This window comes from Capra hircus, chromosome 23 (assembly GCF_001704415.2).
Source record: "Capra hircus breed San Clemente chromosome 23, ASM170441v1, whole genome shotgun sequence".
NCBI classification, from domain to species: domain Eukaryota; kingdom Metazoa; phylum Chordata; class Mammalia; order Artiodactyla; family Bovidae; genus Capra; species Capra hircus.
The window spans coordinates 47,265,559-47,409,737 of NC_030830.1; the positions used below are offsets into that span (position 1 = coordinate 47,265,559).

At 38.9% G+C, this 144,179-nt stretch overlaps 1 pseudogene; it reads left to right on the forward strand.

The window, feature by feature from the left end:
- The window catches only part of LOC102180809, a 7,221-nt pseudogene extending 2,587 nt beyond the window's left edge, over positions 1 to 4,634 (forward strand).

Sequence of the window (144,179 nt, forward strand, 5' to 3'; positions counted from 1 at the left end):
CGCTGCCTTTAGGGATGAATCCATTGGTGATGTGCCTATTAAGACACAAATAACAGATCAAGGTCTACTGTTGGTTAATGTTATGTAAGGGAAAGTATTTTTAAAAATGTGACTTACAGAGAATTTTGTATGGTTTTAGAAAACATAATTCTCAAATTAAAGAAGATTTACCTGTAAGTATCAGCAATAATGGATATAAATTGTAGATTTTTAAAATTTCGACTTTTACGAGGTCTGTGCTTTATCTGTTTATTTGTATGTCAGCATGCCTATTTTTTTTTATCTCTTTGCTGTTAATGATCTATTACCACCCTACTTATTTCAAAAATAGTTTTGAGACTTGCAACAAGTCTTTCAGTCAAGAACTAGGAAGTGCAGCACAAGGTTACAAGCTCTGATGGAAACAGCTTTAAGTTCTCATGAAAAGAACCCCTCAATCAGTTCAGTCGTGTCTGACTCTTTGTGACCCCATGGACTGCAGCATGCCAGGCTTTGTTTTTGCCTTTTCATACTGTTCATGGGGTTCTCAAGGAAAGAATACTGAAGTGGTTTGTCATTCTCTTCTCCAGTGTCATGAAAAGAACCCCTAATTTTGCTTTATTAATTTTATGAAAAGCTAGTGCAAGTCTGATATATACTAGATTAAAATATTAATCATGAATATTTGATGAGTGTTACTGGAGGTAGATGAAGAATGAAAGATTTATTTGATATTTAACCTTAAATTTGTCTACCCCTTTTGTCAAAGATTGAAGATGAAAGACAAGTAGTTTGGACTCTTTAATATTTGAGGGTATTTTGGATATCTGGCATTGCATGAATTAATCACATTAGAATCAAATAATAAATCAAACATTCAGAAAGAACTAGAGAATTATCCGTTTCTCCAAACAGTTCCTCCTTTTGGATGGTGAGCTAATACACATTATCACCAATGTCAGGCTGATAACCATCTCCATAAAACTGTTGGCTTAGTTCTTGGCGTTTGCCCTGTTTGATTTTTCATCTTCCTGCCCAGAAGCCACTTCATTGATCTCCACAGTCCCTTTCAACCTATGTGCTGCTGGCTAATACTGGGCCAAGTGAAATATCACAGGACCATCATCATAGTTATTTATGCTGCAGGATGGCATTACAAGACTTCCCTCAGTGCTTGTAGGTGTACATTTTTCTGGAAAGACTTCCCTGAGGGTCCAGTAGTTAAGAATCTGTCTGCCAATGTCAGGGGACACAGGTTCAATCCTTGGTCAGGGAGCACTCCACATGCCATGGAGCAACTAAGCCCATTTGCATCAACTACTGAAGCCAGTGCACCTAGAGTCTCAGGGAAACAAGGGAGCCCACTGCAATGAGAAGCCTCTGCATGGCAACTAGAGAGTAGCACCCACAAATTGAAACTAGAGAAAGCCTGCGTGTATCAATGAAGACCTAGCACAGCCTCAAATAAACAAATAAATAAAAATTAAGAAAGAAAGAAAAAAAAAAAAAAAAAACAGACCCTCAGCCACTGCCAAAGAGGAAGGAAGCTTGGGCTGGAGCAGCTAATGCAGGTCTAGAGCCCACAGCTACTGCTGTCCCAGCTACCAACAGGTTGGGAGCATCTGAGGCCATAGCCCAAGTGGAGGCCAGAGTTGAGGACTTGCATGTGAATTGCTCAAAGTCACCTGAGCTGGAGCTACTCAAACTCTGGGAAGCGGTGCGTCAGGTGGGCTCAGCTGCCATTGCCCCTTCTCACCGCACCCCCAGGCCCAGACCACAAGACTTGGATCTCTCCAAGCTTGGAACTCGCTCCTCTTAGGCCCAATCCTCCAAGCCAGGTTCTGGGTTTTCCCTGGCTCCCTTCACACTCAGGATCGAGGTGGGAGGATGTGATCATCTCAGACTTGGGTGCTTTCTCTGCCTGGATTGTAGTGGTTGGGAGCCCCCTCCTGCTGACTGCTAGGGAAGGACCAGCACATTCCCAAGGTCTCACTTGGCATCCTCCCTCCTCCCATTCAAGAACAAGTTTCTTTTTTTTTTCTCTCCATTGGAAATCCTGCCTGAAGTCCAAAACATCTACCTCTGTGTCCTTCCCCAGATCCTAGAGTACTCTTAGAAATGCTATCTACTGACCAAGGTTCAGAAACTCTCCTTCTTGACTTGACTTTTCATCTTTGAGACAAATGTTGCCCCCTCCCCAATATCTTAAGTAACTGACACTCCATGCCTAGGGCTTTATCAGTTTGGATCACCAGCTCCCTGGCTATCTTTATGTGATTATCCCCATCCATGTGAATTTCAGTTCCCTCTGGACTCCAACTTCCAGCTCCCACCAGATCTGGGCAGTCCCAGTAGGACTGACCAGAAGGGCTCTGACCCAGGTTTTCTCACCCTGAAAGACAGCTCCAAGGAAGCAAGGGAAGTGGATGTCTGGTAGAACCTGGCAGCTCAGGAGTGGGTGTTTTACTTACACCACACAAGAAGATGAAAAAGCGCAAAGCTCAATGCATTGACAGACTTGGCTGGGGACAAGTGAAAAAAGAAGCCCAAGAAAGGCTCAGGGCATTGCCTGCTTTGCACTGAGCCTCCTGATTCTCAGTCTAGCTAAGAGGAGGAAGAGGAATTTCGTGCAGCTGGAATCACTCTTGCCTTGTCAAGGGAGACTGTTTATGATACTGCAAGATCTGGTATCCCCTCTGTGCTTTTGTCATCCTTGCCACCTGTGTCCTGGCCTGTGTTGGCTTGGTGTCGATGCAAATTGCTCTGCATACAGAATTCTCAAGAAGCTGGTAAAGTGGACTGGTATTCCCATCCTTTAAGAGTTTTCCACAGTTTGTTGTGATCTGCACAGTCAAACGCGTTAACATAGTCAGTGAAGCAGAAGTAGATGTTTTTTTCTGGAATTATCTTGCTTTTTCTATGATCCAGTGGATGTTGGCAATTTGATCTCTGGTTCCTTGGCTTGTTCTAAATCCAACCCGAACATCTGGAAGTTCTAGGTTCAAGTACTGTTGTAGCCTAGCTTGAAGAATTTTGAGCATTACTTTGCTAGCATGTGAAATGAGTGGAATTGTGCGATAGTTTGAACACTCTTTTTCATTGCCTTTCTTTGAGATTGGAATGAAAACTGACTTTTCCAGTCCTGTGGTCACTGTTGAGTTTTCCAAATTTGCTGACATCTTGAGTGCAGCACTTTCACAGCATCATCTTATAGGATTTGAAATAGCTCAGCTGAAATTCCATCACCTCCTCTAGCTTTGTTCACAGGGATGCTTCCTAAGGCCCACTTGACTTCCCACTCCAGGATCACTTCATAGCAAATAGATGGGGAAACAAAGGAAACAGTGATGGACTTTATCTTCTTAGGCTTCAAAATCATTATAGATGGTGACTGAAAACATGAAATGAAAAGACGTTTGGTCCATGGAAGAAAAGCTATGACCAACCTAAACAGCACATTAAAAAACAGAGACATTACTTTGTCAACAAAGGTTCATAGAATCAGAGTTATGATTTTTCCAGTAGTCATGTATGGATGTGAGAGTTGGACCATAAAGAAGGCTGAACGCCAAAGAACTGATGCTTTTGAACTGCGACAGTGGAGAAGACTCTTGCAGTCCCTTGGACTCCAAGGAGATTAAACCAGTCAATCCTAAAGGAAATCAATCCTGGATATTCATTGAAAGGATTGCTGCTGAAGCTGAAGCGCCAATATTTTGGTCACCTGATGCAAAGAACCAACTCATTAGAAAAGACCCTAACACTGGGAAAGATTGAAGACATGAGGAAAAGGGGATGACAGAGGAAGAGATGTCTGGATGGCATCACTGACTTGATGGACATGAGTCTGAGGAAGCTCCAGGAAATGATGGAGGACAGGGAAGCCTAGCGTGCTGCAGTCCATGGGGTCACAAAGAGTCAGACATTACTCAACAACTAAATGACAACAACAGCAAGGAAAAGTTTAGAACAGTGAAGTCTAATCAGAAAAGCTGTTCCAAGAAGTTCCAAAAGTTAAGGAAGAGCTACTTAGCAAACAAAAACAACTTAAGAAGATTGAATCTGAAGAGCTGGGGTTGAACAAAGTCTGGATAAACATCACAGAAATGAATAAGCAGATTTCTCTGTTGACTTCTGCAATAAACCACCTCAAAGCCAATGTCAAGTTAGCTGCAGACTTAATTAGCCTGCCTGGCACTGTAGAGGGACTTCAGAAGAGTGTAAGTTCTATTAGCAACACTTTAAACAACATCTGTTTTGCTGTGAAGGCAATACAGAAGACTGTGGATGAATACAAGAAAACCATGAAGTTACTGCAGAGTGGCATGAATCAGCATGCCTTAAAGGAGACCAGTGGAAGCAACCGGATCATTCCATCACTTACAGCTATATCTGAACTTGACAATAAAACACACAGTGCAAATTTGAAACAGGATATCCTGTACCTCCATAGTTTTTTAGAAGAGGTAAACAGTGCCCCAGGGGAGTACCAGAGATGGAAGTATCTTAAACTTGAGGGAATGAATGAGGCAGTTAATAATCTTACCCAGAGAGTCAACTTGATAGAAAGAATTTTGGTTGGTATAAGCAAGGTAGTAAAGCAAGTGAACCTGTCTTCCAGCTGTCTCTCCAAAAAGAGTCTTTGCACCAAGTGACCAGCAGAATACAGTTTGTAAAATCCCAGGACTTAAAGGAAGAAGAGGGCATCAGAGGATGGGATGGTCAGATAGAATCACCAATGCAATGGACATGAACCTGGGCAAACTCTGGGAGATGGTGAGGGACATGGAGGCCTGATGTGCTGCTGCAGTCCAGGGAGTTACAAAAAGACACCACTGGGTGATTGAACAGCAACAATAAAGAAAGAAGATAGTTCAGATTCTCAGGTATTCAAGCTCAGAGAGAAACTAGCTGATCAGTGCTCTCACAGACAAACCTGAAAGCAGCAGGCCTCCAGAAACTACCAAATGAAGAGCAAGTACAGGGTTTCAAGTCAAAGCCCTCAGCATTGCCCAAATTCCCAGTCTCTTGGAGATCAGATTGAAAAATCTGCCCAGGTAAGACTTGTCTCCCTATCAGCAATTTCTAGTATCAAAATCTTTAGGACTTGCTCATAACACTGACTATGATGTGGATGGGAAGATGACTTACCAGGAAATCAGGAACTCCTTAGATTCTGTTATGCCAGAACCAGAGCATTTGAGAGAGTTTGATTCTGATGGAGATGGAAGATACTCATTCTTAGAGGAAGATAGCTTTAGATGTCTAACTTTATCAGGCTTATTTTAGAAATGAATGTGTGCCCTAGATTACCTAATATCTACTCAGTTTCTTTTTGATTAAACGAGTGGTATATTAAAATATCAAATTAATAAAAAAGATATTAAATTTTTTTTCACCTGCAATAGTGTGCCAAGTAAAATGCAATATTTACACTCTGAATTGGAAAAAGTATCACATAATTTAATTATCCACCAAAACAAAGTAACATTTTGTTTTGGACTTCTATTACAGCATCACTCAAAAATGATAAAGAGCTTTCAACTGAATTTGAGGACTGTGGTTGGGATAGTTTGAGTTAATAAAGAAGACTATACAATACATGTGAGACTCACTTTGGAATGCTTTTTTAAGTCACTTCAGTCATGTCTGACTCTGTGTGACCCCACAGATGGCAGCCCACCAGTCTCCCCGTTCCTGGGATTCTCCAGGCAAGAACATTGGAGTGGGTTGCCATTTCCTTCTCCAATGCATGAAAGTGAAAAGTGAAAGTGAAGTTGCTCAGTAGTGTCCAACTCTTAGCGACCCCATGGACTGCAGCCCAGCAGGCCTCTCTGTCCATGAGATTTTCCAGGCAAGAGTATTGGAGTGGGGTGCCATTGCCTTCTCCTTGGCATCCTTAGGAAACATTAAAAAACACAATAATTCTGCAGGAAAAGGGAAATTAAGCATGGAATTCCTAGCTTCAGAGGATATGATTAGGTAGTCTGACATAAAATGCATTCACTTATACACTCAATAACAGAATGTATGTAACATATATATGCTTGAATTGCTTGCAATAAAATAGGATATATATAATATAAAATATATATAAATAATATATACATGATTATACTATTCACATGCATACATACATGTATCCATACACACATGTATAAATAGTATTATATTTAAAATAGTAGCAAAATAATAATTTAAATGATCATGAATAACATATATAATAGTTTAGTATTATTATTACTACTACATATATTATTCTATTGTGTGTTTGTGTATATATATATACACACACTACTTATGGCTATTTAAATTATTATTTGAAGTATGTTTTCTAACAAGAGACTATAGTACATCTGGTATATGTGTGTTATATAATGTGTATCTCACTGAATGCATTTTTATATAATGTTCAGTGAAAATAGCCAAAATACAAAGTTGATATGTAGAATGATTACACCTTTGTGAAATGGAATTTACCAAGATAAGATTGCCCATTTTGCAGTCCAAGACAGAGTTTGAATCTTCGATTACTCATACATATAGAGGCTGCTGCAGGTCAGGGAGCCCTCCTTCCTCTTGGAACCCTTGGTGGTGACACGTATGGTCTCTGAAGTCATTGTGGCTTGAAGGAGAGGTGAGGGAGCTGCACCAACTCTTAGCTGGCTTGACCAGAAGGTGAGGTGTGTTCTTCACCACCATATGTATCATCCAGAACTAGTCCCACAGCTCACATATACATTTAAGAGATCCTAGGAAGTTACTATGCCACAAATGTACTTTTTAGACAATGAAATATCCTCTATAAAGTTTGCTATTAACATCAAAATATTAATAACAGCTTTCTGAGTGACTGATTATGATTAATTTCAACTTTCTTCTTTGTGCTTTTCCCCTTTCCCAAATACTCTGTTTAGTTCAGTTCAGTCGCTCAGTCATGTCCGACTCTGTGATCCCATTAATTGCAGCACGTCAGGCCTCCCTGTCCATCACCAACTCCCGGAGTTCACTCAAACTCACGTCCTGCGAGTCAGTGATGCCATCCAGCCATCTCATCCTCTATCGTCCCCTTCTCCTCCTGTCCCCAATCCCTCCCAGCATCAGAGTCTTTTCCAATGAGTCAGCTCTTCACATGAGGTGGCCAAAGTATTGGAGTTTCAGCTTTAGCATCATTCCTTCCAAAGAACACCCAGGGGTGATCTCCTTTAGAATGGACTGGTTGGATCTCCTTGCAGTCCAAGGGACTCTCAAGAATCTTCTCCAACACCACCGTTCAAAAGCATCAATTCTTTGGCGCTCAGCTTTATTCATAGTCCAACTCTCACATCCATACATGACCACTGGAAAAACCATAGCCTTGACTAGACAGACCTTTGTTGGCAAAATAATGTCTCTGCTTTTGAATGTGCTATCTAGGCTGGTCATAACTTTCCTTCCAAGGAGTAAGTGTCTTTTAATTTCATGGCTACAGTCACCATCTGCAGTGATTCTGGAGCCCCCAAAAATAAAGTCTGACACTGTTTCCATTGTTTCCCCATCTATTTGTAATATGTATTATTTTCATAAAATAATTTTTAAAGTATTAAAACTACAAAGTAGCCATGTACTCCACGTCACATTACTTTAGCTTTTTATTAGTTTTAGGAACTATTAATATAACTTAAAAAATTACTTTTGCCCTCAGTCAAACATAACTATAATCTGTTAACCTCTACTTTGTGCCTTGGTAAAATATAAAATGTAAGATCACTATAGACTTAATTTTTTTGCAATTTAAATCTTTTATTGGAGTAGAGTTGCTTTACAATTTTGCATTAGTTTCTGCTGTACAACATCATGAATCAGCCGTTTGCACACATGCATCCTCTTCCTCTTGAACCTCCCTCTCACTCCCGCTGCCCATCCCATCTCTCTAGACCATGGCAGAGCACCAAGCTGAACTCCCTGTGCTACACAGCAGGCTCTCATGAGCTACCTACTTCATACGTGATAGTGTACATATGTCAAACCTAATCTCCCAGTTCATCCCACCTTCTCTTATCGACCCCCTCATCATGTCCACATATCTTTCTCTATGTCTGTGTCTCTATTTTGCCCTAGTACTAGGTGCATCTATATCCTTTTTCCTAGATTCCACATATATGCGTTAAGAGAGGATGGTGTGTGCATGCTCACTTGCTCAGTCGTGTCCAACTCTTTGTGACCTCATGGACTATAGCCCACCAGGCTCCTCTGTCCATGGGATTCTCCAGGCAAGAATACTGGAGTGGGTTGCCGTGTCCTCCTCCAGAGAATCTTTCCAACCCAGGGATCGAACCTAAGTCTCTGGCATCTCCTGTACTGTAGGCAGATTCTTTACCCACTGAGCCACCTGGTAAGCCCTGTTAGTAGAGAATACAAAGGACTTAATCCAATTTTAAGATTGAACAACTTAACTATAGTTAAATATGTTCTGTCAAGTTTCTAGCATATTATTTATGAGTTAATGCTAAAACCATACAAATAGGAATGAAGGGATAATAAACATTTTGTGACAGAAAAGATGATGTGATAGGAGAATGTGGGGCTTAGTTTTAATCTCAAGGGAGACTCACTGACAAATGCCCAAATCTCTAACACTTTTGTTGCTAACATAAGCAGCTGTGCCAACTGTGGGGTGTGAATATTGTGAAAACATTTTGTCTCTCAGATTAATAGCTTAAGCATCTCTCTCACATGATATCAGGACATCCAGATCTCAGGAAGTCCTCTTTGAACTTGAATTAACCAAGGAACTCAAAACTGTTCAATCAAAAAATGGTCAATCATATTGCCCCTTGTAATTCACCATGTAGCAGGTGAAGAGAAAATTGGAGGGTCGTTTCACTGTTTTTGCCTAGCCAAATCTTCATTGAGGCATTGTTGAAAATTTTCCCTGCAAAGTCATTTTCACAGATTTCTCTGTGCTTCGCATATTTTATTTCCTGAGGTTACAGCTTTTTATTCCAAAGGAACTCGCACAGACATTGTTCCTAAGTCACATCCTCTATAATAAGTTGCTTAAAAAAAAAAAAAAACACACACAATTTCCTACTCTTCTCAAATACTTTATCATTGATGTGAGGATTTACAGTTTCTCTCTGCTTAAAATGTCTTTATTCCTCTACCTCTTGATCTGCAATGATTTCATCTCTTGCTTTGAGCAACAAAAGATGATGTTAGTTTTGCTACAGCAACTCCAAACCTAAGTCTCTGAGGGCCTTGCAGTCTTCTTTTCTTTCTCTTAGAATCCTGCTGCTGCCATCTGAACTCATGCAGGCCAGCAGCTAAATGAAGAAAGACATGTCACTCCACCATCAGACTCTCTAGTGAGTTGAGGTCTCCAGGATGAGCTAGTCCCTAGCCAACCCATCAGAGAGACATGGGAAGCCCACTGTAAGATCATTTATGTCTGGCCCAGATCAGCAGAACCAAATGACTAACCATAGCCTCATGAACGATACCAAGTGGTTGTTGTCATTTGTTTTTTTGTTATTCTTACTTATGTTTTGAAATCAATGTCCATCTCCTGACTGCACCTCTCCCTATTAGACTGCAAACTCCATGAGAGTGGAGTCTCTTTTGGACTATTCAACTCTGCCTCCCCAGCATCCAGCACTATGCCTGGCACTTAGCACACCCCCAATAAATGCAGGATGGATGAGAATGTTTGAATAGCCAGGATGATGCTGGTTTAACCAATAGCAGAAAAACTGAGAAAAGGAGACTAACATCACATGAAGTGGACAGAACAGTTTGAGACAAGAATCAGAACTGGTTCTGATTGTACTGTGCTCTGACTACACTATTAACTACATGGTCTGAGCAGATCAAAATTCTTTATCCACCACACCCTCAGTTTTCTCCTCTGTAAAATGAGAATAACAAACCTGTAACTGGGCAGATGAATATCCTCCAAGGCAGAAACAGTAAGTCTAGTGGAGTGTCAGAGAAGGTGATGGCACCCCACTCCAGTACTCTTGCCTGGAAAATCCCATGGTCGGAGGAGCCTGGTGGGCTGAAGTCCATGGGGTCGCGAAAAGTCGGATATGACTGAGCGACTTCACTTTCACTTTTCAGTTTCATGCCTTGGAGAAGGAAATGGCAACTCACTCCAGTGTTCTTGCCTGGAGAATCCCAGGGACGGGAGAGTCTGTCTATGGGGTTGCACAGAGTCGGACAAGACTGAAGCAACTTAGCAGTGGAGGGTCATGGTGACCCAAATGGGTCAACCATCTGCTGAGACATGCTGGAGAACCAAGTGACTGATGTCTTAAGCCTCTAGGCTTCCACAGATTTGTTTACAGGAAGCTGTGTACAGCTGCTCTGGAGCTCAGGACTCCAGGCCAGATTAACACACCTTTCTTCACACTGAGTTTTCCTGATTCTATTTCTTAACAGTGGGCATAATTTTTCAAAGGAATTTTTCTAACATTGAATTACAAAGGGAAAAAGTGAAGGTCTGGTGCTGGGAGCCAGCGTGAGGAAACCCGCCCATGGCAAAGTCATGAAGAAGTAAGCCCAACCAAATGCAAAGGCGTGATCTGGCTTCAGGGGTTCCCCCTGGGTTTTCCTGAACATCTACCCCCTAAAAACAGTCTTCCTGCCTTATTGTACTGTGCTTTCCACTCTTCTGACATTCTCTGGAAAAAGTTAACTCAGGGCTTCAGTAACAGTCCCCTGCATATGAAAAGAATGTTTCAGCTCAAACCCCTTTGATGGCTCTCTAACTTGCCTAACAGTTGGGGACTTTTACAACTTGTGAATTGTTTACAGCCCCCCAACCGTGAGAGGCACAAAGCTTAAAGCATCTTAAAGCTACAGAGCCTTTTCTAAAAAGCTAAAAATTATACTGGTGATGGGTTTCACTGTTAAGTCAATGACTGCTGCCAGGCCTCCATATTCTTTATCTTTTAGACATCTGAAGGATATTGATCAATGTAATTGGGATATAGAAATAGGAATATAGTAGTTTTGATGTTAGCAACACTAGACTTTTGAGTTAATTAACTTTCTCTTTGTTATAAATCACTGTACTTCTTTCATTGTTATAAACTGTTGTGTCTTTGATATGTAAGAATGTAACTTTATTTAGTGCTTTTTGAGAGTGGCACCAGACTTTGGGAAGAACAACACAAATAAGTCTCCCAGTTGACAAACCCTTATCAAAAAAGGGCCATAAAATGTTAATTGGCCTTCTGGCCAGAAGATGATGTAAATCACTTAAGACTTGTGTATACAACTAGGTATGAAGAGAAAAAGCCTGGTCTCGATAAGAGTCAGGGCTGCTGATGCTGCATAATTTTATATTATCCATTGACTTCTATGTACAAAAAAAGGTATAAAAGGCCTTTCTGGACAATAGAGGATGGGCCAGTCACTGGAAAGTCTGGTTTCCCCTGTGTCCTCTTTACTCTAATTTCTGGCTGAATTCCCATCTAGAGTAGGGAGGCTCACCACGTCTACTTATTTGCCCTGGCTTTTAAGTCCCATGAGAGAGGGAGCCCAAGGTGGGGCACCGTCCACTATTCAAACGAGCACCAGTGGCTTAATGTAGATGATGCAAACATCTTGTCCTGAAGTTTTATTGGCTTTCCCCATAAAGCAAGTTATTCAGCATCTTTTCTCCACTAATTTTTCCTACTACACTATTTCTTCCTAATCTCTCTTTATATTTCTAATTAAATAAATAAGTTGTCCTCACCTACGCTGTCTCCCCTTCGAATTCCCTGGATCCAACAGGGCAGGACCCTGGCAGTCTGGGACTCAAAGAATCCCACAGGCTTTCTTCTTTTACAAAGTTACTGACTTCCTCAACAGCCACTGTGGCTGCAGGCCAACAAATATTACACTGAAGTGCTCAAGGAAATTTCTGGGAATGATCCATATATTCTATACCTTTATTGTAGTGAGGGTGTATATATATATATATCTAAACTTATGAAAATGTTTACATTAAATGTGTAAAATATTTGATAATAACCTTCCCTGAGGGAAACAAAATCCACAAAACTTACACTTAGCTGAATGTGTTTCAGAGTAACTTTCTGTATATACCTGAACATATGAGATACAAAAGAAACCAAAAACCCAACTGCCACTTCTGAAGACCCCAGAACAAAAGTAAGGTACTGTGTATGCCCCCCACACATAACACCACCTGATGGGTAGGCAAACCACCTAAGCCACCCTTTTGGCCCCACCCCTGGACACATCCCAACCCTGAGCCCATATAAGGAACCAACTCACCTTCCCCTTTGGAGCCAGCAATGGAATCTGTTTGTGCTCCCTCCCTTCTGCCACAGCAGGAGCCCTAGTAAGGCCTTGCATAAATTGCTTCTCTGTTCTCCCGTCAATTTCCATTGACTGGGGAAGGTCAAGAATCCTGATGGCTATCAGGGTTATCCTGGAAAGTTGCAGCGAGTACAGGGACTTCTGTTCCTGAGCTTACCCTGACTTAGCCTGACTCAGTCACATCACTGACTCTTACTGAACCCAGGATCGCTTACCTGTGCATGGTGCAGACTTCACCAGGGGACCTGGTTGGTAAGTAACTCCAAACACCAGTGTCTGTGTCTGCCATCTCTCTGCCTACAGTCCGCTGCTCCCAGGTTAGAATCTATGAGGACTGTGATCTTTGTTCTGCAACTAGAGAGAAACAGTGGGGTTCCAGCATGCTCTCTGCCTCTTCTGCTCACACCTGTCCTTCACTGTTTGGGGGCAGAACTGGATGGAATAATATGAGCACACCATGCCTACAGAGAGCTTCCCAAGTAACACAATTCCAGAAATGCTCGAGACGACTATGATGAGGAAAAGAGTAAAGACAGGTATTTATAGGAATTTGAGAATCACTGAAAGTAAAACTCAAATAGCAAAGGACCAAAGTACTTGAACTTACACAAAATGCATGGTGCAAAATTCTTACAACATAGAGGAAGAATAAATGTTCTCAGCAAGTAAGTCTCCCACCTGCTATGATGCTCTAGAGAACAGGAACTTCCCATGTGGCTCAGTGGTAAAGAATCTTCTGCCAATGCAGGGGACCATAGATTCAACCCCTGGGCTTGGAATATCCTCTGGAGGAGGAAATGACAACTCACCCCAGTTTTCTTGCCCATGAACAGAGGAACCTGGTGGGCTACAATCTATGGGCTCACAAAGTCAGACACGATTGAGCATGCACATATCCCACCTCCAGAGAACAGAAGCTCATCTCTGTCAGGAGGCCTTCATAGATACACATGGTCTGGTGGTAAATAATCTGAAGCACAGAGCAACCTGCCCAGCTTCTACCCTGATGTCATCACTCTAGCAGTAAGACAGATGAGGAACTGTGTTCAAGTGAGTGCTCTGGGGCCAGATGATCATTTACAAAGTATGTGAATTCAGAAAACTGTATACTCTTCTGGACCACAGCTATAAAATGGAAATACAAATAGTGCCTACTTTATAGTATTGTGGTGAGAACTGAATATTTTATAGTGCTCAAAATAGTCTATGATATAAATTCTCAGTAAGTGTTGATTATTAATACTATTTACTTCCACATGCTTTTCTTGTTGCTCAGCTGGTAAAGAATCCACCTGCAATGTGGGAGACCTGGGTTGGATCCCTGGGTTGGGAAGATCCCCTAGAGAAGGGGAAGGCTACCCACTCTAGTATTCTGGCCTAGAGAATTCCATGGGGTCTCAAAGAGTTGGATATGACTGAGTGACTTTCACACACACTTACATCCACATATAAATTACCTAATATCATTCTTCATCTATAAAATGAGGACTATAATAATTCATATTTACAGATAGAGTTGGTCTAGGATAGAAAGAAATATATGTGTTAAAATGATTATAACATTGATTGAAAAAGTAAGAATTGAATAAATATTAGTAATTATTATAAATTTATAAGTAAAATATCAATGATTCTTAGAAGGGTTTAAAGGAAACACCATAATTTATTTTATGCATTTTATACTTTAATCTCTTAAAAATCCATCCTACTAAAAGTTCTTTTTATTTCATACTGACTCTTTTGCTAATTTTTCTTTTTGTTTCAGAAGTTGCCAGTTATCCTATTGGCTTCAAATTACTTACATATGGACACATGAACCTAAATCATATTGGATATAAAATGATTACAGAAAGTCATTTCTGAGTTTATTTCAATAACATCTAAACTAAACATCAGCTCAATTATTTCTAGGTAACAAATAATCACAAGGAATTTTTTTTTTCATTTTGGAATACTTTATAGCTTCTGAAGTACTTTCATTATCTCATTTTAGAAATATTGTTTCTCACAATTTCAATAAAGAAAAAACTAAGTCATAGAAATGAAATTATTTAGCAAATAATTGAGTAAATGTCAGATTCAGAATTTGATCCATGGTCTTCAGACTCCAAGTCCCATGTTCTTTACACAGTGTAATATTTCCGTTCATAATCGGTAAAATTAACATTTAGAAAGAATGTTGTTATTTCAAATTCTACATTTACTGGCAATTTAACAACCTAAAAATGTCATTAGAAGTAATATGAGAAATTATATTTGTAAGAAGTAGGGCAAACTAATTAATCCAACTTAAATCTAGTGTAGTGTGCTAATCATTAAGGAATAAGTTTTGACTATCACATCAATTTAAATTATATTTATGCATAAAAGAGATGACAGCTTTCTCTTTGCTATTTTTCTTTCCCGTTTTCTCATCAGACAAGTTGAAAATGGTTTGCATAATATTATACTTGTATAGCCAGGATGGTAAGGCATAATTTCTTAATTTTTACTAAGCACCAAAGGCTGGAAATAAAAATCTATCCATCCAACCATCCATCTATTTATGTGTTGTGTTATGCTGTGCTCAGTCGCTTCAGTCATGGCCTACCCTTTGCAACCCAATGGACTGTAGTCTACCAGGCTTTGTCCATGTGATTTCCACAATACTGGAATGGGTTGCCATGTCCTCCTCCAGGGATCTTCCTGACCCAGGGGTGGAACCAGGATATCCTGCATTGTAGGCAGATTTTTTACCACTGAACTACCAGGGAAGAGCCCATCTATCCATATGAGTGATTAAATATGAAATTTCCAATGGGCTATTATATGAATATGACACAGATTTGGATCTAGAGAATAGTACATCCTTTTGTGAATTTGCATAGTTAAAGTTAATTCTTTAAGTTCAAAATATTTGGGCTCCAAAATATAGATAGGCATAGTTAGCACAATATAGTAGAAAAGAGTTTAGCATCAGGTAAACTTTCATTTTTTTTCTTTTTTACTGTGGGCATTTATCCTATGTCAGAAATATCTCCCATAAACTCTGATGGTGTTTCTTTACTGGTGAAAATATACACAGTTCTGGATAGCACCAAACCTAAATATAAAATATAAATCTTACATCTGAAACCAACCAGATCGTCTTGGACAGGTCACTTAAATTTCTGAGCCCCATTTTACCTAGGTGTTAAATAAGAAAATGAGTTCATACACCCAAGACTTGCAGATAAGTGTAGGCAGGGTATGTGTGTAGAACCTGCTATCTGATTCAGGTACTTTATGCATGTTGTCAACATGATCAATCAACACAATCATGATTATAACCTGTTAAGACTAGCTCTGTCTTTTCCATTGACATGGAGGAACGAATTGAACTGCATTTTCATTTATGTTGCTACCTTCTTTATTGAACTTAAAGAATGTTTCAAGTTTCATAAGAAAGACTTTCTTACAAGTGAGTATACAAACAGATGTTTTCACTTATGAGTAAGTATACAAACAGATGTTCTTTAGTACCAAAGAATGTGATAACCATCAGACAAGTGAATTCATCTCCCATGCTAGTAAGGTCATGCTTGAAATCTTGCCTGCTAGGCTTCAGCCTTGTGTTAACCAAGAACTTCCAGATGTTAAAGTTAGGTTTAGAAAAGGAAGAGGAACTAGAGATCACATTGTCAACATTTGTTGAATTATAGAGAAAGCAAGGGAGTTTCAGAGAAAAACATCTATCTCTGTTTCATTGATTACACTAAAGCCTTTGACTCTGTGGATCATGACAAACTGCAGAAGGCTCTCAGAGAGATGGTAATACCAGAGCATCTTACCTGTCTCTTGAGAAACCTGTATTCAGGTCAAGAAGCAACAGTTAGAACCCTGTTTGGAACAACTGATTGGTTCAAGATTGAGAAAGGAGTACAACAGCTGTCTGAACTCACTCTGTTGGTTTAACCTTTACACTGAGCACATCATGAGAAATGCCAAGCTGGATGTGCTATAAGCAGTAATCAAGATAGGCTGGAGAAGCATTAACAACCGCAGATATGTGGATGACACTACTCTAATGGCAGAAAGTGAAGAGGAACTAAAAAGCCTCTTGATGAATGTAAGGGAAGAGAGTGGAATAGCTGGCTTAAAACTAAATATTTTAAAACTTAGATCATGGCCCCATTACTTCATGTCAAATAGAAGGGGAAATGATGGAAGCAGTGACAGATTTCCTCTTCTTGGGCTTCAAAATCACTGCAGAAAGTTTCTGCAGCCATGAAATCAGAAGATAGTTGCTTCTTGGCAGGAAAGGGGTGACAAACCTAGACAGTGTGTTGAAAAGCAGAGACATTGCTCGGATGACAAAAGTCCATATAGTCAAGGCTATGGTCTTCCAAGTGGTCATGTACAGTTGTGAGAGCTGTACTGTAAAGAAGGAAAAATGACAAAAAACTTATGCCTTCAATCTGTGGTGCTGGAGAAGACTCCTGAAAGTCCCTTGGATAGTAAGGAAATCAAACCAGTCAATTTTAAGGGAGATCAGCCCTGAATATTCACTGAAAAGACTGATGCTGAGTCTGAAGCTCCAGTATTTTGATCATCTGATGTGAACAGAAGACTCATTGGAAAAGTCCCGGATGCTGGGAAAGATTGAGGGCAGAAGAAGAGGGCATCATAGGATAAGATGGCTGGAGGGCCTCACCGATACAATGAACATGAAATTGGCCAAACTCCAGGAGTTGGTGAGGGACAGGGAGGCGTGGTGTGCTTCAGTCCAAGAGGTTGCAAAGAATCAGGCATGGCCGAGCAGCTGAGCAACAGTTTAAAACATGAGGATCAAATGGTACACCTGGGATTGCAGTGTTGGCCCATGTCTATGGTGTGAACCCTCCCATAGTAGCTGATCTCAGCTGTCCCAGTTGCTGAATAAGAGTTGGGAGAAACTGCCCTCTAGCATTCTGCTATGGAGTGTCTCCATGACAGAGATACCATTAACCTCAGGAGAACAGAAGATAGTAAAATGCCTAAAAATAATCAGAAACAATGAGCTTTGAGCTTATGTTTTAGTTTTAGAAAAAAAAAGAAAGAAACCAAGGATTACGTAAGCAAGAAATTAGAAAAATACCTTTATTCTTCTCTTCAGGAGTTATGACAAACTTTCTATCTTCTAGCTCACTTACCCATTCTTCTGTCACAGTTATACTGCTGATTATTTCTATAGTGCTTTTAATTACAGTAATTGTGTTCATTGCTGTTTATTCTTTATTTCTTCTAGTATTTATCAAATATTTTAATTGATTTTTGCATTTTCTCCATTCTATTTTTGAGGTTTTGGATCATCTTTATTATCATTACTCTGAATTCTTTTTCAGATAGCTTGCCTAATTCCTCTTTGTTTATTTTGCCTTGTGAATTTTCACCTTTTTCATTCATTTGCACAATATTTCTCTTTCCTTACTTTATTTTTTTTTTTTCCAACTTACTATGTTTGAGGTCTCTTTTTAGTCTGAGGCTAGACTTTAAGGCCATAATATTTCTTCCTTTTGGTTTCAGCCCTCAATGGATGAGGTTGGCCCAGTTGTTTGTGTAGACTTCATGTTGGGAGGGACTTGTGCCTACATTTTGGTTGGAGGAGATGAGATTTTTGCCTCTTATGGGCAGGACAGTGTGAGGTGGTATGTTTTTGACTATCTGTGGAAAGCATGTTTGATGACGGTTAGGTTTGTATTTTTGTCTTGCTTGTTGTTTGGGTGAGACATCCTGCTTCTCAATGGTGGAAAACTGAAAGTATTTCCTTTAAGCTTAGGAAGAAGACAAAAGTGTTCACTTGCACCACTATTATTCAACATAAATTTTGGAAGTCCTACTCACTGTAATCTGAGAAGAAATGAAAGAAATCCAGATTGGAAAAATAAGAAGGAAGACTCTCACTGTTTGCAGGTGAAATGATACCATACATAGAAAAACCTAAAGATACTATCAGAAAATTATTAGAGCTAATCAAGGAACTTAGCAAAATAGTAGGATACAAAATCAATACACAGAAATCACTTGCATTCCTATACACTAACAATGAAAAACCAGAAAGGGAAATTAAGGAATCAATCCCATTTACCATTGCAACAAAAATAATTAAATACTGAGGAATAAACCTACCTAAAGAGACAAAGTTCTGTAAACAGAAAACTGTAAGACACTGATGAAGGGAATCAAAAATCAAATAAACAGTTGGAGAAATATTCCATGTTCCATGGCGGAAATAATCAATATTTTTAAAATCGTTATTCTACCAAAAGTAATCTACAGATTCAATGCAATCCCTATCAAATTACCAATGCCATTTTCCACAGGGCTAGAACAAAAATTTCACAGTTTGCATGGAAACACAAAAGACCTGAATAGCCAAAGTAATCTTGAGAAAGAAGAATCAGTTCAGTTCAGTTCAGTTCAGTTGCTCAGTCTTGTCCGACTCTTTGTGACCCCATGACTCGCAGCACACCAGGCTTCCCTATCCATCACCAACTCCCGGAGTTCACTCAGACTCGCGTCCATCGAGGCCGTGATGCCATCCAGCCATCTCAACTCTGTCGTCCCCTTCTCCTCCTGTCCCCAATCCCTCCCAGCATCAGAGTCTTTTCCAATGAGTCAACTCTTCGCATGAAGTAGCCAAAGTACTGGAGTTTCAGCTTTAGCATCATTCCTTCCAAAGAAATCCCAGGGTTAATTGCTTTCAGAATGGACTGGTTGGATCTCCTTGCAGTTCAAGGGACTCTCAAGAGTCATCTCCAACACCACAGTTCAAAATTATCAATTCTTTGGCGCTTAACCTTCTTCACAGTCCAATTCTCACATCCATACATGACTACTGGAAAAACCATAGGCTTGACTAGACAGACCTTAGTTGGCAAAGAAATGTCTCTGCTTTAGAATATGCTATCTAGGTTGCTCATAACTTTTCTTCCAAGGAGTAAGCGTCTTTTAATTTCATGGCTGCAGTCACCATCTGCAGTGATTTTGGAGACCCAAAAAATAAAGTTTCACACTGTTTCTACTGTTTCCCCATCTATTTCCCATTGAGTGATGGGACCAGATGCCATGATCTTCGTTTTCTGAATGTTGAGCTTTAAGCCAACTTTTTCACTCTCCTCTTTCACTTTCATCAAGAGGCTTTTTATTTCCTCTTCACTTTCTGCCATAAGGGTGGTGTCATCTGCATATCTGAGGTTATTGATATTTCTCCCGGCAATCTTGATTCCAGCTTGTGTTTCTTCCAGTCCAGCATTTCTCATGATGTACTCTGCATAGAAGTTAAATAAGCAGGGTGACAATATACTGCCTTGACATACTCCTTTTCCTATTTGGAATCAGTCTGTTGTTCCATGTCCAGTTCTAACTGTTGCTTCCTGGCCTGCATACAGATTTCTCAAGAGGCAGGTCAGGTGGTCTGATATTCCCATCTCTCTCAGAATTTTCCACAGTTTATTGTGATCCACACAGTCAAAGGCTTTGGCATAGTCAATAAAGCAGAAATAGATGTTTTTCTGGAACTCTTGTTTTTTTCCATGATCCAGTGGATGTTGACAATTTGATCTCTGGTTCCTCTGCCTTTTCTAAAACTAGCTTGAACATCAGGAAGTTCACGGTTCACGTATTGCTGAAGCCTGGCTTGGAGAATTTTGAGCATTACTTTACTAGCATGTGAGATGAGTACAATTGTTCGGTAGTTTGAGCATTCTTTGACATTGCCTTTCTTTGGAATTGGAATGAAAAGTGACCTTTTCCAGTCCTGTGGCCACTGCTGAGTTTTCCAGATTTGCTGGCATATGGAGTGCAGCATTTTCACAGCATCATATTTAAGGATTTGAAATAGCTCTACTGGAATTCCATCACCTCCACTAGCTTTGTTCATAGTGATGCTTTCTAAGGCCCACTTGACTTCACATTCCAAGATGTCTGATTCTAGATGAGTGATCACACCATTGTGATTATCTGGGTCATGAAGATCATTTTTGCACAGTTCTTCTGTGTATTCTTGCCATCTCTTTTTAATATCTTCTTCCCCAGACAGCCATTTGGCTTGTTTGCATTTCTTTTTCACAGGGATGGTCCTGATCCCTGTCTCCTGTGCCCTTAAATCTATTTCTCACTTCCACTGTATAATAATGAGGGATTTGATTTCGATCATACCTGAATGGCCCAGCGGTTTTCCCTGCTTTCTTCAATTTAAGTCTGTATTTGGCAATAAGGAGTTCATGATCTGAGCCACCGTCAGCTCCTGGTCTTGTTTTTGTTGACTGTATAGAGCATCTCCATTTTTGGCTGCAGAGAATATAATCAATCTGATTTTGTTGTTGACCATCTGGTGATGTCCATGTGTAGAGTCTTCTCTTGTGTTGTTGGAAGAGGGTGTTTGCTATGACCAGTGCATTCTCTAGGGAAAACTCTATTAGCCTTTGCCCTGCTTCATTCGGCATTCCAAGGGCAAATTTGCCTGGTACTCCAGGTGTTTCTTGACTTCCTACTTTTGCATTCCAGTCCCCTATAATGAAAAGGGCATCTTTTTTGGGTGTTAGTTCTGAAAGATCTTGTAAGTCTTCATAGAAATGTTCAACTTCAGCTTCTTCAGCGTTACTGGTTGAGGCATAGACTTGATTACTGTTATATTGAATGGTTTGCCTTGGAAACGAACAGAGATCATTCTGTCACTTTTGAGATTGCATCCAAGTACTGCATTTCGGACTCTTTTGTTGACCATGATGGCTACTCCATTTCTTCTGAGAGATTCCTGCCTGCAGTAGTAGACATAATGGTCATCTGAGTTAATTTCACCCATTCCAGTCCATTTTAGTTCGCTGATTCCTAGAATGTCAACGTTCACTCTTGCCATCTCCTGTTTGTCCACTTCCAACTTGCCTTGATTCATAGACCTGACATTTCAGGTTCCTGTTCAATATTGCTCCTTACAGCATCGGACCTTATTTCTATCACCAGTCACATCCACAGCTAGACATTGTTTTGCTTTGGCTCCATCCCTTCTTTCTGGATTTATTTCTCCACTGACCTCCAGTAGCATATTGGACATCTACTAACCTGGGGAATACTTCTTTCACTATCCTATCATTTTGCCTTTTCATACTGTTCATGGGGTTCTCAAGGCAAGAATACTGAAGTGGTTTACCATTCCCTTCTCCAGTGGACCACATTCTGTCAGACCTCTCCACCATGACCTGTCTTGGGTTGCCCCGAGGGCATGGCTTAGTTTCATTGAATTAGACAAGGCTGTGGTCCTAGTGTGATAAGATTGACTAGATTTCTGTGAGTTTGGCTTCAGTGTGTCTGCCCTCTGATGCCCTCTTGCAACACCTACCATTTTACTTGGGTTTCTCTTACCTTGGGCGTGGGGTATCTCTTCACGGCTGCTCCAGCAAAGCACAGCCTCTGCTCCTTACCCTGGATGAGGGGAAAGAAGAATAGATCTGGATAAATCAACCCTCCAGACTTAAGACTATAATACAAAGCTACAGTCATCTAGAGAGTATGGTGCAGGCACAGAAACAGAAATATAGACAATGGAACAAGATTGAAAGCCCAGAGATAAATGCACACTCATGTGGGAACCTGATCTTTGACAAAGGAGATGAGAATATGCAATGGAGAAAAGATAGTCTCTTCAAAAGTGGTATTGAGAAAACTCGACAACTACACGTAAAAGAATGAAGTTCGAATACTTCCTAACACCATACACCAAGATAAATTTGAGATGGATTAAAGATCTAAATATAAGACCAGGAATTACAAAAATATGCAGATCTTTCTTAACTTACAATGTGATTATGTCCTAATAAACCCATCAAAAGTTGAAAATATTGTAAATTGAAAATACATTGAATACATCCATCTTCTGAATGAACAGTATAGCTTAGCCCAGTCCACCTCAAATGTGCTCAGAACACTTACATTAGCCTACATTTGGACAAAATCATCTAACAAGGCCTATTTTAAACAGCATCCTGAATATCTCTACTGAAGGTGAAAGACAGCAGGGTTGTAAGTTACCTGTTATTCACCCTTGTGATCATGTGCTGATGAGGACCCTGACTCTGATGCCACCAGCACCCTGAGAGTATCATGACTGTATCGCCAGCCCAGAGGAAGACCACGTTCAGAATCTGAAGTAGGGTTTTTACTGACTGCAAACTGCTTTCAAAAACCATGCAGCTGGAAAATTATAAGTGATTCTTTGCAATGTGCAAAGCTAACCCAGAAGCTTAGGTTCTAGAACTACAGAATTAACCACTGACAGTGTCTGCTCATCTGACAACTGTCTTCTTCCACAGAGTAGAATCAATGAATAAAATTTACCTGTTTATGTAAGGCTTCTTGGGTTTAGAAGCAATATTTAAGGATATATCTACAATAGTTATTATGCTACTGCTGCTGCTAAGTCACTTCAGTCGTGTCTGACTCTGTGGACCCCATAGATGGCAGCCCACCAGGCTCCCCCATCCCTGGGATTCTCCAGTCAAGAACACTGGAGTGGGTTGCCATTTCCATCTCCAATGAGTGAAAGTGAAAAGTGAAAGTGAAGTCGTTCAGTCTTCTCTGACTCCTAGCGACCCCATGGACTGCAGCTTACCAGGCTTCTCCGTCCATGGGATTTTCCAGGGAAGAGTCCTGGAGTAGGTTGCCATTGCCTTCTCTGAGTGTATTATATATCTGTATATATAAATTTTGCTTTCCAATGCCTTGCAATTTTAATAATGAAAAACTCTTACCCTTACTACTATTAAAAACAAAAAGTAAAGACATATAATATCCAATTCAAAGTAGTTCATATGAAAATGTTTAATTTGCTAACATTACAAGGATCCTCAGGCATTATATCCTTCTTATCAGTCAGTCAGTCAGTACAGTTGTTCAGCCGTGTCTGAGTCTTCACAACCCCGTGGACTGCAGCACGCCAGGCTTCCCTGTCCATCACCATCTCCTGGACCTTGCTCAGACTCATGTTCATTGAGTCAGTGATGCCATCCTAACATTTATCCTCTGTTGTCCCCTTCTCCTTCTGCCTTCAATCTTTCCCAGCACTGGGGACTTTTCTAAAGGATCAGTTCCTCGAATCAGGTGGCCAAAATATTGGAGTTTCAGCTTCAGTATCTGTCCTTCCAATGAATATTCAGGACTTATTTCCTTTAGGATGGACTGGTTGGATCTCCTTGCAGTCCAAGGGACTCTCAAGAGTCTTCTCCAACACCACAGTTCAAAAGCATCAATTCTGTGGCACTCAGTTTTCTTTATGGTCCAACTCTCACATTCATATTTGACTACTAGAAAAACCATAGCTTTGACTAGACAGACCTTGTTGGCAAAGTAATGTCTCTGCTTTGTAATATGTTGTCTAGGTTTGTCATAGCTTTACTTTCAAGGAGCAAACATCTTTTAATTTCATGGCTGCAGTCACCATGAATTTAATTTCATCTGCAGTGCTTTTGGAGCCCAAGAAAATAAGGTTTCTCATGATTCCTATTGTTTTCCCATCTATTTTCCATGAAGTAATGGGACCAGATGCCATAATCTTAGTTTTTTGAATGTTGAGTTTTAAGCCAGCTTTTTCACTCTCCTCTTTTGCTTTCATCAAGAGGCTCTTTAGTTCCTCTTCACTTTCTGAAATAAGCGTGGTGGCATCTGCATATTTGAGGTTATTGATACATCTCCTTACAATCTTGATTCCAGCTTGTGCTTTATCCAGCTGGGCATTTCTATTGGTATACTCTGCATATAAGTTAAATAAGGAAGGTGACAATTTATAGCCTTGATGTATTCCTTCCCCAAATTTTGAACCAGTCTGTTGTTCCATGTCTGGTTCTAACTGTTTCTTCTTGACCTGCATACAGATTTCTCAGGAGGCAGGTGTTGCAGTCCTTTAATGGACCAGAACCTGGCAGTCCGGAGTCGATGATAAGAAAGTGAAAGAGAGAAAGAAGCTAATGTTACCTGGTTTATGCAGAGACCCAATAAAACCCTTGAACAGGGCTTACACCACTCATGAAGGCACAAGGCGCACTCTCGAAGGGAGTCTTGGAAGCCCGGGTGGGAGAATGAGCTCGGTGGGTTTCTATGCTCCAGAGAATTAGCCGGCAAGGGACAGAGAGAGAGAGAGAGAGAGAGAGAGAGGGAGAAGGGGACTCAAGCCTCTGGTGGAGGAAGGGTGCTTTAATGATCTTTCTGTGAATATATATAAGCTGTTGTATAAGAAATTTCTTTCGACACTGATAAAGATCAGGAAACCAAATGTACAGCAACCATTACCAAAAGAACAAGGGATTAATAATGGTCACAAAGTCAGGAGACAGTCCATATCTCAAGAAAGAGGATCGAGACTAAGCAATTTTGTCATAAGGAGAATGTTTACTGAAGGAGATTCAAGCCTGTCTCATCCTATGACCTCAGTCCTCAGAGTGGTGTGCCCTTCCACTCGTTTCTGTTGCCAGAAACTGGTAAGAAACAGAACATTTATGAGAAACAGCACATAGGAATCCTCCTGTTAAACATCCCTGACAGGCAGGTAAGGTGGTCTGGCATTCCCATCTCTTGAAAGATTTTCCTCAGTTTGTTATGATCCACACCATCAAAGGCTTTAGCATTGCTGATGAAGGAGAAGTAGATGCTTTTCTGGAATTCTCTTGCTTTTTCTATGATCCAACAGAAGTTGGCAATTTGTTCTCTGGTTCCTCTGCCTCTTCTAAATCCACCTTGAACATCTGGAAGTTCTCAGTTCATGGACTGTTGAAGCCTAGATTGGAGAATTTTGAGCATAACTTTACTAGCCTGTGAGATGAGTATAATTGTGCAGTAGTTTGAACATTCTTTGGCATTACCTTTCTTTGGGATTGAAATGAAAACTGATCTTTTCCAGTCCTGTGGTCACTGCTGAGTTTTCCTAATTTGCTGGCATATTGGATGCAGCACTTTCACAACATCGCCTTTTAGGATTTGAAGTATCTCAGCTGGAATTCCATCACCTCTACTAGCTTTGTTCATAGCGATGCTTCCTAAGGCCCTCTTGACTTCTCATTTCAGGATGTCTGACTCCAGTTGAGTGATTACACCATCATGGTTGTCTGGGATATTAAGATCTTTTTTTGTATAGTTTCTGTGTATTATTGCCATCTATTCTTAATATCTTCTTCTTCTGTTAGGCCCATACCATTTCTGTCCTTTATTGTGTTCATCTCTGCATGAAATGTTCCCTTGTTATCCCTAATTTTCTTGAAAAGATCTCTAGTGTTTCCAATTCTATTGTTTTCCTCTTTTTCTTTATATTGATCACATAGGAAGGTTTTCTTATCTTCCCTTGCTATTCTTTGGAGTTCTGCATTTAGATGGCTATATCTTTCCTTTACTTCTTTGCCTTTCACTTCTCTTCTTTTCTCAGCTATTTGTAAGGCCTCCTCAGACAACCATTTGCCTTTTTCATTTCTTCTTCTTGGAGATGGTTTTGATCACTGCCTTCTGTACAGTGTTATGGACCTCCATCCATAGCTCTTTAGGCACTCTGTCTGTTAGATCTAATCCCTTGAATCTATTTGTCACTTTCACTGTAAAATCATAAGGGATTTGATTTAGGTCATACCTAAACAGTCTAGTGGTTTCCCCTACTTTCTTCAATTTAAGTCTGAAGTTTGCAATAAGGAATTCATGAACTGAGCCACAGTCAGCTCCTGGTCTTGATTTTTATGACTGTATAGAGCTTCCCCATCTTTTGCTGCAAATAATATAATCAATCTGATTTTGTTTTTGACTATCTTGTGCTGTCTATGGTAGAATCGTCTCTTGCCTTAGTTATAGTTGGTGCCAAAGTTCACACCAGCTGTCACAGCCCTCTTCTCCCCCAAACTCCTCCCATGACAATACATTGGTTGTATGCTCTCCTAGTGCCACTGAGTTTCCAGCTTTAAGCTAAATATATGATCACATTCTCCTGTTAATATAACCTCAATACCAAGGAAGTGTGTTTTACATTTGTTCTAGTGTAGAACCCTTGCAGAGGATTCTGAGTGCTCTTGTGTGGGTTTTGTATGCCATCACTAACCCATAACTGTTGCTTTGGAAATAGAGTATTCAAACTGACCTGCATAGATCATATTTTCTCTGGTGGTGGATGAGTAGCTTGCTAAAGTTTCCAGTCCCATAAAGAGAATAAATGATTCCTTAAAGAAAGGTACATGGGGAGATAAATATTACATGTCTTTTGTAATTGTAAAGTGCAGGTGAAAGGTGGATTGGCAGCCAGAGGGGAACAGAAAGCTGATGTGGAGTGCATGAAATAAAACACAATGATGAGATTTGTGTGCTTCCATAGCTAACAGGAACTATAAATATAGTAGATGGTTCTGATTCAAAAGGATCTCATCAGGCAGAAATGAGATGCATATGGCAAGATGTGATTTCACAGGAGCAAATATAAATCTCTACATTTAGGTTCAAACAGTTGGTTTTATATAAGTAAAAAGTGAAAAAACAGGATTTATAGCAGTTCTACTGAAAAAGTGAAATGTGAAATTTTATTTAGCTTCAAGTTCAATAGGAACTGACAGCATGGCACTGTTGCTAAAAATGGTAATCCAATCTCAGGCTGCTGTCTATTTCACACAAAAGAGATTGCAGCCTCCCTGTGCTGTGTAGATGTATAAAATCCAGATTATGTTTCTGGTTTGGGATTCTACACTTTGCAAGTGACACGAACAAATTTAAGGGAATCCTGAGTGAGATGAATAGGGTAGAATATCATTCATAAAATCGCAAATAAACTGGGTGTATTTTTATCTTAGGGATGGCTTCAAGAGTATATAATACCTTCCTTCAACTATTTCCAGGTGTATCAATGGAAAAGGAAGATGATTTTTCTGTGGTTTAGAAAGGCAGTACTACTTCAACTGACAGAAGTCAAATAAAAAAGATTCTGGCTCATGGAGGATATTTCTAACTTTGAAAGGACCATGTCACAATGTAGTATGTGTCTTTTACTAGAGGTGTTAAACTATAAATTAGCATTGTGAAGTGCAAAAGAAAAAAATTTTAATAGTCAGAGTAGGGATGAATGAACATCATAAAATATCATTTATAATATGTATATCAGGATTTCTCTGGTAATTCAGTGTCAACATATCACCTTCCAGTGCAGGGAGTGGAGGTTTGATACCTGGTCAGGGAGTTAAGATCTCACAAGCCTTAGGCCCAAAATATCAAAACATAAAAGAGAAGAAAATAAATGTGTTAAATTTATTGTAATGATTTCAATAAAGACTTTAAAAATGATCCACATAAAAAATATTTTAAAAAGTAATGTGTCAATTATATTTTATACTTTTGCCTTCTACAATTTTACTTCATTCTGTCTTTAATGCTTTTTAATTTGATTTTAACAGTATTATTGAGGTTTAACTCACATGCAATAAACCGCACATAAAATTTATAATTTGATGTTTGACATCATCTGTATCATTGACCCTATCATAAAAGTAAATATATCAATCGCTCCTAAAATTTTCCTCATGCCCTGTGGGAATCTCTCCCTTCCAAAACAAACCTCACTGCAAAAACTAGAAAAGTGTTTCTAAGCAAACACTGATCTATTTTCTGCCACTATTAACTTGTTTTCATTTTTTAGAATTTAGTATGTATGTAATTAGACAGTCTCTGTTCTCATTTTTTTCTGATTTCTTTGATTTGGCATAGTATTTTGTGGTTTATCCAAATCATTGTGTGGCTCAATAGTTCTGTCATCTTATTGTGAGTAGTATTCCACTTCATAGATAGTCCACGATTCTCTCTATTCATTCACCTACTATGCACATTTTGGGTTGCTTTCAGTTGGGGCTACCACAAATTTTGGTATAGACATATTTTTATTTTTATTTTTTTTGTAAATATCTAGGAGTAAAATGGCTGGAATATATCTAGGCATATGCTTAATTCTATGGGTATACGGTGGTATTACACTGAGGGTTTAGCTTGCATTATCTTAAATACTAATGTCGTTAAGCATTTCTTTCATGGGCTTCTTTGCACACATTTGTCTTTGAAGTATCTTCTAAATCTTCGCACATTAAAAAAAAAATATTTGACTTCCTAATTTTCATATTCAGGACACAAGTTCTCTATCAGATACACGATATGCAAACGTTTTCACCCTATCTGAGGCTTATTTGTTAATTATCTTAATAATGTTGTTACAAAGATCAGTTTTTCATTTTAATGAACATTTATTTTATGGATTATACTTTCTGAATACTGAGAAATCTTTAAATATTCATAAGCATTTTCTCAGAAATTTTCTTTTATAAACTTTACAGTTTTAGATTTTATGTTTAGGTCTGTGAACCATTTTGAATAATATTTTATACATGGTACAAAAATATATACAAATCCATTTTTTTTTCACATATGGATAAACAATTGTTCCTGAAACATTTCTTGAAAAGACTATCATTTCTCTACTGAAAGGTCTTTACATCTTTGCTTTAAAGGAAATCAGTTATTCTTGAATTCTGTTAAACTGATCTGCTTGCCTATATTTATGCCCTTGTAACACTGTCATAATAACTAGCTTTAGAGTAAATGTTCAAACCATGCATCATTAGAATTCCAAAGCATGGTCTTTGCTTGTTTACCGTAGTTTTGACTATTCTATGCCTTTTGCACTTACATATAAACTTTAGAATCAGCTTGTCTTTTTTTTTTTTTGCTAAATTCCTATTGGATTTTGAGTGGGACTGTGATACCTCTAGAAATCAATTTGGGGAAAATTAGCATCTTAACAACATTGTGCCTTTTAATTCTGGAAGACATTATATCTCTCCCTATATTTGCATCTTTAATTTTTCTCAGCAAGAGTCTTGTTCATATATTTTTTAAATTTCTTTCCATAATTATTTTCTTTTTTTAAATTTTAATATAAATTTATTTACTTTAATTGGAGGCTAATTACTTTACAATATTGTATTGATTTTGCCCTACATCAACATCCATAATTATTTTCTATTCTTTGTGGTATTATATACAGTGCTGGGTTTTTTAAAAGTTTCAGTGTCCAAGTTTGTCATGCATATAAAGAAACAAAAGTCATGTTTGTAAGTTAACGTTATATGCTGTACCCATTCTTGTAGATTTCATCAGTTTCCTTGTGTGTATGAAAATGTATGAGAACAAAGTCAGGAGCACAGCCCAGGAAAGATTATGGCATTAGTGGATAACAGCCGTTGCCTCCATGCAGTGTTCAGAGACTCAAGAAAATGCACAGAAACCAAAATTGAGAAGGATAACTAAAATAAAAATAGATATCACAATTTCTCAGTAAGGTAGAATGGACAAGCATGTAGCTAAGACATTATTTTTTAAGTAAATTATGATCCATTCTGTGTCCATAAATTCCAAGCCCTAAGAAAAATCTCCCTTGAATAAACAAAATCAGTTTCAGAAAAATGAGCAAAGGCAGATGAATGTTGCTATGGTTACTCTTTCTGAAACATGTAGCCCAAATAATTACTTTCTCAGTTAAGTTTAGTTCAGTTGCTCAGTCATGTCTGACTCTTTGGACTGCAGCATGCCAGGCTTCCCTGAATCATCAATTCCTGGAGTTTACTCAAACTCATGTCCATCGAGTCAGTGATGCCATCCAACCATCTCATCCTCAGTTGTCCCCTTCTCCTTCTGCATTCAATCTTGCCCAGCACCAGGGTATTTTCCAATGAGTCAGTTCTTTGCACCAGGTGGTCAAAGTATTGAGCTTCAGCTTCAGCATCAGTCCTCCCAATGAATATTCAGGACTGATTCCTTTAGGATTGACTGGCTTGATCTTATTGTCCAAGGGACTGTCAAGGGTCTTCTCCAACACCACAGTTAAAAAGCATTAATTCTTTGGTGCTCAGTTTGCTTTATGGTCCAACTCTCACATCCACACTACTGGGAAAAAACAAACAAGCAGACAAACAAAATATAGTTTTGACTATATGGACCTCTGTATGTAATGTTTCTGTTTTTTAATATGCTTTCTAGGTTGGTCATAGCTTTTCTTCCAAGGAACAATCATCTTTCAATTTCATGGCTTCAGTCACCATCTGCAGTGATTTTGGAGCCCACTGTTTCCACTGTTTCCCCCCTCTATTTGCCATGAAGCAAGGGCAAATCTTAGTTTTTGCCATAATCTTAGTTTTCTGAATGTTGAGTTTTAAGCCAACTTTTTCACTCACCTCTTTCACTTTCATCAAGAAGCTCTTTAGTTCCTTTCTGCCATAAGGATGGTATCATATGCATATTTGAGGTTATTGATGTTTCTCCAAGCAATCTTGATTCCAGCTTGTGCTCCATTCAGATCAGCATTTCACATGATGTACCCTTCATATAAGTTAAATAATCAAGGTTACAATATACAGCCTTGATGTATTCCTTTCCCAATTTGGAACCAGTCCACTGCTCCATGTCCAGTTCTACCTGTTTCTTCTTGACCTACATACAGATTTCTCAGAAGGCAATTAAGGTGGCCTGGTATTCCCATCTCTTTAAGAATTTCCACGGTTTGTGGTGTTCCACACAGTCAAAGGTTTTAGCATAGTTAATGAAGGCCAAAAGTGAAGTTGCTCAGTCGTGTCCGACTCTTTGTGATCCCGTGGACTGTAGCCCCATCAGGTTCCTTCATACATGGGATTCTCCAGGCAAGAATACTGGAGTGGGTTGCCATTTCATTCTCCAGGGGATCTTCCTTACCCAGGGATCAAACCCAGGTCTCCCGCATTGCAGGCAGATGCTTTAACCTCTGAAACACTTATTCTAGGTATCTCTTGGATTCCTACTTTGTCATTCCAGTCCTCTGTGATGAAAAGAACATTTTTGTTTGGTGTTCTAGAAAGTCACGTAGGTCTTCATAGAACCATTCAACTTCAGCTTTGTCAGCATTAGTAGTTGAGTCATAAACTTGGATTACTGTGATATTGAATTGTTTCCCTTGGAAATGAACACAGATCATTCTGTCAGTTTTGAGACTGCACACAAGTACTGCATTTTGGACTCTTTCATTAACTATGAGATCTACTCCACTTGTTCTAAGGGGTTCTTGCCCACAGTAGTAGATATAATGTTCATCTAAATTAAATTCTCCCGTTTCAGTCCATTTTAGTTCACTGATTTCTAAAATGTAGAAGTTCACTCTTGCCATCTCCTGTTTGACAAATTCCAATTTACCTTGATTTATGAACATAATATTCCAGGTTCCTGTGCAATATTCTTTATAGCATCAGACTTTACTTCTATCCCCAGTCACATTCACAACTGGGTGTTGTTTTGCTTTGGCTCAGCCTCTCCATTCTTTCTGAAGCTATTTTTCCACTCTTCTTCAGTAGCATATTGGGCACCTACCAACCTGGGGAGCTCATCTTTTAATTTCTTAACTTTTTTGCCTATTCATACTCTTCATGGGATTCTCAAGGCAAGAATACTGAACTGGTTTGCCATTCCCTTCTTCAGTGGGCCATATTTTGTCAGAACTCTCCACCATGACTCATCCATCTTGAGTGGCCCTACACAGCCTGGCTCATATAGATTCATAGAGTTAGGCAAGGCTGTGATCCAAGTGATCAGTTTGGTTCCTTTCTGCAATTGTGGTTTCCATTCTGTCTTTTCTCTGATAAATAAGGATAAGAGGCTTGTGGAAGCTTCCTGATGGAAGGGAATGGATGTGAGAGAATCAGGGTCTTACTCTGATGGGCAGGTCCATGCTCAGTAAATCTTTAATCCAATTTTCTGTTGATGGGTGGGGCTGTGTTCCCTTCCTGTAGTTTGACCTGAGGTCAAACTTAAGGACTTATGCCAGGACTGTTGTATTCAGTGCTTTTGACCCCACGGCAGGCCACTGTTGACCCACACCTCTGCTGGAGACTCCTGAACACTCACAGGCAAGTCTGGCTCTCTCTCTTGTGGGGTCACTACTCCTTTCACCTGGCTCCTCATGCACACAAGGACTTTTTGTGCCCTCCAGGAGTCTGTTTCCACATTTTGTCTTGTTGGGGCTTCTCCTTTGCCTTTAGACATGGGTATCATCTTTTGGTGGGATCCAACATTCTTCTGTCTATGGTTGTTCAATGGTTATTTGCAATTTTGGAGTTCTCACAGGAGAAGATGAGCTCATGTCCTTCTACTCCACCATCTTAGCTTACTATACATTTTTATACATTAACTCATTTTTTTAAATAAAATTATCTTTAATCTTACATATTATTCTCTCCTTGAGAGACTAAGAAAGTAGATTAGGTAGGGTGAGCAATTTGGAAAGCTTTCACCATTACTTGGGTGACATCAAAGCTGAGTACTCTGATTCCAAACCCCAGTTCTTTTCATTTGTCATTTAACTTATTTCAGACTCATATCAGTCATTTCATTCAGTTCAGTCACTCAGTCGTGTCTGACTCTTTGCAACCCTATGGACTGCAGTACACCAGGCCTCCCTGTCCATCACCAACTCCTGGAGCTTACTCAAACTCATGTCCATCGAGTTGATGATGCCATCTAACCATCTCATCCTCTGTCATCAGACTTGTATTCTCATATGTTAAAAAAAAAAAAAAAAAAGAGAGAGAGAGAGAGACTGAATTGATTAATCATTTAACCCATGCCAATCTGTAGCCACTCCAAAGGGTAAATAAATCTTCAGTTTAAAATTGTGTGTATGTGTTATTAGCACATACCCAGTGAAATAGACCATCCATCTGTCTCCAGGGCAGAACCTCACTTCCTAGCATCCCCAACCCCAAATATTTTATCTGCAAAGGAATTACTCATTTGAGTAAGACAAAAATCTTGAAAACAGTTGTTATAGCCTGAAGAAAATTACAGCATTATTATCTAATTCTGAAAAATGATGCTGGAACACTCTTACACTAAACCAGAAAATATACCTACCTCTCTCACTAGCCAGACTCATATTTCTTTTATTTCCTTTATGAATTCTAAATGAAGTTCATAGAACAATGCATTTTATGACTATTAATTCACAACCTGTCTTCTCAGTTTTCAGTGGAACTTCCCTAACTGTGAAAAGAGTTTCAAATTAATATCTAACATAAGACAGGGCCCTTGAAATTTCATCAGTGGAATCATAACTTCATAATTCACATGGTTAATCATTGCTAGTTTCCATACTTGAATAGCATATATTTAAATCATATTTAAAAAGCATGGATATGCAAATATTTTTAAATTGTGGTGTTGGTGTTTTTAGGCTGATTTTCCTTAATGTAGCATTTTTTACCCCAATTTAATGAATTAAAAGTGAAGCAAATTGGAAAATGAAAATAATGGAAAATTCAAGTGCAATTTCCTTGGATACTTTCGTAGGAAAGCTTGAAGGAATGATTTATGTGCAATAATTTGAAGTTTCCAGCGTGGCTGATGACATACAACTCAAACCCCACAACTATTTGACAAAGACATTTCACATTTCTCTCAATACCTAATTTAATGTTTTGTTTCATAAGTTTAAGAATTTAATAATAGATTAGAAATGTTTCTTGACTGTTGTTTACATTTCAGTTTAAATACATTCCTAATATTTTTTCTGATATTTTTCAGAGGTGAGGCTGGCTCCCACAGACAAGGTGCCCCACTCCTGGAGGGTGTGGGTTGAGACTGTCTCCCATAGCTGCGTCCAGTAAAGCTTCTCTGAGTGGTGAAGTTTAAGTAAGAGAATTCCAAGTGGGAAGAACGTTATGTGCAAAGACACTGAGATGGAAGGAGCTTAATGTGCTCAAAGAGCAGGTTAGGAGATAGAAGAAGCAGAGGTCTGGGATATAACATTAAATAGATCTGCAAGGACAAAGGACATATAATATTGTCAAGGAATCTGGATTTGAGAGAGAGTCTGGATCTAAGAAGATTATTTTAATCAAGAGAGTGAGGGGTTCAACTTGTTTCCAGATTATTCTCTCTATTCTTTGAAAAATGGACTGTAGGAGGCAAGTGTGGAGATATTTGTTTAAGATGAAACAGAGTGACAGTGCAGAAGGAGAGAAACCTATTTAAGATATATTTTGGAAATCAAGTCAACAAAATTGGATGATTAATTGGATACACGGAAGGAGAAAGAGTTTAATCAAGGGACGCTCTTCTGGACTTTTACCTAATTTTACCTAATCTTCCATTTACCGTGATGGGGAAGACCGAGGATGGCATATATAGGTTTGAGTACTGAATGGGGTGAAACTAGGGTCCTGTGTTGAACATGTTTAATCTGAAATGATTATTATTAAGCCAAATGAGATTGTGGAAGGTGCCTGTACCTCTAAGGGAAACACAGTGATGATGTACACAATTATGATTCAGCTAAGTGCAAATAATTTGTAAAGTCACGATCACAGAGAAATAACATAGATAAAGGAAAAGTTTAAAAAAAAAAAAAAAAAAAAAACTATGGCTTAACCTAACATTTAAAGTCATAACAGAAGGATTCAAGAGAGGCAATTGTCGAGGAACTGCCTACAATTCAAGGAGATCAAGGACTTATTTTGTAGAATACAAGGGTAGAAAGTATTTCAAGAAGAGAGTGGCCCTTTGTGTTGAGAGACTGAATAACTTGAGGGCAAACAAATGACCTTGGATTTTGACAATTTGAAGGCAGTTAATGGGGTTGAAAACACATTTGAAGAAAATATTTGATAGAGATGAGTAGGAGTATACTGTTATTATGATAAATTGGGTGTTCATTGGTACAGAGTTTGGCAGATGGATTTCCTGTATGGCACACAACAGAGCCTTAGAAAAGTTAAAAAAGCATTTCCTGTTCTAATGGCTGGCTTACTTCTTTTTTTTTTTTAATTTTAATTTTTATTTTATTTAGCTTTACAATACTGTATTGGTTTTGACATACATTGACATGAATCAGCCACGGGTGTACATGGCTTACTTCTTTAGCTTTTTTTTTTTTTTCCCTTCATTGTACTCCAATGATTTTATGACTCAATAATTGATTTAGCAGATTAATTCTTTTTTTTTTTTATTTAACCAGGCTAAGTGGACTTTGCTTATTACCATGTTAAATGCACATTAATTTTAAACAGAGATAAGAGATGTTGCTGGAAACCTCCTCTCAAGACTTACTGTGAGATGCTAGAACCATCTCTACAAATATCAGACACCATCTCAACCTCTTCTACTTCTGACTGTATAAGAAAAATGAGTGGAAAAGAGACAACAGAAGTAGAAAGCCATTTATTTTTAAGAAAATGAAGTGTTTATAGTAAGAGCTATTATCTTTGACTAAAATAAGTTGAGGAATGTGAGGAAACAGACAAATGGGAAGTCTCCAAGAGAATAACTTGTGTTGTATAATGCCTATAAAAGGAGAGACTACCTGATTGAATTTCTAAGTCTTCAGAGCCATGAATATTGGAGTGACACATGAGCAGTAGGGTGGAAAGGGACTAACAATGTGGAGTCCAAATAGAAAAGAAAAATCTCTAATGGGCTAGAACATCATAAAAGGAAGAAGAAGAAAATAGAATTGTTCAAGTGGCCACTAGTTCAAGTGAGGTCATCTCTCAACAGGAAAGAGAATTGGAGACATAGGATCAATGAGAGACAGTCATTATCTATGAGAGAGACCTTATTAAAAGATAGAATGGTTGTGAGGAGTTGAGGAGTAGCCCAAACACATACCCACTCCTTCCTACATTAATAAAGACCACTAGAACGAAACAGGACCAAACCAAAGCCATGCAAGGATCTTGTCCCATCACTGGTATGCAGTTTAACAAACTGAAGTCTTGTCTCCTCTATCTGAATTCCATATCCCCATCGTGTAGGCAAATGCTGTGGAAGAAATAGAAGAGCAGTAGAAAATCAGACCATTATTTTCCTCCCATTGTGTCTCTCTCAAGGCATACATTTTACTAACAGTTCAGTTCATTTCAGTCACTCAGTCATGTCCAACTCTTTGTGACCGCATGAATCACAGCATGCCAGGCCTCCCTGTCCATCACCAAATCCCAGAGTTTACCCAAACTCATGTTCATTGAGTCAATGATGTCATCCAACCATCTCATCCTCTGTCATCCCCTTCTCTTCCTGACCTCAATCTTTCCCAGCCTCAAGATCTTTTCAAATGATTCAGCTCTTTGCATCAGGTGGCCAAAGTATTGGAGTTTCAGCTTCAACATTAGTTCTTCCAATGAATACCCAGGACTGACCTCCTTTAGGATGGACTGCGTCTCCTTACACTCCAAGGGATTCTCAAGAGTTTCTCCAGCACCAAATTTTAAAAAAAAAAATAAATAAATAAAAATAAAAAGAGATATATTGATATGTTAAAAAAAAGAGATCTTGGGATACATATATACTGTCATGTATTATTTGCAAAATTTAAATTCATTATAAAAGAGATTTGCATATAATGACTGTAATGTTTGAAAAAAATCTTTTCTGAAAATAATTTCTGGGTTCAATGGGGCTGAAATTTATTTTTTTTTCATTAAGATGAAAGAAACATGGTTTTTGTCTTAAATTATGGCAAAATTTTCTCAATTTAGATAAAGATCTATATGTTAGTTAATAAACTAAGCTTCTTAAATTTCTATTGCTTCGTTGAATAGAAATACACTGTATGAAAAGCTATTTATTTCCTTAAAAGAAAAAGAGAAAGTCATTCATTTTAATAAATAATGTTCCTATCCTTTAATAAATAAATAAATAAATAAATAAATAAATAAATAAAAGACACTTACTACTTGGAAGGAAAGTTATGACCAACCTAGAAAGCATATTAAAAAGCAGAGACATTACTTTGCCAACAAAAGTCTCTCTAGTCAAGGCTATGGTTTTTCCAGTAGTCATGTATGGATGTGAGAGTTGGACTGTAAAGAAATCTGAACACCAAAGAATTAATGCTTTTGAACTGTATCAGATTAATTCTTAAAAAATAAAAAAGATTTCCAGTGGTGTTTACTTATTGAGTGATAAACAAGGGTTTCTCCTTTATCTTATTCTGCAATGACCTTCCTTAAGTTTTCATCTTTCACTTTTCTTTACAAAAACAAGAAAGTTAAGGAACAAAAGGCAAAGTTATACTGTTAGTAATTTTGAAATTTCATCATCAGTTACACTAGTACAGTTTTTGGTGGGAGAGTTATGTCAAATCTTGGATAGAATTCCCAGTTACCATTTCCTACCTCCTGACGCTGCAATTGAGCTCAATAAGACGCATTGTATATGGCTACTATATACAGAGGGCTTCCCTGATGGCTCAGATGGTAAAGAATACGCCTGCAATGCAGCAGATCTGGCTTCTATTCCTGGGTCAGGAAGATCCCCTGGAGAAAAGAATGGCTACCCATTCTAGAATTATTGCCTGGAGAATTCCACAGACGAAGAAGTCAAATAGGCTACAGTCCATGGGATCACAGAGTCAGATACAACTGAACCATAAATTTTAAACAATATATAATTTCAACTTTTTCTCTAGTGAAAGAATAAGACAACAATCAATTATTTTTTATTATTCATTTTTGAAAATTCCTAGGGAAGATAAAATATAAAGAACATCCTTTTGTTTTTTAACATAAAAAGGTAGATTTCCTCAAAATTCTTCATAAATTTTCAATGTTTATACAGTACATTGAATATAGAACAAGTGACAAGAAAGATCACCTGTTTGATGGATGACAAAGGCAAACTGTGGAAGCTTCATAAACACTAATCAAGATAAAAAATAGCCTAAGAGTTTTATCAAACACTACATGTATACTATTTATTTTAAATTTAAAATATTATATAATAAAGTTAGTTATCTTTACAGTAGTCAATATTATTTATAATCTTAAAAATCTATATGAAAGTAAGTTTCAGCTAAGGATTCTAAAAAGAGTCATTGTTTAAAAAGTTGCAGAAGCTATATAGTTGATCATTTTTCTTTCTCCAGGTTGGCTAAGTCTGGATGACAAAAATTTAACTTATAGACAAAAGAATGTAATGAATTCAGAGATTCAGTTTAACTTGAGTAACTATATGTGTTTTTTGCAATGGCGGTATTTTAAGGATTTAATTCATTTGGTAATTTGAAAATAGTTTTTGAAGAGAAAATTAGCAGTTGACATAATGCTTATCTAAGGTGAGTAGCACTAATGTATTACTAATTTTTAAAATGACAAAAATGATCACATTTAATAATAAATGTATGAATAGAGGTTTTTCATGTTATTATACTTTGGGCAATTATATGTTATTTTTTCTGGTGTTCAGGCTTTGTCCCATTTATTCTTGAGTGTTTTGCCTTATTTCATAATTACCAATCTGTACCTATAGAGAAGCCTAGTATGCTCACCCTTCTGATAGGTTTTTTTAGTAACAAAATTTTAAATCATTGTGAAAACTATCTAATACATTTATATTTTGAAGTTCTTAAAGTATTTTATCATTTTCATTACTAATTAATATGATGCTATGGCTGACTCAAAGTATAAAGAAAAGATAAGGCATTCAAGCATCACTAATGCAGTCTTTGTAGAAAATAAAATTATGTTAATGATGAAAATAATTCTGAAAAAAAATAACTAACAAAAGCATACAGTCAAAAGTCAATGTATAGAACTTAAAATGTGTGGTTAAAAAAAAAAGTGTGTCTCATTTAACTCAGTTCACTAACATATTTTTAAAACATGTCTCTAATAATTGCCAACATGTTGGTTCTTTTTAATAAAATTATAAGCTTTTAAAAATGCATATTATCCAAAAGATTTTAGCCTATTTGTATCAAAGCAATAATCAAATATATTTTACTTCAATAAAATGCTTTATTAAATATGTATCTTCCATCCTGAATTTTAAAATGAAGAACTAAATGTGATTTGTTAGTTAAACTAATATATTTGTTATCCTGAAAAATTACTTAGTATAATCTTTGCCTCTTATCTGCTTTTATAAATTGTTTCTGAACTTTACTGAATATCTTCTGCTTACCTACTGCTAACCTCCTGAATTTATTTGGGCTCTGCAGACATGGTGGTAGACAAATATCTGTGCTGCCAATGGCACTGCTAATGGCTCATCTCCATTTGGAAATCAGCAGGCAGAAAGTTAGGGATGCTATCAGATATTACTATCTACTTTAGGTAGATCTTCCAGAGGCTACATTCAAGGGCACTCATTTTCATTTGTAGAAGCTTTTCTTTGGAGTTGAAAATAGTTTTTTGTTTTTTCAATCTTTAGACATCTATATAGGAGTACAAGAAACTACTAATCCCATGTTGATATGCAAGGTATTATCAACTCAAGAGACCCAAAATTTGAAGACAGATCCAAATTAGAGTCCACCTGGTAATTACTCTATCATCTCATTCCACCCTCCACCCCCTACATGAAGCTAGATAGAACTGTCCTAACTTAAGTCAGAAATATCAAACTTGTTAAGGAAGAGTCTAGCCTTGCTAGAAAATCATGCTTTTCTTTTATATAAAACAATTTGCTCCTCCTCTATGAGAAACATCATAGTATATCAATGTACCTCATATTATAAAACCTATTAGAAAGCATTGAACTTGAAAGCTGCTCAGTCATGTCCGACTCCTTGGACCCCCATGAACTATACAGTCCATGGAAATCTCCAGGCCAGAATACTGGAGTGGGTAGCCTTTCCCTTCTCCAGGGGGATCTTCCCAACCAAGGGGTCAAACCCAGATTTCCTGCATTGCAGATGGATACTTTACCATCTGAGCTACCAAGGAAGCCCATAGAAAGCATTATTAGCATTTAAGTGTGACTATCTACTGAAAAAAGTTTTTATTTTCAACTTTCAGCTGGCCCAGCCAGTGACCCAGATTCAGTCAGAGCCGATGTTTGCAGATTACTTACCCAGAGACCATCACACTATGCCTTATAACAACACAAATAAATCCTGTGAAAGACATTTGCCTCTGGACCATAAATATATGCAATTATAAAGCCCCTTGCTTTCCAACCACTGTGGCCATGAGATTTATGAGATTCATTGGGGAAAGGGTTGCACTTTAGAATGTTGCAATACTCCGTTAGCACTAAAAAATTAATGATATGAAAAAGTCTGCATGACAAAAAGTAATGGAAACACTCCATGGTTCAATAATCACTCTGGTATTTAGTATTTCAAGATGTGTAGGATTGTTTCCAATGTATCATTCTGCTGAAATGAAAGAGTGCTTTAAAAAAAAGAAGAACCTGGGGTGTTTAACAAAGAATTGAAAAAAAAAAAAAAGATCTTAATAGTGTCTAAGAAGATGAAGCAACAGCAGCCAGTTTCCCTTTAAATTGATGTGTTGTAAGATGTATTAAAAGCTGAAGCTTTCTATAATTATGGTATTCAAAACATCTCATTATTTAATATATGTGTAGCTCTTTTAAGAGAAATTAATACCTAACATACTTAAATCATAAGCTTTACTAGTAATGTTAAAAATAGCATTTCATAGACTTTGAAAAATGCTACCATGCTATTAAATGTCTCATTTATGTTTCACACAGAGTTTTTTGAAGTAGAGACTGATTTACTACTGAGCACTTCTGAACTAAGTGATTAAAGATAGGGAAAATAAAAGGACTCTCAAAAGCATAGAAAATCACAAAATGTTTTTTCTCAATATCAGAGAGAAAGCTACATTTTCTGTATACAAGAGGCCTAAAAGCAAGTAAAGAAATAAAGTCTTGCCTGGACTCTGCAAAAACTAGTTACAAGATATCCATTCACCATAAATGGTAAGATGTCAGCAACATATTTTCCATAATGATCAATAAACAAAGCCATGGATGACTCGTATAGAATAACTGAAAATTGGTTCATATGTAATCATTTTACATTTGACTGTGTAATTAATGAAAAAAAATACTCATGACTAAAAATTTTGGGGAAGATATGAGTTCATTAGAATTCTTAGGATAACATCATTTCATCTCATTTATTCTGTAAATATTTTATTTATTACCTACTCTATTCCAGTACTGAGGGTCCTGATAAATGAGACAGACTGGCTTCTCTGTGGAGTACACATCTAGTGAGAATATGAAGAAGAAACAATTCCCACATAAACACAGATAATTTTAGCCAATTGTAACTGCAGTAGATCTGATTGGGTTAAACAGTGAGATAGGGTGGAAGTGGGGATTTTTCATTCAGCCAGATTAGCCAAGATTAGCCAAGATTTCTTTAAGAGATCATGTTGGAGATGGGTTCTGAATGTTGAGTTGGAATCAAGTATGTAAGGCTATGGAAAAACTGTGCTCCTGGCTGAGAATTAAATATAAAGATCCTAGGATAGCAAACACCTAGGTTTCATAAATGTTGTTTGACATTTTGATAGTGGACTTAGTTACTCAGTCATGTCTGACTCTTTGTGCCTGCCAGGCTCCTTCTCCTCCAAGACAAAGAATACTGGAGTGGGTTGCCATTTTCTTCTCCAGATGGTCTTCCTGATCCAGAGACAGAATCAGGTCTTCCACATTGCAGACAGATTCTTTACCATCTGAGTCCTTGAAGGAAGACACAAAGTTAATACTACAGGTATGTAAATTCAAAGATCAGTTCATCTACTAAGCTCAAGTCATTATTCTTCTATTCTTTTTTCAGTACAATTCTATTTAAACACCAAAAAACATGATCCAAACATATTTAACATTGTAAATATCTTTGTTTCAATGTCAAAATTAAGTGATCATGTCTTCAGAAGCACAGACTTTACTTGTATGATTTCTGCTTAAACTCATCTAATATGGCATACCTTTCCAAACCCAGTAGTGCAGAGAAATAACAGGGCTAAAGCTAAATTTAAACTTGACTTTCAAATTATTTTTCCACTTTAGAGGAAGTTTCATAAACACATTTTTTTAAAGAAACTTTTGCACATTAAAGGATATTATGAGCAGAATTGAAAACAATCCATAGAATGTGAGAAAATAACACATTTTTATTATCCAGGTTAACATGCTGGATGTAATTTTATTATCCTGGAGGTTAATATCCAGGATATATAAAGAATCATGAAATTCAACAACAGCAAAAAAAAAAATGTGATTAAAACTGGGCAAAGGACTTGACTAGACATTTCTCAAAAACATACACACACACACACACACACACACACATATACACACACACAAAAGGCCAATAAGCACATTAAAAATACTCAACATCACTAATCATTAGGGAAATTACTTTATTATAAAGGTTCAAGCTCCATAATGAAATGTGAGAAAGCAGAAAACATTTTTTAAAACATTATATGCTGAATAAAACTTATCTAGATATACACTGTTATTGTTGTTGTTCAGTCACTCAGTTGTGACTGACTCTGTGACCCCATGGACTGCAACACACCAGGCTTCCCTGTCCTTCTCCCTGCCTCCCAGAGTTTGCTCAGATTCATGTCCAACAAGTTGATGATGCAATCCAACATGTCATATAAAAAGACAAAAAGTAGATGTGATTTGATGACTAACTTGTAACATATTTTGTTAAAATTTAAGATGGATGCAAAATTCTAACAGCTGCACCTGAACATTATATTACTGGTTAAGAAAGTGATTTTCCTCTGGAGTCAAGTGATTTATAAGAAACACTGCACATTTTACACGGCATGACTTTGTATGAATACACATTTATTTCTACTAATGCCATGGTCAATCCCCAAAGTATTGCTTTAATTAACCTTTTTATGAATTAATATAAGCCACAGGTAGTGAGGAACAAAATACACTGCCTTCTTTCAGCTCACTGAGTTACAAAAGCTTTAAGACAAAAGATAGAAACAAAGATCAAAGCTTTAAGACAAAAGATTAAAACAAAGAAGCACATCATAAGATAAAAAATCATGGTGGCATCCTTACATCATGTGGAGGTATTCCATGGAGCACTTTAGCCTCAAAATCACTAATCTTTGGTCCAAACCTACAAAAGACCATGAGACACTCCCCAACATTTCTGGGCAAAGAAAACTCCCAGGCACCTGGAAGCTGTTTCCAGTGAACCATCGCTTGTGCTACATGCAATTTATTGCAGCAGAAGTAAGGAGAACTAGGAATAAAAAGACACTATAAATGTTGCTGAACTCTGAGTGCAAAAGCCCCTATTTCAGTTCATTCTCCCTTGTGTTTGCTTTGCCTAAACCCATCTCTTTGCCTACACATCACGCTAGACCCACGCTAGACCAACTCAAGTGACTATGACTGGAAAAGTAAACCAATGGTGATTTTAAAGACTCGTGCTAAATCATAACGTCTTATTACCCCACTCAGTGTGCTCTCTTTCTGGATTCCACATTCTTTGTCTGTCTTCAAAATTCCATCTCTTTTCCCATTGTCCTACTCATGACTGGTGACCTTACTCTTTATTTCACTGAGAAAACAATGTAAGCAATGGTAGCTAACCACCCAAGCCTTTGTGCCCCTGCCCTCTCAATGGCCTCCTGACTGCGCTCCCCCCTCCACTCCCTCCCCAGGCCAATGCCTCCCCTCCTGCACTAGATCCCATTCCCTTACTATGATTCTTCCTATGAGAATACAAAGTAAGTTCCTATTTTCATAACCTAGTAATTCCCTTCTGTGAACCCATTTCCCGTCCAACTGCCTCATGCGCTTGCTATCCTTTGTAGCAAAGTACATGGAAGTGCAGCTGCACTACACTTTCTACATCTCACCTCTTGTTGTTCTCTTTAGATTCTGATCATGCCTCTGTCTTGATCTTAACCACTCCTTGAAATGACTGTGCTGCAAAATTCCATGATAGAAGCTTAGATCTTACAATCATGGCCAAATCATTTTTTCTTCTATTTTTTGAAATTTCAAATTGTTACTTTGCTTTTACACAAAAGAAATAAATTCAACGTTGAACAAAGAAACAGTTAAGGAGCATTTATTTCCTGAAACAACCAATTAAAAACGTATTGTCAAACTTCTTCCTGTTTTTCTGTTGTTATACAACATTGCACGATCTTATGTATACAGTTTGGTTTGGTTTAAAAAAAATGGAATTATACTATAAAAGAGTCTCATGATTTATGTATGCCTTCTGACGTATGTTGATTTAACCTAGTTTTTTTTTAATTGGAGTATAATTTCTTTATATAGCTGTGATACAGCTATGTGGATGCATATATCTCCTCCCTCTCGAGCCTCCTCTCAACTTTCCTGCATTCCACCCACCTAGATCATCACAGAACACCAAGCTAAGCTCCCTGTGCTGTGCAGTAGCTTACAGCTAGCTGCTTTACACATGGCAGTGTATATATGTTAGCGCTGCTCTGTTAGTTCTTCCCACGCTCTCCTACCTGCTGTTATGTCCAAAAGTCCATTCTCTATGTCTGTGTCTCTATTCCTATGTGCAAATAGGTTCATCAGTGCCATTTTTCTAGATTCCATATATATGTGCTAATATACAATATTTGTTTTTCTCTTTGTGACTTATTTCACTCTGTGTGAGCAACTCTAGGTTCATTCACATCACTACAACTGATTCAATTTTATTTTTTTATAGTAAGCAATATTCCATTGTATATATGTATAACAACTATTTTATCCATTCCTCTGTTGATGGACATCTAGGTTGTGTCCATATTGTGGCTATTGTAAATAGTGCTGCAGTGAACTTTGGGGTACATGTATTGTTTTTAATTATGATTTTCTCCCGGTATAGCCCCAGTAGTGAGATTGCTGGGTCATATGTTAGTTTTACTCCTAGTTTTTTATGGAACTTCCATGCTGTTCTCCATAATGGTTATATCAGTCTATATTTCTACCAACAGTGCAAAGAGGTACTCTTTTCTCCACATCCCTTCCAGCATTTACTGTTTGTAGATTTTTGATGGTGGCAATTCTGACTGATGTGAGGCGATACCTTATGGTAGTTTCCATTTGAATTTCTATAATAATGAGCGATGTTGAGCATCTTTTTATGTATTTGTTGGCCATCGGTATATTTTCTTTGTAGGAATGTCTGTTTAGGTTTTCTGCCCATTTATGTAATTTTTTTTTTTTAATGTAGAGCTGTATGAGTTGCTTATATATTTTGGAGATTAATCCTTTGTCAGTTGCTTCATTTGCAAATATTTTATCCCATTCTGAGTATTGTCTTTGGTCTTATTCATGGTTTCCCTTGTGCAAAAGCTTTTCAATAACTTGATCTTTTTAATAGTCGATTAACATTCCATAATAAGGACATACCAAATTATGTTTAATCATTCCTCTTTTGGTAGTTTTTCATTTGATTTCATTTCTTTTTTTTTAATTTATTTTTTATTTTTTACTTTATTTTACTTTACAATACTGTATTGGTTTTGCCATACATTGACATGAATCCACCATGGGTGTACATGAGTTCCCAAACATGAACCCCCTCCCACCTCCCACCCCATATCATCTCTCTGGATGATCCCCGCGCACCAGCCCTAAGCATCCTGTATCCTGCATCGAACATAGACTGGCAATTCGTTTCTTACATGATAGTATACATGTTTCAATGCCATTCTCCCAAATCATCCCACCCTCTCCATCTCCCACAGAGTCCGCAAGTCCGCTCTACACATCTGTGTCTCTTTAGCTGTCTTGCATACAGGGTCACCATTACCATCTTTCTAAATTCCATATATATGTGTTAGTATACTGTCTTGGTGTTTTTCTTTCTGGCTTACTTCACTCTGTATAATCAGCTCCAGTTTCATCCATCTCATTAGAACTGATTCAAATGTATTCTTTTTAATGGCTGAGTAATATTCCATTGTGTATATGTACCACACCTTTCTTATCCATTCATCTGCTGAGGACATCTAGGTTGTTTCCATGTCCCGGCTATTATAAACAGTGCTGCGATGAACAATGGGGTACATGTGTCTCTTTCAATTCTGGTTTCCTCAGTGTGTATGCCCATCAGTGGGCTTGCTGGGTCATAAGGCAGTTCTATTTGCAATTTTTTTTAAGGAATGTCCACGCTGTTCTCCATAGTGGCTGAACTAGTTTGCATTCTCACCAACAGTGTAAGAGGGTTCCCTTTTCTCCACACCCTCTCCAGCATTTATTGCTTGCAGACTTTTGGATCACAGCCATTCTGCCTGATGTGAAGTGGTACCTCATTGTGGTCTTGATTTGCATTTCTCTAATAATGAGTGATGTTGAGCATCTTTTCATGTATTTGTTAGCCATCTGTATGTCTTCTTTGGAGGAATGTCTATTTAGTTCTTTGGCCCATTTTCTGATTGGGTTGTTTATTTTTCTGGAATTGAGATGCAGGAGTTGCTTGTATATTTTTGAGATTAGTTGTTTGTCAGTTGCTTCATTGGCTATTATTTTCTCCCATTTTGAAGGCTGTCTTTTCACCTTGTTTATATTTTCTTTTGTTGTGCAGAAGCTTTTAATTTTAATTAGATCCCATTTGTTTATTTTTGCTTTTATTTCCAGAATTCTGGGAGATGGATCATAGAGGATCCTGCTTTGATTTATGTCAGAGAGTGTTTTGCCTATGTTCTCCTCTAGGAGTTTTATAGTTTCTGGTCTTAAGTTTAGATGTTTAATCCTTTTTGAGTTTATTTTTGTGGTGTTAGAAAGTGATCTAGTTTCATTCCTTTACAAGTGGCTGACCAGTTTTCTCAGTACCACTTGTTAAAGAGATTTTCTTTACTCCATTGTATATTCTTGCCTCCTTTGTCAAAGATAAGATGTCCATATGTGTGTGGATTTATCTCTAAGCTTTCTATTTTGTTCCATTGATCTATATTTCTGTCTTTGTGCCAGTACCATACTGTCTTGATGACTGTGGCTTTGTAGTAGAGCGTGAAGTCAGGCAAGTTGATTCCTCTTAAACTAACAAGAATGATGATATAATTAATCTTTTGTTCATATAATTCTGTTTTTTTTTGTTCCTCAGAAATCAGAACCTAAAAACAATGGTCAGGTGTGAGGGTTTTGCTAGGGCTTCCCTGGTTGCTTAGTGGTAAAGAATCCACCTTCCAATGCAGGAGCCACAGAAAACTCTAGTTTGATCCCTGACTTGGGAAGATACCCTGGAGGAGGCAATGGCAACTTACTCCAGTATTCTGGCCAGGGATATCCCATGGGTAGAGGAGCCTGGCAAGCTACGAGTCCACGGGATTGCAAAGAGTTGGACGTGACTTAGTAATTGGACAGCAACAATAGCATCATTTAAGAAGCAAGAGTGAGAGCAAAACAAAGCAGGCAGGACAGAGAGCCATACAAAGATAAGCTATTGAATTGGCCACCACTAATTGCTTGCTTGGTCAATCCCTTGAGAATTTTTGAGGAATTATGATTTTCTCCAAGAAGGGAAGGAGAAAGCATTTATTCATTAGCTCTGCTCACTTAACAATCCGTTGAGTGCATCAAAGGTGGGGCGGGGGTGGTGGTGCTGCATATGCATGGGTTTTGAACTATTTGCCAAGATGTTCACCATCACTATGTCAGCTGTAAATCTCTGGAGCTGTGAGCCAGAAGAGTGCAGAAACAAAACTGGAGATGTGTTTAGGTCAGGCTGTACCTGTGCAACTCTATTGAGTCCACAAGAAGCCCATTTTCACAGAAATGGGAAAAAATAAGTTAAACCGACAGAATCTAATATGTGCTAAAAGAGATGTTCAACAATGCTCACCATTTGTACCACTCAAAATTTCCCATGTAATTTCATAGAAATTTCCAAGAGGTTTCCAGAGTTTCTTTTTGAGAGGTAACTGGTTGCAATCTCTGCAGAGACTTAAAGTATTATGATAATAAATAAGCTATAATTCTCACTGCTTCAACATGTTTCAGGGGCACAAATGATATTCAAGATCTCAGTTCTCCACTTCTTACCCTGTTTTTCTTGTACTTAGCCAGGATTTCAACTGATTTGAGCCATTAGTTGCCTTGAGATTGTTGGGTTGTGGTTTCCATAACTGTCTCATTACCACTATGCCCAATAGGGCACAGATAAACCCAGGAAATGCTATGGCTTCTTTATACATTCTTTCCTGACCCCACAGTGTAACATCAGTGATGCTTCCTAGTAGTGACCTAAGTTCATGACCCCTATCCCATGTAGAAATTCTTTTCTTTTGGTCTGCAGGTATGAGCAAAACTCATAATGGTCAAGTGGCAATCCCAACTTCAATTTCAGTGGTTGATTCTCTGTTTATCCTATAGGCACTAGTAATTAGGACTTTAAGTCTGGTAGACCCTAATTTGAGGTAGATGGGAACATTATTGCAGGTGACTGAGAGTAACCAGTCTTTTGTTCCTGAATCTTACTTTCTATTAGGAATACAGCACACACTGTATGTTGAGTTTTAATTCAGCACACGAACAGCATCCTCCTGTCATGCTGTTAGGAGTCAGCTAGCTGTTCTGATAATAGGGTATGTTTTAAGACAATGAATCATGTAATCTTGTGTCCCCCTTACATTTTTCCCCCTAAAAAATGGGGCTTTTGTTCTGAGACCATATTGTAGGGGCCATCTTGCTGACGTTCACAGGACAGCCATACTGCCTTTACAGTGGACATCTTCTGGAGAGACACAAGTACCTAAAGGCCTTGCAGATGGTCCCACAGTCCCTCCATGTATCTCTTCTCCAGACTCTTATCCCAAATCTCTGAATTCCATCAGAAGCTCTTTTTCAAATAGACAGTGTAGAATACCTATGGAATCCTAAAGGTCTGCATTGTAATTATCCTATTGAGGTTTTACAGAAATCTATAGGGTTTATTATCCTTTCCAGATAATTCATATTCTGTTGGACATTCTGCATCACTGAGCTGGGAGATCAGGATACCAGATCCACCTACCTAACTTACTTTCTGGCTCTGTACTCACTGAAAACTGGGCATCATATTCTGATGCATGAGCATTGGACCAGTATTGTCAACTGTGATATATACACTGCCTCCAAATACAAAGACTGACAATGAGCTCTGTGCTTCTTTCTGAACACAGGGTGCCCGACAATAAACTTCATTAAACAAAGACAACTAGGAAACTTCAGCAATGTTGACAAACCCTGAATACATTTTATATGTCAATACTTTGTATTCAGCATTGGGAATACTATTTATATTTGAAAATAAAGCTAAACAAAGGATAGATGAGGATGAACTGTTGCTAGATATATAGAATACAATTTGAAAAAGAAGAAAAGAGCAAACATTTTGTTTCAATAGGAAGAAAGTAGAGAAAATGACAGAAAATAAAGTATTCCACATTATTACCTCCTAGGTAATAGATGTAAGATAAATGTATCACTTAAAGTTGATAGGCTGACTGTTTCACTTTTAAGTTCAATAATGTAGGCGGCTGTGAGCTGGCTCACTAAGTGCAGCCGAGAGGAGCTTCCCCAAGTCCGAGGTCCCAAAATTCAGCTTAAATTGAAAAAAGTAGGGAAAACCGCTAGACCATTCAGGTATGACCTAAATCAAATCCCTTATGATTATACAGTGGAAGTGAGAAATAGATTTAAAGGCCTAGATCTGATAGATAGAGTGCCTGATGAACTATGGAATGAAGTTCGTGACATTGTACAGGAGACAGGGATCAAGACCATCCCCATGGAAAAGAAATGCAAAAAAGCAAAATGGCTGTCTGGGGAGGCTTTACAAATAGCTGGGAAAGAAGAGAGGTGAAAAGCAAAGGAGAAAAGGAAAGATATAAGCATCTGAATGCAGAGTTCCAAAGAATAGCAAGAAGAGATAAGAATGCCTTCTTCAGCGATCAATGCAAAGAAATAGAGGAAAACAACAGAATGGGAAAAACTAGAGATGTCTTCAAGAAAACTAGAGATACTAAGGGAGCATTTCATGCAAAGCTGGGCTTGATAAAGGACATAAATGGTCTGGACCTAACAGAAGCAGAAGATATTAAGAAGAGGTGGCAAGAACACATAGAAGAACTATACGAAAAAGATCTTCATGACCAAGATAATCATGATGATGTGATCACTAATCTAGAGCTAGACATCTTGGAATGTGAAGTCAAGTGGGCCTTAGAAAGCATCACTATGAACAAAGATAGTGGAGGTATGGAATTGCAGTTGAGCTATTTCAAATCCTTAAAGATGATGCTGTGAAAGTGCTGAACTCAAAATGCCAGCAAATTTGGAAAACTCAGCAGTGGCCACAGGACTGGAAAAGGTCAGCTTTCATTCCAATCCCAAAGAAAGGCAATGCCAAAGAATGCTCAAACTACCACACAATTGTACTAATCTCACACGCTAGTAAAGTAATGCTCAAAATTCTCCAAGCCAGGCTTCAGCAGTACGTGAACCGTGAACTCCCTGATGTTCAAGCTGGTTTTAGAAAAGACAGAGGAACCAGAGATCAAAGTGCCAACATCTGCTGGATCATGGAAAAAGCAAGAGAGTTCCAGAAAAACATCAATTTCTGCTTTATTGAATATGCCAAAGCCTTTGACTGTGTGCATCACAATAAACTGTGGAAAATTCTGAAAGAGATGGGAATACCAGACCACCTGACCTGCCTCTGGAGAAACCTGTATGCAGATCAGGAAGCAACAGTTAGAACTGGCCATGGAACAACAAACTGGTTCCAAATAGGAAAAGGAGTACGTCAAGGCTGTATATTGTCACCCTGCTTTTTTAACTTATATGCAGAGTACATCATGAGAAATGCTGGGTTGGAAGAAACAATCTGGAATCAAGGTTGCTGGGAGAAATATCAATAACCTCAAATATGCAGATGACACCACTCTTATGGCAGAAAGTGAAGAGGAGCTAAAAAGCCTCCTGATGAAAGTGAAAATGGAGAGTGAAAAAGTTGGCTTAAAGCTCAATATTCAGAAAACGAAGATCATGGCGTCCGGTCCCATCACTTCGTGGGAAATAGATGGGGAAACAGTAGTAACAGTGTCAGACTTTATTTTTTTGTGCTCCAATATCACTGCAGATGGTGACTGCAGCCATGAAACTGAAAGACACTTACTCCTTGGATGAAAGTTATGACCAATCTAGATAGTATATTCAAAAGCAGAGACATTACTTTGCCGACTAAGGTCTGTCTAGTCAAGGCTATGGTTTTTCCTGTGGTCATGTATGGATGTGAGAGTTGGACTGTGAAGAAGGCTGAGTGCCGTAGAATTGATGCGTTTGAACTGTGGTATTGGGGAAAACTCTTGAGAGTCCCTTGGACTGCAAGGAGATCCAACCAGTCCATTCTGAAGGAGATTAGCCCTGGGATTTCTTTGGAAGGAATGATGCTAAAACTGAAGCTCCAGTACTTTGGCCACCTCATGCATAGAGTTGACTCATTGGAAAAGACTCTGATGCTGGGAGGCATTGGGGGCAGGAGGAGAAGGGAATGACTGAGGATGAGATGGCTGGATGGCATCATGGACTCGATGAACGTGAGTCTGAGTGAACTCTGGGAGATGGTGATGGACAGGGAGGCCTGGCATGCTGCGATTCATGGGGTCACGAAGAGTCGGACATGACTGAGCGACTGAACTTAACTGAACTGAACTGAACTGAACTAAAGCTGATAAATGAAAGAATAGAATCTTAAGTACATATAAGAAAAGCGTTAAGTAAAATAACTTCACTAAATAAAATCAGGTAAAAAGATAAAAGAGTAACAATTTTATTTTGCTTTGCTCACACGAGGAAATCCTGAAAGAAATAAACAAAATACACTATATGCTAGTATACATGTAATTTATACAACAAAAGTATGAACCTTATTAAATATCAAAGCTACATCATAATGCAAAACATGCTGCATATGTTATTTTAAAATAAGTCCTCCAGTTCCATTCTTCTTTCTCAAGATTGCTTTGGCTATTCGAGGTTTTTTGTTTTTCCACACAAATCTTGAAATTATTTATTCTAGTTCTGTGAAAAATACCACTGGTAGCTTGATAGGGATTGCATTGAATCTGTAGATTGCTGTAGGTAGTATACTCATTTTCACTATATTGATTCTTCTGATCCATGAACATGGTATATTTCTCCATCTATTAATGTATCTCTGCCTTGGAAAAGAGAAGTTGAAATAACACATTTTGCTATGGTAGTATTTAAAAAATAAAAGTAAAAGAGTTTTAACTGTAAAAATAAAATAAAATAAAATAAAATAAGTCAAAGTAAGATTTATATAGGTACTGATTATATGAAAAATGTAAACAAGAATGGCTGACCTATTAGAATAATTTCCAGATTGTCTTTCAAAGCAAAAACCAACTCTATGCTACAGACATAAACCTAAGCAAGTTGATTAAGAAAAGTTAAAAATAAATAAAAAAGCAAAAAGCATGTAGACTACTGCAAGCAAAAAGAAAGTGAAATTTTTTGCTATTAGGCAAGCTAGTTTTGAGTGCAAAAACATTGAATATAAAAATAAACCATTATTCACTGCCATTCACAATGTTTATAAATAGTGTAGCATATATGTATGCTCCAAATATCATGAATGATCCAAATATCATGAATATTTTTTGTGACCATCCCTCACTTCCCGCTTTAAAGAGTAAATGATCTCAAGACTTTTTCAAATATTGAAAAACATAAAAAGAAAATAAACATTAAGTGATTTCTATGAAATGTGTATCATAGTTGATACCAGAACTTTAAAAATATTGTAATTAATTATTATTTTGGTGATTACATTGAAGAGATGAATAGTTCTCTCTCACAATCGCGCCTTCAATAGTTTGGTGATGGTGACTAGAATTTTATGTTGAGAAGGATTCTGAGTGCATGTGAGTGCAGTGAATGTCTTAGTCAGATACTGTTCTCATCAGGATAAAAGTAAGCTGTCATTGGCCAGATAATTATGACTGCTTACTTAAGGCAAAAAAAAAAAAAAAAAAAAAAAAAGACTTGTAGAGTTATTGTACAAATGATTTTTATTTTACATCTCTGTGTATGTGTGCATATGCATCTAAGTTTATTATTTTGATCTGTTTTCCACAAACTATATCACAATGATAAATTTAGTTACTTAAGGTAGGTTTCTCAAGAGTAATTTTGCTGAATTCTAGTCCTGAGTTAGGAAGTGACAGTTTATAAATAAGCAAGTCATATGTATGAAATGCTTCCCTTGTGGCTCAGCTGGTAAAGAATCTACCTGTAATGCGGGAGACCTGGGTTTGATCCCTTGGTTGGGAAGATCCCGTGGAGAAGGGAATGGCTACCCACTCCAGTTTTGTGGCCTGAAGAACTCCATGGACTGCGTAGTCCATGGGGTCACAAAGAGTCGGACACGACTGAGCCCCTTTCACTTTAATGTGTAATATTGGTCTTCCCAGGTGGCACTAGTGGTAAAAAAAAAAACCCACCTGCCAATGCAGGAGATGTAGCAAAGGCAGGTTTGATCCCTGGGTCGGGAACATCCCATGAAGTAGGGCATGGCAACCCAGTCAAGTATTCTGCCTGGGGAATCACATGAGCAGAGGAGCCTGGCATTCTACAGTCCATAGGGCCACAAAGTCAGGCACAACTGAAGCAACTTACACAAACACGTAACATATTTAGCAAAACTGCCAATTTGGGAATTCACCCTGGGTTAATATAAAACTGGGCTAACTCCTTTGGAGAGTTGTCTTATTTAACCATATTGTCAGAGTTTATAGAAAAGAAACATTTTATGTGGTTAAGAACACAAAATCTGTAGTGTAGCTATTACTGTTTAAATGCTCACATCCTGGCTGTGAGACCCTGAGTTACCGCTCTACCTCAGTTCCTCACCTGCACAGTAGAGGTTATACTAAGACCTGTATCTCAGAGCTGCAGGAAGGTTAAACAAGTTAAGATGAATTATGCACTGATAATGGTGCTAACACATGCTCTGTCCTATATAAATATCTGGGATAAGATATGGAGCCCAAAGATGAATCCTTTCCTCACAAAGTTAACAATTTTGACTCATACTTGATATCAATATTTTCCTGTAATTCAAAAATATCATACTCAACTTTCATAGAGAAAGGGAAAGATATTTACAAATTAACTTCAGAAAAACATTGTTTTTATTTTAATTATGCATAGATAGAAACACAATGCAGTTTCAATTATCCAATAACTAAAAGTGACTGGGTTAAATATTTATATAGTTTGTTAATGAGTGTTTATGAGTTCTTAGAAACGTTTCATAGTATATTTCATCTGAGGCATATCATATCTGTTAAAATTGTAATCTGGAGATGGAATTAGCAATTTATGTAGACAAAAGCCTTTAGAAAGATTCAATAAGTTAGATTTTAAAATTAAACAGTTTTTCCAAGTATCTGAGAGTCACATGTATTGCCTATGTACTAACATTTTTCAATACATTTTATAAGGCTTTAGGTATATGCATGATTTCATTTATAATTTAATTTTACTATTCTCAAAATCCTCCTCAATACAAAAGATTGAGATGTGTTATTATATTCTCTATCACAGAGATTAAAATATAAATAATTTAGACAATGTTACCCTATTCTTTTATGAAACAAAGGAAAATGATTAGGAAAAATATTATAGGAACAACTTAAAAATGTTGAATCTAAGTTGTCGTTTTAGTTAAGAGGATTTCATAATTTTTTACATTTTATTATAGATCATGAAAAAATTTGTATTTAGTGATCAAAAGTAAACCATGTGAATTCTTAGCATTATTTTGCCTCCTTTTGTGACTAGAAATATTTATTCAAAATTATTTTTTTATGACCATCCCTCACTTCCCATTTAACTTACTGAACCTAGATGCTTTGGTTCATCCTTGCCTGCACAACTTTTGTTTTATTTTCTTTTACTATTATCCGAATTGACAACCAGAATCTCACCTTTTCTAATAGATATATCCTGTTTAACTAAGTGTCTTAGTAGGGCACACTGAAAAGCTTCTGCTTCGCCATGTTTTCATTAAATAAACATTTCCTGATTGTCAATTGTATTAAGGAATAAGGAGAGGGCACTTTTAAAATCCCCACAGTGATATTGGGAAAAGAAATATACATCAGTGAATCACTAGAGACTAATTAAAAGGCAACAAATCAGTAAGCCCAAGATTATGTGGTATAATAAATATACAGGAGTACCTGGAGAATAAAAAATTAGGGAAAATAAGTCTTGAGTGTAGTTAGTTCTAATTACACTTCTTAGCAATAAGCCTGATCATCTGGTGGTGATTTTACATTTATTGTCTGAGGTCATGTGGAGTAGTTTGCACATGCAGTAAGGGCAATGCTGCAAAGGTTTATTTTATTCAACTTAAGCATGTCCTTAGTATTATTTCTCTCTTGACTAGTAACTGATATAATTTTGTGTTTTGCATTTTTTAAATGTCAAAATAGAGATCACATACAAAGAGATAATTCTTTATGGGTCTTTTAGATGGAAAGTTAACCTGTTTTTATCTTTCCATTTCAACTCTGAACTCACACAGCAAAAATTAAAATGCATTTTCCTCATTAAGTATTAATAGCATTAGAATACCAAGAAAAAGATCATCATAGAGGAAGATGAAAATTAAGTTTTATATATATATATATATATATATATATATATATATATATAAACATAGAGCTTAAAGTAAAGCTAAAATTTCCAGTTTTGGTTTCTTCTTCAAAAATAGAATCCCATTTGAATCCAACTTTAGGGAGTGGGCCACTATTAACACGGAGTGACATTGCACACATACAAACATACCCTAATCACAAATATGCTTTCATAGAACAGGCAAAACATGTGCATATTTGCAATTTAAGAAAGAGACAGCTCTTTTGCCCCTTTAATGTTTGCCCATTTCTGTTCCTGTCTAACCTTAAAAACCTAATTATAGGCATGAGATCATTAAGCAATTGATATTAACTCCTGACTTATGCTCTCCTGTATGCTCTCTATGCCTTGCCTAACCTGCTGGTTCTTTTCCTAGATTAAAAGAAGTAAGAATGACAATTTAGCAGTTAAAACTGACTAGACCTCTACCCACAACAGTTCTCTAAGCAATCCTGATCACAGTAAGCAAGATAACATTTGAAAGAGTCTCCCAGCCTGCACTCTTGGAGACAGATAATTCACTGGATAATTCACTAAGATTCTTGGATAATTCACTAAGATTCTTCCCCCTTGTTTCCCTTAAAAACCGTCCTGGCTGCACAGAATCTTTGGAATTGGTCTCTGGACGTGAGTCCACCCTCTCCCTAGATGGCCCACTTTTACAATTAAAGCACCTTTCTTTTCTCCTGACATTTGTCTCTCAAGTTATTGGCTTTTGAGTGGCAAGCAGCCTGAAATCAGTAACTAAATGATGGTAACTTATTGAACAAATTTGCTACTTATGAGCACCGATTATTCTTAGATCTTTTTGACTAGTGAAGAATTACTTGGAAACATTTTATACTAGAGTTTTGCACATTTACTTAGGCATATTTACTCACAAGATATATGTACATATATTTGCATCTCTATCTGCCCTGAAGAAAACTAACTTGGTTAATGAGAAAGCAAATTTAGCTGTTCTTTCATTTGTGTTTGCCCAAATATTTCTTAAAAAGAAATGTATGACTTTATACTTCTATTAACAATGTTTGGAGGGCTGTTTGTTTTTCATTCTCACCAAATATGAGTATATTTTAAAATTTTGTATAGTGAATAACAGTACCTCACTGTTATTTTATTTTACAATATTTAATTATAATGAGACATCCTTTCAAGTTCATTGCCCATTATATTTTGCTGTTTTTTTTTTTTTTGCCCATTTGTATTGTTTTCAGTCCTCATTAATTTGTAAGCATTCTTTACATGTTAACAAGTTTAGTAAATTTTCATATATTAGATTCTTATCTTTTATTTTGTATTACTTATTTTATTCAAAAACATATAATATAATATAACCAAATTTAGAAATAGTATTTATTTTTAGAAATAGTGTCTTTTCCCTTGCAAGCTATACTATAGCAACACTCTATTCAATAAACAGATAATTACAAATATTTACATTTTCAATATAAAAATAGCCACAACATTATACACTTGTTTTTATTTTAAAGTTACAGATGGTCTGGTTAGCTTTGCATACATCACAGAAACCTAGTGCCAATTACCAAGTTTTATGAATTAGCGAACAAGCCAGCAAATGTGACTTACAGTGACCAAGACCACATCACAAAATTTGCTTTGTTCATTTAGCTTCACAAACGTAGCTTGGTATCGACTCTTGAGAATGCTTCAGGGTAGACTAGCAAATTTATTCCAACACATTTTGTGAAAATTGTTTAGTATGAGGGATAATGAGGTCTCACTCTCATTCTCAGCTGATTTGCTACTGAGAACTGAAGGCCTGCCAGGTAGCACTGTTTTGAAATGATGGGATTTGCAAGCTGTGGAAGAGACACTTAACAAGGTCACTTAATGGGGGAATCATTTTATCTTTTTGGAGAAGTATGTGATTTCATGCCCATTTGTAATTTTAAAAGGCTGTGGTGACACTTGAGTGCCATTGCAATTGAAAAAGAAATGTTAATGAATGAAATATGTTGAGTTGCAATGAATAAAACTATCTGTGACCTCAGAGAAAAAGTGACTTAACAGGCAGAGATTAAATGGATATCCCACAACATCTATTTTTAGTTTTCTATGAACTTTTGTCTATTTGTTACCATCCATGTGATATGAGTACTTGCATGAATTTTGATACAATATGTTAGCTGTTCATAATGAAAATTATTAAACAAATTTAATATTGATTGGCATTAGACTTTTAGAAAAAGTAGATTACAAGGTACTATATGTGCATTACTACAGGATTATGCATGTGCTTTTGCAAAACTGATTAGGTCATAAAAATTTTTGATGCAGGCACAATTAGGATGAAAGCTAACAACAAACAAATCGGGTGATCATGCATGGTTCCAGTAAATCATGTGTTCTGGGAGTTGTGATTTTCATCTGCTCTCTTCCAGCTCTTGTATTTAAAATATATTGATTTGTTTCTAATGGAAGCTTCAGTAAAGATACACCCAACTGAATACATATTTCCAAAGAATATCATAGAGAGATAAGAAAGCCTTCCTCAGTGATCAATGCTAAGAAATGGACAAAAACAGTAGAATGGGAAAGATTAGAAATCTCTTCAAGAAAATTAGAGATACCAAGGAAACATTTCATGTGAATATGGGCACAACAAAGGACCAAAATGGTATGCATCAAACAGAAGCAGAAGATATTAAGAAGAGCTGGCAAGAATACACAGAAGAACTAAACAAACAGATCTTCATGACCCAGATAATCACCATGGTGTGATCACTGGCCGAGAGCCAAACATCCTGGAATATGAAGTCAAGTGGGCCTTAGGAAGCATCACTATGAACAAAGCTAGTGGGCATGATGGAATTCCAATTGAGCTATTTCAATTCCTAAAAGATGATGCTGTGCAACTGCTGCCCTCAATATGCCAGCAAATTTGGAAAATTCAGCAGTGGTCAGAGGACTGGAAAAGTCAGTTTTCATTCCAAACCCAAAGAAAGGCAATGCCAAAAATGTTCAAACTACCAGACAATTGCACTCATTTCACATGCTAGCAAAGTAATGGTCAAAATTCTCCAAGCCAGGCTTCAACAGTATGTGAAATGTGAACTTCTAGATGTTCAAGCTGGTTTTAGAAAAGGCAGATGAACCAGAGATCAAATTACCAACAACTGCTGGATCATTGAAAAAGCAAGCATGTTCCAGAAAGACAGTTCCAAAAAAACTGTTCTACAAAAACATCTTTTGCTTTATTGACAAAGCCTTTGACTGTGTGGATCACAACAAAACGTGAAAAATTCTTAAAGAGATGGGAATACGGTACAGAGAAATCTGTACGCAGATCAGGAAGAAAGAGTTAGAACCATACATGGAACAATGAATTGATTCCAAATTGGGAAAGAAGCATGTCAAGGCTGTACATGTCATCCTGCTTATTTAACTTATATGCCGAGTACATCATGAGAAATGCCAGGCTGGATGAAGTGAAATCTGGAATCAAGATTGCCGCAAGAAACATCACTAACCTCAGATATGCAAATGACACCATCCTTATGGCATAAAGCGAAGTAGAAGTAAAGAGCCTCTTGACGAAAACAAAAGAGGAGAGTAAAAACGTTGGCTTAAAACTCAACATTCAAAACACTAAGGTCATGGCGTCCAGTTCCACCACTTCATTGCAGAGATGAGGGAATGATGGAACCAGTGAGAGACTTTATTTTGCGGGGACCCCAATTTCACTGCAGGTGGTGACTGCAACCTTGAAATTAACAGACACTTACTTCTTGGAAGAAGAGCTATGACCAACCTAAATAACATATTGAAAAGCAGAGACATTACTTTGCCAACAAAGGTCCATCTAGTCAAGGTTATGGTTTTTCCAGTAGTCACGTATGGATGTGAGAGTTGGCCTATAAAGAAAGCTGAGCACCAAAATATTGATACTTCTGAACTCTGGTGTTGGAGAAGACTCTTGAGAGTCCCTTGGACTGCAAGGAGATCCAACCAGTCAATCTGAAAGAAAATCGGTCCTGAATATTCACTGGAAAGACTGATGCTGATACTCCAATACTTTGGCCACCTGCTGCAAAGAACTGACTCATTTGAAAAGACCCTGATGCTGGGAAAGATTGAAGGGAGGAAGAGAAGGGAATGACAGAGAATGAGATGGTTGAGTGGCATCACCGACTTGATGCACATGAGTTTAAGCAAGCTCTGGGAGTTGGTGATGGACAGGGAAGCCCTACGTGCTGCAGTCCATGAGGATGCAAAGAGTCGGACATGACTGAGCAACTGAACTGAACTGAACTGAACTGAACTGAAGGCTTCATAGACTGAGCCTGGGAGGTTTCTTACTCTGCAGTTTTGGGAAGAGTTTGAGAAGGGTAAATATTAGCTCTTCTCTGAATGTTTGATAGAATTTACCTGTGAATGTTTTTGCTTATTGAAATATTTTTAATCACAGTTTTTATTTCATTACTTCTGATTCTTATGTTCATATTGTCTATATTTTCCTGGTTCAGTTTTGTAAGTTTGGGCCTTTCTGCCAATTTGTCCATTACTTCCATGTTGTCCATTTTATTGGCATATAGCTGCTTGTAGTTGACTTTAATGATCCCTTGTGTTTCTATAATTTCTCCTCCTTCGTTTCTAATTTTACTGATTGAGTCCTCTCCCTTTTTTTCTTGATGAGTCTTGCTAAAGTTTTTTTCAATTTTCTTTGTCTTCTCAAAGAATCAGCTTTTTGTTTCATTGATCTTTGCTATTGCTTTCTTCAATTCTATTTCATTTATTTCTGCTCTGATATTTGTGATTTCTTTTCTTCTACTAAATTTGGGTTTTGTTTTTTCTTCATTCTCTAGTTGCTTTCAGTGTAAGGTTCGGTTTTCTACTTGGGATTTTTCTTGTTTCCTGATGTAAGAGTGTGCTGTTATAAACTTCCTTCTTAGAACTGCTTTTGTTGTTTCCAATGTTTTTGGATCATTGTGTTTTATTTGTCTCTAAGAATTTTTTTCCTTTTTTATTTCTTCAGTGATCTGCTGTTTATTTAGTAGCATATTGTTTAGCCCCCATGTATTTGTGTGTTTTTACCGTTTCTTTATTTTTTTTTTTTTCTGGTGAATGATGTCTAATCTCATATTATTGTATTTAGAAAAAGATGCTTGATATGATTTCAATTTTTTTTAATTTACCAAGGCTTGATTTGTTAACCAAGATGTGATCTATCCTGAATAATGTTTTATGTGTGCATGAGAAGAAAGTGTATTATGCTGCTTTTGATGTAATGTCCTAAAAATACCCATTGAATCTGTCTTATCTAATGTGCCACTTAAGTTTTGTGTTTCTATATTAATTTTCTATCTGGATGATCTATGAATTCTTATAAATGGGGTTGTAAACTTCCCCACTATTTTTGTGTTATTGCAGATTTCCCCTTTTATGACTATTAACATTTGCCTTATATACTATGGAGTTCCTATGTTGACTCACCTGGTGTGAAGGGCTGACTCATCAGAAAAAACCCTGGTGCTGGGAAAGATTGAAAGGAAAACGAGAAGGTGGCAGCAGAGGATGAGATGGTTACATAGCATCATCCACTGAATGAACATGAATCTGAGCAAACTCTGCAAGACAGCGAGGGACAGGGAAGCCTGTTGTAGCTCATGGGGTTACAGAGAGTCAGGTATCGGTTGGTGACTAAGCAACAATAACACATGTTGGGTGTATATATATTAACAATTGTTATATATTCTTCTTGAAAGGATCCCTTGATCATTATGTACTGTTTTCCTTCTCTCTTGAAACAGTCTTTATTTTGAAGTCTATTTGGACAGATTTGAGTGTTGTTACCCCAACTTTCTCTTAATTTCCACTTGTATGAAATATAATTTTCATCCCCTCATTTTCCATTTATGGGTGCCCTTGGGTCTGAAATGGGTCATTTGTAGACAGCATATATATGGATTTTTTTTTTTTTTTTTTAGGCTTATGTGACTTTTATTTATTTATTTATTTTTAATTTTTTTAAAATTTAAAATCTTTAATTCTTACATGCATTCCCAAACATGAACCCCCCTCCCACCTCCCTCCCCATAACATCTCTCTGGGTCATCCCCATGCACCAGCTCCAAGCATGCTGTATCCTGCATCAGACATAGACTGGCGATTCAATTCTTACATGATAGTATACATGTTAGAATGTCATTCTCCCAAATCATCCCACCCTCTCCCTCTCCCTCTGAGTCCAAAAGTCCATTATACACATCTGTGTCTCTTTCCCTGTCTTGCATACAGGGTCGTCATTGCCATCTTCCTAAATTCCATATATATGTGTTAGTATACTATATTGGTGTTTTTCTTTCTGGCTTACTTCACTGTGTATAATCGGCTCCAGTTTCATCCATCTCATCAGAACTGATTCAAATGAATTCTTTTTAACGGCTGAGTAATACTCCATTGTGTATATGTACCACAGCTTTCTTACCCATTCATCTGCTGATGGACATCTAAGTTGTTTCCATGTCCTAGCTATTATAAACAGTGCTGCGATGAACATTGGGGTACATGTTTCTCTTTCAATTCTGGTTTCCTCGGTGTGTATGCCCAGAAGTGGGATTGCTGGGTCATAAGGTAGTTCTATTTGCAATTTTTAAGGAATCTCCACACTGTTCTCCAAAGTGGCTGTACTAGTTTGCATTCCCACCAACAGTGTAGGAGGGTTCCCTTTTCTCCACACCCTCTCCAGCATTTATTGCTTGCAGATTTTTGGATCGCAGCCATTCTGACTGGTGTGAAGTGGTACCTCATTGTGGTTTTGATTTGCATTTCTCCAATAATGAGTGATGTTGAGCATCTTTTCATGTGTTTGTTAGCCATCCGTATGTCTTCTTTGGAGAAATGTCTATTTAGTTCTTTGGCCCATTTTTTGATTGGGTCGTTTATTTTTCTGGAATTGAGCTGCAGAAGTTGTTTGTATATTTTTGAGATTAGTTGTTTGTCCGTTGCTTCATTTGCTATTATTTTCTCCCATTCAGAAGGCTGTCTTTTCACCTTACTTATATTTTCCTTTGTTGTGCAGAAGCTTTTAATTTTAATTAGATCCCATTTGTTTATTTTTGCTTTTATTTCCAGAATTCTGGGAGGTGGATCATAGAGGATCCTGCTGTGATTTATGTCTGAGAGTGTTGGATTTTTTTTTTTTTAATCCATTCAGCTATTCCATGTATTTTGGTTGGAGCATTTAAACCATTTGCATTTAAGGTAATTATTGAAATGTGGTCCTATTCTCATTTCCTTAATTGTTTTGGGTTTTCCTCAGGAGGTGTTTTTCCTTCCCTTTCTCTTTTGTTCTCCTCTCTTGTATTTTCTGCCTAGAGAAATTCGTTTCACATTTGTTGTAGTGTTAGTTTGATGGTGCTGAATTCTCTTAGCTTTTGCTTGTCTGTAAAGCTTTTGAAGGTAATGGTGACCTCCTTCAAAAGGTTTCATGCATGTACTGCTACACTCTGTGCACCCAACCCTGCAATAGGCCATCACCAACCCACGCCTCCACTGGAGACTCCTGGACACTCCTGGGAAAGCCTGGGTCAGACTCTTGTGGGGTCACTGCTCCTTTCTCCTGGGTCCTGGTGCACACAAGGTTCTGTTTGCACTCTCCAAGAGTCTATTTCCCAGTCCTGTGTAGGTTCTTGCAGTTCTGGTTAATGGTAACCTCTTCCAAGAGGGCTTATGCCATACCCAAGTCTACTTCACCCAGAGCCCCTGCCCCTGTGTCAGTCCACTGCTGATTCGCACCTGCAAAGGAAATGCTGTGAAAGATGCTGTGAAAGATGATGCTGTGAAAGTGCTGCACTAAATATGTCAACAAATCTGGAAAACTCAAGCAGTCGCCACAGGACTGTAAATGGTCAGCTTTCATTCCAATCCCAAAGAAAGGCAATGTCAAAGAATATTCAAACTACTGCACATTGCTCTCATCTCATATGCTAGTAAAGTAATGCTCAAAATTCTCCAAGCCAGGCTTCAACAGTATGTAAATCATGAACTTCCAGATGTTCAAGCTGGTTTTAGAAAAGGAAGAATTAGAGATCAAAATGCCAACATCTGCTGGATCATTGAAAAAGCAAGAGAGTTCCAGAGAAACATCTATTTTTGCTTTATTGATTATGCCAAAGACTCTGGCTGTGTGGATCATGACAAACTTGGAAAACTCTGAAAGAAATGAAACTATCAGAGCACCTGATCTGCCTCTTGAGAAATCTGAATGCAGGTCAGGAAGCAACAGTTAGAACTGGTCATGGAACAACACACTGGTTCCAAATAGGAAAAGAAGTATGTCAAAGCTATATATTGTCACCCTGCTTATTTAACTTATATACACAGTACATCATGAGAAATGCTGGACTGGATGAAGCACAAGCTGGAATCAAGATTGCTTAGAGAAACATAAATAACCTCAGATATGCAGATAACACTACCTTTATGGCAGAAAGTAAAGAAGACTAAAGATCCTCTTGATGAAAGTGAAAGAAGAGAGTGAAAAACCTTGCTTAAAACTCAACATTCAGAAAACAAAGATCATGACATCTGATCCTGAGAGAGTCAATTCCAAGGCAGGTTGATAAGAAGTCTGGGGTTCCCCAAGGAGAGAAGGTTCTGGATTTTCAAGAAGGAGAAAAGGACAAACTTTTTTTTTCTCTATATTCCTTAGGATTATATAAAAATAATGTATCCTGCTTGAGGACAGTCTCTGGAAAAAACCTTCTGGCTAATCCTGTTATCTTAAAACATAAATTATGGGAGTGAGTCTAGTGAGGTCTTTACAATCTCCAGACATTCTTTTGATTCACTGAAATAAGTAATTAAAAAGTATATAACTCCATTGCTAACACTAGGGAGGGACACTGTTTCTGGCTTCTACTGATATCTATGTCAGAAGCTTTCTCTATGTCTTTAATACTTTAATAAAACTTTATTGTACAAAAGCTCTGAGTGATCAAGCCTCATCTCTTGCCCTGGATTGAATTCTTCTCTGGAGGCCAAGAATCCCAACGTCTTTCATGGTTCAGCAACAACATTTCAGTCTCATCACTTCATGGCAAATAGATGGGGAAACAGTGGAAATAGTGACAGACTTTATTTTGTGTGTGTGTGTGGGGGGGTGGGGGGGGGGCCTCCAAAATCACTGCAGATGGTGACTGCAGCCTTGAAATTAAAAGACACTTCTTGCTTTACAGACAAGCAAAAGCTGATAGAATTCAACACCTGCAAACCAGCTCTCCAACAAGTGCTACAGGATATTCTCTAGACAAGAAACACAAAAAGAGTGTATAAACCAGAACTCAAAACAATAAAGTAAATGGCAACAGGATCATACTTATCAATAATTACCTTAAACGTAAATGGATTGAATACCCCAACCAAAAGACAAAGACTGGCTGAATGGATACAAAAACAAGACCTCTATATATATTGTCTACAAGAGACCCTCCTCAAAACAAGGGACAGGTACAGACTCAAAGTGAAGGGCTGGAAAAAAAATATTCTACGCAAATAGAGACCAAAAGAAAGCAGGAGTAGAAATACTCATATCAGATAAAATAGACTTTAAAACAAAGGCTGTGAAAAGAGACAAAGAAGGACACTACATAATGATCAAGGGATCAATCCAAGAAGAAGATATAACAATTATAAATATATATGCACCCAACATAGGAGCACCACAATATGTAAGACAAATGCTAACAAGTATGAAAGGGGAAACTAACAATAACACAAAAATAGTGGGAGACTTTAATACCCCACTCACACCTATGGACAGATCAACTAAACAGAAAATTAACAACAAAGAAACACAAACTTTAAATGATACAATAGACCAGTTAGACCTAATTGATATCTATAGGACATTTCACCCCAACACAATGAATTTCACCTTTTTCTCAAGTGCTCACAGAACCTTCCCCAGGATAGATCACATCCTGGGCCATAAATCTAGCCTTGATAAATTCAAAAAAATTGAAATCATTCCAAGCATCTTTTCTGACCATAATGCATTAAGATTAGATCTCAATTACAGGAGAAAAACTATTAAAAATTCCAACATATGGAGGCTGAACAACACGCTTCTGAATAACCAACAAATCACAGAAGAAACCAAAAAAGAAATCAAAATATGCATAGAAATGAATGAAAATGAAAACACAACAACCCAAAACCTGTGGGACACTATAAAAGCAGTGCTAAGGGGAAATTTCATAGCAATACAGGCATACCTCAAGAAACAAGAAAAAAGTCAAATAAATAACCTAACTCTACACCTAAAGCAACTAGAAAAGGAAGAAATGGAGAACCGCAGGGTTAGTAGAAGAAAATAAATCTTTAAAAATTAGGGCAGAAATAAATGCAAAAGAAACAAAAGAGACCATAGCAAAAATCAACAAAGCCAAAAGCTGGTTCTTTGAAAAAATAAATAAAATTGACAAGCCATTAGCCAGACTCATCAAGAAACAAAGATAGAAAAATCAAATCAATAAAATTAGAAATGAAAATGGAGAGATCACAACAGACAACACAGAAATACAAAGGATCATAAGAGAATACTATCAGCAATTATATGCCAATAAAATGGACAACATGGAAGAAATGGACAACATGGAAGAAATGGACAACGTGGAAGAAACAGACAAATTCTTAGACAAGTACAACTTTCCAAAACTGAACCAGGAAGAAATAGAAAATCTTAACAGACCCATCACAAGCATGGAAATTGAAACTGTAATCAGGAATTTTCCAGCAAACAAAAGCCCATGTCCAGACCGCTTCACAGCTGAATTCTACCAAAAATTTAGAGAAGAGCTAACACCTGTCCTACTCAACTTCTTCCAGGAAATTTCAGAGGGGGGTAAACTTCCAAACTCATTCTATGAGGCCACCATCACCCTAATACAAAAACATGACAAAGTTGCCACAAAAAAAGAAAAGTATAGGCCAATCACTTCATGGGAAATAGATGGGGATACAGTGGAAATAGTGTCAGACTATATTTTTGGAGCTCCAAGGTCACTGCAGATGGTGACTGCAGCCATGAAATTAAAAGACGCTTACTTCTTGGATGAAAAGTTATGATCAACCTAGATAGCATATTCAAAAGCAGAGACATTACTTTGCCGACTAGAGTCCATCTAGTCAAGGCTATGGTTTTTCCTGTGGTCATGTATGGATGTGAGAGCTGTACTGTGAAGAAGGCTGAGCGCTGAAGAATTGATGCGTTTGAACTGTGGTGTTGGAGAAAACCCTTGAGAGTCCCTTGTACTGCAAGGAGATCCAACCAGTCCATTCTGAAGGAGATGAGGCCTGGGATTTCTTTGGAAGGAATGAAGCTAAAGCTGAAACTCCAGTACTTTGTCCACCTCATGTGAAGAGTTGACTCATTGGAAAAGACTGCGATGCTGGAAGGGATTGGGGGCAGGAGGAGAAAGGGACGACAGAGGATGAGATGGCTGGATGGCATCACTGACTCGATGGATGTGAGTCTGAGTGAACTCCGGGAGTTGGTGATGGCAGGGAGGCCTGGCATGCTGCAGTTCGTGGGGTCGCGAAGAGTCGGACATGACTGAGTGACTGAACTGAACTGAACTGATAGGCCAATATCACTGATGAACATAGATGCAAAAATGCTTAAAAATTTTTTAGCAATCAGAATACAACAACACATTAAAAAGATCATACACCATGATCAAGTGGGCTTTATCCCAGGGATGCAAGGATTCTTCAATATTCACAAACCAATCAATGTAATTCACCACATTAACCAATTAAAAAATAAAAGCCAGATTATTATCTCAATAGATACAGAGAAAGCCTTTGACAAAATTCAGCATCAATTTATGATAAAAACTCTCCAGAAAGCAGGAATAGAAGGAACATACCTCAACATAATAAAAGCTCTATATGACAAACCCACAGCAAACATTATCCTCAATGGTAAAAAATTGAAAGCATTTCCCCTAAAGTCAGGAACAAGACAAGGGTGCCCACTTTCACTGCTATCATTCCACATAGTTTTGGAAGTTTTGGCCACAGCAGTCAGAGCAGAAAAAGAAATAAAAGGAATCCAAATTGGAAAAGAAGAAGTAAAACTCTCACTGTTTGCAGATGACATGATCCTCTACATGGAAAACCCTAAAGACTCCACCGGAATACTACTAGAGCTAATCAATGAATATAGTAAAGTTGCAGGATATAATATCAACACACAGAAATCCCTTGCATTCTTATACACTAATAATGAGAAAGTAGAAAAAGAAATTAAGGAAACAATTCCACTCATCATTGCAATGAAAAGAATAAAATACTTAAAAATAAATCTACCTAAAGAAACTAAAGACCTATATATAGAAAACTATAAAACACTGATGAAAGAAATCTAAGAGGACACTAATAGATGGAGAAATATAGCATGTTAATGGATCAGAAGAATCAATGTAGTGCACATGAGTATACTACCCAAAGCAATCTACAGATTCAATGCAATCCCTATCAAGCTACCAGCGGTGTTTTTCACAGAGCTAAAACAAATAATTTCACAATTTGTATGAAAATATAAAAAACCTCGAATCGCCAAAGCAATCTTGAGAAAGAAGAATGGAACTGGAGGAATAAACCTGGCTGACTTCAGGCTCTACTACAAAGCCAGAATCATCAAGACAGTAATGGTACTGGCACAAGACAGAAATATAGATCAACGGAGCAAATTAGAAAGCCCAGAGATAAGTCCACACACCTCTGGACACCTTATCTTCAACAAAGGAGGCAAGAATATACAATGGATTAAAGACAATCTCTTTAACAAGTGGTGCTGGGAAAACTGGTCAACCACTTGTAAAAAAATGAAACTAGAACAGTTTCTAACACCATTGCTAAGTCACTTCAGTCATGTTTGACTCTGTGCAACCCCATAGACGACAGCCCACCAGGCTCCCCCATCTCTGGGATTCTCCAGGCAAGAACACTGGAGTGGGTTGACATTGCTAATACCATACACAAAAATAAACTCAAAATGTATTAAAAATTTAAATGTAAGACCAGAGACTATAAAACTCCTAGAGGAGAACATAGGCAAAACACTCTCTGACATAAATCACAGCAGGATCCTCTATGACCCACCTCCCAGGATATTGGAAGTAAAAGCAAAAATAAACAAGTAGGATCTAATTAAAATTAAATACTTCTGCACAACAAAAGAAACTATAAGCAAGGTGAAGAAACAGCCTTCTGAATGGGAGAAAATCACAGCAAATGAAGCAACTGTCAAACAAATAATCTCAAAAATGTACAAGCCACTTATGCAGCTCAATTCCAGAAAAATAAATGACCCAATCCAAAAATGGGTCAAAGAACTAAATGGACATTTCTCCAAAGAAGACATACAGATGGCTAACAAACACATGAAAAGATGCTTAACATCACTCATTATCAGAGAAATGCAAATTAAGACCACAATGAGGTACCATTTCACACCAGTCAGAATGGCTGTGATCTAAAAGTCTACAAGCAATAAATGCTGGAGAGGGTGTGGAGAAAAGGGAACCCTCTTACATTGTTGGTGGGAATGCAAACTAGTACAGCCACTATGGAGAACAATGTGGAGATTCCTTAAAAAACCTGGAAATAGAACTGCCATATGACCCAGCAAGACCACTGCTGGGAGTACACACCAAAGAAACCAGAATTGAAAGAGACACGTGTACCCGAATGTGCATCGCAGCACTGTTTATAATAGCCAGGACATGAAAGCAACCTAGATGTCAATCAGCAGATGAATGGATAAGAAAGGTGTGGTACATATGCACAATGGAGTATTACTCAGCCATTAAAAAGAATACATTTGAATCAGTTCTAATGAAATGGATGAAACTGGAGCTGAGTATACAGAGTGAAGTAAGCCAGAAATCAAAACACCAATACAGTATACTAGCACATATATATGGAATTTAGAAAGATGGTAATGATAACCCTGTACATGAGACAACAAAAGATACACAGATGTATAGAAGAGTATTTTGGACTCTGTGGGAGATGGAGAGGGTGGGATGATTTGGGAGAATGGCATTGAAACATGTATAATATCATATAAGAAATGAATCGCCAGTCCACGTTTGGTGCAGGATACAGGATGCTTGGGGCTGGTGCACTGGGATGACCCAGAGAGATGGTACTGGGAGGGAGGTGGGAGGGGAGGTTCAGGATTGGGAACATGTGTACACCCATGGCAGATTCATGTTGATGTATGGCAAAACCAACACAGTATCGTAAAGTAAAAAAAATAAAATAAAAATAAAAATTAATAGAAAAAATTAAAAGACACTTCTTGGAAGAAGAGCTATGAGAAACCTAGACAGCATATTAAAAAGCAGAGACATATCTTTGCCAACAAGGGTCTATCTAGTCAAGGCTATGGTTTTTCCAGTAGTATGGATGGATGTGAGAGTTGGACTATAAAGAAAGCTGAGTGCCAAAGAATTGATGCTTTTGAACTGTGGTATTGGAGAGACTCTTGAGAGTCCCTTGGACTGTAAGGAGATCCAACCAGTCCATCCTAAAGGAAATCATCCCTGAATATTCATTGGAAGGACTGATGCTTAAGCTGAAACTCCAATACTTTGGCCACCTGATGCAAAGAACTGACTCATTTGAAAGACCCTGTTGCTGGGAAAGATTGAAGGGAGGAGGAGAAGGGGATGACAGAGGATGAGATGTTTGGATGGCATCACTGACTCAATGGGTATGAGTTTGAGTAAACTCAGGCAGTTGGTAATGGACAGAGAGGCCTGGCGTGCTGTAGTCCATGAGGTCACAAAGAGTCAGACAACTGAGCAACTGAACTGAACTGAACTGAACTAAAAGGTTTTGAGCTCTCCATCAAATCTAAATGAAACCCTTGCTAGGTCTAGTATTCTTGGTGTAGGTTTCCCCCTTTCATTACTTGAACACTTTCCTGCCACTCTCTTCTGACCTGCAGAGTTTCTGCTGAAAAATCAACCTATGGACATTTCCTTATGTGTTATTTTTTCCTTTTCCCTTGTTGCTTTTAATATTTTTTCTTTGCATTTGATTTTTGTTAGTTTCATTAGTATGTGTCGACGTGTTTCTCCTAGTGTTTATCCTGCATGGAACTGTTTGCACTTCCTATATTTGGGTGGTTATTTCCTTTCCTATGTTATGGAAGTTTTCAATTTTAATCACTTCAAATATTTTCTCAGATCCTTTCTCTTTTTCTTCTTCTAGGACCACTATAATTTCAATGATGCTTCATTTAATGCTGTGCCTGTGATCCTTGAAAGTGTTTTCATTCTTTTTTCTTTATTCTGTTTCATGGTAGAGATTTCCACAATTTTGTCTTCCAGACCACTTATCCATTATTTTGCCTGAGTTATTCTGCTATTGTTTCCTTTTAGTGTATTTTTTTTTTTAATTTCAGTTGTTTTGTTTATCTCTGTTTGTTGTTGAGTTCTTCTGTGTGTGTTACTTGCTCAGTTGTGTCCAATTCTTTGTGATCCCATGGACTGTAGCCCACCAGGACCCTTTGTCCTTGGAATTCTCCAGGCAAAAATATTGGAATGGGTTGCCATTCCATTCTTGTTAAGTATTTTTCTATCTTTTCAATCTGTGCCTCCAGTCTTGTTCTGAGACCTTGGAACATCTCTACTATCATTACTCTGAATTCTTTTTCAAGTAGATCACCTATTTCATCTTCATTTAGCTGTTGTTATAGGTTTTTAATCTTGCTCCTTCATCTTTGTCATTTCTTTTTGTCAAAACACTATATTTGTAGCCCCCTTTGCTCAGACTGTAGGATAATAGCTCCTCTGGCTTCTGGTATCCTCGTGAATGAGTTTGATCAAGAGATCTGTGCCATTATCCCCTTATGAGAGGTTTGACTCATATTATAATGAAAAGAACCTTCCCTAGATATTGAGCAGGGTCTCCTCTTTGCTCTGTGGTTGTCACTTCCTTACCAGAGGTGGGGTCTGCTCCATAGTTATTGGAGTAGAGGCCTCAGATCTGTTTTCTAGCTGTGATTCTTATCCATGGTCCAAAGTAGGTTGACTTGGAGCATTAACACTAGGAAAGAAGACACTTAATATCCCTCCTCTGAAACTGTTCACCTGTGAGTGAACTCTAATGTGTTCCCTGCTGCCTGTGCTGTGGGCTTATACAGTACAGTGTTGTTGACACTGCTCTTGATCCTGACTCAACTATGGGTATGCTAGTAATTGACCCTGGTGATTCATAGGTGTTGTTTTCTCGAGATCACTGGTGCTAATCCACTAAACTCAGGTCCCAGAACTGCAGTAGTTGTGCATCAGGACTTGCTGTGGGAACTATGAAGTGAACAGAGTCTGGTCTGACCCATATCCTATGTGTATATGCCCACAAAGCCCACAGCTGCTTAAGCAAGACCCGCCCCAGCTGCAGAAGCATTTGTTGTCCTTTCAGATGTTCCACAGGTGCCATCAACAGAGGTGTGACTTTGCAATTCCTGCATCTGAAAGGACAGATTTCAGCACTTCTTCCTTACTCACTCAGCCCCCGGAACTCAGCTGTGATTTCAGTCTATCAGTGGATTTTCTTGTGTGGGCTACTGTGACTTTCTGACACAAGGTGGGTCCTGGAACCACTGACAGATTTCCTAGTCATAGAAGTTCTCTTCATCCTCCTAGGACAATGTGGGCAGGTCCTATGTCCTGCTGGTGGAATTCCTAGTGAGAGAATCTGTCTGTGCCTTTCCAGTTCAGCAGAGGTGGGGCCTGGTGTCTGCTTTTAGGTATGGAAGAGACAGCCAGTGCCCAGCTATGGAACCCAAGTTGGCAGAGGCAACTCACACCTGCCCCTGGAACTCTTGTTGCCTGGGAGTTCTCAGAGAGATAGAAGTTCTTATGGTGATCTCACTTCTCTCCTCCTGTGCCTCCCACTAATGGTCCTCTGCCTCTCTGGTGGGCCCATGCTCCCTCCTAGTACACCTTCATTTGCAATAGCCTGATGGTTTCAGGCTGTTTCCACATTCAACCCTGGCCCTCTCCCTGGGTTTGGCCACTAGAGTCTGAGGTTTGTCATCCAACCCCCATCTACACAGACAGGGGTTATCTCAGTTTGGGGAGTGCAGGGTGATGATATTGATCCTCTGTGAAGTTTAATCTCTGCTATGCCTTACACAAACTATTCTTGCTTTCTCCTCTTAGGCTCAAGATCCCCCCTCTCCAACCAGACTGATTCCCCAGCTAATGAGAAGACTTCCCTAGTATGGGAAAAATTCTTCCTTCACCTCCCTGGGGTGCAGGCCCCATCCTGATTCCTTCTTTTTCTTTTGACTTTTGTCCTATCCAGTTATGTGAACATTTTCTTGTCTTTTTCAGACATCTGGCATCTTCTTTCATTGCTCTGTAACTGTAGAGTGTGAACTGTTTCACTTGTAGATGTATTTTCACTATTTTTGTTGAAGAAGGTGAACTCTGCTTCCTACTTCTCTGCCATCCTGATCGAACTCCTGAACATTTTTTTCCCCCACAAAATGAAGCTTTGTCAATCCAGCTAATAGACCAGGATTTATTTCAACTTTGAAGCCTGTTATCACAGATGAAACAGGTCACAAAATTTCCTTAGATAAATTTTGGGAAAAAAAAATATGACATAGAATGCAATGGAAAATATTCAAGCATGATGTCAGGAAGATATGACAACATCACTGTGGCATATTTTTACTATACTTTGCAAATAACTTTTTAGAATTCATATCAAATATACATGGAGCCATAAAGACTGAGAAATACATAGGAACTTGTTGAAGGTGCACTTAATGACATAAACGATGATAGGAAATGGCAGTGATAGAAAGATAAATATATCCCAGATGTGACATGGGTAAAGCTTTACATCAATGCAATTCACATCAGTACTTCATGATATTGAAAGAACAAAGGGTAATAGATCTGTTATGTTATCTATAAATTAATAATATGACCACACTTCTCTGCAATAGTAGTTGAGAAATGGTTTAATTTAGCAGGTAATGTACACAGCTAAACACTCAAAGTTTTATTATTCTGCAGGAGAAGAAGAGACTGGATACTGGGAAACACACAATAAAATATGCCAAATATTCCAGTTTTGTATTTTCTCCTTCAGAAAAAAATTCAGTAAAATTTATGACTATATCCATGAATATAAATCCAATGGGCCTTTTTTTCTGTATTTCTCCCATTGTTTCTCTCAGCAACAATGGGCAGAGTTTCTTTCTTTCTTGAGAGGATCTCTCAGCTTGACTTCTGTGACACAGTAGTCTCTTTGATTTCCTTGATTTTTTGGTCATTTGCATACTCACTTTTTTCTATTTAGGAAATGCTGGGTCCAATTATGGGTAACACTACAGTGTTTTTCTCTATATTCTATGCCCTGTAGGCAAAGGTCTTATACAGATATATGTCCTCTCTCAGCTCCCCTGATCTATGCCACCAATCAAGGCAAATTCCAACACTCCTCATCCCAGTTAATGGCACCCAGGTTGAACAATTCCAGGGCTGACACAGTTCCTAGTTTACTGTAGGCACTTGACATATATTTGTGAAAGAAATAAACTCTGCACCAGTGGGATGACACCCTATCCATCCAAGAGGGTCAGTGAAAAAAATTTGTATTGAAGCATAATTGATTTACAGTGTTGTATTATTTTCTACTATAGAGCAAAGTGATTCATATATATATGTATGTACACACACACACACATATATATGTATATATACACATATATATATTTATCATAAGAAATTGAATGTACTTCTTTGTGCCATACAGTAGGACCTTGTTGTTTATCCTTCCTGTATATGAAAGAGAATCATTTCTTTAATACTAGGCTGTACTCTGTACTTACTAAAGATGACCACAGTGAGGCCTAGGGAGATGAAATTATTTTATAGAGTCACCTAACAGAGAGAAGGAAATCAATTCAAAGCAAGGTTTATCTTTCTGCAAACCTATGGTCTTTCCAAATGCTGTGTCTGTCTTGACAGGATCTGAAAGAAGTGAGAAGAACAGAGAAGGAGGATAATACGGAAACTAATTTCACAATGTATTATACGTAGGAACAAAAGAGAAGAATGTGGAATTTTGAATTTAAGTCTTTTGAAATTCCCTGTGCTCTGAACAGAAAGAAATATCAAATTGAGTTTTCATTTGTTGTTGTTTAGTCACTATGTCCAAATCTTTTGCAATCTCATGTATTGTAGCCTGCTAGTCTCCTTTGTGCATGGAATTGCCCAGGCGAGAATACAAAAGTAGGTTGCCTTTTCCTTCTACAGGGGACCTTCCTGACCCAAGGATCAAACTCACATTGCGTTCATTGGAAGGCGTGTTATTTACCACTGAGCCACCTGGGAAGCCCCTTTTTTCACATAATACATTTAAACTGCTAAATATCTAAGTAAGATTTCCAAAGCTTATTTTGAAGAGTGGTTCTAGATGTACACCCTAAAAGTAAGAATTGGTACCATCCCCTTGAGGAGGGCATGACAAACCACTCAAGTATTCTTGCCTGGAGAATTCCATGGATAGAAGAGCCTGGCAGGCTACAGTCCATAGGGTCGTACAGAGTCGGGCATGACTGAAAGACTTAGCACACATGCATGTACAATATATGGTTAAAATACCAAAAAAAGAAGTATTCAAATGGGGAAAAAAAAAAAAAAAGCTTTTTGAGAATATTTTCTTTGTGATGCTTCTGGCTTCTTTGGCTAAATGTCACATTTACAACAAACTTTACTTTCTCGTGAAGTCTAGTCTTGATAATTTGATGGAAAACTCCTTTTATCACTTCTGACCCCTTCTCAAAAATTTCCTTGAACTGCAGTTTGCAGGTTACTCATTGTTCTTTTCCCTTTGTTGTCTATATGGGAAAGGAATCCCTTCTCTGTGGTATCAAATCATTTTCTTTATTTGTTCAGTTATGATTGTAGTGTACAGATATATTTACTTCATATGATCCTTCTCAGTTTTTGAAATCAATGTCCCATCTAATGAAGCTGGTAATTTAAATTGTTATCCTTACTTGAACATATACTTGGGTATTTCCCACATTTTTTTCTGTTTCAATAAATCAGTTCAGTTCAGTTCAGTCACTCAGTTGTGTCCAACTCTTCGTGACCATATGAATCGCAGCATGCCAGGCTTCCCTGCCCATCAAAAATTCCCAGAGTTCACTCAAACTCTTGTCCATTGAGTCGGTGATGCCATCCAGCCATCTCATCCTCTGTCATCCCCTTTTCCTCCTGCCCCCAATACCTACCAGCATCAAAGTCTTTTCCAATGTGTCAGCTCTTCACATGTGGTGGCCAAGTATTGGGGTTTCACCTTTAGCAGCACTCCTTCCAATGAAACCCAGGACTGATCTCTTTTAGGATGGACTGATTGGAACTCCTTGCAGTCCAAGGGGCTCTCAAGAGTCATCCCCAACACGACATTTCAAAAGCATCAATACTTCAGCGCTCAGCTTTCTTCACAGTCCAACTCTCACATCTATACATGACCACAGGAAAAACAATAGCCTTGACTAGACAGACCTATGTTGGCAAAGTAATGTCTTTGCTTTTCAATATGCTATCTAGGTTGGTAATAACTTTCCTTCCCAGGAGTAAGCATCTTTCAATTTCCTGGCTGCAATCACCATCTGCAGTGATTTTGGAGCCCAGAAAAATAGAGTCTGACACTGTTTCCACTGTTTCCCCATCTATTTCCCATGGAGTGATGGGGCCAGATGCCATGATCTTAGTTTCCTGAATGTTGAGCTTTAAGCCAACATTTTCACTCTCCTCTTTCACTTTCATCAAGAGGCTTTTTAGTTCCTCTTCACTTTCTGCCATAAGGGTGGTGTCATCTGCATGTCTGAGGTTAGTGATATTTCTACCAGCAATCTTGATTCCAGCTTGTGCTTCTTCCAACCCAGCGTCTCTCATGATGTACTCTGCATATAAGTTAAATAAGCAGGCTGACAATATACAGCCTTGACGTACTCCTTTTCCTATTTGGAACCAGTCTGTTGTTCCATGTCCAGATCTAACTGTTGCCTTCTGACCTGCATATATGTCTCCCAAGAAGCAGATCAGGTGGTCTGGTATTCCCATCTCTTTCAGAATTTCCTACAGTTTATTGTGATCAACACAGTCAAAGGCTTTGGCATAGTCAATAAAGCAGAAATAGATGTTTTTCTGGAACTCTCTTGCTTTTTTGATAGTCCAGCAGATGCTGGTAATTTAATCTCTGGTTCCACTACCTTTTCTAAAATCAGCTTGAACATCTGGAAGCTCACAGTTCACGTATTACCGAAGCCTGGCTTGGAGAATTGGAGCATTATTTTACTAGTGTTTGAGATGAGTGCAATTGTGCAGTAGTTTGAGCATTCTTTGGCATTGCCTTTCTTTGGGATTGGAATGAAAACTGACATTTTCCAATCCTGTGGCCACTGCTGAGTTTTCCAAATTTGCTGGCATATTGAGTGCAGAACTTTCACAGCATCATCTTTCAGGATTTGAAATAGCTCCCTTGGAATCCCATCACCTCCACTTGCTTTCTTTGTAGTGATGCTTTCTAAGGCCCACTTGACTTCACATTCCAGGATGTCTGGCTCTAGGTGAGTGATCACACCATCGTGATTATCTGGGTTATGAAGCTCTTTTTTGTACAGTTCTTCTGTGTATTCTTGCCACCTCCTCTTAATATCTTCTGCTTCTCTTGGGTCCATACCATTTCTGTCCTTTGTCGAGCCCATCTTTGCATGAAATGTTCCCTTGGTATCTCTAATTTTCTTGAAGAGATCTCTAGTCTTTCCCATTCTGTTCTTTTCCGCTATTTCTTTGCATTGATCGCTGAAGAAGGCTTTCTTATCTCTCCTTGTTATTCTTTTGAACTCTTAACTCAGATGCTTATGTCTTTTCTTTTCTCCTTTGCTTTACACTTCTCTTCTTTTCACAGCTATTTGTAAGGCCTTCTCAGACAGTATTTTTCTTTTTTGCATTTCTTTTCCATGGGGATGGTCTTGATCCCTGTCTCCTGCACAATGTCACGAACCTCATTCCATAGTTCATCAGATCTAGGCCCTTAAGTGTATTTCTCACTTCCACTGTATAATCATAAGGGATTTGATTTAGGTCATACCTGAATGGTCTAGTGGTTTTCCCTACTTTCTTCAATTTAAGTCTGAATTTGGCAATAAGGAGTTGATGATCTCAGCCACAGTCAGCTCCCAGTCTTGTTTTTGTTGACCGTATAGAGCTTCTCCATCTTTGGCTGCAAAGAATATAATCAGTCTGATTTTGGTGTTGACCATCTGGTGATGTCCATGTGTAGAGTCTTCTCTTGTGTTGTTGGAAGAGGGTGTTTGCTATGACCAGTACATTTTCTTGGCAAAACTCTATTAGCTTTTGCCCTACTTCATTCTGTACTCCAAGGCCAAATTTGCCATTACTTCAGGTGTTTCTTGACTTCTTTATTTTTCATTCCAGTCCCCTATAATGAAAAGGACACCTTTATTGGGTGTTAGTTCTAAAATGTCTTGTAGGTCTTCATAGAACCATTCAACTTCAGCTTCTTCAGTGTTACTGGTTGGGGCATAGTCTTGGATTACTGTGGTATTGAATGGTTTGCCTTGGAAATGAACAGAGGTCATTCTGTCGTTTTTGAGATTGAATCCAAGTACTGCATTTCGGACTCTTTTGTTGACCATAATGGCTACTTCATTTCTTCCAAGGGATTCCTACCCACAGTAGTAGATATAATGGTCATCTGTGTTAAATTCACCCATTCCAGTCCATTTTAGTTCGCTGATTCCTAGAATGTCAGTGTTCACTCTTGCCAACTCCTGTTTGGCCATTTCTAATTTGCCTTGATTCATGGACCTGACATTCCAGGTTTCTATGCAATATTGCTCTTTACAGCATTGGACTTTGCTTCTATCACCAGTCACATCCACAGCTGTGTAATGTTTTTGCTTTGGCTCCATCCCTTCATTCTTTCTGGAGTTATTTCTCCACTGATCTCCAGTAACATATTGGGCACCTACCAACCCAGGTAGTTCCCCTTTTAGTATCCTATCATTTTGCCTTTTCATATTGTTCATGAGGTTTTCAAGGCAAGGATACTGAAGTGGTTTGCCATTCCCTACTCCAGTGGACCACATTCTGTCAGTTTTGATCCATATTCAGATGCAAAAATTGTTTCTGGATTTGATGAGGTTTTGATAGTGCTTAGGTGCTGCAGAAACATAATAGAGAACATAACAGAAGTGGAAGAAATTGGTGAAATATGGGTTCATTCGTGAGTTATTGAAAGACTAAGAAGATCACGTGATGACGTTAAATACACCAGAATGCTCTCCAGAGTCGAAATTCCTTGATGACTAGGAATGGGTCATGTTCATTTCTATTTCTTCAACAGTTAATACCTTATCTGGCACATAGAAGGCACTTGCCATTTTCAACTGAAATAAACTGAATAGTTAAATATGTTTTTTTCTCACTAAAAAATAGACAAAATTCAAAGCTAAATTTCTACTAAAATAGAAAAAATTTATTGCCTTAACTAATTGATGGATTCAAATTCGAAAAATTTTGGCAAAAATTGTTAAAGGCCAGAAAAAAATGTTTGTTATCACTATTTACAAATTTAAATTCATGAACCAGTTTTATCTTTTGGTAATACAATTGAAAAGCTAAAAAGGCAAAAACAAACGAAGAAACAAACCCAGCAAGGACAATTTGTTTCTAGTGAGAGAAAATCACTCAGTCGTGTCTGTCTTTGCTACCCCATGGACTATCCAGTCCATGGAATTCCCCAGGTCAGAATACTGGAGTTGGCAGCCTTTCTTTTATCCAGGGGATCTTCCCAGTCCAGGGATTGAACCTAGGTCTTCTGCATTGCAGGTGGATTCCGTACCAGCTGAGCCACAAGGGAAGTCAACTTACTTCAAACTGTTGGAAAATTGGAGGAATTTCTTACTCTTGAACAGTGCCACACAATTTATCATGATTGTTCTAGTGATTGTGTATGCCTTTAGGGGAATTTCAAAGCAGGACTGTGTATTATACCACCTCAGCATGATCTCTACAGGCAAATACATCACCACACGGCAGTGTGCCACACTGAAACAAACTGCCCTGTGCAAGTCTGAAAAATGATAACTCCGAATCCCTGTAAGATGGATGGCAGCATAACACTTTCACTGCTTTCCATTCCCTGGTTTTTAAAGCAATTATACTGTAGGCTGCAGGGCACACAGTTAGATGCATTTCCATCCTTTCCTTTAGCTCGAATATTTTTCCAACATGAACATTTATAAATTACTATGGATACTGAATACGAAGCACAGAAGTTGTAAAAGCAACTGGAAAGTCTGAGTTTTGAAACAAAGAAAGAAAGGGTAACTTATTCTGGGATTCAGTAGTAAAGAAATAAACTCTCTCATACACAGCTGTGCTTCCTTAATGATATTTATGTGGATGTTAGCTATTTCAGTGCATCTTGACGAACTTGAATTTTGAAAATATTTAGTAGCTCATCGACATTTATTAAGGATATGTATTTATTAGGAATTCTCAGAGTCTTTAATATCTCTATAGTAAGTGCTTTTTCTCACAAAGTATTTGAAAAGGATGTGTGGATACCCATTAAATTTTTAATAACTCTCTAACAAAAGAGTCACTAATAAATGTGGTTAAATGTATTTTGCTTGAGTCATATTTCACAGAGTTCTGTTTTCCTTGTGCTTATCTTTATAAAATGGACAAAAATAATATGAAAGTTGTTTATACCAATTAGCAGAGAAGAACAGCACTTCACTGTAGTGTAAAGTAGGAGTTGCCCACTCTACACATGAAAGCTAAAAGAACATCTTGTTCCCTCTCTTTATACCTCCATGTGTGTCTCAAATTTATTACCCAGTGGAAGTGAAAGTAAATTATCTGCCATGGATGGTCAAGCCTATTGTAATAAGTTGACATGAAAAAAATTCTGCTCCAGGAAAAGAATTAAATTAAGACATTGAATTGAAAGCAGGCAAATATATTAACCTTTGATCTCTACTGGTGGGTTCATCTGTGAACTCTTCCACAGTCCCTTTAGGCAGCTACAGTTTCCAGGGTTCTGTCGTTCATATGGCACTCACTATTATTCACTCATTTATTTATTCACTCAAAAACAAAAATTGAACAATTCTAAATGTTATGTTCTGTGCAAACTTAAAGAGTGGGAGAAAGAGGTACTGAATACCTAAATTCAAGAAGTATGTAAATACATAATTTCAAAAATTGTGATACATTCTTTGGATGAAAACCCAGGGTAATAAGAGAGATTGACACCAGGGCTAATCTTCAGATTGAATGGTTTGGAAAAGCTTTCAACTATCTGGCTAGTCTACAAATGCCACTGTTCATACCTTAGAAGCAGTTATTCATCAGGACCCAAATATATTTTCAATAAATGTTAAATCAAGATGCTTCACTTCCAAAGACTGCCCATTTTTTATTGTAGCTGTCACACTGGCGGTTTCCTTTGTTTAGCTCTTCGACCAAAGATAATTTCTCCAGGAAGAAAGACCTTCTGACTGCTGCCAGAGTGAAATTCTTCTCATCTAGAGATACATCTCTTCTCATCCTTGAAGCTGGGCTGTCTCTGCCTTTATGCTCACATAGAGTACTTTGCCACAACTCAGCCAAGATATGCTTTTCATATTTCTAAAAGAAGAGTAAAGAATGTTTCTCCAAGTGAATGCTCTCTAATTTGGGGGGTTATATATGCTATATCTATATCCACTCTGCTTAACAGAATAAAGCTTTAACTATATTACTCATGCCCAAACCATATATTTCTCACTTCTCCCCTCCACACCTACCTAAAATCCAAGGTCAACGCTGTTAGCATATTGCCCATGAAATTTCAGAGATGACTTATTTTAGATACTTTCTGCCCAATTCAGGGTTTTAAGACTATGAAGAGTAATCAAGCAGGACTCTGAGATCTTTCTCTTTCAAAAAGACTTTCTACCTGATTGGTGATCTAGTAACCGAGAGGGACCCTATGAAGTCTTCACAGAAAAACTTAGCCAAAGAATAAATATAATCAGAAAAGTGAGAAAATGCAGAAAGAAAAGAAAATAGTCAAACAGGAAAATAATACTTTAGCCATTAAACAAAGTATAGGACCTTTAGATCTTCCTCAAAGATTACAGATAATATTCTGGGCCATGTCTTTTGAACTGTTTTGCAGATACTGAAATTTCCACCATGTGGGAGAAGTTAACTATATTCTGCCCATCAGCAGATCGACCCCCAGAATGGTTGAAACCAGAAGGTCGATGATGCTGATTCCCACTTGTCTCACCACCAACCAATCAAAAGAGTGTCCACGAGTTGACCACTACCTCTATGAACCACTACTATAAATCTCTTCACTACATACCCACACTTTTGAGGGCATTAGCTCACTGTGGCCCACTTTACCTGGCAAAGTAGTAAAGCTATTTATTTTTACATCACCCGAAACTCTATCACTGAGATTTAATACAGCATCAATGTTCAGAGGCCAAATTTGGGGAACAATCTCTGTAGGATTTTGTTGAAAAAACAAACAAACAAACTCTATATTCTATAAAAGTATAAAATCACTCATTTACTTAACTATATTATGTTTATTTTTTTTTTAATTCAGGAATTGAAGCAAAGTATGTGGCTCACAGCATCAGTACGTCTTCTTTTCATACACCCATCAATTTTTCCCTTGCCAAAAATACACTGTTACTTGTAATCAGTGTGTTAAAAACATGACATATACAAAAATGATACAAGCAGGGAAAATAAAAGTTGTGCCCAAAACTGGATTCTCCTTTCCTTAGAGGTATACCATTTTAACCTTGCACTGCCTCTCAGAATTATCCCAGACTAAAATGCTTCCAAGAAGGCACAGTCTCTTTGGGAGTGCAAGGAAAAATCATTTACAAAAAGCAGTCTAAAGTCAAATATACATCCAACCCAAAGTCAGAACCAAAGAAAGAAAAAACTTTGCTAAATGCAGCCATCAATTCATTTCACAGTGCTTTTATTCTTTCCAATGGCTCAAACTAATTGAGCACTTGTCACCTGTCAGACTTAATGAAAAAAGAGCAAAAGGTCTAGTTAAAATGTTGTAGCTTAGGAATATTAAGTGAATGCCTCAGAATGACACTAGAAATACTGCTAGGCAATTCAAGAGAAGACAATCTGTTGACCAAAGTCACTAATATTGCAAGCTTGTGACAGTTTAGTAAAGGTAAGAAATTTACCCTTGATAACCTATAGCTGTTTTTTTGTTCTGTTACAATCACTAAATAATAACACATGTAGACATGGTCACTGCTATCTAGACTTCAGATCATAAGAAACCTTGAATCTGTTTCTTGTTAGTGGTTTGTCACAGGATTGTAGTTTAGTTTCTAAACCATGCCCAAGTCTTTTGTGACCCCATGGACTATATAGCCTGTCAGGATCCGCTGCCCATGAGATTTCCTAGGCAAGAATACTGGAGTGGGTTGCCATTTCCTTCTTCAGGAGATCTTCCAGACTCAAGGATCAAACTTGTGTCTACCTCATTGGCAACATGTACTTGACAGCTGAGCCACCATGGAAGTCCTGTCGTAGGATGAGGGAAGTCAAATAGCAAGTAAGGAGATGTATTTTTAACAAGCTCATCATTGAATACATTGGATGAAACCTATTATTCAAGCCAGCTTGAATTAATACATAGATTTCCCAATAGATATATTTCTAACAATATTTTCAGTGCATATTATGCTTATTTCATTGTTCATATGACATCAAAGTTCATCTCTGCTCTTCTAAAATCAAAACAAAATTTCCTTTATTCCTCATTGCTGCTGCTCTTTTTTGCTATGATGTTGTTGCCTTTTATTTTTTTAAGCACTCTTCTTAAGCTAAAGAAAAGTCAAATTCCAAGATGCCAAAGTGTCCCAAAATGTCTTCATTGTAGTGCAATTCCTGCCCTCACATAAATATTTAAAGTCTGGTGATTTTGTCTCCAGTTCTGTTCTTGAACTTGTGCAGCATTTTATTACTTTCTCTGCCTAGAAACTGTCTGCCCTGTGCCTTCTATTCCATGTCTCTGGAGTGCTCTTTTTACCTCTGTGGTCTGTTTCACTAGTTCTTTAGCACATTCCAGTTCTTATAGATACATCCTCCAAATACTCAGTTCTGCTCATTGCTGGAATTTGAAAAATCTCAGTTAAATTTCATCATTCACAATATCCATCATATTGTCAAGCCTCAGCTTTTTTCACAGTAGGGGAAGTATAACAATCATAGCTGGATTTAGTTAAAGAATTGCAATTAGAAGGGGCGGTCCTAAGATGGCAGAGGAATAGGACGAGGAGACAACTTTCTCCCTCACAAATTCATCAAAAGAACATTTCAACGCTGAGTAAATTTCACAAAACAACTTCTGAATGCTGTCAGAGGACATCAAGCACCCAGAAAAGTGGGTCATTCTCTTCAAAAACAAAGAGAGGAAATCCAGCTCCATCCATCAGAACTCTGACACAAGCTTCCCTAACCAAGAAACCTTGACAGCCACTAATACAATCCCACCCACAGGGAGAAAACTCCATAATAAAGAGACCTCCACAAACTGCCAGAATACAGAAAGGCCACCCGAAACACAGCAATATAACCAAGATGAAGAGACAGAGGAATACCCAGCAGGTAAAGGAACAGGATAAATGCCCACCAAACCAAACAAAAGAGGAAAAGATAGGGAATCTACCTGATAAAGAATTCCAAATAATGATAATGAAAATGATCCAAAATCTTGAAATCAAAATGGAATCACAGATAAATAGCCTGGAGACAAGGATTGAGAAGATGCAAGAAAGGTTTAACAAGGACCTGGAAGAAATAAAAAGAGTCAATATATAATGAATAATGCAATAAATGAGATCAGAAACACTCTGGAGGCAACAAATAGTAGAATAATGGATGCAGAAGATAGGATTAGTGAAATAGAAGATAGAATGGTAGAAATAAATGAATCAGAGAGGAAAAAAGAAAAATGAATTAAAAGAAATGTGGACAATCTCAGAGACCTCCAGAACAATATGAAGCGCTCCAACATTCGAATTATAGGAGTCCCAGAAGAAGAAGACAAAAAAGAAAGACCATAAGAAAATACTTGAGGAGATAATAGATGAAAACTTCTCTAAAATGGGGAAGGAAATAATCACCCAAGTCCAAGAAACCCAGAGAGTCCCAAACCGGATAAACCCAAGGTGAAACACCCCAAGACACATATTAATCAAATTAACAAAGATCAAACACAAAGGATAAATATTAAAAGGAGCAAGGGAAAAACAACAAATAACACACAAGGAATTCCCATAAGGATAACAGCTGATCTTTCAATAGAAACTATCCAGGCCAGGAGGAAATAACAAGACATACTTAAAAGTGATGAAAGAAAATAACCTACAGCCCAGCTTACTGTACCGAGCAAGGGTCTCATTCAAACATGAAGGAGAAATTGAAAGCTTTACAGACAAGCAAAAGCTGAGAGAATTCAGCACCACCAAACCAGTTCCCCAACAAATGCAAAAGGATATTCTCTAGACAGGAAACACAAAAAGAGTGTATAAACAAGAACCCAAAATAATAAAGTAAATGGCAATGGGATCATACTTATCAATAATTACCTTAAACATAAATGGGCTGAAAGCCCCAACCAAAAGACAAAGACTGGCTGAATAGATACAAAAACAAGACCCCTATATATGTTGTCTACAAGAGACTCACGTCAAAACAAGGGACACATACAGACTGAAAGTGAGGGGCTGGAAAAAGCTATTCCATGCAAATAGAGACCAAAAGAAAGCAGGAGTAGCAATACTCATATCAGATAAAATAGACTTTAAAACAAAGGCTGTGAAAAGAGACAAAGGACACTACATAATGATCAAAGGATCAATCCAAGAAGAAGATATAACAATTATAAATATATATGCACCCAACATAGGAGCACCACAATATGTAAGACAAATACTAACAAGTATGAAAGGGGAATTAACAATGACACAAAAATAGTGGGAAATTTTAATATCCCACTCACACCTATGGACAGATCAACTAAACAGAAAATTAACAAAGAAATGTAAACTTTAAATGATACAAGAGACCAGTTAGACCTAATTGATATCTATAGGACATTTCACCTCAAAACAATGAATTTCACCTTTTTCTCAAGTGCTCACGGGAACGTCTCCAGGAGCCATAAATCTAGATCACATCCCGGGCCATAAATCTAGCCTTGATAAATTCAAAAAAATTGAAATCATTCCAAGCATCTTTTCTGACCATAATGCATTAAGATTAGATCTCAATTACAGGAGAAAAATTATTAAAAATTCCAACATATGGAGGCTGAACAACACGCTTCTGAATAACCAACAAATCACAGAAGAAACCAAAAAAGAAATCAAAATATGCATAGAAATGAATGAAAATGAAAACACAACCACCCAAAACCTGTGGGACACTATAAATCAGTGCTAAGGGGAAATTTCATAGCAATACAGGCATACCTCAAGAAACAAGAAAAAAGTCAAATAAATAACCTAACTCTACACCTAAAGCAACTAGAAAAGGAAGAAATGGAGAACCCCAGAGTTAGTATAAGAAAAAAAAAAAAAACTTTAAAAATTAGGGCAGAAATAAATGCAAAAGAAACAAAAGAGACTGTAGCAAAAATCAACAAAGCCAAAAGCTGGTTCTCTGAAAGAATAAATAAAATTGACAAGCCATTAGCCAGACTCATCAAGAAACAAAGAAAAATCAAATCAATAAAATTAAAAATGAAAATGGAGAGATCACAACAGACAACACAGAAATACAAAGGATCATAAAAGACTACTATCAGCAATTATATGCCAATAAAATGGACAACGTGGAAGAAATAGACAAATTCTTAGACAAGTACAACTTTCCAAAACTGAACCAGGAAGAAATAGAAAATCTTAACAGACCCATCACAATCAGGGAAATTGAAACTGTAATCAGAAATCTTCCAGCAAACAAAAGCCCAGGTCCAGACCGCTTCACAGCTGAATTCTACCAAAAATTTCGAGAAGAGCTAACATCTCTCCTACTCAAACTCTTCCAGAAAATTTCAGAGGAAGGTAAACTTTCAAACTCATTCTATGAGGCCACCACCACCCTAATACCAAAACCTGACAAAGATGCCACAAAAAAAGATAACTACAGGCCAATATCACTGATGAACATAGATGCAAATATCCTTCACAAAATGCTAGCAATCAGAATCCAACAACACATTAAAAAGATCATACACCATGACCAAGTGGGCTTTATCTCAGGGATGCAAGAATTCTTCAATATCCGCAAATCAATCAATGTAATTCACCACATTAACCAATTGAAAAATAAAAGCCATATGATTATCTCAATAGATGCGGAGAAAGCCTTTGACAAAATTCAACATCCTTTTATGATAAAAACTCTCCAGAATGCAGGAATAGAAGGAACATACCTGAAGATAATAAAAGCTCTATATGACAAACCCACAGCAAACATTTTCCTCAATGGTAAAAAATTGAAAGCATTTCCCCTAAAGTCAGGAACAAGACAAGGGTGCCCACTTTCACTGCTACTATTCCACATAGTTTTGGAAGTTTTGGCCACAGCAATCAGAGCAGAAAAAGAAATAAAAGGAATCCAAATTGGAAAAGAAGAAGTAAAACTCTCGCTGTTTGCAGATGACATGATCCTCTACATAAAAAAACCCTAAAGACTCCACCAGAAAATTATTAAAGCTAATCAATGAATATAGTAAAGTTGCAGGATATAAAATCAACACGCAGAAATCCCTTGCATTTCTATACACTAATAATGAGAAAGTAGAAAAAGAAATTAAGGAAACAATTCCATTCATCATTGCAATTGAAAGAATAAAATACTTAAGAATATATCTACCTACAGAAACTAAAGACCAATATATAGAATACTATAAAACACTGATGAAAGAAATCTAAGAGGACACTAATAGATGGAGAAATATAGCATGTTCATGGATCAGAAGAATCAATATAGTGAAAATGAGTATCCTATCGAAAGCAATCTACACATACAATGCAATCCCTATCAAGCTACTGGCGGTATTTTTCACAGAGTTAGAACAAATAATTTCACAATTTGTATGCAAATATAAAAAACCTCGAATAGCCAAAGCAATCTTGAGAACGAAGAATGGAACTGGAGGAAACCACCTGCCTGACTTCAGGCTTTACTACAAAGCCAGAGTCATCAAGACAGTATGGTACTGGCACAAAGACAGAAATATAGATCAGTGGAACAAAATAGAAAGCCCAGAGATAAATCCACACACCTCTGGACACCTTATCTTAGACAAAGGAAGCAAGCATATACAATGGAGTAGACAATCTCTTTACCAAGTGGTGCTGGGAAAACTGGTCAACCACTTGTAAAAGAATGAAACTAGAACACTGTCTAACACCATACACAAAAATAAAGTGGATTTAAGATCTAAACATAAGACCAGAAACTATAAAACTCCTAGAGGAGAACATAGGCAAAACACTCTCTGACATAAATCAAAGCAGGATCCTCTATGACCCACCTCCCAGAATATTGGAAATAAAAGCAAAAATAAACAAATGGGATCTAATCAAAATTAAAAACTTCTGTGCAACAAAGGAAACTATAAGCAACGTGAAAAGACAGCCTTCGGAATGGGAGAAAATCACAGCAAATGAAGCAACTGACAAACAAATAATCTCAAAAATGTACAAGCAACTTATGCAGCTCAATTCCAGAAAAATAAATGACCCAATCCAAAAATGGGCCAAAGAACTAAATAGACATTTCTCCAAAGAAGACATACAGATGGCTAACAAACACATGAAAAGATGCTTAACATCACTCATTATCAGAGAAATGCAAATTAAGACCACAATGAGGTACCATTTCACACCAGTCAGAATGGTTGTGATCCAAAAGTCTACAAGCAATAAATGCTGGAGAAGGTGTGGAGAAAAGGGAATCCTCTTACATTGTTGGTGGGAATGCAAACTAGTACAGCCACTATGGAGAACAGCATGGAGATTCCTTAAAAACCTGGAAATAGAACTGCCATACGACCCAGCAAGCCCACTGCTGGGCATACACACCAAGGAAACAAGAATTGAAAGAGACACGTGTACCCGAATGTGCATCGCAGCACTGTTTATAATAGCCAGGACATGAAAGCAACCTAGATGTCCATCTGCAGATGAATGGATAAAAAGGTGTGGTACATATGCACAATGGAGTATTACTCAGCCATTAAAAAGAATACATTTGAATCAGTTCTAATGAAATGAATGAAACTGGAGCCAATTATACAGAGTGAAGTAAGCCAGAAATCAAAACACCAATACAGTATACTAACGCATATATATGGAATTTAGAAAGATGGTAACTATAACCCTGTATGTGAGACAACAAAAGAGACACAGATGTATAGAACAGACTTTTGGACTCTGTGGGAGATGGAGAGTGTGGGATGATTTGGGAGAATGGCATTGAAACATGTATACTATCAGGTAAGAAACAAATCGCCAGTCTAGGTTCGATGCAGTATACAGGATGCTTGGTGCTGGTCCACTTGGATGACCCAGAGATGATATGGGGAGGTTGGTGGGAGGGGCGTTCAGGATTGTACACCCATGGCGGATTCATGTCATTTATGGCAAAACCAATACAGTATTGTAAAGTAAAATAAATAAATATATTAAAATGTAATAATATAAATGAAATTAAAGCATGAATTTAAATCATTTATGAAGATATGTTGAGCTATGTCTAACTGATTAGAATCACATTAGCAAACGAGTGCCTGTGACAGCGACTGACCAATCAGATAATTTTTCTTTTTTTTTTTTTTTAGTTTCTCCCTGAGCTATCAAGGAAGACTATCTTTCTTATGATGGATAAGCTGGAGGATACAACCATATTGGGCCCATCTTACAAATAAAGGCTATTAGAGTCACACAGATGGACAGAGTCCAATGATGTAATTTGAGGGTTTGAATCCACCCACATTGTTGAATGCTTCTGTAAAACAAAGCAATCATTTCCTCCTGAAACCTGTTTAATTCTTATTTTAAACTACCGAATGACAACTGTTTAATAGCATACTTTTCATCTTGTTCAATTAATGGTGGATAGGTGGCTTGACTCTTATCAGGAAGAGAGTGATGATTTATTTGAATACGTGTGTTATATTACTTACATCATATTATCAATATAATAAATGTATTTATATTGTCAACGGGCATGAATTTGAGCAAACTTTGGGATACAGTGCAAGACAGAAGAGCCTGGTGTGCTGCAATCCATGGGGTTGCAAAGAGTTGGAGACGACTTAGCAAGTAAACAACAACAAATTTATATTATCATTAAAAAATTTCAGAGGCTATAAGAAAATGAAGATCATAAGGCCTTCTTTGCTTAAACTGAAATTGAGAGCTCAAGCAGTGTCAAGCCCCTACCTTGTCTGCTGACATTTAGCTATTTACCTTGAATGTCATCCTTCTTTCTCATGCTTTTACTCTGGAACATTATTAAATATACCATAAACATCAAATACCATTTCACTTTTTAAGATCCCTCCCACTGTAAAACAGGACACACTCCCTTCCTTCCCAGGGTTCTATTTCTATATTTTTATGGCAGTCCTTTGTTTCATTATCTAGACACCTCTCAAATATCTCTTAACTATGAAGGCAGGCACTGGGAGAGCTGTCAATTTCTAGATTAGGCCCATCAATAAGTAAATAATAAAAGATTCTCTGGATCCTCTATCTTATAACATAATGGGATCCAAAAGATATTTCTATTGTTGCTTCTTCTCATATCTGGAACCACGTTATTACAAATATTTTACATTATAAATATGATCTATTTCTTTAAGATACTGAGCTATCATTAATTTGGCCAGAGGCTGGTTATATATCATGTAATACAAAAGGCAACAATCTTATAAGTTAAAAAGATTATAAATAATAAGCTAATAGCATGATTAAAGCTACAAATAGTGATTTAAGCCATGAGTTTCTAGAACCAAACTGTCTTTTGAAAACATCACCTATTTGAGGATTCATCTAGTATATAAACACAACATTTAGTTTGAATTATAGTACAGGTGCCCCCTTGAGACGCTGTAAGGAGATCAAGGGCCATATGATTTTGTAAGACAACATTTCTTAGCATAGAGACCTCAAAATTTAGTAGATTAATAGTCTGGTTGCCACCATTTAATGCCTTTTGAGTGAATTTTGTTAAGGCTTCAATGTGAGAAATAACATTTTCCAATCCTACTGAAGGCACAATTAGCTGCTAAATGATCATGCCAGTGAAATACAGATCTCTTGGTCCACAGGGTTCATATTAATGGTAAATTTGCCAGAGTCACATCTAAGATTATTCATAAGTAGCTTTGAGCCCAAGGGAATCCTAAAGTATACCTTCTTAGCCAGCCTGATAGAAGCCATGATCATAGATTGGACCCACAAAGCCATTGAATCCTGTTAGGTGCCGGTCAGTATATTTTTGGACATATGATCCAATCTGTTGCTTACCAATCACTGTCTTTAAGAGAAATGGCATATTAGCAATTTTCACAAGACACCCAGCCTAATTTTCTAGTGCTATTAGGTTGATTATCTTTGGTATGATTTAATTGCTTCCAGCATAGGGGTGGCCTTTAAGCTTAGATTACCATAGCCTGGTGTTAGCCAGATAATCCATCCCATAACTGAGGAAATGTCTCTCCTAATAGTCTAGAGTTTGCATTTTTTGACTGGAATTCAACTTGTTGCTCTTATTGAGATTGAGTAACCTTAAGAGAAAACATATTTATGGTCAGGTTCAGAATAAGTATGTTTGATTGGCCAAATGAGTGGGTCCCATTTAGTGATATCAATAGTAGCCCAGATGGAACTATAATTCTTTTCTTTCAAAATAAACTTTCTAAGGGCCGTACAATCAGAGCCTTGGAGGGGAGAAATGCATCAGGGTAAACCAGAAGTACTGGATACAGGTAATCAACCATAAACCCAACAATTTAATTGATTTTTAAAATTTGCATAAGATTTTTTTTTGATTCATAAATTTTTTTGATTCATGTGTAAGAGCCCAAGAAACTAAGAAGAAAACTTATGAACAATCACATGGGTCCAGTCTGGTATCTTGAGACAGCTATTTCTGAAGTCATCTTCTCTTCCTGGCATTGGTATTCCCTTTATATTAGAGCATTTTTTTAAGGTGAGTTTGAAGGTCATCATTTCTCTCTTTAGCCCAGCCTAGTGCAGAAGCCCTTTTTAGGTGGGAAATATGAATCCAAGAGTCAATTCCCTTTAGTTACACTACAGGGAAAGAACCTGATAAGGGCCTTTCCATCTAGTTTGGAGGGAGTCCTTTAAGTGATGTCTTTTTTAATATACATAATCTCCTGGTTGTAAGTCTTGGGACATCTGATCTTCATTTGAGGGTATATTACTACAATAAGCTGAGAAACATGTTTAGTATTACTTGTAAATAATTTGATTAAACCCTTGTAATAATACAATATATCTCCTTTAAGTAATATTGGTTCAGTTCAGTTCAGTCGCTCAGTGATGTCCGACTCTTTGTGACCCCATGGACTGCAGCACCCCAGGCCTCCCTGTCCATTACCACTCTCGGGGCTTGCTCAAACTCATGTCCATCGAGTCAGTGATGCCATCCAACCATCTCATCCTCTGTCATTCCCTTCTCCTGCCTTTAATCTTTCCCAGCATCAGGATCTTTTCCAATGAGTCAGTTCTTTGCATCAGGTGGCCAAAGTATTGGAGTTTCACCTTCAGCATCAAACCTTCCAGTGAATATTCAGGACTGGTTTCCTTGAGGATTAACTGGCTTTATCTCCTTGCAGTCCAAGGCACTCTCAAGAGTCTCCAAAACCACAGTTCAAAAGCATCAATTCTTTGGTGCTCAGATTTCTTTATGGTCCAACTCTCACAACCAGACATGACTACTGAAAAAATCATACCTATGACTAGACAGACATTCATTGGCATAGTAATGTCTCTGCCTTTTAATATGCTATCTATTTTGGTCATAGCTTTTCTTCCAAGGAGCAAGCATCTTTTAATTTCATGGCTGCAGTCACGATCTGCAGTTTCATCTGGCAAAATGGCAGAGTAAACAGACATGCACTCATCTTCTGCTGTGAGAACTCCAAAATTATAACTTACTGCTGAACATCCATCAAAAGAAGAATGTTAGATCCCACCAAAAAGAAGATACCCCATACCCAAGGGCAAAGGAGAAGCCCAGTAAGATGGTAGGAGGGATGAAATCACATTTATAATCAAACCCCATACTTGCTCAACTGCCCTTGTGGCTCCGTTGGTAAAGAATCCACCTGCAATGTGGGAGACCTGGGTTTGGTCCCTGAGTTGGGAAGATCTCCTGGAGAAGAGAAAGGCTCCCCACACAAGTATTCTGACCTGGAGAATTCCATGAACTGTATAGTTCATGGTGTCTCAAAGAGTCGGACACTACGGAGCGACTTTTACTTTCATTTTCCATACCCACTAGAGACTCTCGAAGGGCTCAAACAAAACCTTAAGTACTATAGGATCATTTGATCTATTATCTCATTGGTCTCCTTGCAATAATTTCAAAGGGAGACAAGTGATATTTGTCAAAGGAATAGATCTGAGGTTGAGAACCAATGGAAGGTCCTTAAGTCAAAGGAAGGAATAAATATCTGTAATTTCAGCCAACTGAGTTTTAATTGTTCCATTTGTCTTTTCTATTAACCCAGAAGACCGAGGGTGACATGCACAATGGAAATGTTGCATCAGTTTAGTTCAGTTCAGTTGCTCAGTCGTGTCTGACTGACTCTTTGCGATCCCATGAATCACAACACTCCAGGCCTCCCCGTCCATCACCAACTCCTGGACTTCACTCAGACTCACGTCCGTCAAATCAGTCATGCCATCCAGCCATCTCTGTTGTCCCCTTCTTCTCCTGCCCCCAGTCCCTCCCAGCATCAGAGTCTTTTCCAATGAGTCAACTCTTCACATGAGGTGGCCAAAGTACTGGAGTTTCAGCTTTAGCATCATTCTTTCCAAAGAAATCCCGGGGCTAATCTTCTTCAGAATGGATTGGTTGGATCTCCTTGCAGTCCAAGGGACTCTCAAGAGTCTTCTCCAACACCACAGTTCAAGAGTATCAATTCATTGGTGCTCAGCCTTCTTCACAGTCCAACTCTCACATCCATACATGACCACTGGAAAAACAATAGCCTTGACTAGATGGACCTTAGTCGGCAAAGTAATATCTCTGCTTTTGAATATGCTATCTAGGTTGATCATAACTTTCCTTCCAAAGAGTAAGCGTCTTTTAATTTCATGGCTGCAGTCACCATCTGCAGTGATTTGGGAGCCCAAAAAAATAAAGTCTGACACTTTCCACTGTTTCCCCATCTATTTCCCATGAAGTGATGGGACCAGATGCTGTGATCTTCATTTTCTGAATGTTGAGCTTTAAGCCAATTTTTTCACTCTCCTCTTTCACTTTCATCAAGAGGCTTTTGAGTTCTTCTTCACTTTCTGCCGTAAGGGTGGTGTCATCTGCATATCTGAGGTTATTGATATTTCTCCCGGCAATCTTGATTCCAGCTTGTGTTTCTTCCAGTCCAGCGTTTCTCATGATGTACTCTGCATAGAAGTTAAATAAGCAGGGTGACAATATATAGCCTTGACGTACTCCTTTTCGTATTTGGAACCAGTCTGTTGTTCCATGTCCAGTTCTAACTGTTGCTTCCTGACCTGCATACAGATTTCTCAAGAAGCAGGTCAAGTGGTCTGGTATAATCATCCAAATTTTACAAATTCCCTTAACAATTTGTCCAGAAAAATGAGTCCCTCTGTCATTGTGTAGTTCAGAGGGGTTTCTCCAGATGGGAATCCATCTTTCTAAAACCAACTTTCTTACTGATTGTGCCATGGCTCTTCTGCCTGGTTAAAGATTTGAAAACAATGCAGTTAGGAAAAATGGATATTTTTGCAACAAAACATTTTAGTATTATTACTAGAATTATAACTAATAACATTATATCAGAACATGGCAGATGTTAGGGATTCTATGTGAAATTTGAAACAGTTGTATTAATGATATTTATCTATATATTACAACATAAAGTTTGCACTTGACAAGGTCTTTGAATTAAAAATACCAAATAAATTTAACATTCGTCTCTGTTTCCTCAGAGATGTTTCCTCAAAGGATTCATCCCATAGTCAGCTGGAGACTAAAAAGGTTGGGGAGATTTTGGTCTGTGGGAAGTTTTTAGAAATGTGAGAAAGATTTTAAAACACAGTATCATAGGTCACTGAAACAATACCTATTCATTTAACCAAGGCCACAAAGAAAATAAATATAGATTATAGATAATTTAAGGGCACAGAAACTCAGTTCATTTAGTGTGTTTTTTTTTTTAACCTTTCTGAAGTCATCAGGTGTTCCATTAGAATTGCTTAATTTCTTACCCAGTTCAAAAACTTTTATTTATCCAAAAGTTCTTCCAATAAATCTTTTTCAAGAAGAATCACTTTTGTGAGAAACTTGGTTAGTGCTGTGACAACACTAAGATAGTACGTAACTAGGATCGCAACTGATAGCATTTTACCTGAACTTTTCAGAATTTTAGGAACTCCATATAGTTTCTAGGATATCTATATAAGTAACTTTTACCATATAATATAACCAGAGATTTATTACTCAATTGACAATACTTCCCATGTAATTCTGCATATAAAATGACCCAAATTAGTGTAATATCTCTCTTTGGGATGTTTCAGGGGCCCTCTGAATCAACCCAAAGTTAGCTAGAAGTTAAAAGTGCATCATTAGATTGATTTATGAAGTTTTATTAACAAATATCAAAAATGTTAAGAACACTCAGTCAGGTAGGACTATAGGTCATTGTCAAACAATAGCTATTCATTTAGCCAAAGTAATGATAAAGAATTTCAGAGGCAAATAGAGATCATTTAAGAGGTAAATAAACTTAAATCTATTATCAAAGGCATTTCAACATCTGAAGAAAGTATATCCTCTTAACAGAGAAAAAAGCCAAATTCAAGTTGCTTTATTATTTTGCATCAAGCTACTTTTTTAAAATATAAATTTATTTATTTTAATTGGAGGTTAATTACTTTACTTTTAAATTCATTTAAAGATAAACTCAATTAAATTTGTTTTAAACTTAGTCCTAACTGGTAAGTAGTTAAAGTAGGAAAAAGGAGTCCAGAATGGTGGTGGCTAAAAGGCAAAGAAGGGGAAAGCCTATGCAAATAGAATAAAGGAAGGTCCAAGGGCTGGAATGAGAACCTCAAGTAACACAAACAGCCCTCCTGGCTAGGCTAACTTACATAGGGCAGGCTCAGGGAGAGGAGGAAAAAAACATTTTAAAAGAAGAGCCAAAATTTGGCCGGTTGGGGGCAGGGGGAGCTTCTCTTTTTGAATCTTTTGGGTTGGCATCCCCTCATGCCTCAAGGATGTATTTTCCTTTACTTTCTAAATAAAATTAATTTTAACATGGGGCGGTAACACTGGTCCTTCGAAGCAAATTACATGGGGCTGTAACATTGGTTCTTCTGAGGGCTATAGCACTGGTCTATCCATTGTTTCAAATTTTTGTTGCGATGAGACAGAACCGAAAAAAATCACAAACTGCCCCAACATCTCTGGTGCCGTTTCTCAGTTTTAACCGGCTGAAAGAACCTTGGCTTGCTCCCATGAAGGGGAGGCCAATCACAGCAGAAGCCCAACTCAGTGAAAACTCCCATGGTGGAAGAAGTGAAGAAGTGAAGTGAAAACAGCTCAATCAAGTCCAACTCTTTGTGACCCCATGGACTATACAGTCCATGAAATTCTCCAGGCCAGAATACTGGAGTGGGTAGCCTTTCACTTCTCCAGGGGATATTTCTAACCCAGGGATTGAACCCAGGTCTCCTGCATTGCAGGCGGCTTCTTTACCAGCTGAGCCACAATGGAAGCCCCAGAATACTAGAGGGGGTAGCCTATCCCTTCTCCAGGGGGATCTTCTTGACCCAGGAGCCAAACCAGGGTCCCCTGCATTGCAGGTGGATTCTTTACCAACTGAGCTATCAGGGAAGCCCTTCCCAGCACAGGGGAGGTGACAAGAAGCCCAGTGTACTGGAAACCAGGACAGCAGAAAAACAAACAAACAAACAAACAAAAAATAAACCTCAGCAGAAAGCTTACTTGGCTCAGTCTCAGATTCCAGAAGACCTCCGGTTAAGGTAGGAGGTCCTCGCTCCTATGACTGGAAGGATTTAGGGCTAACAAAATCTTAATTCCTTTGCAATCTCATTTCTTGTTTGCTCTAACCCTCCTGCAAACAGGCAAGTGGCAGTGAGTGCAATTGAAGGACTCTGGCAGGGGCTACTCCTCAGTGTGTCCCAAAGGCTCCACTATCAACTGAGCCCCAGTAGCTATTGCCCAAGCAGGTGGGGGTTGTTCTGTCCTTAATCTTCTTTGTGCCAAGTATCAGGCCAATGAAAACTGTGAGCACAGGTCAGGTATTTAACAGATTTTCCAGCAGGTTATGAAAGGGGTTCTTCATTTTCATCACTTCTTTTTCCTCCCATCCTTCAGCTCCTCTCTCCCAGGACTTGAGGCCAGCCAAAACACATGATGCCTGGCTTCAGGACCTAATGAAGCTCAGGCTCTGATGTCTCATTGCAAAAATTCAGTGAGAGACACAGTGATAGGTAAGAGGTGGATTTGTTCGGATTCAGAGAGAAGCACATTCCACAGGGTGTGGGCCATCAGACAGGAGAGTGCAGTGGCCATGGAATGTAGTGGTTAGCTTTTGCAAGCTGGATGATTTCATATGCTAATGAGTGAGAGGATGATTCCAACAACTAGGAAACCACCCACTCCTCAGTCTTTTCTGTCTTTTGACAGTGCCTTGGAACTGTCTGGGCACCTTAGCTTGCAGATTAAGGATCAAGGTTTGGTTGAATTTAACTTGTCATCTTGGACCTATTTTATGTTAATCAGTGTATGTTATGCCCTTGGGCTATGTCATGCTTTCAAAAGTTGTGCCCTGCCCTCTTCCCTCCTGTTTCATGCTCTTTTCCTGAGCCCCATCTGATCCCACAATGTTGGCTCTACAGTCTTCTGGTGAGGGACAACCAGAAAACAGCTGGCCCTTGAAAGAGAAATACTGTATAATATCCAACCCCTCTAGATATTCAGACCTTCATGTTCCATGCTTCCTATAGCATGTGCAACAACAGCATCTCTCAGAGAACCCACTAGGGCGGGTGACAGATACACTATGCCTGTTAGAAGTTCGTCTGTTGGTGGCATCACTTCAAGGACAATTGGGCTTCCAGGGATAATGTTTGGGAGTTAACCCTGCAGGCCAATTGGACCCAAACCCTTACTACCCTTCTCCTAAAGTTACAAACATACCCCCGGATAAAATCTCCACTCCACTTTAATGGAACATCTGGTCTGTTGCCTCATCAATTTGTTCTTAAACCACTTACTAACTCCTACAGTCAGGACCCTGCCTCCTTATAGGCACCAGTGCTTCACCCCACTTATTATTAAAATACTCTTAATGCCCCTAACAGGACAAGATAAGCCACTCCTATGTCATTACTTGTGTTATTACCTAGAGTGGATCTATGACAATGAAATGTTTACCATTGGAGACACCCTAAACTGCTTTTGTGGAGGACTAGGGGAAGAAATCAGTGACTTTCCCTCAGAGCAATAAAAGGATAAGGCTTATGTCTGTTTCACCAGGTTCCCTGTCTCAGGGCACAGGCTTAGATTGCTTTACATCATGATATCTATTCCCATCCGCAGTGGACAAACCAGCAAAGAGTTAAGATTACAACCCCTTAAACCTACACAGCACTGGTCACACTGGAGAGCATGGGGATGCCCAACTCCATTCCGGGCATCCCAGGAGGCTGACTTGCCTCAACCTGAGTAGGGATCTGGTCCTTGAAAGTTGTCACACCTCAGTCTCCTTGGGGATCTACCAGTTCAGGGGTCCTAGGAGGTCGACATGCCTTGACCTGCCCAGGAATCCAATTCTCGGGAAGCTGACCTGTCTCGACCTGCCTGGGGATTCTATCTCCAGTAGGCTGTCATGCCTCAGCCTGCCTGGGGATCTGCACCCTGACCTGGGGATGCCTGGCTCTCAGGTTACAACAGTACTGGCTAGAATAAACTTCAAGAAGACTCACTCCTAAGGAAGTCCACCCATGGAAATTGAAGGAGGCCTATTAGGTTCTTTTTTCTTTTCCTCTCTGTCATCACTGTTTTTCAGATTGGAAATAACCAATTCACTTCCCCACAGATGCCCTTGAGATGCATCCTTGATAACTGGAAGTTGTTCGATCCTCTAACTCCTCTGCATGACCATGGTATCCGCTGGGGGACAAGGAACACTGACCTGAGGATGAGAGTTTAAATTACAATACCATCTTACAGCTAGATTTATTTTGCAAAAGACAAGGGAAATGGGCAGAGATCCCCTATGTCCAAATTTTCTTCTGGCTAAGAGATATAAGCAACTCTGTTTTAAGTATCAGATTGTCATGTACCCTAAAAGTGAGACTACTTGGCAAATAGTGTGAGGCATAGACAGCTAAAAGAAGGAACTACCCCCCCCCCCCCCCAACCCCGGCTTGAAGGCTCACCTCTCATGGCTCCTGAGTTGCCTGGTGCTCCTTCCTTGTATCCAAATGTATCTGGAAGCACACCCTCGAGTAAGCCAACTCGAGTATGTCCCTTTGTCGAAACTAGAAGATAATTTGTCTAGTCTATAAGCCCTTCTCCCTCTTAGAACTAAGACAGCTGAAACAAGACCTGGGAAGCTACGCAGATGACCCAGGCAAATATATAGATACTTTCCAACACATTACCTTGGCTGTTGACTTGACGTGGAAGGGCATCATAGTCATATTTAGTTAAACTATCTGACCCTGAGCATGCTTGGGTCTTAAAGAAAGCCTGAAGTTACGCTATGGGGCTTCACATGTCAAGTGATAAATACCCAGTAGGGGAAACTGCAGTCCCCTCCTCAGACCCTAATTGGAATTATAATGACCCTGAGAACATCTGGGAAAGGGATCATTTTCTGATCTGTGTGAAGGCAGGATTGAAAGCTGCCCAGTAAAAAGTAGTCAGCTATGCCGGGGTCTCAGCCATAACTCAGGAGCCCAGTGAGAACCCCATTGCCTTTCTGGAAAGGCTGAAAGAGGCCTTCCAAAAGTTTACCAATCTGGACTTAGGCTCTTACGAGGGACGTGTCCGACTCTTTGTGACCCCATGGACTATAGTCCACCAGGCTTCTCCATCCATGGGATTCTCCAGGCAAGAATACTGGAGTGGGTTGCCATTTACTTCTCCAGGGAATCTTCCTGACCCAGGGATCGAACCCAGGTCTCCTGCGTTGCAGGCATATGCCTTAACCTCTGAGCCACCAGGGAAGCCTCCTTACGAGGGACAGGTGATTTTAAAGGACAAATTCCTGTCCCAGTGTACATCAGATATCACGATGACAGCAGCTACAGCAGAGGGACACTGCTGCCTCTTTAGATGAGATGGTCCAGACACCCATCAATACCTTTTATAACAGAGAATAGGAGAGGGAGGATAAGGCCCAGGAAAGGGATCAAAGGAAAGTAACAAGGCTTGCCCGGGTGCTGGCCACCCTCCAGGGAAGCCCTATGGCAAACCCCAGGTGCTTGAAGAACAAGGCCAGAGGCAAATGCCTAATCTGTAGTCAGGCAGGACATTGGGCCAAAGAGTGTCCAAACCATAACAAGTCTCCTAAAATGGCTTGCTACAAATGCCATCAATTGGGCAGCATTCTGCCCTTGGGATCCAAGAGCCTCAAGGTCAAGCACCAAGCACCTCATGATAGTTCAATAGGACTGAAGCAGCCCACTCCGGCCAGTCTGCCTGTCACAGATAACCATCACATGGCTGGAGCCAAGGGTGCAACTGCATGTGGCAGGTAGGTCCAAGAATTTCTTGGTTGACACAGGGGCTACCTACTCTGTCCTGACCTCCTACTCTGGAGCCTCCTCCTCCCAAAACTGTACCATTTTGAGTGCTACAGGAAAAACAATTACTGAAATATTCACCCAAGCACTTATTTATTGCTGGGGTGGACAAGTATTTCCCACCAGTTTCTGGGGGTCCCTGAGCATCCTACTCCCTTGTTGGGAAGAGATATACTCACTAAACTAGGGACCACCCCTGTGATGGGAAGTTTTTCAGCCCCTAGAGCCCTAGAGCCCCTAGAGTAACTTCTGGTTACTACTGAGGAACCCATGACACCCTCTCTAATAGAGAGGGAACAAAAACTATGAGAGGACAAAATTAATCCCCAAGTGTAGGACCAGGGGACTTCTGGATGAGCCCACCAAGCTGAACTGGTCATCATCGTCCTCCGGGATCCCACTTGGTTTCCAAACCAGAAACAATATCCCCTCAGAAGAGAAGCTTGGGAAGGACTACAGCCTCTAATAAATTAACTCCTTGCCTGTGGGCTACTCAGTTTAGTTCAGTTCAATCACTCAGTCATGTCCGACTCTTTGTGACCCCATAAATCGCAGCACACCAGGCCTCCTTATCCATCACCAACTCCTGGAGTTCACTCAGACTCATGTCCATCGAGTTGGTGATGCCATTGGTCCCCAGCAATTCATCATGTAACAACCCAGTCTTCCCTGTAAAGAAAAAGGATGGGACCTGAAGAATGGTTCAAGATCTCCAGATCATAAATGAAGCTGTAGTCCCCCTCAATCCCACAGTACCCATCCCTATGTAATCTTGGGAGAAATTATTCCCAGTGCCAAATCCTGGATCTCAAAGATGCATTTTTTTTTTTTTTTGGTATATTCCTCCATATCACTGGCTAAAGAATCCCGATATGTTTTGACTTCAAGTGGGAGCCTCCAGGAGATAAACACCAACAGACGTCTTGGACAGTATTACCTCAGGGGTTCAGAGAGAGCCCCCACCTGCTTGGGTAGGCTCTTAGCTGGGATCTCCTAGATCTGGACCTAGGACCTAATGGGAAAATATTACAATATTATTATACACTCTCCAGATAAGAAAAATGCACGACAACAGGCAATTCAGGTTCTAAACTTTTTGGCAGAGGTAGGATATAAAGTCTTCTGTGCTAAGGCACAGATGGTTGAGACAAAGGTCACTTACCTGGGAGTTCAGATTACACACGGTTCCAGGAAGCTGTCCTCTGATCAGGTACAAGGAATCCTCCAGTTGCCCTTCCCCATGACTCAAAAACAATTGTGAGATTTCCTGGGGTAAGTGGGTATTGTAGAATCTGAATAATTGCCCAGCCTTAATATGAAAGCTTGAAGGGATGCTGCTGCTGCTGCTGCTGTCGCTTCAGTCGTGTCCGACTCTGTGCGACCCCAGAGACAGCAGCCCACCAGGCTCCCTCGTCCCTGGAATTCTCCAGGCGAGAACACTGGAGTGGGTTGCCATTTCCTTCTCCAATGCATGAAAGTGAAAAGTGAAAGTGAGGTCGCTCAGTCGTGTCTCACTCTTAGCGAACCCATGGACTGCAGCCTACCAGGCTCCTCTGTCCATGGGATTCATGGCAAGAGTACTGGAGTGGGGTGCCATTGCCTTTTCTGTGAAGGGATGGGATGATTCAATCCAAATTATGTGGGAAACTCCTCAAAAGAAGGCAGAGGCTACTCTAAAACAAGCCTTAAGTCAAGCACCTGCCTTGAGGTTGCCAAAACCAGTAAAAGCATTCCAGCTTTATAACCATGAAAAAGAAGGAATAGCCTTGGGAATGTTAACTCAAAGGTTGGGACTGAGCCCCAGCCTGTAGTTTACTTATCCAAAAGGCTCGACCCAACCCCCCAAGGCTGGCCTCCCTGCCTTTGAAATCTTGCAGTTATTGCAATCCTGATTGTAGATGCTTTAAAACTCTTTCAGGGGCAAACTGACTATTTTTACCAGCCATCAAGTGAAATAACTCCTAAGTGGGAGAGGGCATTTGTGGATGTCTGATCAAAGAATCCTCAGATATCAAGTAGTGCTGAAGGAAAATCCAGGCCTGACTATATCCCCTTGTGAGGCTCATAACCCAGCCACCCTCCTGCCTACCCCCAAGGGCTCTCTCCCCTTTCACTCTTGCCTAGAAACCTTGGACCACTGTACAAAACCCCAAGAGGGATTGTTGGAAGATCCTCTGACCAATCCTGAGGAAATCTGGTACCCTGATGGAAACAGCTTTGTTTTGGATGGAAAAAGAAAAGCTGGATGTGCAGTAGTCTCCAATTTTGAGATCAGAGAGGCTAAACCTTTGCCACCAGGTACTTTAGCCTAATTCGCCTACCTCATGGCCTTGACTCCAGCTTTAGAGCTGGGAAAAGGAAAGAGTAGCCATTTATACTGACTCTAAGTATGCCTTTCTGGTGTTATATGCGCATGCTGCTATTTGGAAAGAAAGAGGCCACTTGACAACCCAAGTGTCCCCAATCACATATGGCAATCGAGTTCTTAGGCTCTTGAAGGCAGTTCATCTGCACACTGAGATTTCAGTCTCCCACTGTAACGGATACCAAAAAGGGAGCATGAAGGAACAGAAGTGGCATGAAGGAACCAAGCAGCTGATCAGGCAGCTACGAGAGCAACATTACAGAACAATAACCTAATAGGGGTTGCCACCTTAGTTCCACAGACAAATTTGCCAGAAACTCCTTCATATACTGAAAGTGAGACACTTAAAGCTAAGAGTGAAAGCTTTCAAGAAGTTCATATGGGGAGGTTCAACAAGGAGAGACTTATTTTTCTGCCTGGGAACCTCCAATGGAAGTTGGTTAACTCCTTACATACCACCACTCATTTAGGGGAAAAGCCCCTCCAAAGATTACTAGAAAGATCCTTCAGAGGAACAGGCCTCCAAATGACTATAAGGCAAGTAGTCTCCTCTTGTCCCACTTGCCAATTAAACAACCCTCAAGGATCTCAGAGACCCCAACTGGTCCAGCCCATCCAATGACATGGGCCTGCCCAGGAGAGGACTGGCAGTTGGACTTCACCCAGATACCAGTTTTGCAAGGGCATAAATACCTATTAGTCATGATAGATCCATCCACAGGATGGATTGAGGGCTTTCCTACTTGTACTGAGAAGGCTGAGGAGGTGGTTAAAAAAAAAAAAAAAAAAAAAAAACTGCTCCATGAAATCATTCTGAGATTTGGTCCGTGCAGGTCATTACAAAGTGACAATGGGACATTATTTACTTCTAAAGTCACCCAAGAGGTCTCTAAAGCATTGGACATTACTTATTGTCTTCATTGTGTGTGGAAGCCTCAGTCTTCAGGAAAAGTAGAAAGAGCCAACCAATTTTTAAAATCAGCAATAGCAATGTTAACCCAGGAGACCTCCCTGGGATGGAAGGAAGCTTTACCAAAAGCTCTCTTCTGCACCCATTTTGCCCTTGAGGAACATGTTTGTCTTAAGCCTTATGAGATGCTATACGGGAAACCTTTTGCTTAAGTCAATGATGTCTTCCTAGATCCAGAGGCACAGACTCTTCAATCTTATACTATGACCACTGGGCAATTCCAATAGGATATAGGCTCATAGAGTGTCACCCAGGATCCATTATATTCGAAAGAGTCACCTCTATATGCTCCAAGGACTCAAGTCCTAATTAAAGACTGAAAAGATGGGTCCCTAAAGACTCAGCTCCAGCCCACATGGAAGGCCCCTACACTGTAATACTTTCTACCCCCATAGCAGTCAAGGCACCAGGATACAACTTCTGGAATCACTACTCATGAGCCAAGCCATGGAAGAAAACAGAGAGAACACTCAATACACCTGTGAGCCCGTGGGAGATCACAGATACCTATTCAGAAGTAAAAATGAGTGCCATTCTGATGAACACTGCCAAAATTAAGTTTCTGGGGGCAATATTTCTCAGTATAACTCTAAAGAGCCAGTTTGTCAAGGCTGTATATTGTCACTCTACTTATTTAACTTATATGCAGAGTCAGTTCAGTTCAGTTCAGTCACTCAGTCGTGTCTGACTCTTTGCGACCCCATGAACTGCAGCACGCCTCCTGTCAATGGCAGTTGGCCTCCCTGTCCATCACCAACTCCTGGAGTTCACTCAGACTCACGTCCATCGAGTCAGGGATGCCATCCAGCCATCTCATCCTGTGTCGTCCCCTTCTCCTCCTGCCCCCAATCCCTCCCAGCATCAAAGTCTTTTCCAATGAGTCAACTCTTCGCATGAGGTTGCCAAAGTCCTGGAGTTCCAGCTTTAGCATCATTCCTTCCAAAGAAATCCCAGGGTTGATCTCTTTCAAAATGGACTGGTTGGATATCCTTGCAGTCCAAGGGACTCTCAAGAGTCTTCTCCAACACCACAGTTCAAAAGCATCAATTCTTCGGCGTTCAGCCTTCTTCACAGTCCAACTCTCACATCCATACTTGACCACAGTAAAAACCATAGCCTTGACTAGACGGACCTTTGTTGGCAAAGTAATGTCTCTGCTTTTCAATATGCTATCTAGCTTGGTCATAAATTTTCTTCTGAGGAGTAAACGTCTTTCAATTTCATGGCTGCAATCACCATCTGCAGTGATTTTGGATCCCCCCAAAATAAAGTCTGACACTGTTTCCACTGTTTCCCCATCTATTTCCCATGAAGTGATGGGACAAGATGCCATGATCTTCGTTTTCTGAATGTTGAGCTTTAAGCCAAACTTTTCACTCTCCTCTTTCACTTCCATCAAGAGGCTTTTTAGTTCCTCTTCACTTTCTGCCATAAGGGTGGTGCCATCTGCATATCTGAAGTTATTGATATTTCTCCTGGCAATATTGATTCCAGCCTGTGCTTCTTCCAGGCCAGCGTTTCTCATGATGTACTCTGCATATAAGTTAAATAAACAGGGTGACAATATACAGCCTTGAAGTACTCCTTTTCCTATTTGGAAACAATCTGTTGTTCCATATCCAGTTCTAACTGTTGCTTCCTGACCTGCATATACGTATCTCAAGATGGTCTGGTATTCCCATCTCTAAGAATTTTCCACAGTTTGTTGTGATCCACACTGTCAAAGGCTTTGGCATAGTCAATAAAGCAGAAATAGATGTTTTTCTGGAACTCTCTTGCTTTTTTCATGATCCAGCAGATGTTGGCAATTTGATCTCTGGTTCCTCTGCTTTTTTAAAAACCAGCTTGAACATCTGGAAGTTCACGGTTCAAGTATTGCTGAAGCCTGGCTTGGAGAATTTTGAGCATTACTTTACTAGTGTGTGAGATGAGTGCAATTGTGCAGTAGTTTGAGCATTCTTTGGCATTGCCTTTCTTAGGAATTGGAATGAAAACTGACCTTTTCCAGTCCTGTAGCTACTGCTGAGTTTTCTAAATTTGCTGGCATATTGAGTGCAGCACTTTCACAGCATCATCTTTCAGGATGGAATTCCATCACCTCCACTAGTTTTGTTCATAGTGATGCTTTCTAAGGCCCACTTGACTTCACAATCCAAGATGTCTGGCTCTAGGTGAGTGATCACACCATCCTGATTATCTTGGTCATGAAGATCTTTTTTGTATAGTTAGTCTGTGTATTCTTACCACCTCTTCTTAATATCTTCTGCTTCTGTTAGGTCCATATCATTTCTGTCCTTTATCGAGCCTATCTTTGCATGAAATATTCCCTTGGTATCTCTAATGTTCTTGAAGAGATCTCTAGTCCTTCCTATTCTGTTGTTTTCCTCTATTTCTTTGCATTGATCACTGAAGAAGGCTTTCTTATCTCTTCTTGCTATTCTTTGGAACTCTGCATTCAGATGTTTGTATCTTTCCTTTTCTCCTTTGCTTTTCACTTCTCTTACTTTCACAGCTATTTGTAAGGCTTCCTCACACAGCCATTTTGCTTCTTTGCATTTCTTTTCCATGGGGATGGTCTTGATCCTTGACTCCTGTACAATGTCACGAACCTCCATCCATAGTTCATCAGGAACTCTATCTATCAGATCTGGGCCCTTAAATCTATTTCTCACTTCCACTGTATAATCATAAGGGATTTGATTTAGGTCATACCTGAATGGTCTGGTGGTTTTCCCTACTTTCTTCAATTTAAGTCTGAATTTGTCAATAAGGAGTTTATGATCTGAGCCACAGTCAGCTCCTGGTCTTGTCTGTGTTGACTGTATAGAGCTTCTCCATCTTCGGCTGCAAAAAATACAATAAATCTGATTCTGGTGTTGACCATCTGATGATGTCCATGTGTAGAGTCTTCTCTTGTGTTGTTGGAAGAGGGTGTTTGCTATGACCAGTGCATTTTCTTGGCAAAACTCTATTAGTCCTTGCCCTGCTTCATTCCACATTCCAAGGCTGAATTTGCGTGTTACTCCAGGTCTTTCTTGACTTCCTACTTTTGCATTCCAGTCCCCTATAATGAAAAGGACATCTTTTTTGGGTGTTAGCTCTAAAAGGTCTTGTAGATCTTCATAAAACCATTCAGCTTCAGCTTCTTCAGCGATACTGGTTGGGGCATAAACTTGGATTACTTTGATATCGAATGGTTTGCCTTGGAAAAGAACAGAGACCATTTTGTCGTTTTTGAGGTTGAATCCAAGTACTGCATTTTGGACTCTTTTGTTGACCATGATGGCTACTCCATTTCTTCTAAGGGATTCCTACCCACAGTAATAGATATAATGGTCATCCGAGTTAAATTGACCCATTCTAGTCCATTTTAGTTTGCTGATTCCTAGAATATTGGTGTTCACTCTTGCCATCTCCTGTTTGACCACTTCCAATTTGCCTTGATTCATGGACCTGACATTCCAGGTTCCTATGTAATATTGCTCTTTTATAGCATCGGACCTTGCTTCTATCACCAGTCACATCCACAACTGGGTATTATTTTTGCTTTGGCTCCATCCCTTCTTTCTTTCTGAAGTTATTTCTCCACAGATCTCCAGTAGCATATTGAGCACCTACTTACCTGGGGAGTTCCTCTTTTAGTATCCTATCATTTGCCTTTTCATACTGTTCATGGGGTCTCAAGGCAAGAATACTGAAGTGGTTTGCCGTATACACAGAGTACATCATACCAAATGCCAGGCTGGATGAAGCACAAGCTGGAATCAAGACTGCTGAGAGATATATCAATAACCTCAGATATGCAAATGACACCACCCTTATGGCAGAAAGCAAGGAAGAACTAAAGAGCCTCTTGATGTAAGTGAAAGAGAAGAGTGAAAAAGCTGCCTTAAAACTCAACATTAAAAAAACTAAGATCATGGCATCTGGTCCCATTACTTCATGGTAAATAGATGGGGAAACAATGGAAACAGTGAGAGACTTTATTTTCTTGGGCTTTAAAATCACTGCAGATGATGACCTCAGCCATTAAATTAAAAGGTGCTTGCACCTTGGAAGAAAAGGTATGACCAACCTAGACAGCATATTAAAAAGCAGAGACTGCTTTATGAATAAAGGTCCTCCTTGTCAAAGCTATGATTGTTCCAGTAGTCATGTATGTATGTGAGAGTTGGACCGTAAAGAAAGCCGAGTGCCAAAGAATTGATGCTTTTGAACTGTGGTGCTGGAGAAGACTCTCGAGAGTCCCTTGGATTGCAAGGAGATCAAACCAATCAATCCTAAAGGAAATCAGTCCTGAATATTCATTGGAAGGACTGATGCTGAGCTGAAACTCCAATACTTTGGCAACGTGATGCAATGAACTGACTCATTGCAAAAGACCCTGATTCTGGCCAAGACTGAAGGCAGAAGGAGAAGGGGATGACAGAACATGAGATGGTTGGATGGCATCACCAACTCAATGGACATGAGTTTGAGCAAGCTCCGGGATTTGGTGAAAGACAGGGAAGACTGGTGTGCTGCAGTCCATGCGGTCACAAAGAGTTGGACACAACTGAGTGGCTGAACTGAACTGATCTAGATTCTACCAACTTTTATACCTTTAATTTAGCTTTCAGAAAGATACAGTCGACAAACTTTCATCTTAAAGGAGAGTTTAGATGACTTTTTCTTTTTGTTTCCTATTTTACCTACTTTTATATAAAAGGCTCTGGGATCCCCAGAGTTGGGTAGAACCGAGGAATCCAGGCCTTAGCCTTTTTGGCCCAAAATAACTGGTCAGATATCTCAGTATAAATTTTTCTAGCCTCTAAAATATATAACTTAAAACTGGGGTAAATAGTACAAACTTGTTTAATTTTTTAATGTTGTGGTCCAGTAGTGTGTCCCTCTTGGCTCATTAACTTTAGGTGAAATTGAAAGTGTTAGTCATTAGTCTTGTCAGATTCTTTGTGACCCCATGGACTGTAGCCTCCAGACTCCTTTGTCTAAGGAATTCTCCAGGCAAGAATACTGGAGTGGGCATTCCCTTCTCTAGGGGATCTTTCTGACCCAAGGATTGAAACTGTGTCTCCTGCATTGGCAGGCAGATTCTTTACAATCTAAGCCACCAGGGAGGCCAACTTTAGGTTGTGTAATAATATACAATCCTGTTTTAATTACATAAATGTCTATTTTATTTATCCCATTATAAATAAACATGCAAAGAATCTTTTTAAAAATTCAATTGCGGTGACTCCTTTTCTGTAAAAAAAAAATTACCGTTGAAATCATAGCTAGACCTTTTTTTTTTTTTTTCCGGTTTGTTTGTTTCCAAGTTTTTTATTGATATTCATAATTGTTCTTATTAGCATCTTTAAGTCCCATTGAGAAGGCCTCAGTGAAGCTTTCTAAAACAGTTTTTCTCTTTCAAAAAAGTTCTTAGGTTAATTTGACTTTTTTTTTTTTTATAGGTACCAACAAAAAACTTTTTACAATGAAATTTAAAATTTTTCTTCTCTAATTTTAAAAGGATACATTACTTGGCCACCAATTAAAAATTCAAAGTGATCTCTTATAGGCCTAATATAAACAAAACATACAATAGAACAACCTTGAAAGATCACATAGGATATTTATATCTCAAAGACACAGAGAAATCTGAGCTTCTCTAGAAGGCCTTACTTAAGGTTTTACCAAGCCAGCTTTTAATCTTTAACTGCATAGGCATTAAATAACCCCCTCAATATTTAGGGTGATATTTAATTTCTACAGTTAATTAGATACTTGCAAGTATGATCTCCATTCCTTATGTCTTTCTACAAGGGAGCCACCTCCCTCCTCAATGTCTTTCAACCAAGCCCTGAGTATTTCTTGGTAAAAACTGGCTTCCCTCACCTGTGCCTTTCCACAGATAGGTTTTTATCTGAGTGTTTCAACCCAAACCTGAGTGACTGAATGACTTAACTGACTCCCTCCCCCTCCCAGTGTCTTTCAACTGGATGGGAATTCTCTCAGTATCTTCCAACCGAGCCCCACCCAGTATCTAGATCCTGAGTGGGTATTTTCTGGTGTCTTCCCACCACCAACACTCACCCCCCGCCCAGTACCTTACTGAGAGGGGGCAGGTACCTGCTAACGCCACCAAATAAAATTCAGGATCTCAACCAATATGGAATATCCAAGGGCCAGGACAGACTTATTCAAATCCACCCCATGGCTCAGCTGGTAAAGAATCCGTCCCACAATGCGGGAGATCTGGGTTCAGTCCCTGGGTTTGGCAGATCCCCTAGAAAAGGGAAAGGCTACCCACTCCAGTATTCTGGCCTGGAGAATTCCATGGACTGTATAGTCCATGGGGTCACAAAGAGTCAGACACGACTGAACAAATTTCAGTCACTCACGTCCTAAACTCCTGAAGAAGTGAATGGGCACAATGGGTGTCTGCTGGTGCCATGGCTCCAGTGTCTCATAGAGTTCAGGCAGAGGAGAGGAATTTGCTCTGTGCCCCTTAATGTTGATTGCCAAAACTGTTGACTAAAAAATATAATCACAACATGAAAGTAGAGAGTGTTTATTTGGTGGGAATGTTTAGAACTCAGAACCCAGGAGACAACATCTCAGTAGCTCTGAGAAAACTGCTCCAAGGAGGCAGGGAGGAAATCAGGATGTATACAAGCTTGCAACAAAAGGAGCAAGCAGTCTGAACATCAAAGATCAGCTATCAAGCTAAGGAATTTAGCTTTCTCTTTATGGGAGGATGCAAGCTTTTGTGCCCACTGAAATAATTCCTTTCATATGCACCTTGGCTATTTGGGGCCAGTCTTGTTTCCTTATTCACCGTGCTTCTTGCATTCCCCCAATTCCTCAGCCATCACCATGCAGGGGTGGGAGTGGGAGATGGCAGTATCTGCTGGATCTGTTTTGGGAGCCTCATTCACATTTGGAGGCCATACATTGCTGATGGCTGTGATATTTCTTGTTGATTAGTATGGCAGGAGATAGTTTCATTTCACACTAGTTTTAAAACCAGCAGAATCCTCTGGGACTCCTGGACACAAAATCATTTCTGGGTCCCTCATTTTCTGATTACAGGAAATAAGCTTCATTCAGTCTCCATAAACTTCCATGAGTTCCAACAGGCAGAATCAAACAGTTGCTAATCAGGGAAGAGAAGGGATGTAGAGATAAGGAGGAACAGTCAATGAACAGTAGTGCAGCCTTAGGAAAATATTCCTCCTCAAGGGATACACACAACAATATCTTTGAGCAATTTTGCAGATACTGAAACCCCCACCAGATGGGAGAAGTTAACCGTATGCTGTCCACAACACTTAGACCCCAGATCAGTTGGAAACAGAAGGTTCATGATGCTGATTCCCACTTACCTCACCACCAGTGAATCAGAAGAACGTCCATGAACTGATCACACTGTCATTGAATCATTTCTATGAAACTCCTCACTACCCCCTCCAGAGTGAGTCACACAGTCTTAAAAACATTAGCCCACTGTGGCCCCCTTTGCCTAGCAAAGCAAAAAGCTATTCTTTCCTACTTCACCCAAAACTCTGTCTCAAAGATTTAATTCAGTGTCAGGGCACAGAGACTGGATTTGGCATCAGTTTCTGAATTTTCTTCAAAGGGAATTGCTCTGTGCATAAATGTAGGTTTTTTTGTGTCTGTAGTAATAGATGTGTTCAGGAGCCTTCCATGTCCCAAACTTGGACAAGACAAGTAGACAGTTTTTTAGGGGATTAAATCTCTTCAAGAAAATAAGGGTAATACTTGACGATATAGCTGATATAGTAAGTGTCAGTTATTTCAGTCATGTCTGACTCTTTGCGAGCCCCCACCTGGTTCCTCTGTCCATGGGACTTCCCAGGCAAGAATGTTGGAGTGGGTTACCATTTCCTTCTCCAGGGGATTTTTTCAACCCAGGGATCAAACACTGGTTTCCTGTATTGCAGACAGATTCTTTACTGACTGAACCGATATACCAGCTCAGTATTCAAGAGCTGAGCCCATAAGTGTCACAGAGAATCTTGGTGGGAATTGGGAATTTCTCTTTTATTTCAGTAGTTTAAATTATTATCATTCATTTAGATCATTTTGAAACAATTTTTTTAACTTATATTGCATAATATCATGGGGCTATCTCCAGATAGAGGGCCAACGACTTTGTTTCTAGTTACAGTGAGAGAGTAAATAACGACTGGGCTGAACCCAGTACTCAAAAGAAGGAACAAATAACTCCAGATTAAGGAAATTGCAGTTATACTTGACATTGAGGTTACAGCTACACATTAGGGAAAGAGCAAGGAGAGGTGAGTAAAAGCTTAACCGAAAAATGAAGATACAAATAAAACTGCTTATCATATTCATGGGGTGAGGGGCAGAAATGGCTCTGGGTGGGGACTAACTGGACTTGCTCTAATAGGCAGAATTTGTTTAAATGTGTCAGGAGGGCTTGTGTAAGGGCTTCTATTGTTATTTAATAGCAATAGAAAGAAGCTGACAAGATTAAGTTGTATTTGGTTTATAGCAAATTAGATTTGTAGGAAAGACAATTTACTTCTTTCAGGAGATAAGGAAAAAGTATATTCTATACAGCAACAAAATATTGCTACCTATAGCTAACACTGTGGAGTCTCTGCCCTAAAATGTACAAAATAAGTGAAGATAATGTTTTAGAGGTCCAACAACACGTCATATAGCAGTTGTTTGCATTAATGAAATTCTTAACAGAAAAGAAATCACATCCTGATGATCTGACTTTATGTGTAGCTTTTAGTTGTTTGAATATAGAAAGACAAAATGTTATTCTAGTATCTTCACATAGAAGGCCTGACTGAATTAGGCCACTGGGAATGGAAATGGAAGCAAAGGAAAAGAATGGAAAGAGGAAGCTGCCAGCAGAGCAGCTACTTGCAGTGGGATTACATTATCATCATCATCAAGCCATCAGTACCATTAACCGTGGGGGTATGGATAATACCTAATAATTTGAATAGTTGATTTATGTTGTCATCTCTTAACTCAGTTTTGTTTTGTTTTGCAAATGAGTTCAGGCATATTACGAAGGAAAGCATTAACAAATGCTTGAGCAAATTGAGTAATAAATGTCTCAGGCACAGTGCTTCTTTGGAGAGTGGGTCAATTCACCATTTTTGTGGGATTCATCAGTGGTTCAACATTAAAATCAAATAAACTTCCACATTTTTCTTCAACAGTAACTGCTGTCAGTTATGGTCGAATGGACTAGATTTGAGATTGTATTCCACACAACCTGAAAGCACATTATGATTGATGATACCAAGGAACTTTAGTTTATAGTTGCCTCATATTTACCTAGTAAGAGGAGATTATTCTTAAACTGACTTGTGTTGAAACATTTTGTGATTTTAGCAAAAATCGAAAAGTCAATTAAAGGCAGACAAATTCAGATAAGAAATCTCAAATTTCTTCTAATATAGTTCTAGATATGTGAAGAACTGTGACTTCTTGAGGTAAAATTAGATTAACTATTACTAGCCCATTAGCTTTATTCTGTCTAAACTTATATTATGCAAGTATCTTGCAGCTCTGATCAACCTTGCTTTATGGTAGAATGTATGTAAATGCAGCAAATACCTTGCCTGTCTCTTTAGCCTGTAACTGACATGGGGCTTCTTTCGTGGCTTTCTATGTGTCCTCTCTCTCTGACAGTAAAACCACAGCACTCGTGCCAGCCATGAACTTATCCTGTCTTCTCTCTTCTAAAAGTCTAATGCATTCTTTCCCTAATCTGATCAATAAATTGTTTTTTCTTTGATCCTGATCACATTTCTTCCCAGTTCTCTAACAAATGTAATTTGGACACATTCTATTGTTTTTTTTTATATATTTATTTGTTAGAGTAGTTTTTAATCAATAAATTCAGAGCAAAATTAAGTAGAAAGTACAGAGATTTCCCATCTACTCTGTCCCTACACATTCATAGATGCCCCATCATCAACATCCCCCCAGAGGGGGCATCTGTTACACCTTTTGAGCCTGCTATGACACATCATTGTCACCAGAAGCCCACAAATTATGTTACATTTTACTCTCAGTATACTTCTTTGTGGATTAACAACATGTGCCTAGTGTTAAGGTGTGACATGGTGTATTTTCACTGCGTTGTAATCTGATTCATCCCTCTCCTTGCTCCCTCAGTCCCTGGCAAGTGAAAGTGAAAGTGAAGTTGCTCAGTCGTGTCCGACTCTTTGCGACCCATGGATTATAGTCCACCAAGCTTCTCCGTCCATGGGATTCTCCAGACAAGAATACAGGAGTGGATTGCCATTTCCTTCTCCAGGGTATCTTCCCGACCCAGGGATTGAACCCAGGTCTCCCACATTGCAGGCAGATGCTTTTAACCTCTGCACCACCAGGGAAGCCCTGGCAACCACTGATGATTTTACTGTTTCCACATTTTTTTTTGCCTTCTCCAGTCTATCATGTAGTTGGAATCATACAGTATTTCTCATTTTCAGATCTTCCTTGTTAACTTAATAATATGCATTTAAGGTTCTGGTAGTTTACAGGAAATGGTGTCAGATTCATGATCTCCAAAGAAGAGAATTTAGCTTTGGGTCCAGAGACAAGGCTTCAGGAATATGAAGCCTTCATGTGGCAGAAGTTTTATTACAGTGAAAAAGAGACAGGGAAAGTTTCTGACATAAACATCAGAAGGGGGCAGCGAGTGCCCCATCCCTAGTCTTAGCAAAGGAGCTATTTACTTTTCCAACTGCTTATTAACAATAAATCAAAATAACGTCTTGAGGTTGTAAAGGTCTTACCAGACCCACTCCCATGACATACATTTTAAGATAACAAGATTACTTAGGAGGTACTTGAGAAATTTCCTCGAGCAGGAAACATTGTTGTTATATAATCATTGGTACAGAGTTTAAGCCAAAACATACCCTTGAAGAAGATAAATTGGTTTGTTGTGTAATCATTAGTTCTGATATTAAAGAAAAAAAAAAGTGGCTAAGACACAGAATATAGAAAGAAAACACATTTGTTCTTTTCTCCTTTTGGAGGGCCCTGTATGCCTTTCTCCTCTTCAGGATCCCCAGACTCCTTATCAGCCTACTTAAAGAATTGACACTCTCTGTTCCTACATGTATTTTCATGGCTTGGAAGCTCATTTATTTTTAGCACTATACAATATTTCATTGTCTGGAAGGACCACAGTTTATTTATCCATTCACCTGCTGAAGAACATCTTGGTTGCTTCAGAATTTTGACACGTATGAATAAAGCTGCCATAAACATCCATGTGTAGGATTTTGTGTGGATCTAACTTCAACTCCTTTGGGTAAATACCAATTGTTGAATTGCATGGTTTTATAGAAAGCTGCCAAATTGTCTTCCTAAGTTGCTGTACTATTTTGCCTTCCCTGCAGCAATGGAATGAGAGATCCTGTTATTCCACATCTTTGTCAGTATTTAATATGTTCTGGATTTGGCCATTATAATAGCTGCATGGAGGAATCTCATTGTCATATTTTCATTTCTCTGATGACATATGATGTGGAACATCTTTTCATGTGTTAATTTGGTATCTGTATATCTTCTTTGGTGAGGTCTGTTAAGCTCTGTGCCCCATCGTTTAATTTAGTTGTTTGAGTCCTTATAGATGAATTTTTTTGTATATTTTGGATAACCGTCTTTTATCAGATGTGTCTTTCATAAATATCTTCTCTAAGCCTGTGGCTCTTTTTTGCATTATCTTGACATTCTCTTTTGCAGAGTAGGTTTTAGATTTTAATGAAGTTCAGCTTATCAATTATTTCTTCAACAACTGTGTCTTTGGTGTTATATCTATAGGAATCACCATATTTAATAGCATCTAGGTTTTCTCCCATATTATCTTTTAGTGATTTTAATTTTACATTTAGATCTGTGGTTCAATTTGAGTTAATTTTTGTAAAGAGTGTAAAATCTTATTTAGTGTAAAATTTATCTAAGTTTACCATTGCATTGCTCTAGTTCCTTTGTCAAAGAGCAGCAGACTATATTTACAACAATATATTTCTGGGCTTCTTAATTTATTCCATTGATCCATTTGTCTCTTCTTTCATCAGTACCATACTGTCTTGATTACTGTAAGGCTTGAAGTTGGGAAGCATCAGTCCTCTGACTTTTTTCTTCTCCTTTAGTTTGACATTAGCACTATATTAGCTACTCTGGTCTTTTGCCTCTTTGTAAAAACTTTAGAATCAATTTGTCAGTCTCCAAAAAGTAATTTTCTGGGAGTTGAATTGGGATTACACTGAATTTATAGACAAACTTTTGGAAAACAGACATTTTAAGAATACATTTTAAGATTACTGAATCCATGAACATAGGATACCCCTCCATTTAGTAAGTTCTTTGATTTGTTTCATCATTTTAGAGTTATGATTTCTTTTCTTCTGTTTACTTTGAATGTAATTTGTTCTTCTATTTTTACTTTCCTAAGATAAAGCCTAAGTGATTGATTTTAGATCCTTCTTGTTAGGTAGAAGTCCAAAATGGTGGTGGCTACAAGACAAGGAAGGGAAAAGCCCATGAAAATGAAACAAAAGAAGGTCCGCGGACCGGAGTGAGGACCTCAGGTAAAACAAACAACACTCCCGACTGGCCCAATTTACATAAGACAGGCCCAGGGAGAGATAAACATATAAAGAGAGGAGCCAAAGCTAGCTCTCTCTCTCTCCTGCGCACTGGGGCGCTCTTCTCCTCGTGTCTTTAGATCGACATGCCCTCACACCTCAAAGATGGATTTTCCTGCTATCTTCTAAATAAAATAGAGCTGTAACACTGAGCTGTTACACTGACTTGTCTAAGAGCTATAACATGGTCCATTCGAGACCTGAGAGCTATAACACAGTCTATCCAAGACCTGGGAGCTGTGATACGCTGAGGGGTCTTTAACGTCCGTCACTTCAAATCTTTGTTGTGATGAGACAAAGAATCAAGGAACATACACTCGCGTGACATCTATGGTGCCGTGACTCAGATGTAACCTGGCTGAAAGAACCTCCACATGAAAGAGGCCAAGCACAGCAGGAGCCCAACTCAGCAAAGCTCCCATGGTAGAGGTGGAACGCGAAGAAAATCCAGTGCAGGGGAAGGCCCATCGTGCTGGAAACTGGGACAGTGGAAAGCCCACGCAGCCCAGTCTCAGATCCCAGAAGACCTCCAGTTAAGGTAAGAGGTCCTCGCTCCTCTGGCTGGAGGGACATGCATAACGAAATCTTAATTCCTTTACAATCTCTCGTTTCTTGTTTCCTCGAACTTCCCACAAACAGGCGGGTGGCAGGGACACAATTGAGGGACTCTGGAGAGGCTACTCCTAAACATGTCCCAAAGGTGCTATCTGCTGATGCCCAGTAGCTGTTACACAAGCGGGTGGGGGTTCTTCTGTCCTTTCTCTTCTCTGTGCTAAGGATCAGACCAATGAACTTGTGAGCACCAGTCAGATATTTAGCAAATTTTCCAGTGGGCTATGAAGGGGATTCCTTGGCACGTTTTTCCCACTGCTTTTTCCTCCTGTCCTTTAGCTCTCTCCCAGGACTCAAGCCCGGCCAAAACTAATAAGGTCTCATTACAAAAATTCATTGAGAGTCAAAGCGATAGATAAGAGGTAGACTTGCTAAGATTCAGAGAAAAGTGCTGCACTCTACAGGGTACTGGCCATTGAATGTGGCCTGGCTAGGTTTTGCGAGTGGGGTGAATTCATATGCTAATGAGTGGGAGGATCATCCCAGCCATTGGGGAACCACCCACTCCTCCATCTTTTTCACAGTGCCTTGGAGCTGTCCTGCCACATCTGGGTGTGTCTGTTGGCTTATAGATTGGATATTAAGGTTTACTTGAATTTGACTTGTCATCTTAGACACAATTGATTTTAATTGGTTTACATTATACACTTGTGCTATGTCATTCTTTCAAAGGTTGTGCTCTGCCCTCTTCCCTCCTTTTTCATGCTCTTTTCCTGAGCCCCATCCAGACCCACAAGTTTGCCTCTACAATCTTCTTTAAAGACAACCAGAAAATAGCTGGCCTTCGGAGGGAAATACTCTATAATATCCAACCCCCTAATCTTACCCAGTACTGGTCACACTGGAGATCTTGGGGATGCCCAACTCCAGTCCAGGGGTCCCAGGAGGTCATCACACCTTGACCTGCTTAGGGATCTGGTCCTCGAAAGTTTGTCATTCTTCAACCTACTCAGGGATCCGCCAGTCCCAGGGGTCCCAGGAGGTCGTCACGCCTCGACCTGCCCAGGGACTCAATTCTCGGGAGGCTATCATGCCTCGACCTGCCTGGGGATTCAGTCTCTAAGAGGCTGTCACGCCTCAGCCTGTCTGGCGATCTGCACCCTGACCCAGGGACATCTGGCTCTCAGGTTGCAACAGTACTAGGTAGGATGAGCTTACATCATATCTATTCCCGTCCACGGTGGGAAAACTAGCAATGAGTTACAAACCACTTAATTCTACCCAGCACTGGTCACGCTGGAGACATTGGGGATGCCCAAACTCCAGTCCAGGGGTCCCAGGAGGTCATCACGCCTTGACCTGCCTAGGGATCTGGTCCTTGAAAGGTTGTCACACCTCGACCTGCTTGGGGATCCGCCAGTCACCAGGATCCCAGGAGGTCATCACGTCTCGCCCTGCCCAGGGTCCCAATTCTTGGGAGGCCGTCACCCCTCGACCTGCTCGGGGATTCGATATCTAGGAGGCTGTCACACCTCAGGCTGCCTGGGGATCTGCACCCTGACTCAGGGAAGCCTGGCTCTCAGGTTGCAACAGTTCTGGGTAGGATAAGCTTCAAAAAGACTCACCCCTATGGAAGTCCACTCATGAAAATCGAAACAGATCTTTTTCTTTTCTTCCTGTCATGACTGTCTTTCAGATGGGAAATAACCAATCCACTTCCCAGCAGACGCCCTTGAGATGCATCCTTGATAACTGGAAGCTGTTTGACCCCCTAGCTCTAAGGAGAAGTCGCTTGAAATTCTTTTGTGCCACTGCGTGGCCACAGTATCCACTGGGGGACGAGGAACACTGGCCTGAGGATGGGACTTTAAATTACAATACCATCCTGCAATTAGAATTATTCTGTAAAAAACAAGGGAAATGGACAGAGATCCCCTGTGTCCAAATTTTCTTCCAACTAAGAGATATGAAGGAACTCTGTCTTAAGTATGGGGTTGTTGTATGCCCTAAAAGTGAGGCCACTGGGCAAATGGTGTTAGACACAGGCAACCAAGAAAAGGAATCCCCTCATGAAGGCTCACCTTCCACAGCTCCCTAGTTGCCTGGTGCTCTTTCCTTATATCCAAACGTGCCTCCATATCCAGGAGTACCCCCTCCACAAAAGCCAGCTCGAGTATGTCCCTTAGTTGAAACTGGAGGAGAATTCGGACCAACCCAGATCCACAAGCCCTTCTCCCTCTTAGAACTAAGACAGATCAAACAAGACCTGGGAAGCTATACAGAAGACCCAGGCAAATATATAGATACATTCCAACATATTACCTTGGCCTTTGACTTGACGTGGAAAGACATCATCAAACTTTATCTGACCCTGAACATACTAGGGTCTTAAAGGTGACCTGGAGGTATGGAACGGGGCTTCACATGTCCAGTGATAGATACCCAGTAGGGGAAACTGCAGTCCCCTCCTCCGATCCTAATTGGAATTATAATGACCCTGAGCACATCTGGGAAAGAGATCATTTTCCAATCTGTGTGAAGGTAGGACTGAAAGCAGCCCAACAAAAAGTAATTAGCTATGCCCGGGCCTTAGCAATAACTCAGGAGCCCAATGAGAATCACATTGCCTTTCTGGAAAGGCTAAAAGAGGCACTTCAAAAGTTTACCAATCTAGACTTAGACTCTAACGAGGGACAGATGATTTTAAAGGACAAGTTCCTGTCCCAATGTGCATCAGATATGAGAATTAAGTTACAACAGCTACAACAGCAGGACCCTGCTGCCTCTTTAGATGAGATGGTCCAGACAGCCACCGATACCTTTTATAACAGAGAACAGGAGAAGGAGGCCAAGGCCCAGAAGAGGGAGAGAAATAAAGAGACAAGGCATGCCCAGATGCTGGCTCCCCTCCAGAGAAGCCCTATGGCAAACCCCGAGTCCTTGAAGGACAAGGCACGAGACAAATGCCTGATCTGTAGACAGGAGGGGCATTGGACCAAAGAGTGTCCAAATTGTGACAAGTCTCCTAAAATGGCTTGCCACAAATGCCATCAACTGGGACATTGGGTGACACTCTTCCCTAGGGACCCAAGAGCTTCAGGGTCAAGTGCCAAGCCTACCCTCATGATGATTCAAGAGGACTGCAGTGGCCCACTCCAGCCCTTGGCTGGAGCCAAGGGTGTAACTGGATGTGGCAGGTAGGTCCAAGAATTTCTTGGTTGACACAGGGGCTACCTACTCTGTCTTGATCTCCTACTCCAGAGCCTTCTCCTCCCAAACCTGTACCATTTTGGGTGCTACAGGAAAGGCAACTACTAAAAGATTCACCCAAGCACTTCTTTGTTACTGGGATGGACAAATATTTTCCCACCAGTTTCTGGTGGTCCCTGAGTGTCCTACTCCCTTATTGGGAAGAGATATACTCACTAAACTGGGAGCTACCCTTGTGATGGGAAGTTTTTCAGCCCCTAGAACCCTACAGCTCCTGGTTACTACTGAAGAACCCATTACACCTTCAATAGAGAGGGGCCAAAAATTATGGGAAGACAAAATTAACTCCCAGGTGTGGGACCAGGGGATTCTTGGATGAGCCCACCAAGCTGAACTGGTTATCATTGTCCTCCGAGATTGCACTCGGTTTTCTAACCGGAAAAAATATCCTCTCAAAAGAGAGGCTTGAGAGGGACTACAGCCTTTAATAAATTAATTCCTTGCTTGTGGGCTATTGGTCCCCACCAGTTCACCATGTAACACCCCAATCCTCTCAGTAAAGAAAATAGACGGAACCTGGAGAATGGTTCAAGATCTCCGGATCATAAGTGAAGCTGTAGTCCCCCTCCATCCCACAGTACCCAATCCCTATGTAATCTTGGGAGAAATCCCACCTAGTGCCAAGTGGTTTACAGTATTGGATGTCAAAGATGCATTTTTTTTTTTTTTTTTTTTTGCATAGCATTGGCTGAAGAATCCCAATATCTTTTTACTTTTGAGTGGGAGGCCCCAGGAGAAAAACGCCAACAGATGAATTGGACAGTATTACCTCAGGGGTTCAGAGAAAGCCCCCACCTGTTTGGACAGGCCCTTAGCCAGGTCTCCTAGATCTGGACCTGGGACCTAATGGGAAAATATTACAATATGTAGATGACCTACTAATCTACTCTCCAGATGAGAAAAGCGCCCAACAACATGCAATTCAGGTTCTAAACTTCTTGACAGAAAGGGCATATAAAGTCTCCCGTGCTAAGGCACAGATGGTTGAGACAAAGGTCACTTACCTGGGAGTTCAGATTACACACTGGTCCAGGAGGCTGTCCTCTGATCGGGTACAAGGAATTCTCCTGTTGCCCTCCCCTATGACTCAAAAACAATTGCAAGCTTTCCTGGGGTTAACTGGATATTGTAGAATCTGGATACTCAGCTATGGTCTATTGCCCAGCCCTTGTATGAATGCTTAAAGGGACGAGATGATTCAATCCCACTGATGTGGGGAACTCCTCAAAAGAAGGCAGAGGCTACACTAAAACAGGCCTTAACTCAGGCACCTGCTTTGAGGTTGCCAGACCCAGAAAAAGCATTCCAACTTTATGTCCATGAAAGAGAGGGAATAGCCTTGGGAGTGTTAACTCAAAGGTTGGGATCTGAGCCCCAGCCTACGCTTACTTATCCAAAAAGCTCGATCCAACTACCCGAGGCTGGCCCCCCTGCCTTCAAAATCTTGCAGCTATTGCAATCATGATAGAAGATGCTTTAAAACTCTCCTTTGGGGGCAAACTAACTATTTTTACCAGCCACCAAGTAAAACAACTCCTAAATGGGAGAGGCCTTTTATGGATGTCTGATCAAAGAATCCTCAGATATCAAGTATGCTGATGGAAAATCCAGGCCTCACTATATCCCCTTATGAGTTTCTTGAGAGTCCCTTGGACTGCAAGGAGATCCAACCAGTCCATTCTGAAGGAGATCATCCCTAGGATTTCTTTGGAAGCAATGATGCTAAAGCTGAAACTCCAGTACTTTGGCCACCTCATGCGAAGAGTTGACTCATTGGAAAAGACTCTGATGCTGGGAGGGATTGAGGGCAGGAGAAGAAGGGGACGACCAAGAATGAGATGGCTGGATGGCATCACTGATTTGATGGACATGAATCTGAGTGAACTCCGGGAGTTGGTGATGGACAGGGAGGCCTGGCGTGCTGCAATTCATGGGGTCACAAGGAGTTGGACATGACTGAGTGACTGAACTGAACTGAACTGTCTTTATTCCTGATAGCTTTCCTTGTTCTGAAGACTGCTCATTTCAAGTCCACTTTCAAGTAATGATGCCAAAACCTCAGCTTCTATGTACTGGTGCCCAATCAAATCTCAGAAACACAGTTTTGGGAGAAGTAGAAACTAATAACTTTATTGTTTTGCCACTCCAAGAGTGATGCTATGAGCTTCTGCCCTTGAAATCTATGGGTCATAACTTGAGAGGATTTGATGAAGGTTTTTATAATATTGGTTCAAATGTGGGAGTCTATGACAAGATTAGGGTGTGAGCAGGACTTGTACTTCTTTAATCTAATCTCAGGTGAACTTCTCCATGAAATTCTCTGATCCCTTTAATCTTACCTCTGGTTATTTCTTGTTTCCTTCTCCCTTAATTAGCAACTGTTTGAATCTGCCCTTTGCAACTCAGGGAAAGTCATAGAGGCAGGAGTCTTGCCTGAGAGAAAAAGGACATAAAAAGCCTGAACACCCAGGATCCCCAAAAGGCCCTGCTCATTTTCAGGACCACTATACTCTTTCACAGATAATGGTGCATGCCTGAGTTCTTCCTTTTTTTACACAGACCTAAGTTTCATGTCTTTATAGTTTTCCTTTTCTCTGAAAAATTCACTTTATCATTTCCTGAAAGGTAAGTTTACTAGTAACAAATTTGTTCAGTTTTTGTTTGTCTGAGGAAGTCTTTATTTTTCCTGTACTTTTCAAGCTTAATTTTGGAAAGGACAGATTCTAGTTTTTTTTTTGTTTGTTTGTTTTTTTCGCTCAACACTTTAAATATTTCACTCCACTCTCTTCTTGCTTGCATGTCTTTCATGGAAAAGTCAAATATAGTTCTTATTTTTGCTGTTCTATAAATAAGATCCCCACCTTCTTGCTTCTTTCAGAAGATTTTATTGTTTTATTGTTTTCATAGTTTGAAAACATGGTTGGTTTGATATATGCCTTTTTTGTCATTTATTCCTGCTCTGGGTTCTCTGAGTTTTATGGATCTGGAGTTTGATGTCTGATATTAATTTGGAGAAATTTTCAGTAATTAATGTTTTAAGTATTTCTTCTGTTGCTTTATCTCTTTCCTCTCCTTGTGGAATTCATATTTACATATGTTGCTATATTACAATTATAGGCTATTATGCAATATTTCTCTTTGCATCTTGAATCAAGGCCAATTGGAAGTGGTCAAACAGTAGATGGCAAGAGTGAACATCGATATTTTAAAAATCAGTGAACTAAAATGGGCTGGAATGGGTGAATTTAACTCAGATGACCGTTATATCTATTACTGTGGGAAAAAAATCACTTAGAATAAATAAAGCAGCCATCATAGTCAACAACAGAGTCTAAAATGCAGTACTTGGATACAACCTCAAAAATGACAGAATGATCTCTGTTTGTTTCCAAGGCAAACCATTAAATATCACACTAATCCAAGTCTCTGCCCCTACCAGCAATGCTGAGGAAACTGAAGTTGAAAGGTTCCATGAAGACTTACAAGACCTTCTTGAAGGAACACCAAAAAACATGTCCATTTCATTATAGGAGATGGTAATGCAAAAGTAAGAAGACAACAGATACCTGAATAACAGGAAAATTTGGCCTTGGAATACAAAATGAAGCAGGTCAGAGGCTAACAGACTTTTGCCAAGAGAATGCACTGGTCATAGCAAACACCCTCTTCCAAAAACAGAAGACCCTACACATTCAGTTCAGTTCAGTTCAGTCGCTCAGTCGTGTCCGACTCCTTGCGACCCCATGAATTGCAGCACGCCAGGCCTCCCAGTCCATCACCAACTTCCTGAGTTCACTCAGACTCACGTCCATCAAATCAGTGATGCCATCCAGCCATCTCATCCTCTGTCATTCCCTTCTTCTCCTGCCCCCAATCCCTCCTAGCATCAGAGTCTTTTCCAATGAGTTAACTTTTTGCATGAGGTTTCCAAAGTACTGGAGGTTCAGCTTTAGCATCATTCCTTCCAAAGAATTCCCAGGGCTCATCTCCATCAGAATGGACTGGTTGGATCTCCTTGCAGTCCGAGAGACTCTCAAGAGGCTTCTCCAACACCACAGTTCAAAAGCATCAATTCTTCAGTGCTCAGCTTTCTTCACAGTCCAACTCTCACATCCATACATGACCACAGGAAAAACCATAGCCTTGACTAGACGGACCTTAGTTGGCAAAGTAATGTCTCTGCTTTTGAATATACTATCTAGGTTGGTCATAACTTTTCTTCCAAGGAGTAAGCGTCTTTTAATTCCATGGCTTCAGTCATCATCTGCAGTGATTTTGGAGCCCCCCAAAATAAAGTCTGACACTGTTTCCACTGTTTCCCCATCTATTTCCCATGAAGTGATGGGACCAGATGCCATGATCTTCGTTTTCTGAATGTTGAGCTTCAAGTCAACTTTTTCACTCTCCTCTTTCACTTTCATCAGGAGGCTTTTTTGTTCCTCTTCACTATCTGCCATAAGGGTGGTGTCATCTGTTTATCCTTAGTGTGATTTAATTATTCCCAACATAGAGGAGCTTTTAAACTTAAATTGCAATAGTCTGGTTTTAAACATATAGGTGTATTCAATAATTGTGGGAATTTTCCTGTTACTAGAAGAGAAGTTATAGTTTTTGATTGAGACTTAGCTCATCATTCTGATTGACTTTGACTGACCTTATGGCAGAAAGTGAAGAGGAACTAAATAGCCTCTTGATGAAAGTGAAAGTGGAGGGTGAAAAAGTTGGCTTAAAGCTCAACATTCAGAAAATGAAGATCATGGCATCCAGTCCCATCACTTTATGGGAAATAGATGGGGAAACAGTGGAAACAGTTTCAGACTATTTTGGGGGACTCCAAAATCACTGCAGATGGTGATTGCAGCCATGAAATTAAAGGACGCATACTCCTTGGAAGAAAAGTTATGACCAACCTAGATAGCATATTCAAAAGCACAGACATTATTTTGCTGACTAAGGTCCGTGTAGTCAAGGCTATGGTTTTTCCTGTGGTCACGTATGGATGTGAGAGTTGGACTGTGAAGAAGGCTGAGCGCCGAAGAATTGATGGTTTTGAACTCTGGTGTTGGAGAAGACTCTTGAGAGTCCCTTGGGCTGCAAGGAGATGCAACCAATCCATTTTGAAGGAGATCAGCCCTGGGATTTCTTTGGAAAGAATGATGCTAAAGCTGAAACTCCAGTACTTTGGCCACCTCATGCAGAGTTGACTCACTGGAAAAGTATCTGATGCTGGGAGGGATTGGGGGCAGGAGAAGAAGGGAACGACAGTAGATGAGATGGCTAGATGGCACCATTGACTCGATGGAGGTGAGTCTGAATGAACTCTGGGAGTTGGTGATGGACAGGGAGGCCTGGCTCGCTGCGATTCATGGGGTCGCAAAGAGTCGGACATGACTGAGTGACTGAACCGAACTGAACTGACACTAAGGAAAAATTTGAATCGATGACCAGGGTCAGCGTAGGATTATTAATTGGTCAAGTGAGAGGATCCCATTTAGTAATATCATGAGTAGACAGAACAGAACTGAACTCTCTTCTAAAATAAAGTTCATAAAGGACCATCCAATTAGAGCCTTGGAAAGGAAAAAACCCACCAAGGTAATTTAAAAATTAAAAATCCACTAAGATGAGTATTAACCATAGGTAACTGGCCAAAAACTCAAAAATTGGGTTGAGTTTTAAAACTAGCATAAGATTGTGTCCATTGTAGAAACATTTTATTTATATGCAAAGGACCAGGAAGTCAAGAAAATATTACAAATCATCATGCCAGTCAGGTCGAACATCTTGATTAAGCTATCTGCATCTGATATCTTCTTCTCATTTTGATTTGTGTAGTTTCCTCTGATAAAATAGCACTTCCATCTGGGTCAGAGACAGTCTCTTACATTAGGTCCATTTCCAGTCTTGGTTGCAGGTCATGAGGTATATGATCTTCATCCAAAATGATTACTGAGATAAGCTTCAGAAATAAACTTAGAGTATCCTTTAAAAATTAAATTAAAATTTACACTAATATAGCACAACATCAAAGAATTTTCTAAGAAATGAGTCTTTGGAAAACACAGATTCACACCAGTAATGTTTCAGATAGAAGCCACAAAAATGATAAGCATATTTACCAGTTTATTTAGTCCTTTTGTTAATCTTTGTGAAGCAAAGGAATCAGGCTTTCTGTTAGAATCTTTTAATTTCTTATCCAGTTCAGAATTATGGTCTGAAAGTTAGAAACTTGTATTTATCCAAAAGTCCTTTCAAAAATCTTCTTGAAGAGGAAGCATTTTTGCAAGAGCATCAGAATAAAACAATAACTGTCTACAATGACAAAAGACTTAAGAAAGCATGCTTAAAATCTGATTACAATGCAACTGACATAGGAACTTGGTTACTGCTGTGGCAATGCTTTAAGAGAATAATTAGAGTTCTGCCTAATGATATTTTACCAGGACATATCAGAATTTTAGGAACTCCATGTAATTTTTAGAATATCTATATTCATAACATTTACCATACTATATAGCTTGAGGAGATTTATTACTCATTTGACAATGTTTTCCATATAATTCAACATATCAAATAAACCTAATTAGTTTAATATCTCTCTTTGGGATATTTCAGGAGCCCTTTGAAGCACTGCAAAGTGTTCAGTTCAGTTCAGTCGCTCAGTTGTGTCCGACTCTTTGCGACCCCATGAATCGCAGCACGCCAGGCCTCCCTGTCCATCACCAACTCCACTTTCATCAAGAGGATTTTGAGTTCCTCTTCACTTTCTGCCATAAGGGTGGTGTCATCTGCATATCTAAGGTTATTGATATTTCTCCCAGCAATCTTGATTCCAGCTTGTGCTTCTTCCAGCCCATCCTTTCTCATGATGTACTCTGCATAGAAGTTAAATAAGCAGGGTGACAATATACAGCCTTGACGGACTCCTTTTCCTATTTGGACCCAGTCTGTTGTTCCATGTCCAGTTCTAACTGCTGCTTTCTGACCTGCACATAGGTTTCTCAAGAGGCAGGTGTTAGATAAACTAAATAGTCTTGTTTAGATTTCAGAGACAAAGCAGAACAAACCTCTGACCTTGTTTCTAACCTGGACCCTGCTCTGACTGTGAGTGACTGGGAATGACTGCCTGTTATGAGTGAAAGACTTGCAGCATTTTAAATAAGATGGGGGAAGGATTTTGAGATTGCTGAGCCCCTCTAGGGGGGCCTGGCCAGCCAAGCTCTAGGCTTAACAACATTCCAAGTTTCACAAGAAAAAATAAACAGCATTAACATGAAAACAGAGCTACAGTTTGGTCATAGATTGATGACACTATCAGTTTGTGGCCTGGGGTTTACAAACAGTAATCCCAAACTTTGAAGTCTCACTCCTCATCCATGGAAAGGACATGCTCCTTGGGACCTTTTCCTAACTGGGACTTCAGATGTGCTGCGACACAGGACTTCCAAGGATGGTTTAAGTCTGGATGTCGGTCAAAATCCAATTTGGTGATGTATCCTCTGCTCTATTTCTCTTTTCTTTTTTAATATTAGCATATTGAAAGCAAGCTAAATAATTCTCTAATAAATGTTTGTATTATTTATTTTCATAGGATGAGTGACTTATTTTGTCCTTTGAACCTGAGATGAAAGTGAAAACTTTTGGCAAAATACAAGTTAACTAGAGGTCAAAAGAATTTCAATAGAATTTGGTTTAAATTAGGAAGTTTTTTCAATGAATACCAAAACAATTTAAGACACTCAGTCAGATACTATCACAGGTCACTATGAAACAATATTTATTCACTTAGTCACAATAACAATAAGAGATTTCAAAGACACAGGACAGATAATTTAAGAAGTGAAGAAACTTTAAAGTCTATTATCGAAGGCAGTTCAACATCTGAAGAAACGCTGTCCTCTTAGAAAAGCCAAATTCAAGTTTTGCACCAGTTTACTTTTAAATTAATTTACTCAATTAAGTTTATGTTAAACTTAGTCAATCCTGACTATGCCCAAACCTCTTTTCATAGGGTCCACTTTTCACACATATTAAAAAAAAATCACTTTCTGTATTCATAATTTTATTTTCCAATTCAGAAATAAACCCCTGTAAGTCAGGCTTATCTTCTTTTCCCTTCAGTCAGTCAGTCAGTTCAGTTGCTCAGTCATGTCCAACTCTTTGCGACCCCATGAATTGCAGCACACCAGGTCTCCCTGCTCATCACCAACTCCTGGAGTTCACTCAAACTCATGTCCATCAAGTCAGTGATCCCATCCAGCCATCTCATCCTCTGTCGTCTCCTTCCCCTCCTACCCCCAATCCCTCCCAGCATCAGGGTCTTTTCCAATGAGCCAACTCTTCGCATGAGGTGACCAAAGTACTGGAGTTTCAGCTTCAGTATTAGTCCTACCAAAGAACACCCAGGTCTGATCTCCTTTAGAATGGACTGGTTGGATCTCCTTGCAGTCCAAGGGACTCTCAAGAGTCTTCTGCAACACTGCAGTTCAAAAGCATCAGTTCTTCAGTGCTCAGCTTTTTTCACAGTCCAACTCTCACATCCATACATGACCACAGGAAAAACCATAACCTTGACTAGACGGACCTTTTTTGGCAAAGCAATATCTCTGCTTTTTAATATGCTGTCTAGGTTGGTCATAACTTTTCTTCCAAGGAGTAAGCATCTTTTAATTTCATGGTTGCAGTCACCATCTGCAGTGATTTTGGAACCCCCAAAAATAAAGTCTGACACTGTTTCCCCTGTTTTCCCATCTATTTCTCATGAAGTGATGGGGCTAGATGCTATGATCTTCGTTTTCTGAATGTTGTTTTTCCTTCAAACTTTCTCTACTGTTTGGGAATTAAACATGTTGGGAACAATTAACCTTCTACTGGTATTATGTACTTAATTGGCACAATTGAAATTTCATAATTTTCATAGATAGCCCATTTATTTTCTTTTTAATGGTTTTGAAAAGTTGGTCGGACAGTATAACAAGGGTATTTTGTGTGTAACTCAGACAAACCTACGTTATCTTTTTGATTAGAGTAACAAAATCTTTATCTAAGCCTCCTTTAAAAGTGGAGTTAAGCAAAGGATCATTTCAGTGGTTAGAGAAAAATTCAGGTGTCAAACCAGAATATTACTTAAAAGGTTATGTTTTTTTTTTTTTTTTTTTCCCCTCCAGTCTCCCATAATAGTCCAGATTGACTCATCTGATCTTTGCTTACATTGTTGAATCTGTCCAGTTTACAGCTTTTGGAGAAAGCTTTGGGATAGGTTTGAGTAATTTTCAAGCTAATTGCTTGCATTCAGTGAAAGCCTCTGGACTATGTGATTCAAAGTCCATTAAGGGATATTTCCATCTTGTTTTTTCTATTCATTACCTTGCTTTACTTTCAGGAGCTAACAGCTGTATTAGCTGATATAGATCTGAAAACCCAGATTCATAGGTTCAGATCGTTAGTTCAGATTCCTTAGCAAATCCCAATGGATCCTCACTTGGATGGGAAAATTCCTTAGCTAGGGCTCTAAGTTCTGCTTGGCTCCTGGATGTATAAGTAAGCACTGAAGATGATTCAATTCTCCCTGTAGCAGTTTTCTCCTTAAGGGAGTTATAGTCCTTTCTTATTTTATTATTTTCTTAACCCTCCTTTGCTGAAGAAAGGAGACCAGGAGGAGGAAGAAAAAAAGTTGGAAGAGAAAAAGCATCTGGACCAGGTAGTTCAGATAGAAGAGGATACATGGGAGGAGCAGAGGGAGAGGCAGAGTCAGTGCCAGGGTTCTTTCTCAGTTCTGATATAGTGTCAAGCAATTTCGTGTTAGTTTCCTGAAAAGAATTTACTCTATAATATGCTCTTTTAGAACCTTCTAGATACCAAAGTAAGCATTCCATTTAGTCTTCTTGATAATATAGCCACATTTTTCTAACTGTGCATGAAAAATATCGATTTAAGAATGTCAAAAGGACCTCAATTTGGTCATTTTATATTGAAATCTCCTATAGTATAATTTCCCCAATTAAGCAGGTACTTGCAAGGAAAGGTATTGCACATATATAACCCTGGTTGGAGTGTTAGAGGCTGCTTTCTGATGCACCTTGTTTCTGTGTTTGAGAGGCTCTATTTCCCATTTTAAATTGAAATTTTCATGGATAAAATTCAATAGTGAAATTGTGTGGTTGGCCAGTGTGCTGCATGTGAACCTAACTCCTCCAGAAGACATCCCAGAGTCTTTTCAGCTTATCTTACATGTCTTAGTTTCTCCTTCTGGCCACATAAGACCACAGTGGGTGCTTGGATGGCTGAATGGCTAATTATTATTGTGACCTTCAGGTGAGCTAGTGTTTTAAGTAATGAGTGTGTTTTCCCTGTGGGACCATTTCACAGTTCAGAACTCAACCTCTACCACTCCCATAAGTATCCCAGTCGCCTGAGAAAACCATAACAAATCAGGAAGAGTCTTATTACTTTTCCTTGGAACAAAGCTCTCACTTAATATCTTCAATTTTATCCTGACAAATTCTATTCTATTCTATTCTATTCTATTCTATTCTATTCTATTCTATTCTATTCTATTCTATTCTATTAAGAATTGAGGAAAAGCATCAGATCAACCTCTTACCTAACTACACAGCACAAACCATTCAGTCTACTAAAACCGAGAAACCTTGGTAGCTTTCAACTGAGCCCTGGATATTCCTCAGTATCTTTTAACTGAGAACCCCCCATACCTTTCCACTGGGTGGGTATTCCCTTGATATCTTTCAGCCAGATCCCTCCAGTATCTTTCAGCTGGGTGGGCATTCCTTGGTATCTTTCAACCAAGCCCCATTCAGTGTCTAGACACTGAGTTGGTATGCCCTAGTATATTTCAACTGTGCTTTCCAGTATCTTTCAACTGGGATGAGACAGGTGATCTCCTCTAGTGCCAAATAAAATTCAGGATCATCAACCAACAGAAGAGATACAAGAACCAGGAGAGCCTTATCTAAATTCATAAGAATTTAGAATTCTTATGGACTCTCTGAGGAGGTGGATGGACACAAGTGGCCACTGCAGGTAACAAAGCTCCAATTCCTCGCAGAGTTCAGTGAAAGGAATGAATTCCACACAGGGTTGCTTCTCATAAGTCCACATATGATTGCCATAATGGTCAAATAAATAGAGATGATGCACATGGTGAAGTATGAGTTTTTTTGTTGTTGTTGTTGCTGTTTTGTTTTAACTTTCTACACCTTTAATGATTTCCTCTTTGTCTCAACTGGGTTGCAACAATTATTATTTGTTCTAACACGTTGATTTTTTTATTTATTCACTATTTTAAAAATAAGGAATAGAGTAATGCAGAGATTATTTGAAAATATAGGTATAAGAATTATCCTGATATAGAACTCTCAGCTGTCTATCAAGAGAAGGGTAAAGACATTCAAAACGCTTGTCATCTCATATCTGAAAGCCCCAGGTAACAGTGGGTTGAAGGTATCAGAATGTAGAGTACAGTGTTCAACTATGAAAGGTATGAAGGCTGAGGAAATCCAATATGGAATTCTGGAAAAGATCAAAATGTCATCTAATGTCTGTCTTATTCAGTGAGTGATATCTGAATAATGGATTGGCCATTAAGAAAAAAAATAAAAGAAGTTATTAGGTTGTTGTAAAAGCAATTGCAGTTTTAGACCACGAATTTTAAATCATTCTAACTAGGCTCAAACACATCTTTATTAATTAAAATAAAGACCATTACAATCAATGCATTTTTGCCAATGAGAATAAGTGTTTATTCCTGTAGTGTAAAAATCCATCCTTTGGGATTTGATGAACACTTGGAAAGCATTTTCTACCTCCTGCTGATTGTAGATGTGCTTTCGCTGCAAAAAGATGTCGATATGCTTTAAGATGTGATAGTCTGTTGGTGAGAGGCAGTTGAATATGGAGGATGAGGCAAAATTTTGCAGCCCAATTTGTTCAACTTTTGAAGCATTGGTTGTGAAACATGTGGTCAGGCATCATCATGGAGAACTGGGACCATTCTGTTGACCAATGTTGGATGCAGCCGTTGCAGTTTTCAGCGCATTTTATTGATTTACTGAGCATACTTCTCAGATGTAACGGGACTCAGAAGGCTGTAATGGATAAAACAGGCAGAAGACCACCAAACAGTAACCACAATCTTTTTTGGTGCAAGTTTTGCTTTGGGAAGTGCTTTGGAGCTTCTTGGTCCAACCACCGAGTTGGTCATTGCCAGTTGTCATATAAAATCCACTTTTCATCACATATCTTAATCTATTTGAGAAACGGTTCATTGATGTTGCATAGAATAAGAGAAGATGACATTTCAAAAGGATGATTTTTTAAATTTTATTTTCATTCAGTTCATGAGGCACCCACTCATCAAGCTCTTTCACCTTTCTAAATTGCTTCAAAAGCCAAATCATGGTACAATGGTTGATGTTGAGTTCTTCAGCAACATTTTGTGTAGTTATAAGGAGATAAGCTTTTTCTAATTTATTAATAATGTTTATTCAAGGATAATTGCTTTACAGAATTTTGTTGTTTTCTGTCAAACCTCAACATAATCAGGCATAGATATACACATATTCCCTCCCTTTTGAAGCTTCCTCCCATCTCCCTACCAATCCCACCTCTCTAGATTGATAACAGAGTCCTTGTTTGAGTTTTCTGAGCCACACAGCAAATTCCTATTGGCTATCTATTTCACATATGGTAATGTAAATTTCCATGTTACATTTTCAATACATCTCACCCTCTCCTCCCCTCTTCCCATGTCCATAAGTCTATCCTCTATGCTTGTTTCTATAACTTTTTCTTGTAAATTTTTCCTGTAAATTTTTCTTCAGTACCATTTTTTCTAGATTCTACACACATATAGATGTTAGAATATGATATTTATCTTTCTATTTCTGACTTACTACACTCTGTATAATAGGTTCTAGGTTCATCCATCCCATTAGAACTGACTCAAAGGTGTTCTTTTTTATGGTTGAGTCATAGTCCATTGTGTATATGTACCACTGCTTCTTTATCCATTCATATGTTGATGGACATCTAGGTTGCTTCCATGTTCTAGCTATTGTAAATAGTGTTACAATGAAAAATGGACACATGTGTCTTATTCAATTGTGGTTTCCTCAGGGTATATGCATAGGAGTGGGATTGCAGCATCATATGGTGGTTTTATTCCTAGTTTTTAAGGAGTTTCCATACCATCTTCCATAGGGGTTGTATAAATTTACATTCCCACAAACAGTGCAAGAGTCTTCCCTTTTCTCCACATCCTTTCCATCATTTATTGTTTGTAGACATTTTGATAGTGGCCATTCTGACTGGTGTGAGGTGATATCTCATTGTACTTTTGACTTGCATTTCTCTACTAATGAGCAATGTTGAGCATCTTTTCACGTGTTTGTTAGTCATCTGTATGTCTTCTTTGGGGAAATATCTGTTTTAGGTCTTTTCCCCACTTTTTGATTGGATTGTTTGTTTTTCTGGCATTGAGTTGTATGAGCTGCTTATATGTTTTGGAAATTAATCCTTTGTCAGTTTCATTAACTCTTATTTTTTCCAATATTGAGGGTTGTCTTTTCACCTTGCTTATAGTTTCCTTTTCTGTGCAAAAAATTTTAGTTTAATCAGGTCCCACTTTTTTACTTCTGTTTTCATTTCTGTTACTCTAGAAGGTGGGTCATAGAAGATCTTGCTTTGATTTATATCATCGAATGTTCTGCCTATGTTTTCCTCTAAGAGTTTTATACTTTCTGGTCTTACATTTAGGTCTTTAGTCCATTTTGAGTTTATCTTTGTGTATGGTGTTAGGAAGTGTTTTAATTTCATTCTTTTACATGTAGCTGTCCAGTTTTCTTGCCCCCACTTATTGAAGAGGCTGTCTTTGCCCCATTGTATATTCTTGCCTCCTTTGTCAAAAATAAGGTACCCATGGGTGCATAGGTTTATTTCTGGGCTTTCTATCTCATTCCTTTGGTCTATATTTCTGCTTTTGTACCAGTATCATACTGTCTTGATAACTGTAGCTTTGTAGTATAATCTGAAGCCAGGAAGGTTGATTCCATCAGCTCCATTCTTCTTTCTCAAGACTGCTTTGGCTATTCAGGGTCTTTTGTATTTCCATATGAATTGTGAAATTTTTTGTTCTAGTTCTGTTAAAAAGAAATGCCATTGATAATTTGATAGGGATCACATTTAATCTAATTTGCAGATTGTCTTTGGTAGTATATTTATTTTCACAATATCAAATTTTCCTACCCAGGAGCATGGAATATCTCTCTATCTGTTTATGTCATCTTTGATTTCTGTCAATACTGTCTTATAATTTTGTGTGTACAAATCTTTTGTCTCATAAGGTAAGTTTATTCCTACATATTTAATTCTTTTTGTTCCAATGCAAAATGGGATTGATTCCTTAATTTTACTTTCTGAATTTCCATTGTTAGAATAGAGAAATACAAGTGATTTCTGTGTATTGATTTTGTACCCTGCAACTTTGTTAAATTCACTGATTAGCTCCAGTAGTTTTCTGTTAATGTCTTTAAGGTTTTCTATGTACAGTATCTTGTTATCTGCAAACAGTGAGAGGTTTACTTCTTCTTTTGCACTTTGGATTCATTTTATATCTTTTTCTTCTCTGATAGCTACAGCTAGGACTTCTGGAACTATGTTGAATAATACTGGAGAAAGTGGACACCCTTGTCTTGTTCCTGATTTTAGGGAAATGCTTTCAGTTTTTCACCATTGAGAATAATATTTCCTATAGGCTTACCATATAAGGCTTTTACTATGTTGAGTTAGGTTTCTTCTATGCCCACTTTTGAAGAGTTTTAATCATAAATGGGCGCTGAATTTCATCAAAGGCTTTTTCTACACCTATTGCGATTATCATACGGATTTTATCTTTCAGTTTGTTAACATGGTGTATCACATTGAATGACTTGTGTATATTGAAGACTCCTTGCATTCCTGGGGTAAACCCAACTTCACATTTTGATGTGTTGCTGAATTCTGATTGCTAAAATTTTGTTGAGGATTTTCACATCTATTTTTATCAGTGATATTGGCCTGTAGTTTTCTTTTGTGTGTGTTGTCTTTGCCTGGTTTTGGTATCAGGGTGATTGTGGCCTCGTGGAATGAGTTTGGAACTGTCCCTTCCTCTGAAATTTTTTGAAAGAGTTTTAGAAGAATAGGCATCAGATCTTCTCTAAATGTTTGATGGAATTCTCCTGTGAAGCCATCTGGTCCTGGGCTTTTGTTTTTTTGGGAGATTTTTGATCACAGCTTGTAATTTGGTTGTTCTTAATTTCTATTTTTTCCTGATTCAGTCTTGGAAGACTGAACTTATCTAAGAATGAATCCATTTCTTCGAGGTTTTCCTTTTCATTGCCATATTGTTGTTCATAATAATCTCTTATAATCCTTCATATTTCTGCATTGTTTCTTGTAACCTCTCGTTTTTCATTTCTAATTTTGTTAATTTGATTCTTCTCTCTTTTTTCTTGATGAGCCTGGCTAAAGGTTTGCCAATTTTGTATATCTTCTCAAAGAACCACTTTTTAGTTTTAATAATCTTTACTATTGTTTCTTTCATTTCTTTTAAAGTTATTTATGTTCTCATTTTTATTATTTCTTTCCTTCTACTAATTTTTTGTTGTTGTTCTTCTTTTTCCCAGTTGTTTTAGGTGTCAGGTTAGGTTGTCTATTCTATGTTTTTCTTGTTTCTTGAGGTAGGATTGAATCACTCTAATATTTCTTCTTAGAACTGCTTTAGCTGCATTCCATAGGTTTTGTGTTGTTGTGTTCTCATTGTCATTTCTTTCTTGAACTTTTTTAAAAGTTTTTCTTTTGATTTCTTCAGTAACCTGTTGATTATTTAGAAATGTATTGTTTAATCTCCACGTGTTTATGTTTCTACATTTTTCCCCCCTTAGAATTGGTATCTAGTCTCATAGTGTTGTGGTCAGAGAAGATGCTTGAGACAATTCAAATTGTCTTAAATTTACTGTGGTTTGATTTGAGGCCAAAGATGTGGTTTATCATGGAGAATGTACAATGTGCACTTAAGAAAGTGTATTCTTCTGCATTTGGATGGAATGTCCTGAAGATGTCAGTGAGATCCATCTCATCTAATGTGTCATTTAAGACTTGTGTTTCCTTACTAATTTTATGTTTTGATGATCTGTCCATTGGTGTGAGTGGGGTGTTAAAATCTCTAACTATTATTGTGTCACTGTCAATTTCTCCTTTCATGTCTGTTAGTGTTTATCGAAGAAGGCAATGGCACCCCACTCCAGTACTCTTGCCTGGAAAATCCCATGGGTGGAGGAGCCTGATAGGCTGCAGTCCATGGGGTCGCTGAGAGTCAGACACGACTGAGTGACTTCACTTTCACTTTTCACTTTCATGCATTGGAGAAGGAAATGGCAACCCACTCCAGTGTTCTTGCCTGGAGAATCCCAGGGACAGGGCAGCCTGGTGGGCTGCAGTCTATGGGGTTACACAGAGTAGGACACGACTGAAATGACTTAGCAGTGTTTATCTTATGTTATGAGGTGCTTCTAGGTTGGGTGCCTAGATATTTACAATTGTTATGTCTTTCTCTTGCATTGATCCCTTTATCATTATGCAGTGTCCTTCCTTATCTCTTGCAGTCTTTATTTTAAGGTCTATTTTGTCTGCTATGTGGATTGCTACTCCTGCTTTCTTTTGCTTTCCATTTGTATGGGATATATTTTTCCATCCTCTGAATTTCAGTCTATATGTATCTTTAGGTCTGGGGTGGGTTTCTTGTAGACAGCATGTATATGGATCTTGTTTTGTAGGCATTCAGCCAGTCTGTGTCTTTTGGTTGGAGCATTTAATCCATTTACATTTAAAATAATTATTGATATATATATGTTCCTATTGCCATTTTCTTAATTGTTTGGGGTTGATTTTGTAGATCTTTTTTTCTTCTCTTTATTTCTTGACCGTATAAGTCCCTAACGTTTGTTGTAAAGCTGGTTTGGTGGTAGTGAATTCTTTTAACTTTTGGTTATCTGAAACCTTTTTTTATTTCTACATAAATTTTGAATGAGATCCTTGCCAGGTAGACTAATCTTGGTTGTATATTTTCCCCTTACATTACTTTAAATATGTCCTGGCATTCCCTCTGGCCTGCAAAGTTTCTACTGAAAGGTCAACTGTTAAACGAATGGGTTTCCCTGGTATGTTACTTATTCTTTTTCCCTTGTTGCTTTTAACATTCTTTCTTTGTGTTTAGCCTTTGTTAGTTCGATTAGTATGTGTCTTGGCATGTTTCTCCTTGGGTTTATCCTGTATGGGACTCTTTGCTCCTATTGGACATGATTGACTGTTTCCTTTTCCATGTTGGGGAAGTTTTAAACTATAATCTCTTCAAAATTTTTCTCACAGCCTTTCTTTTTCTCGTCTTATCCTTGGACCCTTATAACACAAATGTTATTGTGTTTGACATTGTCCCGAAGGTCTCTGAGACTATCCTCACTTCTTTTCATTCTTTTTACTTCATTCTGCTCTTCAGAAGTTATTGCCACCATTTTATACTCCAGCTCACTGATTCATTCTTCTGCTTCAGATATTTTGGTATTGATTCTTTCTGGAGTATTTTTAATTTCAGTAATTGTGTTGTTTGTCTCTGTGTGTTTATTCTTTAATTCTTCTAGATCTTTGTTAATTGATTCTTGATTTTTCTACATTTTGTTTTCAAGGGTTTTGATCATCTTCATTATCCTTAGTCTGAATACTTTTTCAGGTAGTTTTCCTATTTCCTCTTCATTTATTTGGACTTCTGTGTTTCTAATTTGTTCCTTCATTTGTGTAGTGTTTCTCTGCCTTTTCATTATTATTATTATTTTTTAACTTATTGTGTTTGAATTCTCCTTTTCTCAGGGTTCACGGTTGAATTGTTTCTTCCTTTTGGTTTTTCCCTCCTAAGGTTGGTCCAATGGTTTGTGTAATTTTCATATAGGATGAGATTTGTGACTAGTTTTTGTTTGCTTTTCCTCTGATCAGCAAGGCTGAGTGAGGTGGTAATCCTGTCTGCTGATGACTGGGTTCGTATTTTTGTTCTGTTTGTTGTTCAGATGAGGCATTCTGCACAGGGTTCTGCTGGTGGTTGGGTGATGTCAGGTCTTGTATTCAAGTGGTTTTCCATGCGTGAGGTCTCATTATTTGATACTCAATAGGGTTAGTTCTCTGGCAGTCTAGGGTCTTGGGATCAATGCTCCCAGTCTAAAGGCTCAGGGCTTGATCTCTGGTCAGGAACAAAGATTCCACAAGTGGTTTGTTATGGCATTGAGTGAGATTAAAACAAATACCGCAAAATGAGAAAACAAAGATTAACCCCAGAAAAATGGCAGTTACAAAATCAGGCAAACAATACTTAAAATAATGGAATGTACACATATACATACATAACCATAAACAAAGTCAAAACAGTCCAACTAAAATAAAGTACAGTAGATTGACTCGGCAAACAAAGGAAATAAAAAATTAAATTTACCAGTTAAGAACAAAACTTACTAATGCACAAACTGGAAAGCAAAACTAAAGAAAGGTGCCAAGTGGGCAATAAAGCAATGAAAATAAAACTAGCAAATATGTTGAGAGGGAAGGAAAGAAAGACAGAATATATATGCAAAGTTAATAAGAGGTAGACAAAAATATTTATATACATTAAAGATTAACTATAAGGGGAAAAGAACAGTAGGAAAAGCAATGGAACAAATGTGGGAAAAAAATAATATTAGGTTTTAAAAGTTAAAATGAAAAAAGAAAAGGAAAACTCCACAGAACTGCAAAAGCCCAATGCAGAGGTATGCTGCTGCTGCAGTCATGTCCGACTCTGTGTGACCTTATGGACTGTAGCCCACCAGGCTCCGCCATCCCTGGGATTCTCCAGGCAAGAACACTGGAGTGGGTTGCCATTTCCTTCTCCAATGCATAAAAGTGAAAATTGAAAGTGAAGTCTCTCAGTCGTGTCTGACTCTTAGCGACCCCATGGACTGTAGCCCACCAGGCTCCTCCATCCATGGGATTTTCCAGCCAAGAGTACTGGAGTGGGGTGCCGTAGATTTATAACAACCATAGAAAAATGTGACTGAGAAAAAAATAAAAAGCTCAAAAGCTTAATTAGATTTCATAGTGCCAATAAAACCGCCAACTAAAACAGAGGGAGGGAAAAAGGGGGACGGAATCCAAAAGAACCTACAGAACTTGATTCATGTTGATATATGGCAAAACCAATACAGTATTGTAAAGTAAAATAAAAAAATAATAAATAAATAAAATTAAATTAAAAAAAGAATAATAAATGCTTTTCTTGAGTCATTGCTGTCATAGTTCTTTCCCTCGCTGGGAGTCACAGTCCACCTCACCTCCTTAGGATGCCCTCTTAATAATGTACTGATCTCTGGACCTGCTGTAGAGGTTGCTCAGATTCTATTCTGGTCCTACGCCTCTGTGTTCTTGCCTCCAATGTCCACACCTCTCAGGACTACTGTGCTTTATTTTGTGGGAGCTCTTAATGTCCTTCTATATGTTCCATAGACACAGAGTCTGCTTAGTTGATCATGTGGATTTAATCTGCAGCTTGTATAGCTGTTAGGAAGGTTTTGGGTCTTCTTCCTTAGCCACACTGCCCCTGGTTTTCAATTGTGGTTTTATTTCCACATCTGCACATGGGTTTTCCACCTGAGTTTGCCCCTGATGCTGCCCTGGAGGACTTGGGCTTGCCTCTGTGAGGGCCAGGTGTAGAGGTGGTGCAGCTGCTTGGGTCTCAGGGGTTCTGGCAGTGCCAGGTACTCAGGGCGGTTGGCAGCGAGGGCAGCGGGCAATACAGTGCTCTAGAAGGATATGGTAACCTGTATTACCTAATATGCTCCATTATTCTTGCCTGCCAAACCCCCTTGAAAGAGAAGCCTGACACACCACAGTCTACATGGTCACAAAGAGTTGGACATGACTGAAGCGATCCTGCACGTATAGACGCAAGACGGTTTTTTGCCTGTGGCCACTCTGCCCCAGTGAGAGTTGAGTGTGAAGGTGGCGCAGCTGCTTGGCTTGTGGAAACCCTGGAGGCGCCAAGTGTACAAGGACACAGACTGCCTCAGCCACAGGAGATATGGCCCTATCAGAATCTTTTTCTGGGCCTCTTGGTGATCAGAAGGCCTCTTTGGCCAGTCTTTCTCTGTAGCTTCATCCATTCAGGCACTTAGAGGGCTCCCTTTCCTGGGGTTCTCCTCTGTTGTTTGGTGCATCAGGCACATGGAGGGGCCCCTTTGGCTGGGGCCTTCCTCTGTAGATTGGCACATCAGGCCCTTAAAGGGGCACCCTGGGTGGGGTCCTACTCTGTAGTTAGGCACACATCAGTCACTTAAAGAAGCACCCTGTGTGTGGTCCTACTCTGTATTTCAGTGCATCAGGCATTTGTTTGGCCAGCCTTTCTATTATTCAGCTGCTGATGCTGGCATGTGGGGAAAGAGAGGCTCTAGTGGTGGCTCCACCTCTTACGTGTGACTCAACAGTATCACCTTGCTTCCATGGCTGCCCGGCTTTCCACCAAAGGCATTTTCCACCACAATCTCCTCCTTCACATCCCCTCCATTGGTCTCTCCACAGTCAACAGCAGCCCTCAACTGGGGATTGCCACACAATCCCTATACTCCAGCTCCCAGCCACTGCACCTTCTAGGGGACCCATGTCCCTGCCTGAGATACATATGGCTGTGGCAAGGACTATCTGATTCTGATTCCATTTAGGCTGCCACAGATCAGCTGTTTCACTCTCAGCCTAAAACAATTGCCCTGATGTGGGGATCGGATCCTTGCTTCAGTTCCCGCACCCTCCAAGGGCAGGTCCAGTCCTACTTACAGTCCTTTTCCCCCTCTAGTTCCTTCATCCTACGGAGTTTTGCGTGGTTCTATATATTCTTTTCCACTGGGCAGGTACTCCTGTCTGCTCTCAGCTGGTGCTTTGCATGCACTTCTGTGTCTGAAGGGGTATTCCTGATGTATCTGTGGAGAGAGATGTACTCCACATCCACTTATTCCTCCACCATCTTGTTCTCTGAGGGTGAGCTTTAATGATCCTCTTAGTTGGCCATTGTCAACTTCCAATGGCCAGTCATTGCATTCCTCATTTTCAAGGCTCTTGTCTCCTTTGCAAAACTTCTTAAATCACCACTGTTCTTTACATTCATTAGCAATTCCTTGACCAAATGAATTGTTGATGTTCTGAGTTGTCTCAGCTGCTTCACAACCCATTCTGAACTCAAATAAGCAAATAGCTCAAATTTGCCTTTTGTCTAAAATTATTTCTGTCATCTAAAATAAATATAAGATAAACAGCAAGTAATAAGTCATTGGTGACTCAAATGGTAAAATATCTGCCTGGAAGGTAGGAGACCCCGGTTTGATCTCTGGGTTGGGAAGACATCCTGTAAAATGAAATGACTACCAACTTCAGTATTCTTTCCTTGAGAATTCCATGGAATTCTGGCTAGCTACAGTTCATGAGGTCGTGAAGAATTGTACAGGACTGAGTGACTAACATACTTTCAGTAGGTCATTAGCAAAAATACACAAAGTGAGAAATAGTGAGCTGTTAAATTTGGGGCAAAATAAGAACTGTAGCCTAGGAAACTGTAGTAGAAAGCACAGCATTGGAAAGAAGACAAGCAGCACTCGAAGATGCATAACAGCAGGGTTTATTCAGCACTGGTGAGGGCTCAGTGGAATCTTCTCCAAAAGCTAAGCGCCCAGGCTTTGGTCTGTGTATCTTTTGTACACCATGAACTTCCTGCTCAAACAGCTCAGATCCCTCCCTTCCGCAGGTAGCCCAAGTTCCCGCGGATGTAAGGATGTAATGAGTAACGAAGATCAGAAACCTGGAAGCAGTGATTGATGGGCAGTAGCTGTTAACACAAAATAAAGGAAGGGTAAGCAAAAGGTTGTTAGTTTAATTTGGGAGTTTTTATCTCACTTCTATCTAATTTCCAACTCTTGATGTTTAGGGTGCATCTGCAGCCTTCAGAGAACCTCATCTTCTGGAAGTTTCCAGTATCCCTTTAAAAGCAACACCTGGGTAGCCATTCTCCATTTGACGTCTGTCTCTATGAACCCTGTTACAATTCTGATTAGGAGGGATATGAGGCAGGAAATAAGCAGACATCCAGTGAGTATGACTATGACCATCCCAATCATTGTCTTAAACCCCCTAGCCAAGAGAACCATTCTCCAAAGAGGTCATCTGTATCCTATCCCTTCCAGGTCTGAAACAGAACATGGGAAATCTTCCTGATATTTTTAGCTATGTCTGTCACAGCTTTTTCATTATCATCTATTTGGATACAACAGCCAGTTTGGTTGAATTTCCCACAAACTCCTCCTTCCTCTGCTAGGAGGTAGTCTAGTGCTAACCGATTTTGATAGATGGCAGCCCTCATCTGGGATTATTGTCATGCCAAAAGTTTCAGTTTCATTAGTTGTATTCTCAAGTACCACCTGCAGTTGTATTATTCAGTTTAGCATGTTAATGGAGATCCTGTATACTCAACTCCCATCTTGTGCCCATGTGGCCAGACCGTAACATTGGATTATCTGTTGGAGGGGGCACTCATCTTTGCCTCAGTTTTGTTTTCCCTTTAGTTTGAGAGATCATTTTTCTCTATGTCTAAGGTTGTTGTAGATTGGGACATCCAGTGTGTCTCCTTGTGAGCCAGGTAAGAGGAAAAAACCTGGCTGAATTATTGTTATGATACAGGTCCCTTCCCATCTGGATGGGAGCCATGAGTAGGTCCTTCTCCCACAAATCCAAAAAAGCCCCTCTGGGGCCTGCCATAAGTCTGAATTTGTGGAATTAAGATGGTTCCAATATGGGCTAATGCCTGGGATTGCAAGAAAGGGGTTAATATCAGGTTGATTTCCTGTACAGTTCTGCACTAGAATCCTGAGGGTGGAGTTGAATGGAAGCAAGTGTGATTTCCATTCCCTCCTTTTGAGGAAGCCCAATGCCAGATTGGGGCCCCTGGCCACCACAAAAAGCTCTTACTGATATCATTATAGATCAGGGCTCTTCTGCATTTTATCTCTCCAGCCCAGGTATAATTTATCCATTCTCAGCTTAGACGTTATTTGCCTACTGTCTCCATGGGCAGGGTCCAACTATGAATAGGACCCTCTGTTTGCCTGCTAATTTTTAGATTCCATTGGAATAGCAGAAAGGTATCCCATCCAGTACCATTCTGGGGCCATGATTCACTCATCAGGGCCTCTCCCCAAAACCAGCAGCTAGTGACATTTAATTACTAGGCCACCTCTT